Source organism: Rattus rattus, chromosome 1 (genome assembly GCF_011064425.1).
Source record: "Rattus rattus isolate New Zealand chromosome 1, Rrattus_CSIRO_v1, whole genome shotgun sequence".
In the NCBI taxonomy this organism is placed as follows: Eukaryota; Metazoa; Chordata; class Mammalia; order Rodentia; family Muridae; genus Rattus; species Rattus rattus.
Window position 1 is genome coordinate 167,159,249 of NC_046154.1, and position 118,859 is coordinate 167,278,107.

The following is a 118,859-nucleotide window of genomic DNA, read 5'->3' on the forward strand; positions in this document are numbered from 1 at the left end:
CTGGAATGTCATTATCAAGAACATCTATTAGGTATCCAGACAGCTCTAAGGTATCTGTGGGGAGAGCTGGTTAATGAGTTAGCATGATCTCTGTGTCGCAGCAATCACTCGAGTGGGCGCCAATCACAATGTAGAAAGAGTTTCAAGACAAAAAGATTGCCACCAGCTAGAAAAGGCTAACTTTTGGCAGCTGCTGGGACATATCATTTCTTTCCATCCCTGGCAGGACCTCGGCCAGAATTCTTTTGGATCAGTCATTGCTCACTGATGGCAACTGTGTCCTCCCAGAATAACTGTGGCTTGAAACCACAAAGCAACTGACATAATCATTGCTCTATGTCAGAAACAAGAAAAACACAGAAAACAGCCTGAACTTTACTTAATTTATTGGCCGCACTAAAATGCTGATGGTATCTCTAGGCCTCGGCCATAAATTATTATCTGGCTTTCTGTGCTTATAACTTGTCAGTAGCTAAGAAGTTGGTGGGACAGTGTGCATGAATCAATTCCTCAATAATCACTCAAACAGCTAGGATACATCTCACGATATAATTCTGGTTATTTATCTGACTACTTAATGACTGCCTTTCCCATTAGAATACATGCTCCATGCAAAAAAGCTTGAAATTACTTTATCCACAACCGAATTCCCAGCACTTACTTTAGTGACTTGCATATAGTGAATGATAAAAACATTTGTTGAGTGAATATAGGTATAAGAAAATTATAAGATATGGATGTCTTCTCATTTCCTACTGAGGAGGCAAGGCATACAACAGGGCTGGGCAGAGGTATCTGTGAAGAAAGTGATGGCTGTACATAGGACTTGAATTCAGATTCCACAAAGGCCCAGTTAAAAGCCAGGCACAACAGCATTGCTTGGGGCATGCAAAGACAAGGTCCTAGACAAACATTCTACCCAAATTGGTAAACTTCTGGTTCACCAAGAGAACCTGTCTCAAAAGGTAAGGTGAGGAGAGAGCGAGCGAGAGAGAGAGAGAGAAACACTTGATATTAAATTCTGTCTTACTCTGGCCTCTGCACTTGTATGCACAAATGAGTGTGTGTGTGTGTGTGTGTGTGTGTGTGTGTGTGTGTGTGTGTGTGTATACATACACGTATATATGGGGTTGGAGAATAAGAACATTCGCTAGGCCTAAGGCAACACTGCATAAGGGAACCGGGAAAGAGGGTAAGCCACAAAAGATAGAGAGAAGGGCTCCCACCTGCCATCTTCTGGGCAAGGCATCCATTGCAATTAGTAACTGAGCAGCAGCTGTGGACGCATGCTCAGAATGTGCACAAGAGTGGACCTATCAACGGTTAGGCATGGAGGTGAGCTTAGAGGACCTACTCCTCCCGCTGAACTTTGTGCTGCCGATAGATTCGGGGAGGAATCACCGCCCTCATCTGTGCACCCACTGGTGGTCCTGACGGGTGCTAATGAATAGCTCAAATCCAAATAACACATACATGGCCCTGGCTAAGACAAATGGGTCAGAGGACAGAAGTAAAAGTCCTAGGCCTGGGAAAAGGACTGGCAGGGGCTGTTTGATAGAGATGGAGGGGAAGTAAGAGATGATGGCGAGAGAAAAGCATCTAAGTTCTCATGCAGAACCAGAAAGGAGCAGCACGCCCTCCAGTGATGGGAATGTTCTGCATCTGCATCCTCCAGCTTGGTAATTACCACGCACACACGGCAGCCAAGACCTTGAAACGTGACCGCTGTAGTATGCCCACAATGCCTCACTGCCATCCAACCCATTAGTGTTTCTTAAACATCCACTGAAGAATGTCCCAGGGTTTGGAGGAGAGAATGGGGAATCTTAAATTATGTTTGGGGATGAAAGCTTCCCATTCCTTTCCCATCCCGGTTGCCACCACACCCAACCGGGAAAAAAAAAAAGTCCAAGAATGATAATCAGTGGATCGCCTACATGAGAGCTGTACTTCTCTAAGTCGTATTTAGAGAAAGGAGGAAAGAGTTTTGCCACTGTTAGACGCACAGCATACCAACAGCATTTTAAGCATACCGCACCGTTAGGGTTACAAAGTCAAACATCTGAACGCAAAACACAGTCACGTTAAAGACAAACACTAGGGGAGAACGGAAGTCATACTGGATGGAGAAGAAGCTGGGAGTCAGCTACAAGAACTTTAAACACAACCCTTGGCCTACGGTGCCTAGGGCTTTATTTCTTTTGGGTGAGAGATTCTCTTGTAACCATGCTGACCTCAAACTTGCTATGTAGCTTCGGCTGGCCTGATTCTCCTGACTCTACCTCCCAGGTAGTAGGAGTTTAGGTGTGTGCTAGCAGCCTGGACAGCTTTCTGATAGACGCCTGTGATGATGCAGTTTTCATTTTCAAGGGTTTACTGTGGGTGTGACGTTTTAAAGGGGGGTGTGGGTAGGTGGTAGCAGGAAGGTAAGGGGAAAGAACTGTTACAGAGCATAAAGGATTCCTCCACCCTCTGCTCACTTACACTCTAATTGGCATACACATATTGGAATAACCAGGAACAAACTCTACACAGTTTAACAGAGGGACTTTTCTTAATTCACATACTATCTGCACTAACATGTATGACCTATTAAAAGCTGATCTTACAGATATTTGCAACAATACTCCACAGAGTCAAAGGATACTAATGAGCGTTGTGACGCTTTGTGCTGTCAACTAGTCAAGAGGACAGAATCTAGAATCACCTGGGCTTTGAACCTCTGAGTATAGCCATAGGGAATTACCTTGATTGTGTTGATTGAGGTATTGATTGTTCAATGTAGGTGGTGCCATTTTCTGTCTGGGATCCTGAATTAAGTGGAGATGAACTGAGCATGAACAACAGGGTGTAGTCATCACTTCTTTCCCACCATGAATGTTCTATGTTAAGCTCCTGCCACTGTGATCTCCCCATCATGATGGACCATACCTTTGAACTGTGAGTTAGAATAAACCATTACATTGTTTTATCAAAGAACTTTATCAGAGCAACAGGAGAGAAACCAATGTATCAAGTATATTCTCTATTAAAGCAAAGTGAGAAATAGAAAGATGAGCTGGGTCTACTTGCCTAAGTCTCCAAAGGGATGGATGTCTCTAGAACATGTACTTTTAATCCATGTTTCACAGAAAGGTAGTGAGATTAATAAGCAACTACATTGCCTGGAGGAGTCAACTTAACACAAAGCTAAAAATATTCATAATTTCTACTCTGTGAATCCCACGTCCCCCAGAAACTTCTAGTTTTCCTGGAAATGTTAAGAGCCAATTCTATTCTCACAGTAATAATTTTAAAATATCAGTATCAATCAGACTCCAGTATCAATCAGCAGTGTGTGACTGAACTTCATCTGGACCACAAGCTAGATGCGATTTTGAGCAATGATTTCATCTCTGCCATAGTAGTTTGGTTAGCTAAAACATAGTATGCACTTAGAAACATGGTACATAGTTAACACAAGGCATTCCTCCACACGCATAGTGACTGATTAACTGTTCTCAGTGCTTACACACCAATTTCTACAATGTTCTAAACATGGTTGTGTCCATCTAAGCAGTAACTCTGAGTTATCTTAGATGTGTCTGGTCTCTTTGCACGTGTTCTCACATGAAGCTCTTGTGCTCACATACATTTTCACAAGCAAGATGCCTCCCACATACTAGTTAGTTATCAGATCCACCCCCCCAAACCTGTAAATGTTACACTTATAAAGTCTTGAAAATATAACTAAGTTAACAATTTTAAGATGAGGAGGTAATTCTGGGTCATCGCAACAGACACTAAACGCCATCCTATCAATACTTATAAGAGAAAGGCAGAGGAATATTAAGGACAGACACAAAGAGAACATCATTAAAGGAAGAAACATAAACGATACAACCACAAACCAATGAAAGCTCTCAGAAGCTGGAAGAGGTAAGAAAGGACGATCCACTGGAGGGAGAACTGTCCTGTCCATACATTGATTTCGGACTTGCAGCTTCTGGAACTGTAAAAAAAGAACCATCTGCAACAAATGGCTTTAAGGCCATTGTTACAGCAGACCTAGATAATTAACAAATGCTTATCATATATTGTACCATCTTGTCTCTTAACAAGAAAAAGCCCCCATGCTTTTATACTACATGCATTGAAAGTGTATAACATGTCACTCTTCTTCAAGCCCAGGGGAGTAAACAAAGCACCATTGCATGAGATGGACAATAAATATGTAAACAAATGAGATTATTTTATAGAGAAGTACAGTCAACAATGTAAGGATGTAGGCAGAGTCGTACATGACTGAGCTGAGGGGTTCTTTTACCTCATGTAACCAAGGAAATACCCTAAGAAGCTATGAGAGTTGAATGTGTCTCGTGGTGATGAGTGGTAAATGCTCACACCAATAGGAGGCAGATGCTTCTGACAAGTGATGATGGAGAAGACTCACCAAAACTGACCTTGGCATAACATGGTAATAGAAAGAACAACAACGTGACTAGAGGGTGTTGAGAGAGGAGAGAGGTACCCTCAGCAAGGCAGGCAGGAAGGAGAACACTTATGCCAATTATCTATGGTTACAATGACTTTCATAAGAAAGATGGACTAATTTTCCTCTCATGTAACAAAAGCATACAAAACTTCAGAAGACATTGAACAATGAATGTTTATTGATTATGCTTTTGGGGTCAACTAAGAACAAGCTAGACAAAGAGGCTGATTTCAACTTGCCTTTCTCTAGTATCTTGAGATTAAATAGATGTCTGCTGATTGAGGAAGGCCTAGAGGGACATGGTCCTCCTAGCTAGTAAATATTATGATGATGAGGCAAAGGTTGGGGTCAGAAAGGTCTTCCATATATAACACTATTCCTAGCATATTCCTGTGTGATATTTGATTAGTATACCCTTAGTGGAAGGTAATCACTAAACTGGAGCACATAGTGGGCATGGTTATAGCAAAGAATGAAGTCATGAAGGCAAGGTTCTGCAGACAAGTATAGCTCTTATAAACTAATAAACACATAAATTTAATTATAATAATGTATTACAAGAGTAAAGACTCAAAATAGAGAAATTGGCTGTAGTGCCCCACAAAGCTGAAAGGAGTGTCTTTGTTTATATGTTTGTATATGTATGCATGCATGCATGCATGTATGTATGTATGTGCATAGTATATTTATGGGCTGGCTGTAAATATATTTGTGTGGTGGTATGTGAATGTATGTGGGTGCACATGTTTGTGCAAGTACAAATGTACATGTTTAGAGACCAGAGGTCAACACGAGGCATCTTCTTCAATTGCTCTCCACCTTATTTTGGGAGACAGGCTCTCTTGCTGAACCTGGAGTTTATCAGTGACCTACAGATATCTGCCTATATTCATATTCATATTCAAGTACTAGAATTATAGATATATGCCACTATGCCTGCCTCTTTTATTGAACTCTGGAGATCAACCCCAGGTCTTGATATTTGCATGGAACAAATTTTATGGAATGAGCCACTATCCCAACCCCAGAAGAATCTTGAAGGGCATTTTAGATTTGGATGGATGGATGATGAATGGACAGATGAATGAATGAATTGACAAAAGGCTAGACAAAATGAAGGGATGTTAAGAGCAAGAATTATCGTGAGTAAAGCAAATAATGGCAAAGAGTACTTACTGTACATGGCAATGATGAAAACACAGCGGGTATACCAGTTATCCTAATGCTTTCACTATCAAAACTATCACACACAGGAAAATACAGTCTTACAAATGAGTCACACATTTAACCTATATAGAAGAAACCACTACATTGTAAAAATGTTTTAGAAGTCTAGACTTTGAAATATAAGAAGTAGGAATGTCTGAGGGGCAAGACATCCATGAGAGTACAAACCTAAGATTCCTAACATGCATGACAATGAAGACTCAATGTAGCTTTACAGTAAATAATGTGAAGCAACCTGGAATTATGAATCAGTGTATAAATATAACAATTCTTGCTGGTAACCCAATGTTGAAAGCTATCATCAGATTGTTTTTCTGAACGAAAGATATCAGATGACTCCAAAATTTCTAGGAATTAAAACAAAATTCAACAACCATCTTTCCAAGGAACCAAAAAAAGGTCAAGGAATTATCTTAAATCTTGGTTTGTGACAAAAGCATGAAGGGAATTCTCAAAATTATTAATTTAAAATTCTAATATTTGAGTATATTCTATTCTTTACAACTGGTTCTTTGATTGGCTTAATTCTGTTTATATCACACTAAACACAACATACCATCTGGTAACAAGACCTCAATATGTATGGCTGAGATTGGCACTGAAGTCATGATTCTCCTGCCTCTACCTGTAGACTCCTAGGATAGCAGGTGAAAACCAGCATGTCTACTTAAGTATTGTTGATTCTGAGTGACCAAAATGACCACATTTCCCTGTTAACTATATAACACAACCCAGAGGCCCCTGGGAAGGGTGTGGCAGGATGAATTTTCCTACAAGTCAAGACTACCTTAATGTGTGCTCTATTGCACCTACTCAACATACAGACACCATTTTTGTTACCTGTTGTTCCATGACTTCAGTTCCAATGATCTGAGCATGGAGTCCCCAATGGAAGAGTTAGAGAAAGGACTGAAGGACTGAATGGGTTTGCAACCCTATAGGAAGAATAACAATATCAACCAACCAAACACCCCAGAGCTCCCAGGGATTAAACCACCAACCAAAGAGTACACATGCTCCAGTCACATATGTAGCAGAGAATGGCCTTGTCGGGCATCAATGGGAGGAGAGGCCCTGGTCCTGTGAAGGTTCAATGCCCTTAGTAGGGGAATGCCAGGGCGGGGAGGTGGAAGTGGGTAAGTAGGGGAGCACCCTTATAGAAGCAAGGGGGGGGAGGATGCGATAGGGGGTTTCCAGAGGAGAAACCAGGAAAGGAGATAGCATTCAAAATGCAAATAAATAAATATACAAATAAAAAAATATTAGTCAACTGCTATCAAAAAATGTTTTCTCTTTTTCCTCTCTTATCCTTAAACTATGGTATCTGAATATCAAGTACATTTAGAACTTTATTCACTTCATTGATCTCTATCACATATCTTTAAGAATTGGGGAGCAAGATTTATTATTATTATTATTATTATTATTATTATTACATTTTTTTACAGTCTAGTCATCATCTACCACCCAGTTCATCCTCTCAAAGTTTCTCATCCCATTCCTCCTTCCCCATGTCCAAGAGGCTGTCCGTCCCTGCCTCCCCACTCCCTGGGGCCTCAAGTCTCTTGAAGGTTAGGCATATCTTCTCCCACGGAGACCAGACCAGGCAGTACTCTGCTGTATATGTGTCAGGGGCATTGGACCAGCTCATGTATGATGCCAGTTTGGTGGCTCAGTATCCAAGAGATCTCAGGGTTCCAGGTTAATTGAGAGTGCTGGTCTTCATTCTACACCGTCAGGAGAGAGTCTTCTATTATTTCACTCACAATGGTACTATCACCATCATCACCAAGCTGTATCTTCCATCTTTAGCCAGAAATATTCCCTTAGTTTAACACCTCTTTTGTCTACAAGTCAACTTTTCTGCATTCCAAATCATTGGCATAGTGTCTCTATTCAATATCTCCACCGATTCCCTCTCATTCTTCCATAAATCTCTTCCCTTCAGGGATCAGTACCTCTTAGTGTCATTGAAAATGTTTGATCAGAGTCATTAATGACCACCATATGAAGAATTCAACAATCTCAGTTTTCAGAAACACAGTAGCAATTAGCACAGATGGTTATTCCGTGTGCTATTCTGCATGTGTCCATTTATTTATTTAAAGTGATTTTATTTCAATTTTTGAAAATTAAAATTCCTAAAATAAATATCGTCTGGCTATGACATATGACCTCCATATAACTGGATTTATATGAGAATGTTTTGTTGAAGATGTTTACACTTGTATTCATGAAAAAGACTGGCAACCTATACTCTTCCCTTCTGGTAATATTCTTTTCAGGTTCTGGCAACCAAGTTTATGCCAGACTTATAAAAAAGACTGAAATAAATATCAGTCAGAATGCAGCCAGAAAAGTTGTATCATACATATACTCACATGTATCTGCAGAAACAGATATATGATTTGCTATAAGGATTTGATCTCATGCTACTACGGTAGCTAATCCCACATTCCTAGTAAGATCATTCCGTTACATGCTGACATCTGCAGACAAGGCAAGCTGAGGAAGATGGATATAAATTCAAAAACCAAGGAGCAAAAGAGTAAAGACAAACTAGAATCTACCAGTGTGACTTGAAAACCATAAGAGCAGAATGAAACTGGATAGGTAACTTATTTTCCTGTTGTAATTATCTAGGAAGCTTACTACTGTTGTCTCCTAACCTATGGCTAGTTCTGGAAGCTTCTAGCTACCCCCTACCCCCACATACAATCTAATCTAGGCCTAGAATGTTTTCAGCCTCTGAGATGTGCTGCTGAATATGCTCACCCCTCCCTAGTTCTTCCTGAGCTCTGGCTGACTCAGCTCAGCTCACGCCCCTCTCACAGATCTGCCTCTTCTCTTGACCTCTGAATTGCTCTGTTCTGCCTCCAACTAATTCTAGCAATCTTTTCTAATCCTGTGGCTCCTTCTCATTCTATATCTGTGTCTAGCTTGTTCTCTCTTCAATCTGTCTCTATAGAACAGTCCCAGTAAAACTGCCTCCTTCTCCCTCTCTGCACTGCTCTACTCTCCCTCTCAACTCTACCACACTGTTTCCACAAACTCTGCTGTATTCTTGGACTGTACTGTATTCTCTTATATTGTCTGTCTCTCCCTTAAGTAGTTTCCCTTTCCTCTCTATTCTCCTGAGAGTTGGCCATATTCTATTCTGTAAAATCTTCCTCTGATTCGGCACTTTGTCTGCCACTCAATTAGACATCACTTTCAAACTTTTCAAACTCAATGCTTCCTTCTACAAACTAACTTTACCTTCATTGTTTGGGATTGAAGGTGAGTACTAATGCCTTATGCTCTAAGATCAAGAATCGACAAATGGGACTTCATAAAACTCCAAAAGACACTGTCATTAGGACAAAAAAAGCAACCAACAAATTGGGAAAAGATCTTTATCAATTCTACATCTGATAGAGGGCTAATATTCAATACATACTAAGAACTCAAGAAGTTTAGACTCCAGAGAATCAAATAACCCTATTAAAAAAATGGGGTATAGAGCTAAACAAAGAATTCACAGCTGAGGAATATCGAATGGCTGAGAAACACCTAAAGAAATGTTCAACATTCTTAGCCATCAGGGAAATACAAATCAAAACAACCCTGAGATTCCACCTCACATCAGTCAGAATGGCTAAGATCAAAAACTCAGGGGACAACAGATGCTGGTGAGGATGTGGAGAAAGAGGAACACTCCTCCATTGTTGATGAGATTGCAAGCTGGTACAACCACTCTAGAAATCAATCTGGAGGTTTCTCAGAAAATGGGACATACCTGAGGACCCAGCTATACCATTCCTGGGCATACACTCAAAAGATGCTCTAACATATAACAAGCACACATGTTCCACTATGTTCATAACAGCCTTATTTATAATAGCCAGAAGCTGGAAAGAACTCAGAGGCCCTTCAACAGAGGAATGGATACAGAAATTGTGGTACATTTACACAATGGAGTACTACTCATTTATTAAAAACAATGACATCATGAAAGTCTTAGGCAAATGGATGGAATTAGAAAATCTCATCCTGAGTGAGGTAACCCAATCACAAAAGAACACACATGGTATGCACTTGCTGATAAATGAATATTAGCCCAAAAGCTTGGATTACCCAATGATACAATCCACAGACCACAGGAAGCTCAAGAAAGGACAACCAAAGTGTGGATGCTTCCATCCTTCCTAAAAGGGGGAACAAAAATATTCATAGGAGGAAATATGGAGACAAAGTTCAGAGCAGAGACTGAAGGAAAGGCTATCCAGAGATTGCCCTATCTGGGGACCCAGCCCATATACATACAGCCACCAAACCCAGATAATATTGTTGATGCCAAGAAGTGCTGATAGGAGCCTGATATAGCTGTCTCCTGAGAGGCTCTGCCAGAGCATGACAAATACAGAGGCAGATGCTCGAAGCCAACCATTGAACTGAGAACAGAGTGCCCAGTTGGAGGAGTTAGAGAAAGGATTGAAGGAGCTGAAGGGGTTTGCAACCCCATAAACACAACAATACCAACCAACCAGAGCTCCCAGGGACTAAACCACCATCCAAAGAGTACACATGGACAGACCCACGGCTCCAGCTGCATATGCAGCAGAGGATGGCCATGTTGGGCACCAAAGGGAGGAGAAGCCCTTGGTCCTGCCAAGGCTGGATCCCTCAGTGTAGGGGAATGTCAGGGTGGGGAGGTAGGAAGGGGTGGGTGGATGGGTGGGTGTGGGAAACACCCTCATAGAAGAAGGGGAAGAAGGGATGGGATAGGGGGGTTGTGGATGGGGAAACTGGGAAAGGGGATGACACTTGAAATGTAATAAAGAATATCCAATAAAAATAGATATTAAAAAAAGATGAGTACTACGGGCATGTATGGGATTAAACATGTGTGCTAATGGTTGAGCCACAACCTAACTAGAAATGGGTTCAAATATCCTATAAGATAAAACTCATCAGATTTTCCTGTGTATGAACCCTCTGATAGTGAACACACACACACACACACACACACACACACACACACACACACACACACACTGACCCAGAGAAAGTAAACATGATTCCAAGGGAAAGTGGAGAAATAGTAGCCCTGACTGCTAGCACAGCCAATAAGATGAGCAGGAAAACGAATGACGTCATGTGTGGAATTACATAGGTGGTCTCTTTTCCCTTCACTTCCACTACCCAGTTCTCAAACAAGAGTAGCCCCTGTGGCCCACACCAACTGGAAGCACACAGATAAAAGCAGTAACATTCACAGGAACCCTAATGGAGGAGGTAGGGGAAGGACTGAAGGAGCTGAAGGGGCTCTGTCTGGCATCAGTGGGAGGGGAGGCCCTTGGTCCTGTCAAGGCCCGATGCCCCAGTGTAGGAGAATGTCAGAGTGGTGAGGTAGGAGGGAATGGGTAGGTGGAGGAGCACCCTCATAGAAGCAGTGTAAGGGGAGATGGGATGGGGGGCTGCAGAGGGAAAACCAGGAAAGGGGATAACATTTGAAATGAAAATAAATAAGATTTCCAATTTAAAAAATTATCATAAATTCTTCTTAGCACATAGGACTTAAACAGATGCTTAAAAAAATGTTATATTTGTTGTCAAAATAGAAAAAAATTCCAAAAATGTTAAGAAAAGAAACAGTGACATTCTAAAGATCCATTCAGCCAAGGCAAGAAGGTATATTGAAAAGTCTACAACAGAGCACTTAGAATCCATGTGCTTGGCAACGCTCAAGTTCATTGTCATGAACTGTAGTACTACATATGTATGCTTATTACTAACAAAACTTCTGTCTTCTTTTCTTCCAGATCTGTAAGTTTATTTTGCTCAATGTACAATGGCTACATAATGATTCTCACATTCCTGAATATTCCATCACTGAGGAAACTGCTAAGAGTGGTCCATGTGCGAAATAATTCCAAAGCGAAACACAGAGTTGGGGGAGGGCAGAATCACTTGATTAGTTTCACTGTATAACATGAAGATAAAGCACAGAGGTGCGGTCAGAGAACATCCACGGCGTTACCCTACACAGTAATAGTTATAATTGCATCACAACAAATACCAGACATTAAGAGTAAGCTAACACTGGTGTATCTTTTGTCCCCTGCCCCCGAAAAGCAAAATAGAGAACTGCATGTCACTATAGCAACATCCAAAACAGATCAACCTGTTACAATCACTATTTGGTGAAGCAAACTTTACCCCTGAAAGAAAAAAAAAATTAAAAAGCTTTTAAAAAATCTGAAGTCTTAGCAGCTTTGTCTGTCTGTCTGTCTGTCTGTCTGTCTGTCAGAGGAGGACATAACACCTACAGTGTAAGGTAATAAATGCTAAGCTACCATATAGAACTACAACACCAGCATGCACAAGACTGTATCAATAGGGTGGAGGAGTCGCCACGGCAACGGAGACAGCATCAGAGGCAGGTGCGCTTCTCAACCGTAAGGGAAGGAGAAGGAACCATCCAAGCTCATGTCAGGTCTCCCGCTCTCCCTCTTCAGTTCTGCCCTCACATGATTTTTTTCTAGAACACAGTAAAGGTCAGGGCTGAAATTTAAACAGAAACTAAGTTTTGCAATTCCAGAAGGTCATTTCCAAACAGTACGAGCAGGACACAGATATGTTCATTGCCGACATGATGACAAACTGGGAGAAGCCCCACCGACCTCTCTGTCCATGGCTCTGGTGGCCAAGCTTCCTCCACTGTGGTCTTCCATTGGTCTCAGTTAATGGATGCTTGCACATCAGCATGAGGATGGGGCCTCTGAGGGAGGGCATGCTAGGAGGACTGGGCAGAGGGGCGTCATTTTAATCCGGCCACGTCACCAGCATCCTGTTAAGCGTATGCAACTTAAGTGGTAGCTTGGTTTCAATTTAAGAGAAAGTGGCTGCTGGGTCTCTGAAGACAAGTCAAGCAAGTTTGGGGTGCTGTCGTCTTGGGAATTCACGAGACTGTGGGCTCTCCAGAAGACACAAATGCACACTCTGCACGCAGCAGGGCACGTTTATGGAAAGATTTACCCACAGTGAGGAGGAGGGACCTAGAGCTGAGATGGACCATGTAGGACACAGTAGCATAGCTTCCTTCAATGTCACATGTACAGTGATATCATGAGAGAGGTCAATCTCCAACAACTACGATTTCATTCAGAAAGGACAACCAGGAAAGCCTAGGTCAGACGGGGTGAGCAGCGCTTCCTGCTGAACCTCGGCTACCCTCCACTGAGCACGTGGGGAAGGAGTGCTGGGGGTTGGAGGGGTGGCAGGGACAACTGGCTTAGGGACCAGGCTCCCTCGAGTGAACGGCCTCTTCCAAGTGGGCTTCCTGTTGGCTCAGCTGCTGGTACCGTATGCTCCATATCTTGTTGATAACCGTCCTCCTCTACAGACCAATCTGACACCTCCCGACACCGGCATGCTGCTAGCACAAGGTGTGGGGTGGACTCAAGGGCCGATCTCACCTGCTGACAGCAGGAGAGTCTCTGATAAAGGACATACAGACCTGAATTTTCTCCTCTCTCTCTGTCTCTGTCTCTCTCTGTCTCTCTCTGTGGGGGGGGGTGCAGGGGGAGGGTACTTAATGGTTTCTATATTTGTGATGAGCTTACCTTAAAGAGTAAAGAAGACCCCCCCCCAAAAAAAAGTATTCCCCACAGCCACCTGCCACACACCCATCAATCAAAACCTAACGGGAAGCTCTGTCTCTCCCCACGATAAGAGCTGATGAACAGCCAGACCGACCTAGACACAGATGTAAAGCCGAACTGATGAAGGAAAGCTCAGAAACAATGGCTTGGTGTCATGTATGGCTGTCATGTAGAAATACGGTAAACTACACTTTAGTGTTAGCACTGTCAACCTGTCAGAGACTTCTAAATACAGGGCCATGTCTGACTCATCAACAAAGGTTGTACCTTCTATTCTGAGTCTGTCCACTTGAGTAATTTAAACCATAACTTCTCTGGTATTCACCCCTGGGGAAAGAAAGAAAAGAGAAAAAGAGAGAGGAAAAAGTACACCCATAGAGAGAGAGAACGGCCATGGAACTGAAGACGAGAGCGTGTGAACAGAAGAATCCTTACTGGAACGACAGAACGCACTGAATGTGGACATCCACCTCTGGTTCTTCCTCTTAAAACCCTACCGTCTAGCATAAGTTAAACTAAAGGCAAATGGCTCCGCTTACACGAGCCTGCACAACCGTCCGGGTGCCTATGTGAGGCTGCTACTCCAATACCAATAGCTAGCCTGGCTTTCCACTAGTGGGATTTTGGCAAAAGATGTCAAAGAGGCAATCAAAGACAGGACTGTCATGGGTTTATCCCTAGGAAGGTCAGTCCTCCCTTTTCCTCCTCCACCCCACCCCCAGCTCATGGGGAAAAAAATAAAGACTGCAGTAGTAGCATCAGCGTGCGCTGCCAGTCCACCTGGGGCCTTAGTTGTTGCTTTTGCAGCCACTGATCCCCAGCGTTAGGAGATGCGCGATGGCATCATAGACGGCGGTCTTGGCCAGGCGGCACGCTCCGGGGTGCTCTGGATCTCGTAGTAGAAAACAGAGTAGTTAAGCACCAGGCGCAGCCGGATCGGGTGGGTGGGCTGCATGGGCTCCTTGCTGATCATGGGCTTTGCTGTAAGCCTTCTCGGACGACTCCACCTCGGACGCCCTTTCCTCCCTGGCGGCCACTTCGTCCAGGTAATGGTAATAGGCCCCTTTCATCTTCAGGAAGAACACCTTGCTCTGGTGCTGGGTCTCGCTGCAGTTGATCAGTTGTCCAGCAGGCTCAGCACGTCCTGGCTCACAGCCTCCAACTCCTTCTCGATCATCCCCTGGTAGGCTCGGACCATCTCATCTTCTTCTCCTTGCCATCTGCAGATGTCTTCTGCTCAATGCTGCTGCTGAACCTTCAGGAGGAGGGGCAAGCCCCAACCACCTTATAGTAGGCCACTGACAGGAGGTTCTGTTCCTCATTGGACAGTAGTTCATTCAGTTGTCACATTCTTCTTGGTCGCAGCCATATTATCGTAGCGCTCTGTCTGCTTGGCCAGCCCGGTTCTCTGCACCAGTTGCTCACGGTCCACCATCTTCAGGGGGCTGGAGAGGGTCGGCTGGAAAGAAGGAAACCGAAGACCGCCTTGAAGGGCTTTAGGAAAAAAGAAGAGCAGCTTGGAGCTCCTGTGTCAGAGGGACCAACCCACAAAGCAAGATGCTGAGGTGAGGACAAGGCCTCGGCGGCACAAGCTGCGACCGTGGGACCTGGCTCAAGGAGGCTGCGGCTCCAATGAAAACTTTTGTCTTCTTTAATCAGTATTTTCCCAATCCTCCTCCCACAAAGAAATACTTCCTCTTTTATCTTTTCCTTTTATTGAAAGTAGATTCTTATGTCATAGTCTATATCCTGATATTAGTTTTCTGTCCCTCCACAACTCACAGTTTCTCCCCAACTCCCGCCCCCTCCAGATCCACTCCCCTTCTGCTCAGGTAAGAAAAGAACCAGCTTCCAAGCCATGCCATGAAAACATACAATCATATAACATACAATAATGGAATGCAGCGAAAACTATCATATCAGTTAGACAACAATCCAACAGAAGAGAACCCCAAGAGCAGGCATAGGAGTCAGAAACTCACTTGGACTCTAAGTCAAGACTCCTATAGAAATGGTAATAGCTAATGCAGAGGACCTGTTGCAGACCTATCTGGGTTCTCTGTAAGAGTGGCAAGTGCCCTTAACCACTGAGCCATATCTACAGTCCAAGACAAGGGCTCTGGCTGAACCAAAGCTCGCTGAGTAAGCTAGGCTGGCTGGCCTGTGAGCCCTAGGGACCCACCTCTCTCCTCTTTCCCGGTGAGATGTGTGTGTTGTCATACATTAAAACAAATGAAAAAATCTGGGTCCCGGGGGTCCAAGATTAGGTCTTCATGCTTGCACAGTGAGGACTTTAACCATGGAACTACCTCTTCCCAGGTCAGATTGGTATTCTTGTGGAAAAGAATTTATCAGTGAAGCCATCTTCCCTGGCCTTTTCCTTGTGACAATAATTTTTAATTCAGGCATTCAATTGTTTTAATGGATATGGAAATATTTAATTTTTAATTTTTCTTGTGCCAATCTTATTCCGTGAATATTTGTTTACAAGAGATAAACAGAAAACTATACCCTTAAAGTTGCTCATATTTACAGGTAAAGACTTATTGTGATAGTCAAACCCCTTACAAAGTACATAGTGCACGCCATGGATGCTTCTGTATTATTGTCGGACAGCTAAGCAGGCATGGCCGTGTGGCCCAGAAGGCCCAAAGTGTGTGTTCTCTGACCCCAGTGTAGGTACTGTCTAGTGCTATGCGAAAGACTGTTTGCCAATTTATTGTTCATCTATAAAACATTTTTATTATCATGTCTTGGTATGTGCTTAGTTTATGTGGTGTTTTTGTGTGTGTGTGTGTGTGTGTGTGTGTGTGTGTGTGTGCACGCACGCGCGAGCTGTTGAATCTGAGATTCATATGACCAAATCCAAGATTGTCCAGTTAAAATAAGCTATATTTTGGGGTGCACCCAGGACTGGTCAACTGGCTACCTTAGGGTGCTAAGTGTGGATTTGAGAGAGCAGTTCCTGTCAACCTCTTGAAGTCCCTTTTATGTCAGTGATAAGGTGTCCACAGGAGTGAGAGAGCTGGCTGTTGTACATTGTTAGTTGACCACAATGAAAGGGAAGGAACACGAGTAAGGATATATGGGGTCGCAAGTTTAGTGTAATTGTAAATAGAAACCTTACCTTGCAAGAATTCAGCTCAAAACAAACAGGACCTTATTCTTTAACTACAAACTGAGATCTTAACCTGCACAGGACCACTAGGAACTTATTCTTATCTGTCTTAACTGCAGACCGAATTCTTACTCTGAAAGGTATATCGTTTCTGACTTGGTATCCCATTAACTTGCAAGGTATAGGGTTCCCATCTTTGTCTCACAGTACATGCTTTTGTGTGTATCCATGTACATGTGTGTGCGTTTGTAGGTTTACATGTGGGCTTCTATGTATCTGTGTGCAAATGTTTGAGTATATACATACACGTGTATGAACATATATACATATTGCATATTCATGTCTTTGAAGGCCTGAGATCTATGCTGAGAATCTTTTTCAATAACTATATTGTTTTGATTATGTTTTGAGATGCAATCTCTCAGTGGACCTGGAACTCAATGATATGGCTACAGCGGCTGGCAACAAGACCTACAACAAGCCCTACAACAAGCCCTCCTGTCTCAGCTTCCCCGGAATGGGAATTACCAAGGTGTGTCATCATACCTAACATTTAGAGGGGTGCTGAAGCTTCAACTCCAGCCCTCATATTTGTGCAGCAAGCACTTCACAATCTTTGTCTTTCAATCTTTCAATCTTTGTCTTTCATTACTTTTAAGAATTGTAGTAATGTCTTCGTTTTCATTCCTGATGTAACTTACGTTTCCCTTCTTGAGCAGTCTCACTAAAGGCATTAATCTTTGCTCATACAATTTCTAGTGTATGATTAATTCACATTGTTTTAATTCTTATTCTTATGCTTAGCAGTTTTTTCCATTCTCTGAATTTATTTTTTAATTCCTTAACATGAAAGCTTAAGATTTCATGTTTTTAATTTTTTAATTTTACAAGCATGTTTCCTTTTAAGCACATTAGCTGGTTCCACATTATGTCATATTTACCTTTAATCCAAACTATGATTTAATTTTTATTTCGGTTTCTTTCCAAAATTACATGATTTTTTTAAAATGTGGTATTCAATTTATAAACATTTGCATATTACTTGTTATTTTCTGCTGTTGATTTCTAACTTAATTCCAGAGTAAATCCAAAGTATAATCTATGATTTTAAAAAAACAAAGTTTAGCATACATAGCAATCATGACAAAGAAACAAATTGTCTAGTCAACTTCAATATTATTATAATGACAAGCTTGTCAGAGGCTTACTACTGAGAAAGCTCGCCCTTCCTAGCTCTGAATTCTGGCTGGTCGGTTCAACTCAGTTGTTCTGGATCAAACTCCTCTCCCAGCTGACTGATTCAAACTGGCTTCTCCTAGCTTCTGACTGAATTGCTCTGCTTGGCCTCAAACTAACTCTACCAATCTGTTCTACTCTTCATTCTCTGGCTCATTCAGTCCTCACCTGTGTCTACCTTGTCATCTCTGCAACCTGTCTATAAAACTGTCCTGGTAAAACTCCCTTTGGACTTCACCAACTGAACTGTCACCAACTCAACTCCAACTGACTTCCAATTCCTGTTCTTGTCAGAGTTGGGCATATCCTACCTATGACTCATTCTCCCAAGTCTTTCTCTGATTCATCACGTTGTCTGCCCCTTAATTAGATGTAACTTTCAAGCATGGCTGCTTCCTTCTACAAACTGACTTTGCCTTCATTTAAAGGTATATACTAAGAGTGTGTCTGTATTCCAGTCAAAGGGATTAAAGGTGTGTCATTCCAGCCAGATCACAGACCTAGAAGGTCTTTAGATGTGATCCCTTGCCAAAGCCGCTAGCTATGTCGCTGGATAAAACTTCCTCCACACAAACTGATATATGGCAAAGCTATTCCAGAACCCTTAAAATCTGCTCCCTTAGAACATATATATGTATTAGGCATCAAGATAAGACAGCAATAAAATTTAAATAAACACACCAACCAATAAACAAATGAGTTAATAAGTCCCGAATAACTCTTTACTGTTAGGGATTTAACTCTTCACATAGACATCAAAGCAAAGCAATCTGAGGGAAAAAACGTTTCAGCTAATATAACATGGCTGGATCTCCATGTGGAAAGAAAAAGGACAGGAATTATCTGACCTACCACTTTTAAAATGCAAGAAAATATGATAGATTTAAATTTAAGAGTTTTTAAAAGCTATAGAAGTAAAAGAATACCTTTTCATATGTTAGAAATAAGTAAATATTTCTTAGAAAATGAAAGCAATAACAATTCCTAATTTCAAAACTTGTTTAATCAAAAGGAAAATTTTATTATGCTTATCAAAATTCATTTGAGAGAGATAATAATCTCACAGAGAGAAAGAGAGAGGGAGAGGGAGAGAGAGAGAGAGAGAGAGAGGGAGGGAGAGAGGGGGGAGGGAGAGAGAGAGTGTGCAAGAAAGAAAGGGGGAGGGAGAGATTAAGAGACAAAAAGGGAAAGAGAGAAAGAGAGGGGGGAGAAAATAAACAAGTAATAATTCTTACAACTTAATTAACAAAAGGAAACAAACATCCCTTCTATGGTCAGGGAAAAAAGTCTAAACATAGAAGATACATTAATAGATAAAAATCTTCTCAGCATGAGTTCTCTGGGAAAAAGAACTCAAACCACAATGAAGCATCATTAGTGATGGATAAGAATGGCTAAAGGAGAGATACTTGGTAATAGACCTTCATATTTTCTGTCTGAAAAGGTAGGCTAATTGGAAGTGAAGTCCGATGATAAAACTTACAAAGATGCCGTATGAAGTAGCTCCTCAGAGACTGAAGCCTCATTCCAGTGAAACCTGGTGCTGACCCAGGTTCCTGAACCGTGCAGTTCCATCTGGCAATGGTTTTCCTCCTTCACAGTTGCTTTCCAGCACTTGGGGAACTTTCACTTCAGCATCAGTGAAAAAGAAATCTGCCATGCTCTACTGCACATCACAGTAACCCATGTAAAAGAAGTTATCATTAAAAATTGGAAACTATCTCCATAATTAAATGCTTATGGGAAACTTCATAGTGTTCAGAAGCTAGAACAGTTTAAACAAAATAAAAGAAAGCACTAACTAATTTTTTAAACCATCAGAATGGTTTGGATTTGGCCCCAATCTTAGAGGAAGCCCAGCCAAAATAATTCACCCAGTGGAAACTTAAAACAAAATACATAATTATTAATATTTATTATACTCCAAGACTGCAACTAAGAAAAGGATTGGTATTAACAGCACCTCAATAGATTGCACACACCCCCAGAGCAGGTTTTAAATGCTAGAAAACAAACCAGGCCTCGAGTCATGGCATTAAGAAGATTAAGAGCAAACAAATAAACAAGGACAAAACCCAGATAAGCATCTGTGAAGAACAAAGACATAGAAAACACTCGCCTATTATGACCAGTAGCCCCAAGTGATCTGACTTGAACTATGTCTATCTGATAAAATTTACATTGCATATGTCATAGAATGTAAATTCTTTAAACAAAAAAGGGAAAAATTAAATACCTATCTATAGATGAAACAAACAAAAAAAAATTAAATCCTATCAAAAGAATCCCATACCCATATAGTTCAACAGTAAAGGCTCTCCCTCATTATATCATAAAATTATTATAATCTAACATCAAACTCAGATAAATCCAATATTAAAAAGAGAACTTAGAGATCACATTCATGATAATAATTTAATATTACTGAATGAAATATTTCCACGTTGAATATAAATATTTGTTTTACAAGCACATGAAAACTTTAATACTAGAAAAAATCCATTAGCTTACTAAAGACTAAAAAAATTGTATGATCATTTCTAAAACACATATTAAGTATTCAATAAAATCCAACAATGTGTGGTAAAACTGTCAGTAAGGCAGAAATAGGCATCTCCTGCCATTTAGACAATAGACAGATCTAAAGTTGCTCTCCGGGATAAAGTGCTACTATTCTCTATAAAATCACTACTACTGCAAAGATGTCTGCTCACTCCATATCAACACTTGCTGAGAGTGTGAGCTAGTGTGTCTTCAGAGAAAGTTCTATGGGAGTCCTATGCTTTTGAACTAAGAACTGTCCAAGAATTGTCAAGGAACTGCTTAAGAAAAATGGATAGCCAATGAGATGGCTGGTAGGCTTCATCCACTAGACATTAAAATATAAATGGATGAGGCGGTTGATCTGACAGCAGGGTGAAGAATTCTGAAAGGGACCCACACATTCAAAGAAGCCCAGCGTCCTGCAGACAGTACAGCAGATCAGACAAAAGAATGGTCCAGGAGGTATGTAGATGCCAGAAACATAAAAGCTCAAATATACCACTGTTTGCAACATCCTAAATCATTTAGATTTAATTAATTAATAGATAATAAATGGGAAAATAAAATATTTGTTTTAAAAAGAAAAAATGGAAATACTGATAATTGCAGAGATAAGAAAGATCTCTTTTAAAGACAACATATTAGAAATAATCAAATGTGAAGAAAAATTCATATATTAATATTAATCAGACTGGGTCATCAAAACACACCACAAATTAAAATAACAAACTTCAAACCAAGAGAAACATTTCCAAGATGTATATCCAGTGTCCAGAATGGTGCATACAGAGCGTGCGTAATCAGTTGTCAAAAGACAATCTAAACCAGGCCGGGTCTTCTTGCTGTTCTAAATGTTGAGGATTAAAAATGTAAGCCCTACGTGGGTTACAGGGTCAGTTCAAGGCCACGTTGGAAAACAGTATCACACCATCTAAAAAATAAAACCAAAAGAAAAAAAAAAGAGCTAGAGACCCAGTAGAGCAGGCGTAGAGCATCTGGCTAGCATGTGCAAACTCTAGGTTCAGATCTCAGAACAAGGGGAGAGCAGATAAAAGCAACAACTAGAAACCCAACCTTTTAGCACTCTCACGGTCAGACATGGCGACAGGGATTCCTGAACCCTGTTAAATGAAAGCATAAACTGGTTACAACTATTTTGAGAAACATTTGGCATTTCTAAAGCCAAATATATATGCAGTCTATGCCCCAGAAATTCCACACCTAGAAACCCAGCTTTATAAACACACACACACATACATACATACACACACAAGAATATTTGTATGAAAATGTATTAACCATTAGAATCTTATAAATTAATCTTGAAATATGATTTTTAAAACACAGTTTCTAAGCTGGCTTTGGTGGCACAGCACAGACTTGTGATCCTAGCAGCTGGTAGGGTGAGGTAGGAGGACTGCCATAAACTTAAGGCCAGCCAGGGCAAGCAAAAACCTAAAACTTCTAAAATTAATCCCTATGGAGACCATGAATATTCTTTTCAGACTTCTTATCAATTACTTACTAAATTCAATGGGAACAACTCAGATGAAAAACACCAGACAGATAAGTTTTAGATGAAGTATGAATGGTTTTTTATTGTTTATACAGACAAGCACATGCACTTTAATCACAAAAGACCATTCTCAAGTATTTATAAAGGAAACTCTTTTCTAGAGATAACTTCTATTTAATAAGGATTAAAGGGGCATAAAACTTTTATCCTTATTATCCATGAATTAAATAACACGTCTTAATATCTTAATCGAAAAGTACATAGAAGGTAACTGTAATATTGGGAGAGCCTGGTGTCCTGTGGTCTTCCTTAATAACATCCCACTTTCAAGAGGCTATAATCTACTCACAGAAAGCCTTCTCTCAAAGACCTTAATCAGATTCTGGGAAAATTCACACACGAAATAAACAACAGGCCACTAAATCCAAAACAATGCAAGCATTAGCAGCTTTACAAAGGCGAGGCTCTACGGGTGATTCATTTCTAAAAAGAAAAGATAAGGCCTTCAAGTGTTTTCTATTCAGGCACAAAGTATATAAAGGTAGGAATCATTCAGTTGCCAGCAGAGTGTGGCATTCTCCCCACATTCTGCTTCGGCTTTACGGAGCAGCAAACAGGATGGCGAAGATGAGCCTCTCTTCCTACATGTTAATGCTGGCCTTTTCTTTGTTTTCTCACGGTGTTTTACTTTCGGCCTCTAAGTCCATCAGGAACGTAGAAGACGACATAGTATTTAATACATTCAGGATGGGGAAAGCCTTTCAGAAGGAAGATACTGCAGAAAGATCGGTTGTTGCTCCTTCTCTGGAAGGATACAAAAACGATGAGAGCGGCTTCCTGAAGGATGACGACGACAAGACCACAAAGGTACGTGTATGCAGTCTGCCTTTTATTGCACTAGAGATGAAAACGACGTTTACAATTATAAGCCACCCAGAAGTAAATTTTGTATTTTAATTTTATAAATAGGCATACATACAGTCACTGTGTGTATTAAGATAACTAGGAAAACTTCATACAAACCAGGCATTTCCCCATTCTATCGAGAATCTTGTATCTTGTCTCACACATGGAGGTAAAGACAGTATACAGCATCTTAGAATTGATCAGCAAGAATGTCGTACAACTGTATTCTAGCTCTACTCTGAAGAAGACAGCTGGGATACAACCAATCTTCTCTTCACAGAACACAGGCTCCAAACAGAATCTCATAACTCACGGTCTGCCCCTCAGTCTGGCTGTAAAACCTTACCTCGCTCTGAAAGGACCAGCAGTCTTCCCAGCTGAGAATGGAGTTCAGAATACTGAGTCCACACAGGAAAAGAGAGAAATTGGGGATGAAGAAAACTCAGCTAAATTTCCCATAGGAAGGAGAGATTTTGACAGTGAGTAGCCTTCTAAACATGCAATTCCTACATATTAATTTTATAAAAGAGCTCTGAGCTTCACTGAGTTGGATCTGACCATAACAAAATCAAGACCATAGTTCAGTTCTATCAAATAGTAGGCAGCCCATGTCAAAATGGGGAATTTTTCAAAATCAGTAATAGTGGTTTGTTTTATTCTGGATTCATTATAAGTCCACAGATTCTCTTAATTCTGTGTGGTAATTATAGTCATTGTTTGTTCCCTTTCAGTGCTCAGGTGTATGCTGGGACGAGTCTACCGACCCTGTTGGCAAGTCTGATACCTGCTGGTCCACAACATCCTTTCAGAAGAAAACGATTCATTGCAAGTGGAGAGAAAAGCCCTTAATGTTGATGTAACTTGTGTATCATCCTAAATGTCTGTTTTAAAAGAAACTGGTTACGATATGTAAATGCTATGTAAATGATATGCTTTGACTTGTGCATTAAACTTCACAAAAATTCTGCATAATTCTGACTTACTGGTATTTTTTGACAGTGGTTAATATGTGAGCCTCACATACATGTATCAAAATAATAAAGCATCGCAATAGAACATCTTGGGAAATGTAATTAAGATGTTCTATGGAGCCTTGAAACTTGAAATTTGCCTCCTTCAAACACTCAGGTTGAAGTTATCGTATGGGAGTTAATCCCAGTATCCAGAAGCTGATTCAAGAAAGGAGGGAGAGCCATCTACAATTGACCATGATAAATAACCAACTGGATCTCAAAAAGAGATTCTCTCTCCTTACATTTTAAGGAGTCATTGCCCTCCCAGAGGAATAGAGGGCATTGAAAGTGTGGGTGAGCACCCTCTGGGCACCTTCTCTGGTTTGTTGGAAGCTGAGCTAAATAAAGATCCTTCATTCCACCCAGGTCTATGTGTAAAACCCACCTAAGTCACTAAACAATGTTACCTGTGAACTGTGCGCACCACAGATATATTGAGAAACAAAGGTGAAAGCATTCATAAGAAACAAAAAACTACGTCTTCAGATTTCAAACATTAGCTCACGGCTTTGGAGAATGGTCTTGTATACCTAAATCTAAAGCACGGAGAGGAAAAATTATAGCATAAAAAACCGTGTCAGTTTGGTCTGGCCAGGGATCAGCTTGTCCTTGGCAGTGCACCTGTTGCCCCTTGCTCCTGGGGCTAGTTTGCCACCAGCTTTCCTGTGAGAGTCACTGGGTGCTTTAAGGATCTTAACATTCTTGGGTTGGTACAGCTCATCTCCCTGATCGCAGTGAATATCCTCCCTGTCAACACCCAGCTGCTTGCTCTTCGATAGCTTCCGTTTAGTAGACTTCCTCGGTCCTTTGTCATCCTTACTTCTGTCCACATGCACATTTTCAGAACTCGTTTCAAGTCCGGCTTTCCCAACAGATGGCTGTGCTCCCTCTGTCATGAAGGAGGACAAGGGGGAAGAAACAATGACATTTATAAATCCTGAGACATATGAAAAACTTAAAAATGGCCAGACTATCTAAAAACATTATTTATAATATAACAATCGTACCAATTAAATGCCAGGAGGTAGCTGTTACCTATTGCTATTTCATTGCACTATGCCACCCTCCCCCTGAGCAATAAATATCTACGTGGAAACACAACAGACAAAACTATCAAGTATTTCCTAAATCTGCTTAGAGTAAATTACATCATGTTCCTTTTCTTAAGTCCATACTTAGATTTTTCTTAAACAATCCAGGCCTAAGAAAAAGTCTTTATATTTCTTAATATGCTGCAGAAATAATCTAGTTTTTGCTAAGGTAAAGCCATTCGGTTGACTAATTGTTCAAACAAGGTCAATTACCAGAGACATCGTTCTCCAAGCGAAGAGCAGACAGCGGCTTTGATGAGGAATTAACATTCCATTTACTCTTGCTCATTATGCAGTCATCTTTATAAGTACAAGCAAACTGTGATCTAATTAATGTCTGCCTCATCTGCTAACAAAAAAGAAGAAAATATGCAATTATATCCTGTCTTATTTTCCATTTAGTCCTGTACACATTCCCTAGTGATTGACACACGCCATAAAGACTGCCCTTCCAAGTCCCATCTCTCACTTGGAGCTTTGATTCATATTTTCCTTCAGTTTTCAAACTCACTATGTTACTAGGACTAGCCCCTTGTTCCTTTAGCAATACTAACTTTATCCATGTAGTGTATATTGTTATAACAGTTCTAACATTTAATGTTTTACTCCTTAGGGGTTTTGTAACACATTCCTTTGAGCTGCTTTGGAGTGAGTGTCATGAAACTGAAGTAATAATTCATACACATACAGTCATTAAGAGGATGGGAGTTCTCTGTCTTATGAGGAGGAGTGCAGAGCTTTGAAAGATAGGACATGTGATTGAAGATATTGGTGGGAGGAAAACTACTAAGACAAAAGTTAGGGTTGAAAAGTTAAGAGCAACAGAAATAGCAAATGCTTAGCAAGAAGAACATAGACAATGGGAGTCATGTCTTCTTGGTTAAAACCAAGTCTTTACATCATTCTAGAAAGAGTTTTAATGGTCGAAATTTCAAAATAGACACTTGCATTTAACCTCAGAGATAAGAGAGTTAAGCTCAATGTTCTCATGAACAGAAGAAAATCACACAGATAAAGTTAAGTCTAAGCGGGTGTGGACAGAGCACTGTAGTCCTTACACTCAAAGGCTAAAGTAGAAGGATCAACATTGGAGGCCTGGATTATATTCTGAGACACTGGAGGGCAGGGGTTTGGGGAGAGGGGGAGAGTTAACTATGAAGTAAGACAGGAAGACAAGCAATTTGGAAATGCAGTCTACAAATAGAAGACTGTGGAGCATTAACAGAAGTAGGAAGAGTTCAGAACAATGCAGTCCACCACATAATGTGATGTCATCAATGGCAGGACTTCCATTGTTTATAACCATTCATTATTATGGGAGATTTCTCCCAACAATTAGATGCTACCTCACATCCTTTTAACACTTCAGACTATAGGGATATTATGCTGGCTGTTATATGAGTATTTATTGATTAAAATGTAATTATATATTACATTCAGTAACTGCATTTTACATTATGTAGTCAGAGACAAGTGTTTGAGTTCACTCAGATGTCTGCAATGAATCACTAACTAGAGTTTAAAAGTTATGACAATAGCATCCTTGCCAGAGGCTTCAGAAGCCAATTTTATTTAAAGTGATAAATTATCTTTAAGATTAATCAAAGCCACTCTCATAATAGCAATAATAATAATAATTTTTTAAAAGTTAAAACTATGGGACTTTAAAGAAAAGATTTGTAATTTTTTAAAAAAATATGTTCCATATTTCTCCATGAAAAACTATTAGAGATTTTTAACCACAAAGATGTGAAAAGTTGCAAAAAGTATAAAAAATTAGAAAACTACAGTTACAAGACAGTGGGTTCTTAGAGTAATGAGGCCAGATACAGGTGAGAAAAAAAATGATTAATCATGAAATACATATCAAAATACAAAAAAAATAAAAAATTTAAAAAATATCCAAGTACATTTATCCACTCTTCCACCTTGCTAGACCCTTATCAACTAACTAGACAATCTTGATTAAACCACATCAATCACAGAATTGTTAGCATTATAGAAGTTAAAAAAATTCCTGAGCATGCCATACACCTTTTGATCCCAGCACTGAGGAGGCAAAGGCAGGCAAGCCTCTGTGAGTTCAAGGCCAGTCTGGTCTACAAAGCAAGTTCTAGGACAATGAGAGACACGGAGTGACCCTGTCTCGAAACAAAACAACAAAAAACAAAACAACAACAACAACAACAAAAAAAAAAAACAAAAAAAAGAGAGAGGAGAGAGAGAGAGAGAGAGAGAGAGAAGAATATGGTATGAGAAGTCCCCTTGTCTCAAACATCAAAGTGCAAAAGTATAGAGATAATGAATATATGTGAAGGTAGACAGACAGACAGACAGACAGACGTGTTCACTCGGGAGATGAATGCAGACACTGGATAGCTGTTATCACACAGATGAAGTAGGTATCCCTATAATGTAAGTTTTCTGGATCAGATTTCTCAGGTCCAGGCCAATTCTGGAAGGATAATAGCATGTAGCTCAAAACAAGGGCTCAATAATCAACTTCATTAATTAAACGTATTCAGTTGTTAAGAGAACACAAGCTACACTGGCTTGCATTTATAACTTGAAAGAGAATGCTTTTCCTTTGTTCATAAAAACAGAATTTTTCTGCACAAGATTAGTGGCCACATAGAAATGAGATTACTTCCTGTTGCAAATCTTCTAAATCTCTCTGTGTATTTTAGCTGGAATCACAAATAAACAAGGCGAGTCCCTTTGAACGTGCTGTTGAAGCAGCAAACAACTTGGAATAATGTCCAGGTTCGGGCATGGCTGTTAAAATCATTTCTGTTCAAGCCATGAGAGAAAAGGACTCAAGTTTTCTTTCCGAAATGTCTCTCCTTTGGGAAGATTGCTATCCACAGTGAAATTTACAACAGACTCAGTCTCTCTCTCTCTCTCTCTCTCTCTCTCTCTCTCACACACACACACACACACACACACACACAGGGAGGTTCCCAGTGAGAGGAAAGAGTACTTCACAGAGGAAGCCTGACGCCAGTTAAAGCTCTGGGCAGGCATAAACGGAGTTCAGTTTGTCACGTCTTAAGCTACCCCTACACAATTAACAAGCTTGAAAAGGGAGGCTACCCCCAAAGAACCTTAAACAAGTTATTCCAAATGCATCTTTCCATCCTTACATTACCACACTTTCAAAAGAATGGAGATTTTATGTCTTTTATTTGATACTGAAGAATTTGTACATATATAAAATAATATTTTTGCTATCAGCAAAAATTCAACCACACAGTTAAATAAAAAAGCCACCTATGCAATAACTTCATAATTTTATATATTCTTATATATTTACTCTTTGGCAATAAACCAAACTTTCAAGTCTAGAACCTAAATATAAAACCTTACCCTGCTACTTGCTACCCATGTGAACTATAAAGTAACTTCCAGAGTTACTAAGGGTCAATCAGGACAGGATTTTTAAGTGCCCTTGGTACTTGGCATCTTGCATCTGCAACCTTTAGCTCTGCTGTGACCATGTTGAAATGCACTGCAACTTATCACAATACCGTTTGCTCTCAGTGTGTGTGTGTGTGCGTGTGCGTGTGCGTGTGTGTCGCTGACACTGGTGATGGCCAGTTTGGTTTGGCTGGATAGCCAGTGAGCGCCGGGATCCACTGGACTACCCTACCACTGCCTGCTTCCTTTCCTGGAGCAAAGGTCACAGGAGCAAGCCACCAGAAACAGAAGCGGCCATTTCTTGGTTGCTAGGAATCTGAACCCAAGTCTCTGACCCTGCACAGGAGCTCTTTACCCACTGAGCCACCATTTCCTCAGCCCTGTTCCTCTTAGTTCTAATTACTTTTCAATTCATGTTAGGAAGCAAGAGGAGGGGCTGTGAGACTCAACCTCAGGGCACCTACAGAATATGCTTTCAACTTTTCAAATTCCCAGGCTGAACTTGGTTACCTGAGAAAGGACTTTCTAACACCCAGGACAAGGAATGTTTAAGAAGGCAACAACTACAGAGAGAAGACGTCCTACACTACGGATATCTGCATCCACTGTACCTACGGCTCTTTGTCTTAGGATCCATCCCTTCTGGATGGGGTCATCTCCATTATTAAGTGATAACTACATACACAACACAGGTTCGTTGAGATGCTAGAAAGCATTGAAGACAAGGGAGACATCTTATCTCTGCCCTTTCAGTTGAGGCAGATATGCAAGGGGCTGGCAAATCAGGATGGAGGGACTGAGACAATACACAGGCGTTAAGACGGTTAAATGGGCCCTTAAACTTCTAATGAGAAATACAAGGACCATTTAATAAATGATTTAAACTAGTTTGAAAGTAATGGTAAAGAAATGGAAGAAATACTTTCCAAAGGTCTGTCTATATCAAACCACAGGGGTTAACAAGGACCTTCCCGTTTCCTTCACAGGGAAGTTTACTGGATTCTCAGATTCAAGTTTCCTGATAGACCACAGTGTGAAAGGAAAGCTGAAGACGTTGCTCTAAATTCTCTAGTATTTTCTTCTTTTAAAATGGTGGAAGTAGTTCAAACGTAGACCACATATAATTCCCGTAATGAAGAAAATGAAAACATACAAAACCTCACCACTTTATACCTAAAGAACAAAAGTACCAGAAAATATAGCAGTAAGTGGTTGATACTGTGTGGCCCGCACTCTAGGAATTATATGGGCAATATTCCTTGTTACTTCCAACAAGCACTCGGCCTGACTGTGCTCCAGTTATGTCTGGCTAAATTAAAGGACTTCACGCTCTGCTTTTGCAAAGGCTACTTACTATTAAGCATAACTATGAATAGTAATTCTTCACTGTCTTTAGTTTCAGACTAGGCTGACAAAGCAATGCCAGGGAACTTCACACTTTTGTCAACTGACAAAAGATACTGCACCGTCATTCTAATAATAGACATCATTCTTCTAAAATTTGCTTCTATCTCTATAAGTTGACACTAAATTAGATGATCTTTTCTATTTCTCTTATATATATATGTATTTGTTTTATTTTATAGTAATTAACTGACTCTTGAGAATTTCTAAAAGTGCACAAAACTAAACTACATTCTAAATATGTGTCGTTACACCCTCAGGTAAGTTCAGTCCTCATCACCTGCCAAGGAAACTTCTCTGTGCGACAGATGGAAGCCAACCCCAGGGGATAAATCTACAACACACTCCAGCACCCAAGGCCCTGGGGTCGATGGAGAAGACAGGGCAGAAAGAATTTTTGGAGCCAGGGAATCGGGACTTGTTGGGATTGCGTCTTAAGATTGCGTCTCTTAAGAATGTTAGAGGCTACGTTCATAAGGTGTCACCAACACGACTGCCTAAACATGACCTGCACATGCTAACATACATGAGGGCAGGGAGGGAGGAAGGGAGGGCAATCTCAAGAGGCCTCTGCCCTACACAGAGAACCACAAGCAACTTGGGGATGCTGAAAGTGAGGATGATAGTCTTCCCTAGGGAAAAGTACACCAAGACCGATGGTCAGCCATGAACGTAAATACAAGCAAGTAACATTATACAGACTAAACAGGTTGGAATAGTGTGTGTGTGTGTGTGTGTGTGTGTGTGTGTGTGTGTGTGTGTGTGTGTGTCCACGTGCACATGTGTGTACGTGTGTATAAGTGTGTATATCATAACATAATTAATAACAACACATAAGAACATAACAAAAAAAGAGGTCATGAATTTTAAAGAGTATAAGGAGGGTTTGGAGGAAAGAAATGGAAATGAAAAATTATATATATAGATATATACATATTTAAAAATAAAACGATTTAAAAAAGAAACACAAAGAATACAAAAAAGTTATTTTTTGTTATATCAAAATGAAAATTATTTAATAATTTAAAGATAATTATAATTTTTGTATAAAAATGTTTAACAAATTAATAATTATTAACATATAACATATACTATATGCCCAATAAATAGCAACCACTGAATAAATTCTATTAAAACATAAGACCAAAAATGTTTAAATATTTGAATAAACATATTATCAACTATGAACACAAATGTCCTAAGGGAAATCAGAACCCTACTTCAAACTGAATGAAAACAGATAAGCACCAAGGAACAATGTGAGGCCTCTCTCATCTGAGTCTACAACTAAAGATCTTCTATCATTGTGTCTTCAGAGTTTCTAAATTGGATTATACATTATTATATATATATATTATATATATATTAATAAAGTAGCATATATTATGCAATTAGGATTACAGGTAATACAGATAACTTAGACTGTCATCCGAAGGCCTTCTCCCTTTACAGCTGACTATCTCAGCTCTTGTTACAGTGATCACAGGACATCAAGTCCCCATGCGTACACATAAGGGCACAGCTTCCTTACTTTTCCTTCCGTTCACTCACACACGTTGACGTAGCATTTACAGCAGCTGCTTCTTACTTCTTTCTTTTATTTTAGTTCCAGTAAATTAAAAAGCCACAGGTAAGTCAAAATTATATAAAAGCGATGTCTATACAAACTGACAATGCTTCGTTTTCATTTACCCCTTATTGTGTTATATGAGCTGCATAATTACAAATCCAGCCCAGCTCCATATATCCATTTCTTCCAAAATAAAACAACATCTATCATTGTATGATTGACTTTTCTATACCTTATTTTTCTCTGCTTGCAGTGACGTGTGGATTCGCTCTCTGAGAGGTTTAACTGGTGTACTTTTCACTTGTGTGGGAGACCTATGGGGGAAAAACAAAGGAACATATTAATAAAGCTTGGGTGCTTCTGTCCTTTCAAAATGTGTGCTGACGTTTAGTCCCCACGGAAACACTATTAAGATGGAGGGCCTTTAGAAGGTGCTGAGGTCGGTCATTTGGATGAGTGTGAGCTCGAGAGCCTCACTCCCTTGTCCTTCGAGTTTTTGCCACAGGAAGATGCATGGGCAGGTGCAGTTCATGACAAACAGGCCTCCGTCTACAAAGGACAATCAGCCTGCTGACACTGTATATATATATATCTGAGTTTCTAGCCTACACAACTATGGGAAACGAATTCGTTATTTGTAAGTCACCCAGTCCAAGATACATTTTAGTAGCAACTCAAATGAATTATGACACTCATAAGTCAGAGAAACTTCTAAATTCATTTTCTCCCTACTCTCAGAAGCCTATTTACAACAGACAAAACCTGCCATATGACTGTACTTGGAGACACAGATTTGAGGAGACAATTGCCCTTAAAGGCTCTCCAAGGGTTACCGCTCAGCTGGATAGGACAAAAGCCTGGTAAGAAAGGGGCAAGAGAGAAAACGTGCATACAGTAAAAAGCTCATGTAAGAAAAGCCAAACAAAGCAAGCTGGCATCCTCTAAGGAGGTAAGGTTCTCACCAGAGCCCACCGTGCCACCTACACTGCCATCCCCTCACACCGGGCCTGTTGTTGACCGGCAGTCTGTATCCACCTATGGTACTTACTGTGGCTGCTGGAGCGATGCCAAGGCAGTGTCAAGGTCTTTATACAACACCAACATTCACTTAGCAAGGAAGCCAACAAAAGCCGACCCTGTATAAATATGGTGTGTATGCCTCATTCTGTTATTACACAGAATGGGGGTCAACAAAGAACGACTTCAAGTTTGGGAAAAGTCTTTGCTCCTTGTTAACTGAGCGCTCTTAAGTGTACTTTACAAGTACTCTCAAGTCTCAATTCTTCACTAGACATTGGGAATGCTACTAAAAGGAACTGCTTTAAGGGCTGTGATTTAACAAAGTTCTTGACATACACCAAAACAAATAAATATTTTTACATCAATACACCAACAATGCTCTTAAATGCAACACTGTAACTATAACTGGGCAACAGTGAAATGCCGTTAGCTTTTGTTTGCCTTTTCCATATTCTCCAGCTGCTTTCAAGATCCTACCGTAAGTATAGGTACTTTTTATTTAAAAACAAAATGGTCAAGTGAGTGCTTTGACACTAACTTCCATGTTACCTACCTAAAGAGTGTAAGGACAGACGCTCCACCGTGAGGAACTGTACTTTGGTCATTGTACAGAAGCTCTGCTTTATTTCTGGTAGGAGCACTGGCTGCGTCTTCATCCAAAAGAACCAGTAAAATTTTCACAGCATCTCTTCCACAGTATGCGGTATCATGGTTTATGGCAAAAGATTTTGGCTAAAACAAAAATGAATTTTAAAGTATACATAATAATCATACCAGCTAGGTGAATCAGCCACACATTTCTATTTTGAATTTATTGCTGAAATCACAGAAAATCAGCTATAGAAAGTAGGTAGAAGATATGTAGACATTTCTCCTTTAAGCCACACTGATCAATCTTGCCAACTTTCAGACATATAAGAATATCATCAAAGGAAGACATTTCTTTCTGATGTGAGTAACATTAGACTTTAAGACAGAAAAATCTAATCACTATCAACCTAACTAGACTTTACCTCTTAATCTCTGTGTACTTTTTCTCTTATACAAAAGGGGCATGGGGTTCTGTCAATCCGAAACAAACTCACGTGCGCTTCAGACCTCCTCAAGAGCCAGACGTGGTGTGCACGCCTATGCTATGCCCCTCGATGGGGAGGTGGAGGCAGAGCTCGAGTTTGAGACTAGTTTCAGTTACTTAAGTTGAAGATCAGCCTGGCTTATAATGAGACCCAAAAGATTTAATCGAATGTAAATTGATGACTATTCTATGTTCTAAGCCTTATTTTAAGAATCTAAAGCTTCAAAAGTAAAAACCAGTACCTGCAAAGAAATCACAGTCCCCTTGATAAGATAAACAGGTCATCACAGTTTCATTACAGTGCTGTGATATTTCCAATGTGTACACAGACACAGTGTGGTGCAAGCACTCCAGAGACAACGTCATTGCTATACAGAGTGAAGGGTAGCCTCGGAGAGCAGTCACAGAGAGAGGAAGAAGCTCAGAGGTGAAGTAGGAGGTGAAGTCTAGGTTCCTAGGCGAGAAAGAGTTCCACTAAAGGAGTCTGAAGAAACCCTGTAGCCATGAACTCATGCTATGGCTCAGCCTGCTACAAAGGTGAGAAAAAGTAAGTCTTGCTTTAGTAAGCAAGTACGATAATCTTATTTAGACTTTAGAAAAATCAACAAGAGCCATATATAAAATATATTTTACAGTAAAATGTGTCAAATATGGACACAGCTGCAGCAGATTAAAAGAATACAACAAATTAATTTTGAATATAGCCTGAAATAGCCTGAACTAAATAGCACTAGAAAGACACAAAGATACCAAGAAGACAGATTGAAAGGGGAGAGCTGGAAAGGGTAGTAATTAGACAATAAATCTGACAGTGCAAAGTGGCATACAGGTACATATGAAGACTAACTCGGGCATGGCTGGTCAGCTTGAAATATCCCACTAACTGTGCCCACTGCAGGTCTCCGAGAAGGTGCTTAGCTCGTCCATGTTCCTGATGTATTCACTGGGAAAGAGGACCAGCGACGCTGCCCTGCCCTCTAGGGTGAGGGACACTGTGCCTAAGAATCAGAGGTGGCACCTGTGCCAGTCCTCGCAGCGTCCATCAGCGTGGTCTGGATTCTTTTCTCTGTTTGGCAGCTCAGGCCAGCAGATGAACTGCAGCGTCCAGTGCTGCTCAGTGTAAAACCAGGAGCCCGCCGTGATCTGGTGCTTACCGCATGGTTTATATAGCGGTGTCAGCGCGGGCCACATTGCTAACAGTACCTTCGCTGAGTGTCATTTGATGGAATTTTCAAGATTTGTGATTTAGTGGGAAACAGAAAACTAACCACAGGTGGCTTGTGTCAGGATTCTGCTGCCTGTAGATGGGAGACTGGCACTGGGCGATCTGAGATGGCACTGGTTCCTGGCTTACACTTGCAGTGAGAGCTCCCTTGTGCTTTGTGCCAACATAGTCACTCAAAATGCTGGCAGGCACATGAAATAAATAGGGTAGAATCCCAGAATCTTCCCCAGGATGCCTTTGAAGTAAATCTAAGAAGCTTCATTTTTGTAGGAAAATAGAAAAAAATGATCACCAAGGCCTGTGGATGAAAGAACGAATAAATAGGAAAAGCAATCTTCCTTCCTGCGCTGCCTTCCATGGTAATACCTAATGAAAGGGCCTTTGTTAACCAACTAAACACTGCAATATAGACAGGCGCAGTGAGCTGCATGTGTAATTTCGGCATCGGAAGACCATGCTAAGAGTTTGAGGCTGGCCTGGGAAACATAGTAAGTTCCAAACCAACCTGGGCTACACAGTAAGACTTTGCCTCAAACAAAAACAAAGAAAAAAAGAAAAAGAAAAAGGTAAATCCACTATAATATATACTCGAAGGTTCTGTTCTGTATTTAAAGTCATGGGAGCTCACTTCTGTAGCAATAGTCTATTAAAATTGACTATTAGTGCAAGAAAGCTAAGGAAGAAGTGCATATTGTACAAGATTCTCAGGTATAGGAAATTGACTGGCAATCAACTGGCAATGTAGCTAGTAATAAAACATTATATCGCTCTATAAGAGAAAAGTAAACTTCTGACTACAAAACCTGTTCTAACAGGACTGCTGCTGTCTTGCAGACAGACAAGGACTGGTCCAAAACCAGACTATTATTTTGAATCTAAGTAAATAGAGAAAGAATGGTATTACAGGAATGATTGTTGAAAAGTAGCCCTAAGCGCCTTAAGTATTAAGAGATTATCTAATGCCTTTTTAACAAATACATTTTCACTAAAGATGTTATGATTTACCCTAAGTTGAACATAATCCTATTGAGAAAATTAAAACATAGAAAATACATCTTCTGACTTAAGCAGCAACAGCAAACAATTTCTGCAATGAACAGAGGAGATTAAGTTTTATATAGGACAATAAAGAATCAATCCATTACCGGGACAGGACTGATGTTGGTGGCGCTGACAGCTACACCTTCTTGAGAATTAATAATATTTTTAATCCTCAAATTCAAATCCTGAACAACTTCCTCTACTGCTTTATAAAAAGGCTCCCCGCTGCTGTGGCCTTTGATCAGTTGTGTCCTTATCGCCGATAATATCCGACCGCCCGCAAGGCTGCAAACAGAAGGAGGAGTTGCTCGTCATAGTTTTGTAAGTGAGTTTGCTTAGAAGCTGCAAACTTACTTCTCGGTGTTAATCAACACCTTTCCAAAGCACGACTTTGATCTTGTAGATCAAACAGCAAAGCATTTAAAGAAAAAATAAAAACCACAAGAAACAAAAAGTTTTTCTAAAACCCAAAACGTCATACATTAAATCTTCCTTGATAGACAGCTGAAAAAATATTTTAACTATGTATAAAATATGATAGATGGGATGAATTTCTACATATCTGAAATCTGTAAAGTGTACACAATACTAAGACAACAAAACTGGCCACCTCCCATTGAATGCCTAGAGTGTTACATTGATCTTAAAACCAACTCAAGCTGCTATTGATGCTAACAAAGATTAAAGAATTTGTCCTAGATCACATGGACATCCAGGAAAGAAAGAGGAAAGAAGAAAGCTAACCCAAAGGAAATACTATACCACCATACATGAAGGATTATTATATACAGAAGAGGAAATTAAGCAAGTCACTATTATCCGAAGCAAACCAAAAACTAAAGCAGCTATAGCCAATAGATTAGTGTTTTTCTAAGCCTTCAGTCAATGTTTCTTTCTATGCCTGAATCTGGATCACAGCTCCTGCTCTACAGGAGGGAGAAATGCACAGGAAAATGGATCTTGATCTGTTCTGAAGAAGAAACTAGGGGTGTCCAACAGTAGAATCAGGGTTTCCACTGAAGTCAGGAGGTATACGTAGAAAGGCGATGAGACAACAGTCTGGTTTGACCTGGAGTTATGAGGTATCCCTAGAAAGGCTGTGCCCAACAAGACAGTGGTCTGGTTTGACATGGCGTCATGATAGCTCTGCCTCTCTGTACCTTGAGCGTGCTACTACGCTTCTCTTTTGTAGTAGCGTAAAGGAAAACCTATCGACTGAAGTTTTCATCCTCAATACCTTGTGACCAGATTATACATCTTAGGTATTCTAATAAGCATGTGAAGTAAGATTGGCCAGGTAAATATTTGGGCCAACGGGAAGGGGAAATTTATGACACAATGACAGAGAACTGAAAGTCCAGTGGCAGTTCACTAGCTCGGTCTCTGCCATGTTGCCTAGCAGAAGAATCACACTCAGTTTTGTCTGAAACACCAATTCCTGATGCTAGCCTACTGAATCACGTTCTCCAAGAAGGGTGCTGTGTAACTGCATTGGTACCACAGGTGACTTTTATGCTGGAGCAATGTGGGAAGCATTTCATGCAAAAGTCAGCTCAGAGGGAGGAATCTGTATCTTGAGTAGACATCTCACTGAGCTTGGTAAGATGAGAGGAAAATCTTCAAATATCTCCAATCCTTCCCTGGGAAGAGAACTAACAAGAGGCAGTGTGGTGAGCTATGACGTAACTGAGCAGGACAAATGGTCTTTTCTGGAAGGCAAATTTGTTTTAGTACCGCCTTCTGGGAGTAAAGTGCTGAGACAGCAGAAAGGTGGGAAGGGCAGGGAGAGACTTCCACATCTAATATAATCCTCAGGAGGGGGCTTACTGACTTTCAGTCAGTCTTTTTAATTTCTAGTTTGGGAAATTTTTTCTAAAGCCTTTTCCTGTAGGGTGGCAATAGAGAAATAAGATTGTTTTGGATTTATTCATTATAAATAGAACAATAGCTAAATTCTACTGCTTATTTTAAAGTTTTTCTTTTAAGGTCTTTGAATTTTGTACCAATAAGTATATCACGACCAAATAGTTTTATTTCTTTTAATTATTTTACCTACCATTTGCTTTTCTTGCCGCATTCATTTGAACTGTCCATCAAATACTGGGCTGCAATGACTGACTCTTAAATTGAATACTAAAACATTTGACAATAACTAGGTTTCTATAGGAACCCTTTTATCGGATTAGACAGTCTTCATTCTTAGTTCATCTTTATGAGGGGGGATCACCCTACAGGGTGATTATGTGTTCCCATCAGACCTGCAATCTGAGCTGTCCCAATATGTGCCATAGTATTGCTAATGGTTATACAAAAAGAATTTTTCTAGGCTGGAGAGGCTGTTTCAGTGGGTAAAATGCTTATCACATGGGCATGAGTACCTGAATTTGATCCCTAGCATACACATAAAAAAATAGGCCCAGTGTAGTGGAGCGCTTGAGTAATCACAGAGCTAGGAAGGTGAAGAAAGCGTATCCCTGGGACTCTCTGGCTCGCTACCACGGCCTACTAGTAGTGAGACCAGGCCTCGAAACACAAGGTGGACAGCTCCTATACGGGTGGATCTCTGGCTCTCACCCACAGGTCCACACACACACACACACACACACACAGAGAGAGAGAGAGAGAGAGAGAGAGAGAGAGAGAGAGAGAGAGAGAGAGAGAGAGAGAGAGAGAGAGAGAGAATACAATCTCCAGTTCGCCAGGTCATTATGTGACTTGCTCCACTTCTGATTTGTCTCTCTGACTTTTCTTCACCTGATTCTTGGCCTACAATTTATTTGCATTAAGAAGCATTTAGAAATGTTGTCCAGGATTATAAGATTTTGGTAATGAAAGGGTAATTCCTGGTATTTTGTCTGTCTTACTTCTGTAACCAAAAGTAAAGGCTGGTTCTAGGAATCACTTCACTTAGAGAAGAGCTTTATTTTCAGCTGTTACTGTATACTTAAACTTATAATTCTACTAAAAGAACAGACAGAAATCAGTCTGGCAGTTCCTAAGAAAATTGGACGTTGCACTAACTGAGGACCCAGCTATACCTCTCCTGGGCATATACCCAAAAGATGCTCCAACATATAACAAAGACACATGCTCCACTATGTTCATCGCAGCCTTATTTATAATAGCCAGAAGCTGGAAAGAACCCAGATGCCCTTCAACAGAGCAATGGATACAGAGAATGTGATACATCTACACAATGGAGTACTACTCAGCTATTTAAAACAATGACTTCGTGAAATTCTTAGCTCCAAATGGATGGAACTAGAAAATATGATCCTGAGTGAGGTAACCCAATCACAAAAGAACACACATGGTATGCACTCACTGATAAGTAGATACTAGTCCAAAAGCTCGGAATACCCAAGAGACTATTCACAGACCACGTGAAGCCCAAGAAGAAGGAAGACCAAAATGTGCGTGCTTCAGTCCTTCTTAGAAGGGAGGACAAAATACTCACAAAAGGAAATATACGGACAAAGAAAAGACCCACCAAACCCAGTCACTATTGCTAATGCCAAGAAGTGCTTGCTGACAGGAGCCTGATATGGATGTCTCTTGAGAGGCTCTGCCAGGGCCTTACTGATACAGATTAAGATGCTTGCAGCTAACCATGAACCTGAGCATGGGGACCCCAATGGAGGAGTTAGAGAAAGGACTGAAGGAGCTGACGGGGTTTGCACCCCTATAGGAAGAACAACATTATCGCCAACCAGATCCCCCAGAGCTTCCAGGATCTAAACCACCAACCAATGAGTACACATGGAGGGATCCATGACTCCAGTCACATTTGTAGCAGTGATGGCATTGTCTGGCATCAATAGGAGGAGAAGGCCTTGGTCCTGTGAAGGCTCGTTTCCCTAGTGTACAGGAATGCCAGGGCATTGAGGTGGAAGTGGGTAGGTGTGGAAGCACCTTCATGGAAGCAGGGGGAGGGGGAGAAAGGGTGGGAAAGGAGAGAAAGGGGATAACATTTGAAATGTAAATGCATAAAATGTCCACTAAAAATAAAAGAAAGGACATGCTTGAAGATTATAAGAAAGAAAAAAAAAAAAGGAAGAGACAAATTGGATGAACTATAGCCAAACGAACCCATAGTTAGCACTTTGGCACTTTGTTTTTTCTGGAAACTACTCTTGTGAAAGAGATTTGGTAGTAAATTCTGTAAAGCACTTTGGTACTTTATAATGATTTACAATATATGATACATGCTCTTCAGTCATTCTGTCACTCAGGGTGAATATAAGTCATGGTTTGCAGAACTTGGTGATGGGAATGACGTAGTGACAAGCTGCTACTGCTATGCCCACGGGACAGCAATTCGGTGTTCTTTACATGATATGTGCTTACGGGTTAATGATTTGGTTAGCTATTAAAGTACAAAAGTACAGTTCAAAGGGAAAGCTGACAGAAATTCTAGGCAATGCTAGAACAAAAGTATAATCAGTCCTTTTGAATAAAACTAGTACTAGTTGATCATAGTGTTTGTTTGGGGCCATTAAGGATGACTATCCACAAAACCTTACAACTATAGAATACACTATATGCATATATAGCTATTATATGTATTATTCAACATTTTAGACTGAATGTTTTATAGTTATAAGTACTGATGTCTTGTCAATAATGTTTTAGTAATTCCAATTCGGGTTGGTTCTCCCCTAACTAGACTAGACCTGTTCTCGCAGTTGTGAAATGCTATGCATATTATACTCTACATGATTTCTCATGTTAAGGAGGCCTCCAAGTGAAAATGCAAATACTAACAGGAAATTAGCACAGTAGCTACAGTTCACAGGACCTCTGCCAACTAGGGTAATGCTGGGTGAGGTTACTGGCCTGGTAAAAATCTTTTTTATTAAAAGATGGTCTTCCAGGTGGTTTTTAAGTGTATCCTTTTATTGAAGTAGATAGGTCAATTACATATGTTTATTAAAGCTTCAAATAAACAAGAATAAACAAACAAAAAATTTGATAGAGATTCAAAGGATAATTAAAGGTGAAAAAATGTCTTAGTTGCAAATTATAAGAATAAAACTTTCACATATTAGGAAAACATTATCATTTATTTTTACCCCACTCCTTGTAGAAGAACAAAATTGCTGAATTCTCAAAGTAGAGTAAGCCATTGCCAGAATTGTTTCTAGAAAAAGATTTACAGACTTCTATTTCCACTGCTTGCCAAGGTTAACTTGTTGGCCATTAGCAAACATTCTAAACACTGCGACTATGACTGATTCACATATTCCCTACTAAAGCCAACCATTAGACTCTCTGGTATCTACTTGGTAACACAGGAACTTCATTCAAGCTGCTGCTTTTAGAACCTGGAAGTTCCAGAAGTTGTTAACCCAATACTCGAGCCTTTCTTTCTGTGCTCTGTGCTGGCTTTACAACATGAATAAACGCTGTGAGAGGAGTAGAATGAGACTAAAAGCAGAGAGGGAGCTTGAGTGGAAAAGTGGAAGGAAGAATGAGTTATTCCCCAAGGATACCTTTCTGCTAATTTAGATAAACATTCACAGGAGAATTAGACGAGAGAATTAAACCGTAGCTCCCAGCCCCACCATACTACAGTCCCCGGCAGAACACCCAGTGAGGCAGCAGTGAAAAGCACAGTTCAAAGGGAAAGCTGACGGAAATTCTAGACAATGCTAGAACAAACATTTTCATTTAAGTTACCACTCTTTACTAAATACACTGTCTGCCTCTGCCATTATGTATTTGAGAATTTGATAACTATTTGCTTTAATACTTTTTAAAATTAAATATGATTGAAGGTTCATTAAGTAATATAAAAACACTTCTGAAGTATTTTCAAACAAAACAATAATTAACAAGAGATGAGACAGGTAATTTCCAGCCAAATTAACATTCTATAACCACATATTTGGCTTAATATATAACAGAGGTGTTCATTTAAAAGCTATGTAGTAAGCCTAAAGTACAGCATTTTTAAATTCTTAACAATAGAACCTAATTAATTTATATAAACGGAAGCTTCCAAGACAATTTTAGGTAAAAGTATAGCATGCATTTTATGGTGGCATCTACTGGCAAAATTCAGAAATGCAGCCAGCTTGGCTAAAATGGCCTCAGGAAGAGTGGGCAGAGGACAATGAGTGTCAGATGGTATTTCTCCCCCCTCCCCTTCTGTCCTATCTACCTAGCTTCATTCTTCCTTGGAGTAAAAGATTATTATACTGCTTCCTTTATAAGACAAGCACAAACTTACCCGCGGACACAGGAATTAAATCCATCTTTACCCCTTGAGCTGTAAGGTAGGAAAACAAAGAGGAGATGGAAAGCAGAGAGAGAGAGAGGTAGGAGTCGGATTATACACACTTTGCACACTGACTCACGTCTCCTGAGGTCTCGTCCAGTACCTAGTATGGAATCCTATCAAAAGCCATTTCAGAAGGATCACACAGGATGGCAAATCCCAGAAATAAGGCTGTAGCTACAGGGATTAGGGACATGAGATGTAAACATGCTCACAATAAATAAATAAATAAATGAATGAATGTATGTTGAGCTAAGGCAGAGACTTAGAGATGTGTAAGACTTAACTCGGGTAGGTGGAGTCACAGGAGCTATGAGAAGAAGTTCTAACAAGGGACCAAATACGAGAAGTCAACCCGCCTGATGGTAACAAAGGTCAGATCATGGAGAGCACTGACAGAGGCATAGGAAGGAGAGCAGTGAGCCTCTCCAGAGTAAACAGGAACTATACTGTGTGCCACAGACTGGGCTACGGCCGGCACAGTACGGAGGGCAACCAACAAAGTCTTAGACTTTCTGCCGAGAAGAACGAGTCAAGACTGCAAACTGAGAAGCGGGAAATGAAGAATAGCACTTTTCATCAGTCTGAGCAAAAAGATGGAGAAGGAACTGGGACAGAAAATACAGCTTGTGGGGTTTTCTTACTATCCTTACAGACTACGAATAAAGTACAAGTCAAGGGAAAGTCTGAAATTATAAGACGAAACGCATAGCAGTAGAGCAAACGTCCACGAAGCTTGGCATCCCCGCATCTGGTTCACTGCAAGGGCATCCTTTAGATTCAGCTCCACTGCAGCCTTTTTCCAGGCACACTTTCCTGACGTCCTTATCACAGACTGCAACAAAGCAGACCAACATAGCTGCTCCGCACTGTACCTCTTCTAGTTTTTAGTAGTCTTGCTATTTTGAATTATAAAATTAACATACTGTTTCAAAAAAAACCCAAAATTGTTTAAGTAGACTCTCACTTGAAGACATTATTTGGATACCCACTCCTTTAGTGTCTTCCCCAGAAGATGGGGTAATTTATTCATGAATACTTGGAATAAATGGTTGCTAAATTGAAGAAATATATCCTCTCATGCTAGGTGCCTATAAAAGAAATGCATTTCTAACCATTTGGTCAATTTTCCCAACCATCTAGTCCACCAAAATTTTAACAGATTTATTAAACTGAATATATGCATTTATCTTGCTTTCTCCCTAAGCCTTACTGAAGTTAAAAACTGAACAAACTAGTTTTTTAATAAATTCAGAAAAAAAAAATAGAAGACAATACTAATAATAGAGAAGAATTTCCTCAACACATGGAAAGACAGAAAGCAGATCGACAAGCACTGACTACCCAGAATAATACACACACACACACACACACACACACACACACACACACACACACACAACACCAGTGCGGACCCAAGCCCTGAAGACCCTGTAGCAAGGATGTTGAAAACCTGTGCATGCATGTGGGACACTGGTACCCTAGATCCTCTCTTGCTCTCAGCAGTGAAGCTAGTGTGTCCCTTCTACCATGACACAGAAGGCAGGGTCACCTGAAGAGTAAGCAAGGCAGGACCCAATCCTGGGCAGCAAGGGGAAAAAGGAGAATAAAATCTTCACACTGAACTGTGAGCTCAGTGTCCGCCCGCCCATCACAGGCCTGAAGTATCTGGGAAAACACGTGGAAAGATTCAAAGAAAAGATGCACAGATATCTGACATCTGCAGAGTTACGTCCCTAACGACAGGGCAGACTGGTCACCATGCTGTCATTAAGCCCACTGCACAAAGCTGCTGACCAGCTTTACAGAGACTCACTTCTAAGCAGGAAAAGACAGGTTCAAATCACGATCCCTTCTGGGAATACTCTAACATAAAACAGGACACAACGAAAGTCTAACCAAAAAAATCCTTAGGCAAACAAGCAACATATGCTAGCAGATAGAAATGTGATTCTTTTCCTCTAGCTTTGTCGTTGTTGTTGTTGTTGTTGTTGTTGTTGTTTTGTTGTTGTTGTTGTTGTTGTTCACCCTTAAGAGAAAGCCTCACACTGGAGCCCAAGGCAATTTTCCTGTCCCAGCCTCCCAAGTGCTGGGAACATGAGTGAGGCAGTACATCCAGCTCAAGTTAAACATGGTTACAAATCGTACAAAGATAAAGCATGGTAAGACCATATAAAATCAACCGAATAAAGGCGTTGGTTTCCTGTTTGCTTTTGTGTATTCCTATTCCATTGTTCTTATTGTGGGGGTGGGGGTGGGGGAAGGGCTTGCATGACACTCATGGGGCAGGCAGAGGACAACTTTCACGAGCTGAGCCTCTCTTCCTACTGTAAGTTGCAGGAATCAACTCAGTCATCTGGTTTTGGTCACTGCCTTTACCTGCTGAGCCATCTCACTGGTCCAAGTGTTTGCTTTTAAGAAGCCATATTGAGCAAAGTGAAGCTCACCATTGGAAAGTAAAGCCATGAGGTTCAGAAACAGAAAAGAGGCAAAGAAAATTCCCAACAAAGAAAGAGAACTTCAGACAAATTTCCCTTATGAATATTGACATAAAAATACTCAATAAAATTCTTGCAAACCGAATACAAGAACACATCAAAATGATCATCCATCATGATCAAGTAGGCTTCATCCCAGGGATGCAGGGATGGTTTAATATATGAAAATCCATCAATGTAATTCACTATATAAACAAACTCAAAGATAAGAACCACATGACCATTTCATTGGATGCTGAGAAAGCACTTGACAAAATTCAATATCCCTTTATGATAAAAATCCTGGAAAGATCAAAAATTCACAGCCCATATCTAAACATAGTAAAAGCAATGTACAGCAAACCAGTACCTAACATCAAACTAAATGGAGAGAAACTTGAAGCAATCCCACTAAAATCAGGGACTAGACAAGGCTGCCCACTCTCTCCCTACTTATTCAATATAGTACTCCAAGTCCTAGCCAGAGCAATCAGACATCAAAAGGAGGTCAAAGGGATACAAATTGGAAAGGAAGAAGTCAAAATATCACTATTTGCAGATGATATGATAGTGTACTTAAACAATCCCAAAAGTTCCACCAGAGAACTACTAAACCTGATAAACAACTTCAGCAAAGTGTCAGGGTATAAAATTAACTCAAACAAATCAATAGCCTTCCTCTACTCAAAGGATAAACAGGCTGAGAAAGAAATTAGGGAAATGACACCCTTCACAATAGTCCCAAATAACATAAAATATCTTGGTGTGACTTTAACCAAGCAAGTGAAAGATCTGTATGACACAAATTTCAAATCTCTGAAGAAAAAAACTGAGGAAGATCTCAGAAGATGGAAAGATCTTCCATGCTCATGGATTGGCAAGATTAATATAGTAAAGATGGCCATCTTGCCAAAAGCAATCTACAGATTCAATGAAATCCCCATCAAAATTCCTACTCAATTCTTTATAGAGATAGAAAGAGCAATTTGCAAATTCATTTCGAATAACAAAAAATTCAGGATAGCCAAAACTATACTCAACAATAAAAGAACTTCTGGGGGAATCACCATCCTTGACTTCAAGCAGTATTACAGAGCAATAGTGATTAAAAACTGTATGGTATTGGCACAGAGACAATCAGGTAGATCAGTTGAACAGAATTGAAGACCCAGAAATGAAACCACACATCTATAGCCACTTGATCTTTGACAAAGGAGCTAAAACCATCCAATGCAAGAAAGATAGCATTTTCAACAAATGGTGTTGGTTCAACTGAAGGTCAGCATGTAGAAGAATGCAGGTCGATCCATTCTTACTGCCCTGTACAAAGCTTACGTCCAAGTGGATCAAGGATCTCCACATCAAACCAGATACACTCAAACTAATAGAAGAAAAAGTGGGGAAGAGTCTCGAATACATGGGCACTGGGGAAAATTTCCTAAACAAAATACTTATGCTCTAAGATCAAGAATCGACAAATGGGACCTCATAAAACTACAAAGCTTTTGTAAAGCAAAAGACACTGTCATTAGGACAAAACGGCAACCAACAGATTGGGAAAAGATCCTTACCAATCCTACATCTGATAGAGGACTAATGTCCAAAATATACAAAGAACTCAAGAAGTTAGACCCCAGAGAGCCAAATCACCCTATTAAAAAATGGGGTACAGAGCTAAACAAAACACTCTTAGCTGAGGAATACCGAATGGCTGAGAAGTACCTAAAGAAACGTTCAACATCCTTAGTCATCAGGGAAATGCAAATCAAAACAACCCTGAGATTCCACCTCACACCAGTCAGGATGGCTAAGATCAAAATCTCAGATGACAGCAAATGCTGGCGAGGATGTGGAGAAAGAGGAACACTCCTCCATTGTTGGTGGGATTGCAAACTGGTACAACCACTCTGGAAATCAGTCTGGAGGTTCCTCAGAAAATTTGACATAGTACTACCTGAGGACCCAGCTATACCACTCCTGAGCATATACTCAAAAGATGCTCCAACATATAACAAAGACACATGCTCCACTATGTTCATCGCAGCCTTATTTATAATAGCCAGAAGCTGGAAAGAACCCAGATACCCTTCAACAGAGGAATGGATACAGAAAATGTGGTACATCTACACAATGGAATATTACTCAGCTATCAAAAACAATGACTTTATGAAATTCGTAGGCAAATGGTCGGAACTGGAAAATATCATCCTGAGTGAGGTAACCCAATCACAGAAAAACACACATAGTATGCACTCACTGATAAGTGGATATTAGCCTAAATGCTCGAATTACTCAAGATACAATCCACAGACCACAGGAAGCTCAAGAAGGAGGATAACCGAAATGCAGATGCTTCGCTCCTTCTTAAAAGGGGGAACAAAGATATTCATAGGAGAGGATATGGAAGCAAAGTTTAGAGCAGCGACTGAAGGAATGGCAATTCAGAGCCTGCCCCACATGTGGCCCATATATATATATATATATATATATATATATATATATATATATATATATATATATACAACAGAACTAGATAAGATTGATGAAGCTAAAAAATACATGTGGAAAGGGACTGGATATAGATCTCTCCTGAGAGACACATCCAGAGCATGGCCAATACAGAGGTCAATGCTAGCAGCAAACCACTGAACTGAGAATAGGACCAGATTAGAGGAAGTACTGGAAGAGTTGAAGGAGCTTGCAACCCCATAAAAACAACAATGCCAACAACCAGAACTTCCAGGGACTAAACCACTACCCAAAGACTATACATGGACTGACCCAGGGCTCCAACTGCATATGTAGCAGAGAATAGCCTTGTTGGTGCACCAGTGGAAGGGAAAGCCCTTGGTCCTGCCAAGGTTGGACCCCCAGTGCAGGGAATATGGGGGGAGGCAATAAGGTGATGTATAGGGGGAATACCCGTGGGGAGGGGGAGGGAGGGATGGGGACTTGTGGACAGGAAAACTGGGAAGGGGAAAAGTTTGAAATGTAAGAAGAAATATAATAAAAATTTTTAAAAGATGAAATTTCAAAATTTGAAGGACCATAAAAAAAAAAAAGAAAGAAAGAAAGAAAAAAGAAGGTGCTGAGGAAGCTGTCCAGTCACCACCGTGACAAAGGCCCAGCAGGTGCAGGGATGCAGTGAACACTAAAGGAGACCCTGCAAGGATGTCTTCAGGGACAGAGGATGACCTCACAGGAAAACAAATACTAAATCTGTCAAGCTTGCTAACTAATTGATGAAAAGCAAACAGGAAAGAATCCAAAGGAAAGGTGATGTGAATGTGAACTATCTCCCCTGCGCTCAGGTTGGAACAGTGGATGCCCCCTGGGAGAGTTGTTTGGGGAGGCTGCGAAACCTCTCTGAGGAAGTGGTCTGTTTGGCTTTACACCCTGGCTTTACTTCCTTTTACTCTCTGCTTCCTGAGTACAGATACGATATGACCAGCCGCCTTCCTGCTCTTTATGTGGTAGATACCCACACAGGAGACAATGCAATTCAGAACAGAACCCTTAATTAAAGATATGGAATTGGGGCCTAGTAAGATGGCTCAGGGGGTAAAGGTGCTTGGTGCCAACCTGACAACCTGAGTTCAATCCCTGGGATCCCTAGGGTAGGAGAGAATGAACTCTTGTAGACTGTCCTCTGACTACCACTCCCATGTCATGGCATGTATGTACGATAAAGGCACACACATACGTTAAATAAAAAAGAAAACAAATACGAGATTTTTCAGTGAATGAATGATGTGGAATAAAGTAGAAATAAGTTCCTCAGAATGAGATAAAGGAATGAGTATCAGGAACTGAACTGACTAATTCAAGTCCCAGCTCTGCCACTCAGTGACAGTGCAACCCAGGGAGATTTGCTTGCTCCCCACACTGCGGTCTCTTCATCTCTGAGCTGAGAACAGCACCTATCCAGCCTGGGAGGCTTCCTACTGACCAAGGGATATCTACAGAAAAGAGTTTAAAACAACGCCAATGTCCAGTAAGATCAGCTACTTTTATTTGAACACGTCTATGGCTCGCCAATCAAAACAGCAGCAATCCACAATAGCTAATAGGTGCAAGCTACTCCAGCCGCCCCAAATTACTACAAACACCTAACACATCTATTATAAATGGAAGTCTTCCTGACTTAAAAAGAATATTCATCTCTAATGTCACATAAAACAAATCCTAGATAAAGCACAGATGTAAATTCATTATCTTTTCAATTTTCTCCCACATTCTTGGTATTGGTCTCCTTTATTGCTAAGTAAAACACTTTTAAAAATTACTTGGTCATTTCCAGTTCTGAGAAACTGTTTTTCCCAGAGAATGATAAACAATAACCACCCTCACTAAACAAACTCCACTTGAACCTACCTCTGGGTTTTTACACGCACAAGGCAGATACTTAGAGAAGACGGTCATGAAGTTACGATTTTTTTCATTTGGGTATTTTATTTCTCTTACCTGTGCTTTGGTCTGATGCTTGATTTCAGTATTACCTTCATTCCAACCTCTAATTCTGTGAAATTTTAAAGATAGATTAACAACAAATATTTATGATTTCTAAATTGTTACCTTGGATTTGGTACCTCTCCAAGAATTTCATCTAGCTTGTCAATGAAATTAACAAAAGCAGACAGCCCTTTTACATGTGCCCACAGAGGATCTGATGGTGGGGGTGCATATCCTTTCCCTCCGAGTTCTAATGTCCTAATAAATGATGTGGCCATCTGCGAAGGAAAATGGATGACTTAGTAACTCTTTTTTTTTTTTTTCCCAGAGCTGGGGACCGAACCCAGGGCCTTGCTCTTGCTAGGCAAGCGCTCTACCACTGAGCTAAATCCCCAACCCTGACTTAGTAACTCTTAATGGAGTTGAAGGTTAAACTACAATGGACATCATAGAGCCAGGGACATTTATATATAATCCTAGGTATGCAGCACCAAGGAAGTGCATTTCATGCACCGTGTCACATGCTAAGGAGCAGCTCATCCCAGGAGCAAGTGTCATGTGGACTCCATCCTACCCTAGATAGAGTGAGGTCGACAGCAAGTAGCTGGGGATGAAACTGACACCAAGTCACAAGCAAGAGGCAAGGATAAAGGGATATATTTGTATTAAGAGCAGATCTTTCACTATATAGATTTTGTTCATGAATATAGTTTCATGTATATGAATAATTAGCTATTGAAATCATACATAGAAGAAATCCATTTCCAGTGTCAACTGCTCCATTGTTTCCAATGGGTCCAAACCTTTACCTTTTCTAGGAAATAAAATCTGTACCAGATAACCACTAGATTCCAGCAAGCTTTTACATCCCAGGCTAAGCAGTTCAAAGAACTATCTTTACACTGATAAAAAAAAAAAGTGTATGTGACAACTACACCCAAGAACAAACACCTCCATTGAAAAGATGAAATGTTCCAAAAACACTATCTCCCAAATTACCCTTTAAAAAGCACATTATGGAATATCAGTAATTTGTGGGAAGTTCTAAGGTCAAACAGCTTGAGGAGTCACAGGTGACGTAACAAGGTAACTGTTTATAAGATACAAGGAAGTTACTCCAGTGAAGAACTTCTCAAAGCTCCTGATATTCAGATATGCATCATGTAAACAAACATCACATATGCTATGTCTGCTGATTTTTGCCCTTAGAAGTACTTATTCAAGAAGAGTCTATCAAAGCCAGGCACATTAGGACTTGTTTATAACCCAGCACTGTGAAATACAGGCAAGGGGACTGAGAATCTGTGATCAACTTGGGACACATAATAAAGCCCCTCAAAGTAAAGATAGGAAAGAAGGAAAGAGAAAATAAGAGAAAAGAGGAGAAAACCTGTATCCCTTATTTATTAGGGATAATGGCCTATGGAATGTATTTTTGTAGGAATACTGCTTAACAGAAATTCTCACTGGCTAAACTTGGAAGACAGGAAAAATTAAAAATCAGTAGATTTTCAAATAGAAAGGCAAAAACGTAAATTAACTACTCAAAAATGGTTTCATTATAATTACAAGTCCTGAAAACACAAGCATCCATACCAGAAACATAGACAACTGTTTCTCTCGGGCAGCATGCTTCAAGTCGGTGAAGGCCTCCCTTCCCAGTCCTCGGTCAGGGGTGTTGAGAATTTGAGCCAGAGCCAGGTCATTCTTTGAATTCACTAAGAGGCTCAAATACGAAAGGAAAATTTTCTTTGCCAACAGCCGCACCTGTACAGGAAAGCATTCATTATTTCCTTTATCAAAGTTGCTCTAAACCCTTTTCTTAACTATGCAGTAAGAATATATAGAATCATGAAATCATGACACTACATCCTGTTCTTTAGGCAAAAGGAACAGTCAAACGAACTGGAAACAAACTGGGCAACCAACACAGTCTTTCTCACCGAAATGAACTTAATAACCAGCAAATACTAAGTGACTACTGGAAAACTGCCCTTACAGAATGCTATAGGAGGATACATCGCAACAAGGCCTTTCTGGTGAGGTTTCACCTCATTTCCCTGCATAAGACTGCCAGGAAATAACAGCCAAGGATACTGTTTCCAGAACGTTAGAGCAGAGCCATCTTGCCACTGGACCCAAGTCTACATCCCATTGCAATGCCAGACACAGAGCTAAAGTTAAATACTTAAGTACTTAAGTTCTTAAGAACTACTAGATAATGGCTTTGACCTTATGAAATAACTAAATATCAAAATGAATGAAGTAAATGTTTAGAAAACAATGAAATTTAGTGAGTGGGAACATTAACAAATTTACTAAGAAATACGTAAGCCATATAAAAACACATTCAATATAAGAGATAATCTTAAGAGTCTCTACAGAATTATAATAATCAAGATGGAGAAGTGTATACAAAAGGACAGATGAGTTTGAAAGGAATCCAGAAGCAGACAGACAAAGTCACAGCCACAAAAGTACATAACAGCAGAAGTATCTCTACTAGGACTGCGACAGCAGACCTCGGACAGACATTCATACGGCAGAACACGAACCTCACCTCAAAGCTCACACCTTTTACATAAGTTAACTCAAAATGGATCATAAGTTTAAATTTACAATATAGCTGTATACCTTTTAGAACAAAACATAGGAGAAAATCCTTAAATCCTAGCATTGGGCAGAAAAGTTAGGCTTGACACCAAAACATAATCCAGAAAAGGAAGGACAAAAAGACAACTACTAGACCACAGCAAAGTTAAACTCTTCTTATAGATTCTCGTTGTGCTCTTTCCCTTTCAACTATGACTACCACCTACAGCCTTGGAATCATTTGTTTCTGGTTCTAATTGTCCTATCGCATACTTGAAATCCAGCCAACTCCTTCAGGTAGTGGATTTACAGATGCTGAGCTCAACTCATGGCCAAAATAAGAAATTCATAAATGTTCCAATAACATCAGAAATCTGAAGCCCATGATGTATCCTCTCCACACTCAAAGTGTTTTCTTTATTTAAATTTTCTGAGGCCAGTGTAAGTGGTGGGATACGAATACCTCCCTATGAACTATTGGCCAAGGAGAGTCCCAAACCTTCAAAATACAGGCTACCAACACTGCTCCTGGTAGCCTACCAGAACTAGAGAATCAAGCCCTATTACTGAAGACACGACACACTTTGGTCCAAACTAGAGCAAGACTACTTGTGAGTTCTTGCTTAGTTCCAGAAGGCTACTGGTAGGGAAAGGTTGTCAATGGTCTCACCGAGCAGAATGCATACTACCAAATGGACATGCAGGGAAACATGTACCCACAGGTACAATAGTGCTGGCTGACTGGATGGAATTAATGCCTGGGACAGTAAACCTGGCCAAAAGCCTCTGGCTAGGGAGGCTGTAAGGCTGAGGGGGTGGGAAAAGATCTATCACTGTCATTTTACTAAACACATATGGTGTCATTTTGTCAAACTACCTTCTAAATATTTGTGTTTGTATGCACAGACTAGTGCTATTCTTGGCCTAAGTCAAAGAAGTTTGTCTTTGCAAGGAATAACAGTGTGTGTGTGTGTGTGTGTGTGTGTGTGTTTTCGAAGGCAAACTTTAAGCTTGACACCTACTACTTGCTCTTTAAGGCTTACAAATTCCCTTCTCTGGTCTATGCTGCTGGGCAAACACTGGGGAAAGCATCTTAGAGCCTTCACAGATGGAGGGCTTCTTCAAGCTCTGGCTGCGGCTGGACGGGCATCCCTCTCATTATGGTCAGATAACATGGCAGTTATGGTTTCTGTGCTCTTGTATGTGCAAGTGAGTTTTTAAAAGGTTCCTCGGAAAAGCAGTCCATAAATACAGTTATGACATCCAGAAGCAAGGACCTAAATTGAAAAAATCCACAAGACTAAAGCTTTAGCAAGACATCAAAAACGGGAGTACTGATAAATTTGCTTAATAAATTGATTCTGCCCATAGTCTTCTTTAATTTTTACTGAGATATAAATAAGTAACCTTAATTTGAAGTCAGGACTTTTAAACAAAAAACTTTACTTGCTTTCCTTGCTAAAAATGTTCCTGGCTGGCACATAAACGCTTACGTGTAATGACAAAACACTCATTAGATTAAGAATTTCTTATTTGCTTAAAGACTGGGCAGGGAGCCTTTTTATATATTCCACTTTATTGCCTCAGAATTTCTAAAGCAATTTAACACTTTAGGGGGAAAGTAGGGTAAAATAAAATAGAGTATTTCTTAAATTCATCTTACTGCTCCATGGGAAGATTTTGGGGTGCCATTAGTAAATGTATCTGATGATCAGAATAGACCTTTCCAAGACTGTGTCCCCATAAGTCTCTTTAGAAGCTTAAGTATGCTGATTTTTAAAGGCGCCTTGTAAGTCAGATACAAGCATTAAGAAGGTCCCTAGAATTGAGACAAAGTACCCAAAGTGAAAAGGAGGAAGCTGATGTCAGCAAGGCTGGGAACGACTCTATAGGATGTGACATGACATTAACAGAGAACGCGTGGTCAGTTGAAGGTCCTAAAGATGCCAAGTGAAGTGTGTGTTTTATAACTCTTATTTGGTGACTGTACAGTATTAAAAGGCATTTTATATCAAGTTTTATATAAAAAGTCTCTTTTTACCATCTGTGTGTGTATGCGTGTGCATGTGTGTGTGTGTGTGTGTGTGTGTGTGTGTGTGCATGCGTGTGCTGTCTTAAGCTATGTGAGAGCATACAGCGCCCGTCACTGTTATGGCAGTGCTCCTAACCAAGTTTCCAAAGCTGGACTGATATACAGAAGAGCATCTCCTTCCTGCTGGTACTGATACTTGACCGTCACTTGACACAAACTCCTGTGTTGTTAGAATATTTTTTTTCTTCCACCTTCCCTCATTACAACACCCTTAAAAGCAGACATGTGTTAGGGCCTGATCCCTAAAACCGGCTTTGGTAGTGTGTCAGAGATAGTGGTCCTCCTTAAGACAGTGGGTTCTTCTCCAGATTGTCCTCTTCAGACTAGTGGGTCTGCCATTTTTATTCACTTCCTGAAAGTCGGGGTCAGTCCGAAGAGTTAGAAGGATGCTTAAGGTGGAAGAGTTGGCCCTCACTCGGCTGCCTACCCAGAACATTCGCCGGAGCCTTCGTCAGACTTTACTTTCTAACTTGTTCACACTAAAGGAGGCATGAAAGCCGCACGCTCTTAATGACTGCCGTTGTGTGGCCTGACCTTCATGACTGTAGACGGGAGATGTAATAGGTGATGTATTAAAAAACTCAAGGAAGCAGCTACCGTTTTTTGGTGGGGTTTTTGTTGTTGTTGTTGTTGTTGTTTTTGTGTTTGTTGGTTTGGTTTGATTTGTTTTGGTTTGGTTCTGTGCTTGAGATGGAGTTAAAGATCTCAAACCCAGGGCTAGACACAGGTTCTGCACATTTTACCACTTAGTTACACCTCAGGTGTCTCCTGTTTTTTTTTTTAAAAAAGAGTATATTTGAAAATAGTAAAAGCGATTCACTTCTGACTATTTAATTCTTTATACAACTATTCTTTAGGACACTGCTGTCTATATTTAAGAGTTTACATCATTTCACACATAAGTCAGTCCTTTTTCTTGAAAGAACATGACAAATACTGTATCCCCCTTACAACACACTTAAGACAGAACATAGACAGTATGCTGCTGACGTAGATATAATGCTAGCCATCAAGCCTCAAGACCTGAGTGTGATCCCTAGACCACAAATAATGGTAGAAGGGAGTCAATTCCTATACAAACTGGCCTCTGACATCTCACGTCCACAAACCTGTGTGGTACCCACCTGGGCGCATGTGCACACACACACACACACACACACACACACACACACACACACACGGTCTTTAAGAGAATTGTCACAGAAATCCCATGAGGCAGAGAGCTAAACTCCCAGAAGTGTGGACAATCCTGAGACCTCAGGGGAACCACTACTTCTGCCCACTTCTGCTCACATTCCTGGCCCAAGAGGACGTGCATAGTGCCTATGAATACAGGAATATAGGAGCAGTTAGTGGCAGGAACGTGCTGACTTCTGCCTGAGCCTGGAAATAAACTGAACCAGTCCCACAACTCCTGGCACCCAAATCCCGACAGGGAGAGAGCTGGACCCTCAGAAGTTTGGACAATCATGAGAACTCAGAGAAGACAACTACTTTCTGCCTACATTCCTGACCCAAGAGGAAATCGCCTAGTGCCTTCTGGGCACAGGGACCTAGGAGCAGTCAGGGGCAGGACCCTTCGGGTTTCTGCCTGTGCTGAGAGCTGAAAAACAGTATGAGTGCCTACCTACCTGAGAGCAGAAGTAAGACCAACTCTTCTGCACCAAGCAACCCGCCTGGAGGCTTCAGGTCACATGAACCCAGGAGCAGCTCTCTGTTCCCAGATCCAGCTGAAAGAAAACAGGTCTACAGGAGGGTCAAGCCACTATGAGAGACAGCAAGACAAGCTAACACCACAGATACCCTGATGGCAAGAGGCAAGCGCAGGAACCTAAGCAACAGAAACCAAGATGATTTCGCATCATCAGAGCCCTGTTCTCCCACCAAAGGAAATACTGGCAATCCAAACACACTGGAAAAGCAAGATATGGATTTAAAAATCACATTTTTGATAATGATGGATGATTTTAAGACAATAAATAACTCCCTTAAAGAAATACAGTACAACATAAGTAAATAAGTAGAAGTCCTTAAAGAGGAAACACAAAAATCCCTTAAAAAATTACAGGAAAAAACAAACAAACAGGTGAAGGAATTGAACAAAACTATCCAGGATTTAAAAATGGAAAAGAAACAATAAAGAAAGCACAAAGGAAGACAACCCTGGAGATAGAAAACCTAGGGAAGAGATCAGTAGTCATAGATACAAGCATCACCAACAGAATACAAGAAATAGGAGAGAGAATCTCAGGGGCAGAAGATACCATAGAAAACATCAACACAACCATCAAATAAAATGCAAACTATAAAAAACTTCTACCCTAAAACATTCAGAACACAATGAGAAGAACAAACCTAAGGATAATAGGTATAGAAGAGAGTGAAGACCACCAACTTAAACCTTCAACAAAATTATAGAAGAAAACTTCCCTAATTAAAGAAAGAGATGCCTATGAACATAAAAGAAGCCTACAGAACTCCAAATATTGGATCAGAAAAGAAACTACTCTCATCACATAATAGTCAAAACACCAAACGCAATAAACCAAAGAAAGAATATTAAAAGCATTAAGGGAAAAGGGTCAAATAACATATAAAGGCAGACCTATAAAAACTGCACCAGACGTCTCACCAGAGACTATGAAAGCCAGAAGATCCTGGATAGAGGTCATACAGACCCTAAGAGAACACAAATGCCAGCCCAGGTTACTATATCCAGCAAAACTATCAATTAACATAGATGGAGAAACCAAGATATTCCATGACAAAACAAAATTTGTACAATATCTTTCTACAAATCCAGCTGTACAAATAATAATAGATAGAAAACTCAAATACAAGGAGGGAAACTACACTGTAGAAAAAAGCAAAAAAGTAATCTCCTTGCCAAAAAAAAAAAAAAGAAGAAGAAGAGATACAAACATAATTCCACCTCTAACAACAAAAATAACAGAAAGTAACAATCACTATTCCTTAATATCTCAACATCAATGGACTCAATTCCCCAAGAAAAAAACATAGACTAACAGACTGGATGCGTAAAGAGGATCCAGCATTTTGCTGCATACAGGAAACACACCTCAGAGAAAGACAGACACTACCTCAGAGTAAAAGGCTGGAAAACAACTTTCCAAGCAAATGGTTAGAAGAACCAAGCAGGAGTAGCCATTCCAATATCGAATAAAATCAACTTTCATCCAAAAGTTATCAAAAAAAGATAAGGAAGGACACTTCATATTCATCAAAGAAAAAATGCTCCAAGATGAACTCTCAATCCTAAATATGCTCCAAATGTAAGGGGCACCTACATTCATAAAAGAAATCTTACTAAAGCTCAAAGCATACATTGCACCTCACAGAATAATAGTAGGAGATTTTAACACCTTACTCTCATCACTGGACAGATCATGGAAACAGAAATATAGAGAAAGTAACAGAAGTTATGAACCAAATGGACCTAACAGATATTTATAGAACATTTCATCCTAAAACAAAATATACCTTCTTCTCCACACCTCATGGTACTTTCTCTAAAATTGACCATATAACCAGCCACAAAACGGGCCTCAACAGATACAAGAAGATTGAAATAATCCCATGCATCCTATCATATCACTACGCACTAAGATTGGTCTTCAATAACAAAAATAACAACACAACACCAACATGGAAGTTGAACAACGCTCTACTCAGTGACAACTTAGTCAAGGAAGAAATAAAGAAATTGAAGACTTCTCAGAATTTAATGAAAACGAAGGCAGAACATACCCAAACTAATGGGACATAATGAAAGCTGTGCTAAGAGGAAAAATTAGCTCTGAATGCCTGAAAAAAGAAAGAGGAGAGAGCACAAATCATCAGCTTGACAACACACGTAAAAAACTCTAGAATAAAAACAAATACTCCCAAAGAGTAGTAGAAGGCAGGAAATAATCAAACTCAGGGCTAAAATCAACCAAGTAGAAACAAAAAGGATGATACAAAGAATCAACAAAACCAGGAGCTGGTTGAGAAAATCAACAAGACAGATAAACCGTTAGCCAGACTAGCCAGAGGGCACAGAAATTAACAAAATCAGAAATGAAAAGGGAGACATAACAACAGAATTTGAGGAAATTCAAAAAATCATCAGATCCTACTATAAAAGCCTATACTCAACAAAACTGGAAAATCTGGAGGAAATGGACATTTTTCTAGATAAATATCAGGTAACAAAGTTAAATCAGGAACACATAAACCATCTAAACAACCCCATAACTCCTAAACAAATAGAAGCAGTTATTAAAAGTCTCCCAACCAAAAATAACCCAGGACCAGATGGGTTTGATGGAGAATTCTATCAGACCATCATAGAAGACCTCATACCAATACTGTCCAAATTATTCCACAAAATAGAAACAGATGGAGCACTACCAAATTCCTTCTATGAAGCCACAATTACTCTTATACCAAAACCACACAAAGACCCCACAAAGAAAGAGAACTTCAGACCAATTTCCCTTATGAATATCAATAAAAAATACTCAATAAAATTCTTACAAACCGAATACAAGAGCACATCAAGACGAACATACATCATGATCAAGTAGGCTTCATCCCAGGGATACAGAGATGTATAATATATGAAAATCAATCAATGCAATCTATTATATAAACAAACTCAAAGATAAGAACCACATGATCATTTCATTGGATGCTGAGAAAGCACTTGACAAAATTCAATATCCCTTTATGATAAAAATCCTGGAAAGATCAAAAATTCACAGCCCATACCTAAACATAGTAAAAGCAGTGTACAGCAAACCAGTACCTAACATCAAACTAAATGGAGAGAAACTTGAAGCAATCCCACTAAAATTAGGGACTAGACAAGGCTGCCCACTCTCTCCCTACTTATTCAATATAGTACTCCAAGTCCTAGCCAGAGCAATCAGACAAAGAAAGGAGGCCAAAGGGATACAAATTGGAAAGGAAGAAGTCAAAATATCACTATTTGCAGATGATATGTTAGTATACTTAAGTGACCCCAAAAGTTCCACCAGAGAACTACTAAACCTGATAAACAACTTCAGCAAAGTGGCTGGGTATAAAATTAACTCAAACAAATCAGTAGCCTTCCTCTACTCAAAGGATAAACAGGCCAAGAAAGAAATTAGGAAAATAACACCCTTCACAATAGTCACAAATAACATAAAATACCTTGGTGTGACTCTAACCAAGCAAGTGAAAGATCTGCATGACACAAACTTCAAGTTTCTGAAGAAAGAAAATGAAAATCTCAGAAGATGGAAAGATCTCACATGCTCATGGATTGGCAGGATTAATATAGTAAAGATGACCATTTTGCCAAAAGCAATCTACAGATTCAATACAATCCCCACCAAAATTCCAACTCAATTCCTCATAGAGTTAAAATTCATCTGGAATAACAAAAAACCCAGGATAACTAAAACTATCCTCAACAATAAAAGGACTTCAGGGGGAATCACTATCCCTGAACTCAAGCAGTATTACAGAGCAATAGTGATTAAAAACTGTATGGTATTGGTACAGAGACAGGCAGATAGACCAGTGGAATAGAATTGAAGACCCAGAAATGAACCCACACACCTATGGTCACTTGATCTTTGACAAAGGAGCTAAAACCACCCAATGGAAAAAAAAAGGAGCATTTTTAACAAATGGTGTTAGTTCAACTGGAGGTCAGCATGTAGAAAATGCAAATCGATCCATGCTTATTGCCCTGTACAAAGCTTAAGACCAAGTGGATCAAGGACCTCCATATGAAACTAAGTATACCCAAGCTAACAGAAGAAAAAGTGGGGAAGAGTCTCATTCACATGGGCACTGGGGAAAATTTTCTGAACAAAACACCAATGGCTTATGCTCTAAGATCAAGAATTGACAAATGGGATCTCATAAAACTGCAAAGCTTCTGTAAGGCAAAGGACACCATCATTAGGACAAAGTGGCAACCAACAGATTGGGAAAAGATCTTTACCAATTCTGCAACTGATAGAGGGCTTATATCCAAAATATACAAAGAACTCAAGAAGTTAGACTCCAGGAGCCAAATAACCCTATTAAAAATGGGGTATAGAGCTAAACAAAGAATTCTCAGCTGAGGAATATCGAATGGCTGAGAAGTACCTAAAGAAATGTTCAACATCCTGGGGCTGGAGAGATGGCTCAGCGGTTAAGAGCACCCGACTGCTCTTCCAGAGGTCCTGAGTTCAATTCCCAGCAACCACATGGTGGCTCACAGCCATCTGTAAAGAGATCTGATGCCCTCTTCTGGTGTATCTGAAGACAGCTACAGTATACTTATATATAATAAATGAATAAATCTTTGAAAAAAAAAAGAAATGTTCAACATCCTTAGTCATCAGGGAAATGCAAATGAAAACAACCCTGAGATTCCACCTCACACCAGTCAGAATGGCTAAGATCAAAAACTTAGGTGACAGCTGATGCTGGTGAGGATGTGGAGAAAGAAACACTCCTCCATTATTTATGGGATTGCAAGCTGGTACAGCCACTCTGGAAATCAGTCTGTGGTTTCCTCAGAAAATTTGACATAGTACTACCTGAGGACCCAGCTATACCACTCCTGAGCATATACTCAAAAGATGCTCCAACATATAACAAAGACACATGCTCCACTATGTTCATACCAGCCTTATTTATAATAGCCAGAAGCTGGAAAGAACCCAGATACCCTTCAACAGAGGAATGGATACAGAAAATGTGGTACATCTACACAATGGAGTACTACTCAGCTATCAAAAACAATGACTTCATGAAATTCATAGGCAAATGGATGGAACTAGAAAATATCATCCTGAGTGACGTAACCCAATCACAGAAGAACACACATGGTATGTATTCACTGATAAGTGGATATTAGCTCAAAAGCTCAAATTACTTAAGATACAATCCACAGACCACAGGAAGCTCAAGAAGGATGACCAAAGTACGGATGCTTCACTCCTTCTTAAAAGAGAGAACAAAAATATTCATAGGAGGGAATATGGAGGCAAAGTTTGGACCAGAAACTGAAGGAATGGCTATTCAGAGCCTGCCTGAGATGAGTATACAGCATATATATATATATATATATATATATATATATATATATATATATATATATATCTCCACCAAAACTAGATAAGATTGATGAAGCTAAGAAGTGCATGCTAACAGGAGCTGGATATAATTCTCTCCTGAGAGAAACAGACAGAGCATGTCAAAAACAGAGGCAAATGCTGGCAGCAAACCATAGAACTGTGAACGGGATCCCAGTTGGAGGGATTAGAGAAAGGATTAAAGGAGATGAAGGGGCTTGCAACCCCATAAGAACAACAATGCCAACCAACCAGAGCTCCCAGAGACTAAATTACCACCCAAATAGTCCACATGGACACACCCATGGCTCCAGCTGCATATATAGCAGAGGATGGCCTAGTTGAGCACCAATGGGAGGAGAAGGCCTTTATCCTGCCAAGGCTGGACCCACCCCCCAGCCAGTGTAGGGGAATGTTGGGGGTGTGGGAACGGGGAATGGATGGGGAGGGCAACACCCTTATAGAAGAAGGGAGGGGGATAGGTGGCTTATGGATGGGAAACAGGGAAAGGGAATAACATTTGAATGTAAATAAAAAATCCAATAAAAGGAAAAAAAGTGAACTATCAGAGACAAGATCCATAAGACCATCCTCTGTTCTTATCTGATATATAGGAATACTCTCATCAAATAAAAAATGTTTGATTAGCATTTGTAAATATTTAAGACAAGATCAAAAACAAAGAGAAAGCCAAAAAAATTAATTTTCATCAAGAGAAAATAGTTATAAAATCACTACCAAAAAACTAGTATTCTGGTGATAAGACTAGGATTTTTTTATACCAGAAATAAGAAAGTCTCAGACAGTCTAACAGTGCACATACAAAAAGACAGTGGGCTACATTGGTGGGCTCTCTCCACTAGCAGGAAAGTACAGCGACTTTCAGCAGTGACTGAACAACAAAGGCAAGTGGAAAAGCATTTGTCTAATTTTTTTTTCTTTTCTTTTTTTCAGAGCTGGGGACCGAACCCAGGGCCTTGCGCTTGCTAGGCAAGCGCTCTACCACTGAGCTAAATCCCCAACCCCTCATTTGTCTAATTTACTTGTATCACACCAGATCCTAAATTGGTAAGGAGGGTTAGGCAATGCCTTCACAAACTGGATTCACTCCATTAGACAAGATAAAGGTTCGGTGGCTGAAGGTAAGGAATGAAGACATTACAAATCAAAACTCTCGGGGTTAAAACAAATGCTGAGAGACCACTGATTCAGGCACGGATCATAACTACACGCATTAAAAAATCCATTAAGTAAACGTTTGCTGGGAAATGTGGTGCCAGAGGGCCTTCCTACGGGTCTTTGTTGATGTCCGCAAAGTGGAAACTAAGTTTTATATTTGTGGGATCTGCCAGTTCAGGACAGCCTGAATTTCTATTTCCTAATATGAAATATTCCATATCGGTCATAAGACAGAAAAAGAAAAAGGAGACATTAAAAAAAAGTACATTATTAAACGTAAGAAGCAAGTAAGCATTCAGAGGCAATGAAAGAATCTGTTCTTTAAGGTGTAATTTCCTTAGCACAAGACTTTCAGAACTCAGCCATGTTCCCTGAAAGCGAAGAGAGGGGTTTGTCAAATGTGCTAACTCTATTGGAGCAGACGACCATGAAAGCAGGATTTCAAAAATACGTCAATAAAAGTTTACTGACTCTGCCAACATTCTTAATCTCTCGCTGGCAGTGGTTCTGTGAAACACAGAAACCCTGATAAACAGAGCTCGTGGTTAGTTGAGGGCAGAGGTACCTGGCACACTATTCAGCTAAAGGCAAACTTCACCAGAACAGCCCTGTACACGGTACTCATTAGAGTCCTGCACACAATACAGACTGACGTAAGAACACCATCAACTACGGAACCTATCCTCCAAGAATCGGTCATCAAGACAGATTGGTGAGGTTTACTTAAAAAGAGAAAAAACAATCTGACACCCTGAAACCCAACCACGTCCCCGGCACCTTGAATTGTGCCTGTGTTTGCTCAGTGTTCGTTGGTTACCTTAGCCCAAACATAAGGACACAGATTACACTGACGCGGATCAATCCCAATGTACTATCCTTGGCAAAGTCAGCTTTAGTTAAACAATGTTAAAACATGGAAAAATTAAAAACACACCCACCACATTCATTGACAGCCCCAGTGAACCACCAGATTTAAGAGCACAAGGTCCAGTCCTACTTTAATTGGCTGACGGTGTTATCAGTACCTGTTTGTCATTCTGGCTGCATTTCACTGGTGACGCTGGGCTATGAGGATTATTTTCGTCATTTACTGCACACTCTGTGCCAGACAGAAAGTCCCGTAGTTGAATCTGTAGGCGATACGTGGTATAATAAAAGTATAGGACACAGAATACCATACGACATGAAAATCTGCACATCGTCACGGATGTCCCAGTGCAAAGTGTTACTGGACATGTGTAGACAGTTATAAGTAAGCATATCATTGTTTTCTACACTCTTTTGCATATTCTCACAAATCCTTTTAAACTGAATGATAAACAATTATTGTTAGGAAGGGACATTCCATTTACTCTTTTGTTAAATAACAAACATATCTAAATGTAAATCAATAAATTATAACTAAGAAATCTTATAATATTTAAGAGACCAGGAATTTTTATCAGAATGTCTATGTATCCATCTTTCCTCATCAATATAACCTGGAACTCAGATCATCAGTAGACTATGGTCTCTCTTCAGCTAACAGTACTATTTGGTGTGACGAATCTATTATTTCATTACATCCTCATGTCTTTTCCCTTTTGGTGGAAACTACTAGAGTCTTCGCGGCAACTCCTGAAGCTCTACGTCTAAGTTCTTTACTATTTGTTGGGATGCTAATATGTATGTCAATATGCCTGCTATACGGTAAATCTTCCTAATATTTTTCTCTTAGTTATCATGAAAACAGTTTACTTATCATAAAAATTAAGAGAAATTACCTGGAAGTATTTGCTTTTATACCATTATATAACCTCTCATGTTTCTTTATATTTTCATGTTTTATTTGAAAAGTTAAGACTTATCATTTTTATAACTGGTATTTTTATAACCTACTAGTAACTATAAGAAAAAATGAGCCAACTGAATAGCCCACTAACATAGGGAGAAGTTCATAAGTTGCAAACGCTCAACCCTCTTACGCAGTAAATTCCTACCACACACAGAACTGGGGTAGAGGAAATATTGAACTATCCCAATGGTTGTTGCTGCCAGCCTGCATCTATTTGCAGTAGATTTCCTGATTTTTCTGTTGGTAACCCTCCAAAAAAATGCCTCCAATTCTGACACAAACTGGAAGAAATATTTTCCGCCCAATATTTTCAGCCCAACCTGGAGCTTAAAAATAAAGCTTCTCACCTGCCTCTTAGAGTATCTTAGACCTTATGTGCCCTTGGCATCTACTCAATACTGCTTTTCCAAATCAGTTTTCAGTTTCACCCAGGAACTGCTGATTCTACCCTACCGACAAGCTTTTAGCTCCGTCTCTGACAGCACACGTTCCTGTGCCTGAAGAAGGGGTGGGGTAAACCAGGAGAGATGGATGGGGCTGAAAAGTAAGGATGTTTACATTTTTACAATAAAAGAACAAACTTTTTCTTTGATAAAGTGGGTGGTACAAACATTTATGAGTAATGCCAACTTTGTAGTTAGTGGCCATGTGTCCAAAACAACAAATGTCTGTGCCCTGTGTGGACCTCAGAGGCGGCATCTGGCTGGTCTTCTGTGCTAAGCTGCATCACTGGTTTCTTATTCTCAGTTTCAACAGTGAGGTGGTGATGCGTGGCTTCCTCAAGGTTCTGGAGAAGGCGACTTTCCCACTGCCTCACCCGCTCCATAGCAGCTGCCAGTTTCTTAGGGTCTCGCTTTCCCCTGCGGGTTTTATGGAGACCCTTGGGTAACGATGGGGTTTGAGACATGGCTGCGAGAGACTGTTGCTTCTGTGACGGTCGTTGGACCAATGAGGCTAATACACAGGTATCTTCCCCAGGCGTTGAGAGGTCCTGGCAGGGCCTTAACTGCCCACGGGGCCGCTTGGAAGCCCGGGAAATGGGCTTCTTTTTCCTAGAGACAGCTGTGGTGCTGACCTCGGTCACGTGGATAGGGATATCCTGGGAAAGGCTTGAAGACATTAGTCCACCTTCCACACTCGGTTCACAAAGATTCAGGGCGTCTCCTACAAGTCTCTGGCTACAGCTAAAGGTAGCTTCCTCAGGAGTCCTGTCTTGTGTGAACTTTTTTAAGGGTGGCTTCATCAGGAAAAACGAGCTCTCCTACCCAGAGTTCAACGTAGGAAGCTGCACCCCCGTACCCTCCCTGCAGTTGGGCGGTTGGAGCACGTGCTCTGGCATCCCTACGTCACCACACAACATCCCCAGCAAGCGCATCTTCTTTGTTAGGTAAGATCTAGCAAGTCTTGTGCTTACGTGTTATCCGTGAATTCCTGTAAACACTTGGTATTTCTGTGTACTAGGTGTTATTCTCCTCTCTAACAGCTCTCTTTTGTTGAGAATGTGTGGCCCATTGACTCATCCTTGTCTAGCTAATGATCGTGATTCCAAGCTGGGTTGTTGTTTCTCTTGGCTCTCTCTGAGATGATGGTTTCTGCAAGTGGTATGGTCTCTGTGCTGCTCCGCACAGCCTTAGAAGAAAATAAAAAGACTGCGGTCCAACTGCCTAGGTCAAGGAAGTCTCCGCGTTCTCACCAACAGGAAGTAATAGAACTAACCACAGATCTGTGCCTAAGTTCTTCGGAGATCTACATTTCTGCGGGCCATAGGTCTCTGATGCTGTGATCCAGATACTTAAATTCCTTTCATGTGAAATTCAACGCTGCTCAAATCTCTCTGATATTCCTGTTAGAATCCAAAGCCATATGTGCTCCCAGATGGAGAAGAATCATAAACTCGGGGGTAAAGATTCGTTACCATGTTTCTAGAACTACCTCATCTTTATCTTAATTCCTAATAATCTCTGCATTATTTAAACTACAAAATATAAGAAACGACTTTAGTAAGGCCATGAATTCAAGAGCATAAAAATCAGAATGATTTAGAATACTCTGATATGTAACTTTAAAGACACAGCACAAATTAATTAGGTCCCATTTAATGCACTTTAGAAGAATCAACCGAGATACATTTCGCTATACAATTTTGTTGGTGGTGGAAATTTCCTTGAAGAAAACGTCTGATATTTATCAGAGACTACACTGTTATAATTTCAAAGTTTTCTTCATGAACCACCATCTTTGCAGCTTCAGTTTAATTTTTGGTGTTCTGCAGAGATGTTGACATTTGCAGACAATCTTCCACACAGCCTGAAAAGCAGCCTTTACCTGTCCTTTTCCCTCAGTGAGGAAATGTGTTAGAGAATGCATTGCCCCTAAACAGGAAAAGCACAGGATGAAAACACTGCGCCAAGATTTCAGGCATCTCTTTTTTCTTCCTACAACTCACTGCTTACCTATGATTAGCTTTGTGCATTAACTATGGAGAGCTAGTCAAAAATCAGCCCTATAGGAAAGATGAAACCAAACCCAAAACCCTTCTTTCACGGTGTTGTACATGGACAGGAGAAGAGCACATGTGAGTGTGTGCTTGAAGAAGTTATAACAGGTCAGCATGATGAACCAGTGAAGCAAAGAGAGGCTGCCCCAGTGTTTGCTCTCACCCTGGCACATTACTACTCCAAATAAAGACCACATTCTCCACACGCCCAACTCAGCTTTAAGCAATTACACTGAGGCAAAAGAGCTGCTTTTCCTTAAAAGGAGAATGTCATTCTCTGGTCCTACTGCCTCCCTCCATGAGCACTACTATCCTATTGGAACTTCAACGGCTACCTTTGACCATTTAAGTAAGAATCACGTGGCTCTTCTACAGGGAGCAAAATAAGCTTCTACTTTCCTTTTTTAAAGATTTATTTACTTATTATATATAAGTACACTGTAGCTGTCTTCAGACACACCAGAAGAGGGCATCAGATCTCATTAGAGATGGTTGTGAACCTGCATATGTACAAATAGATTTTAAATAGTTCATCAATTCTAATATGAACAAATCTAAGGACTACTACAGCTATTAAACTTTTCTCTATTAAAATTAAATGTTTATACAATGAAGTCTATTCTCAGATATTATGTTATTCTATTCTCTGACAGTAATATATGGCATGTCTAAGAAGCTATTAAACCATGTAAAAGAACTGTAAAAGTTGTTTATACAATACACACCTAATAAACATGTACATTCAACAAAACGGAAAAGGTTGTAGACAGGTAAATCTTTGACCTGATTCAAAAGAAATCTGACATTTGGAATCTATTTCCTTGCCAATTTTTTTCTATTAAGAAAAATATTCTTATATCAAATACTAATATCACACGCCCAACAAAACTTAACAAAAATATTTCTTTCAAGTAAACACTAGGCTTTGGGTAGCTAAATTTTCCATTTTTAACATGATTTCAAAAGCAAAAAAAAAAAAAACTTTTTTATTTTTTTTTGTCATTTTGTCTTTACTACTGAAAACAAAGACATATTCCCTGCCTCCCGCCATACTTTTAAGACTAGTAATTCTATCTATGGCTTAAAATAAAAGTATTTTAGCTGAACTTTAATTTGATTAAAGTAGAATTATTCTTAGAATACTTACAGAGGATATCATGTTTTTCTCACAATTAGAAGTCAAGATGCTACATTTTTTATAAACATCAATCAGATCTAGTGTATTGCTATTCTTCAAGAAATCATCGTATGTTTTCCTAATGTCTTCATAGTGGTCGACCACTTTCATATTTCCAATGGGCAAGTTCAGTTTCTCGTGTAAGAAGTATTTCCAGGTCAGTAAGACATCGCTGAGACAGACGGTGAATTCTCCGTGATGCTGAAAGATGCAAAACAACGACAAGGGTAAATGTGAGTGCTTAATGCTTGAATGGCCATTCATCTAATTGATAATGGAAATACAAATAGCATGTTGTTAAAGGAAACACTGAGACTTTGATAACGTGATAAAATATAAATAAGTAGGCATGTTTGCAGATAAAAATTGGTATTTGGGGTTGGGCATGATGGAGTACACCTTTAATCCCAATACATGGTAGGCAGAGGCAGGATGCATGCATAATGTACTGTAGTTAGCTACAGGGTTTTTACTCTCTTAGTGAACATCTCCAGTGTCATGAGGAATTCCCACATAACACAATATATTCCAAGTACTGGCTTTAAAATCCAGCCTTAGTGTTCAGGTTATTGTTGTTAGGACTTGATTTCCATTGTGTTACTATTACAGAGAGAAAGGTATCACTACAAAACTCAGAGCGCAGAACAAGTGCTAAGAAATAAGTTACACTTTTCTGTGAGCACTCAGATGCTACTAAGCAGACAAATTCACTCTTCTACTTCTTGGCTTCTGTTTTTCCTGAAAGAAACAAAAAAACTGTGATCTACTATACTATGTAGTTGCTAAGAGATCCAATATCATTACCGACAGGATTTCATCTCCACATAAAAGCTTTCCTTAAAGTATCTCCCTGGGAGCATGTGATGCATTCTCAACAGATGCACTAAAGGTTTGACTTTTATTCAGTGCATTCTTTTCCCACATTAATATGTAAGATAGTAATAATGATGACTTCCGAAAAACACTAGCCTTAACTCATTAAAAATTCTAACTTCTCATTTTCAATTCAGCATGAGAAACAAACATATTTTAGTATCCATGTGTGGGTCTGTGAGATGGAATATATGCTGCCTGCCCCAGTTTCTGCTGATACTAAGACTTTTACAACAGTTCCATTTAAAGATGAATAGCTAATTAAGTAATTAACAACTGTTATTCCTTGAAATGAAATCTTAATTAAGAATAATTAAAAAATGCATCCAAAACAAACATTTGAATTATTAAAAATCTGTCTGTATATTTTTTTATGATAACAAGTCTTATGTTATTTGAAATCCAGACTTAAAACATCTTTAAGAGACCCTTCCTCCACCAGAAGATACTCCGGCATCCAGATCCCCAGATAAGCCCCCACTCTGTAACCCACCAATACTCCCCCAGCGCCCACATAGCTACCCCCAACAGCCCCTTCTCTCCTCATCACCATATCCTGCCCCACACCTCCAGTGGAAACCCCTGCTTGACTAGAGGCCCCACCAGCACCCAGAACCCCAAGATCCCCAGCAGGCCACCAGAATTCCAGCCTCCAACTCGGGCAAAGACCCTCTATTCAACAACAGGCCACTTCAGCCAGAAGACCAGGGAAGAAACAGAAACCAAAAAAAAAAAACCAGAACACATCCATCTAACAAAGACAAACTCAGAAATCAGCACCAAGACCAAGAGTTATTGCAAACCCAGATGCCTAGACACCACCAGCAAGTGTCCCCAACAGAACTGCAAGGGATGGAAGGAAGAGTCTTAGGCACTGAAGATATGAAAGAAGAAATAGATACATCAGTCAAAGAAAATATCACATTAAATCTAATCAATTCCTGACACAAAACATCTAAGAAATCTGGGACACTATAAAAAGACTAAATCTAAAAACAATAGAACTAGAAAATGAAGAATTGCACCTCAAAGGCCCCAAAATATTTGAAGTAAAATCATAAACAAAAATTCTAGCCTAAAGAAGGATATTTCTACAATGGTACAAGAACCTTACTGTAAAAGCCAGATGTCCAGCAGACTCTGAGACCACAGATGCCAGCCCAGACTAATATACCCAGCAAAACTTTCAATCACCGTAAATGGAGAAAAACAAGACATCCCATGATAAAGTCAAATTTAAATAGTATCTAGCCACAAATCTGGCCCTACAGAAAGTAGTAGAAGGAGAATGCCAACCCAACAAGTACATCCACAAAAATATGGGCAATAAATAATAGGCAATAAATAATTCACACCAGCAAAACTCAACGAAGGGAAACACACACACACACACACACACACACACACACACACACACACACACACTCTACCACCACCAATAACAACAACAAAATAACAGGAATTAACAAGCACTGGTCTCAATGGACTCAATTCTCCATCTCTATTGGAAGGTCAGTGGGCCCCAGCTACCTACAAGAGAATCACTTTGTAGAGATTTTCTTCAAGGTAGTTTCCAGCAGGTCAGTGAAGACTCCATTAGGACAACAAGGCAACAACTTGGGGTTGTTTGTTTGCTTGTTTGTTTGTTTGTTTGCAGTACTGGAGATTGAACCTAGCCCCTCCTATGTGCTAGGAAAGCATTCTACCACTGAGATTTCTCCAGCCCTTTTATATGTTGTTTTGAGGCAGAGCCTCAAAGACCCAAGGCATGGACTAGCCTTGAGCTCACTTTTTAGTCCAGACAGGCCTTGAGCTTCTGATCATCATTTTCCTGTCTTCTGAGCAGCTGGATTTACAGATCTGGGACATCAAGCTCCAATGAACTAGTATATTTTTAAAGACCTCCCAAAATGAAATCCTGTAGAAGATGGGGAAGAAGGATTTTAGGAGCCAGAGGGATCAAAAACACCACAAGAACACAGTCTACAGAATCAAATAACCAGTGCTCATAGGGCTCACAGAAACTGAACCAACAATCAGGGAGCCTGCATGGGTTTGCCCTAGGTCCTCTGCATACGTGTTCTAATTGTGTAGCTTGATGTTCTCATGGGACTCCAACACTGGGAATGGGCTGTCTCTGACTCTTTTGCCTGCTCTTGGGTCCCTTTTCCTCCTAATGGGTTGCTTTATCCAGCCTTGATCATGTTTGGTTGATATCTCTGGGAGGCCTGCTCTTTTATGAAGGGAAAGGAGGAGGAGTGGATCTGGGAAGAGGGGAGGTGGGAGGAGAAACTGCAGTCAGAATGTAATATACGAGAGAAGAATAAAGAAATTAACTAATCAATGAATACCTCCCAAATGATTCTGAAGCATAAACAGGTTTAAGAACACTAAATCCACACGACAGTGCTGAAAGCAGACATAAAATACTTTGCATTGAATAAAAATGGTCCCTGCTCCTCTAGAGCTTCTTTTAGGGAACAAAGGAACAATTATTAAATAGGAATATATTTAACCACATGCGTTGCAGATTTAACTTTATATTTTTCATGCGACATCAAATATCCACATTTAACCTTCAAATTATACACATGAAATAAATTGAATCATTTCAGAAATAAAATTCCAACTGCAGTATTTTGACACAGATATACAGAAGCATTTCTGAAACACTCTATTTTAGAAGGGCAAATATTACAAAGAAAACGATGTGTGTAATTGTGATGGTGTGCATACACTTGGCCAGGGGAGTGGCACTATTAGAAAGTGTGGTCTTGTTGGAGGAAGTGTGTCACTATGGGGATGGGCTTGGAGTCCCTCCTCCTAGCTGCCAGAGGATGCCCAGTCTGTTCCTGGCTTCCTTTGGATGAAGATGTAGACCTCAGCTTCTTCTGCCCCATGCCTGCCTGGATGCTGCCATGCTCCCGCCTTGATGATAATGGACTGAACCTCTGAACCTGTAAGCCAGCCCCAATTAAATGTTGTCCTTTATAAGAACTTACATTGGTCATGGTGCCTGTTCACAGCAGCAAGACCCTAACTAAGACAATAGTTCAGCTCAAACTTATTATAATGAGCAACAAGTAAAATTCAGTTTAAAAAGTTAAACTAAATATAGTGCACCGACCTGTTTGTTGTTTTCTGCCATGGAGAGCTGCAGTGCCAAGAGCATGGAGTCTGGGCCACATAGTGTCGTCCTTTCAGAGCTACAATGAGCACGCCAATTCCTTCTAAATGCTTTAATCAGATCCAAGACGGACATCTGATTAAGCACAGCCATTCTCCTAAAGTAGAACAGAATACAATGTTAAAGTGACTTGTTTTAATTGGAAAGTAACATTTAACATGTGTAAGCAAGCATGGTTAGAAAAAAATAAGTAGTGAACAAGAAGTCATTTCATATTTACTAAGATTGCTCTTAATTAAATTTAGGAAAGCAGAATAACATAATTTCTGCCCAATCATATTTTCCTCTCCTTTAGTTTTCTTAAGCCAAATCTTTTGAAATAACAAAAATCCAACCTTCAATTTTGAAAATTCACATACAACAGACATGCAAATTCTGCAAATTTATAATTTTAGACACAGACATCACTAATTAAATGTGTATTTGAAGATAGTTGTTTTGAGACAAACGGTACTCTATGTAGTAGATTTGGGGGTGGGGGGTTTCCCCTCACTCATGTATTGTTCTAAAACAAGTGGTTTAGTTTTCGGACATGATTTGACTAGTAGACTATGAGGTAATGAGAATTCTAAGCCTAGGCTTTAAGAGTTGGTGCAAAATACTTAATACAGTAAGGCCTAGAAATTTAGATTCCGGTAGTTTCCATTAAGAGTATTTTACTGTGCTGAACTGTTTTTATAAACTGTATATGTTTTATGATGAACACCTAATTTCTGAATCTGGATTTTTCAGTACATGTTGGGCAGGGCATGAGTCTAGTCCCCAGTAACAGCTCTGGCAGAGTTTCTAATAACTTTCCTTGGTAGACAACATTTCCCATGGACAGTCACCACCTGTGGCTGAGAGAATCAAGCATGACTACCAGGGCATTGAGAAGCCTGTGCTTCATCTCCCCCAACTTTAGTTCACATGCCTTTTCCTTCCCTGACAGCACCTTCATCCTTTGTGGGTAGGTCGTACCCACAAATACACCTAAATGTTGCCTTTCGGGCTCCTCCAAGCAAATCACCTCTGTTGGGGAGGCCTAACTCCCAAGCCCAGTTAAGCTGCTGAAGAAAGCGTACGAAACAGAAGTAAGCTATTCCAGCTGGCTACTGAACTCACAGCCGTCAACGGGGCAGCTGATTCTGTAGAGACCCCATCACATGGAGGGTGAGTCTTGGCAGCATGAGTCCTCTGGTCAGAGCTAGCAAAGGACCCAATGAACTGATCAGCCCGAACTGCCGACCCACAGAACTTAAAGCAGATACTTGCTATTCTACAGTGACTACATTCTTGATGTTTTGTTCCACAGCAAACAGATAATCAATATGGCATCTGACACATGAAGCTTCTTAGTGCCAAATACTCTTCAAACATTTACTATGAATTCCTTTGCTCCATTTTCACAAGCGTCCTGCTGATGCCAGTCTATGGATATCCGTATTTGACACGTGAAGAAAGTCATGCTCAATGACATGAAGCTCATACATAGCCAAGAGGCACAGATCCAAGATCCCTAAGTTTCTCCTAACCTCCCCTGGAATCAAACAACTCTTTCAAAATAAGCTGAGGTGCGCCGCTGTTCCAGCCTGCCATCCTATGCAGTCCCTCCCTCCTTCTATTCTTCTCTGTGCCTTTTTATATAAGCCTGCTGTGTGTATATGTCTGCCCACATGTGAACACATGTGTATGGAGGCCCAAGGTTACACTGAGTGTTTGCTCCACCGCTCTCCACCTTGTAGACTGAGGAACAGTCTTTCCCCGTACCCAGAGCTCACCACGTTAGCTAGTCTGGCTGGCCGGCTGGCTCGGATCTCTTGTCTACACCTCTGGCACACTGGGACTGCAAGCAGAATGCTACACCCGCATATATGTTAGCTGTGAGGATTTGGATTTCAGTCCTCACTCCTGTCCAGTGAGACGCCTCCCCAGACCCCACTCATACATTCCTTGACGAGTACCTAGGTTATCACACAACGCATTTATCTCTTTTTTAAAAAACAAAATTGAAGAAGTCATAAAAGCATGAGCTCTAGGTGATAATGATTGGTTTGCCTGAAACAACATTTTTGGTAAAGGACTACCCATTGGTATTAATTGAAGGTATTGTACATTTAGATTTCTATAAATATTAATTCACCCAGAATGAGATCATCCTGAATCCCCAGATCTCTCTGCTACTTACTAAGCTAGGAGCTCTTAGCCAAATGATAGCACCTCTCCCTGTCTCGACTTCCTTGTAGTGAAAATGAACAAAGTTCTTATTGAGTAGTTTGTGAACAGTAAAAGACAGACGTAACGACATTTACAGCTTTTATCTACAGCAATCCTAAGCATATTAGATTACTCATCCTGAGTTTTTTAGGCTTTGGTTTGTTTGTTTGTTTGTTTGTTTGTTTGTGTTAAAATTGAAAGAGAATGCCTATCAGTGTGAGAAAGCCAAGAGTCTCAACTAGGAGGCTGCAACATTTTGGAAGGAGGCAAATACTAAACACTTGAGACATTCATGCCATACAGTCTGTGTCACAACCACTTACCCTGACCTTGTCACGTAAAGTTAGCCAGCCAGGAACAATGCATAGACAAGTAAACATAGTCGGTCCCCACTACATTTTATTTATGGGCAATAAAATCTGTTTTCTATAATTTTCAGAAGGCTCAAAATTCTCTCTCTCTCGCTCGCTCGCTCGCTCGCTCGCTCTTCACCAACCATTTAAACATGTAAAACCATGTTTAGCTCTGGATCTGGCTATTCACAAACAGACATCGCAGGGGACGTGCGGGCGTGCCAATGTCTACTGTACCAGCTTTTTCAGAGCTGCCTATCTGGCTGCCCAGGTATCACAAAGAAATCAGGACCACGCCTCCCCCTCTGTTCTTATCTCCCGCACGTTGAAGACTCAAAGAGACTCAGAATGACAAAACAAACAGGAGGTGGTGAAGGGGGGCTTTAAAACTAGATTTAAAAAGGTGCACTTGCACGGGAGCAGAAATCCGGAGACAGGAAACTGTCGCTGGAAGGTATAGTGAGAGAACACTACACTTAGCTAAGTATCCCGGCTATCATACGCCTGCATTTGCTGCATCTTGTGATCAACACAAATTTCTCCACGTCCATACTGGGGACGGTAATATCTACTTAACAGAATTATCAGGGACCAGAGAGGCAAATATACAACCCGCTTATTGCCAGCACTTAGAAAATGATCCATTAAAAGACGACAGGTTGACAGTTACTCTCCTAGTCCGGTCCCGAATGTCCCTCTGAAGGAGGCAACAACAGACAGAAATTCTGGGGAGCCTGCACACGTCGTGTGCCAGATCCCCGGTCTAACGGACTAAAAGCAGATTTTGATGGGCTTCAGTCTTCCCATCTACAGCTGACCTTCCAGGTATTTTTTTCACTGTGAGGTCAGGAAGAAGCCATTGAGCAGACAACACTGCTGACTGGCACAAGGCACGTTGCTGTCACCAAAACGCGTTCGCAAAGCAGCAGCCTGAATTACCACAATGCCGCTGGAGGGCAGAGAAAAGTCGAGATCCACCTAGTCCGGCGACCCAGGGGCTGCAGGTCCAGGGAGGAGCAGCGCAGCCAAGATGCGGGAAGGCGGAGGTTTGAATCGCCTCGGCGTCCCTTTCAAATCTCGCGGCACGACCCGGGAACCAATCGCCACGCTCGCCCTCCGACCCGGAAGCAGAGCGGGCGCTCGCCTCGGCAGCCCTTGGTCATGAGAGTGGTACCCAGGTCGCCTCCCCTGCATTAGGTGCGTATGGAGCGCGGTGGCCCGGGATCGCCAGCTTGTGCTACTTCCCCAGGGGCCCTTCCCTGTTCCCCAGAGCTCTTCCCTGTGACCTCGCGAGGTGGGAGTGGGTTGTCGTGGGGGGACACACTCCAGGGACCTGAATACTACGCTTGTTCCGCGCCTGCTAGGGAGGCCCTGGGAGTATTGACTCCGGGCTTTAAAGACCTGGAGGTGAGGGGTTGCCGTCGAATCTGGACCTCGAGTCTCCTGCACGCCCTATACCTCTCTATTTTATGATCATCTCAACCTAGTGGTCCCGTGTAACATGTGCCCAGTCTCCCTGAGATGGGACTTAATCTGAAAAACTCAGCAGATACTCAGGATTTAAAGTGTTTGTTCTTAGCCTAAGATGCCTCCTTTTAATTAACAACAGAGTAAAACTTACTCCGCATGTGAGAATGCTATTTCTGCAGTGCACACTACCTGTCTCGTGACAAATTAGTTGAGGCTTGTGACTGATGTTATAACGTTAGTATCACACGTTACTCCAGCGCCCGTATTTTTGAATCTGCTTATTTTATTGCATGGTTAATCGTTCATTGTAGCTCTCCCTAGATGATGATATCCTTCGAGGCTCTTAGAGTCCATGGCTCTTTAGACAGGGGTAGGACTTTCCAATTCTTCTGACCCTTGATGAGCGCTCAGGTGGACTGTCAGATTAGAATTTTAAAAGTCATAATTCGAACAAATAATGTAGCATAGTCCTGAGGAAGGCAAATGTTTGTATTTGTGTCTCTTCTAGCATTTAGGCCAACGCGTACTGTCTTTTAAATCCTCAACCTGTTGATTAACTTGGCAAATTTCTTCTTTGGCAAAGAGAAGACTATTGATAGCATCAGCTTTTATGGAACTTTTGGGTATGATAATGTCAGTACAACATGCTAACTACAAAGAGTGCTGCATCTCTGTTGCTTGATAATCTTAGGAATCTATTTTTATTAAGTCTATCCGTGTGTGTGTGTGTGTGTGTTAATATAAGCAGGATTCTCTTTCGAGCTGCCTCTGACATCGCAATACCAACCCCTATTATAATTTTTTCTTGTCGAGTGACAAACACTTTTTAAATTTTGTTTGTGATCTACAGTTTTGTGACAGCCAATAAAAAAAACATTTGATCCTCACCACTGCTCAAGCTTTGGAATACAAGATGAAGCAAGATGTTACAAGAAACGCTGCCTACACCGTGGACTGTGAAGATTATGTGCATGTGGTAGAATTTAATCCCTTTGAGAGTGGAGAGTCGGGAAACCTGATCGCGTATGGCGGCAGTAATTACGTGGTTGTTGGCATGTGTATGTTTCAGGTTAGTCCCCAGTCTACACGGAGTGACAGGGAAGATATTTTATCAGTAATAATGTATACAGACCAAAGCTGAACTTGAAAGTGTGTTGCGCTTGAATACAAGAAGAATTATTTTTGGAGACCGACAGGGAATTCCCACTACTCATTATTGAGACGTGCGTGAGCACTCAGGTAGATGATGGGAGTGAAAACTATGAAGCTCCTCTTTCACCTAGTGATTGGTAGTGGTGTAACCTGATAAAACCCGGTATAACTGAGCACGCACACGCGCGTATACACTTTGTGTATCTGCACTAGATATTTAGATAACCGTACAGGATTGACATTCATAGCCCACAGTTCAGGGTAGTTCTCAGAAAACGGTTTTCAGACTCCCATGCTGTCCTTTTACATATCCAGAAATACGAGGGTACATGGTAGGCTTGCTGATTGCTACACATTTGTCAAAAAGTCATGAGTGTAGAAAGGGCCAGGAAATTAAGAGAGATTCTTGCTCTATCCCCAAAGAGAGTCTGAAATCAGTGCACTCTTAAAACAGCCTCACTTATAAAAGACCCTATAAGGATAAAAGTTTCCAATCTTACTCACTCTGGGTAATAAAGAAGTCTGGTTGGGCTTGAGTGAAAGCACTGATTTAGGCAAGCACATTTTTGTGGAGAAAATGAAACAAAGGTACCTTAATCCTTTGGTAACCAACTTCATTTAGCAAGTATTTATTGAGTGCTGTTTGTCTGCCAGACTCTATGTTCAGAAACATTGTTTAATAGATTGGACCAACTCAGACAAGCGACAGTTAATAAAGATGACCTAGAAGTCTCAAGACAGTAGACTTGGAACCCGGAAGGGAGAGTTGTGACTCAGATTTTAGTCACCTGAATATTAACCCTAAATCAACACAACAGGGAGCTGAACAGAGCTCATTCAGCACTCAGAACATAATATGAGCCACAAGTATAAGCTAGATGTCATGATAACATAAAAGTAGGGCCAGTGAGGTGGGTAAGGACACTTCTTACCAAGCTCATGACCCGAGATCAATCCCTGAAGCCCACGTGGTTGGAAATAGAGACCCAGCTCCTGAGAGTTGTCCCCTGGCTTTGGCATGTGCACTATAGCACGTGCACACATGCACACACACAATGCAAGTAATTACAATGGCAGAACGAATTTTAAACGAATACTTTAACTAGAATACTTCATATATAATCAATGTAAAGGTTATCCTATACTTTGTCTTATGTCGATAGATGTCTTTGAGATCCTTGTATGTGTTCATATACATATACACACCGGCTGCATTTCAAGTGCTCTAGGCTCTATATGGCTAGCACCTATCTTATCAGACATCAGTTCTCTGTAAGTTGATAAAAATGTTTTTTATCTTTATTTCTCAGCATTGTATTCTGATTAAAAGGAGTTGGCGTGTTCGAAACAAATTTCAGAGCTATATTGACTGGTTACCGCCATTTGTTTGCAGTAACAGATGCTAATTCTGCCCTGAATGTGTTCACCTAACAGAGCTTGCTCTAGCAAGGTTTGCCATCACCAAATACAGCTTAATTTGCACAGTTCCAGAGACAGAACTGGGGCATTGGATATAATTTACATGGAAACACTGCGGCTTACATTGAGAACACTAATGCCCTATCTACTATCAAATATGCTTCTCCCAAAGCAGCGACTTTTCCGATTGGAAGTGTTCAGAGAGGTTCTTTTTTTTTCAGATGTTGAGTTAAAATGAAAGCACTAAATAAGAGAATTGTACTAGATACACCAGCCTTGGTTAACTGACATTCTGTATGAGTCTGTAGTGGGTGTGGTGGAAAGGCACTTCAAATCCTTAAAGAGCTCTTCCACCAACTTGGCTGTTCCTCAACCTCAAATTGCTGGAACCTTCTATAATAATTTCTATTACAGCAAGTTTTCCAAAGTCTCTTAATTTCCTGCCTATACAATACGGCCTACACCCCAAACAGAACCAAAAATAGCATTCATCTCCGTCTATACCACACACACTGCCCTTTTCGTGGCTGGCTCACTAACAGGCGGTACTGCCAGAGGCAGGGCAAGTCTTCCTGTGAACACATAAAGCTTCGTCTGTGCAGTCCCTGTGACTTCATTATTCCTGAGACCACTCAGTAGTTCCGTATCTAATCTGGGTAGCCAATACAGGCCCTGCCTTTCATCACTCTTGTTACAGTAGCAAAATAACGTGTGCTTTTACATAAAAATTCCTCCGTAGGTTTGTCAAGTATGGAAAAAGGTCTCTGTCTGTGAAGTCAGCTATGATTAGGCTCTTAAACTTAATTTTAAGCTGCCTAGCGGTGCCTGCCTGGGCATATTTGCAGCGGGTTAGCTGTAATATATACAAGATATGAAGTAATAAAATTTGGCAGTGCTTTTTTTTTTTCAATTCACTACTTTGATTAATGGAAAATCTTTGTTACATTAACGTGGACTTTAATGTTACGTTCAAATAGTATTTGAATTTTATCAAGACTTGGGCAGCATGCCTGCAAAATGATTTTGCTGGGATCTCAAAAACTGTCTTGGAAAAATCAATACATCTACTGGGATTCAACAAAAGTATTGATGAGAGTATACTGTGAACCATGTAAAATAATAAGTAAACTAGGTCCCTGTGGACCCAATACCTAGGCTGAGGCTTAGGAGTTTAACAGCTATTTCGGGAGACCCCTGAGTATCTTCCCTCATTGCCTTGGTTGGAAATTTGTTTGTCTGGTTCCCTGTTCTTACAGCCTTATCACTGTGCACCAGTATTCTGAATCAGTATACCTTTATATCACTTTTATGATCTCTAGTGCACTGCTTCTCAACCTGTGGGTTGTGACCCAGTTAGGGGTAGAATGGCCCTTTCACAGAAGTCACCTAAGACCACTGGAAACCACAAATATTTACAATTCCTAACAGTAGGAAAATTACAGTTATGAAGTAGTGAGGGATCAGTACAACACGATGGACGGACTGTGTTAAAGTTGCAGCATTAGGAAGGTTGAGAACACTGCTCTGATAGGACAGGTAAATTATACTATCTCACACTGTATAATACTGTCTAAAAGTTAACACTGATTTGGAGGTACGCATTGCCATTCAAAGGGTCTTCCACATACTAAAACCATGTGCTCAGTTAACCTTTCTACCAGTTGGAAATTGATGAATTACTCATTTACCTAGAAGACTGATTTTGAAGCCATTTCATAGTTTTAATTGCTATGCAGGGTATTTGCTGTTGAAAATAAAATGTCACCTAGGTGAAGGATACCATGCCTAATACTTTGCTTTACCTATCCTTTGTTTTTAGATGAGGCTTAACAGCTTTTCTGTTGGTTCATTTATATTTCTTTCCCCTCTCCCCGAGGATACTGGGGCTCAAACTAGGACCTTGTGCATGTTAGACGAATTTTCTAAAGCTACATATTAAGTCCACAGAACTCTTTTTAATTCCATAAACTACTATAATCTCAATATCTAATTTTCTTTCGCACTCTTCAAAAGCGTGTGCAGGCCTTGTGATAAATTATAGATTGACATGAAGCTGAGAGTGTTTTATTGTCTCTTTATTAAAACATTTCCTGTATCCATTTAGGAGGAAGGAACAGACACTGAAGGAATTCAGTACAAAACACTACGAACATTTCACCATGGAGTCCGAGTCGATGGCATTGCCTGGAGCCCAGAGACCAAGCTTGATTCGCTGCCTCCCGTAATCAAGTAAGTTTAAACATTTCAGGGCAGTGGTATTGTCCTTCCTGTTAAGTGACCCTGTGCCTTACCTGCCTATTGTCCATAGCCTTAGAGGACAGGACATGTTGGTGTTTGCCATTATTTAATATGGCCTCGTGTCTTTGTGGTTTAGATTATGACTGGCTGATGTTTTGACCATATGTTTGGTCCAAACCACAAATCTCTTTTCCTGAGTTCCATCAGAATTGTTCCAGGTCATCAAAGACTGTGCTTCCTAATTAAAGGACTTTTAAGAAGATAGCAGAGTGGGTAGAGATACTTGCCACCAAGCCTTACTTCCTAGGATCACTTTCAGAACCCATGTGATGGAAGGAAAGCGAACTCTGGCAAGTCCTTCTCTGACTCCACAAACCCATCCTGTGTACACAGCTCACAAAGTAAATGTGGGAACAATACAGTGCTACTTTGTTAAAATAAATGCTTGTTTGAACAGTAGTATAGCCTTCCCATCCCAGATGTAAGCCAAGGTCATAGTCTCATGTTTAGCATAACATTCGTGTCTATTATTCAGTGGGCTTCAGTTTTGATGAAAGCATTTAAAAAAAAATGGTTTTGAGAAAAATCTTGTAGAGAAGCTGAGTTCAGTTCTCAGGATCCATGTCAGGGGGCCTCACAACCCACAACCAGTAACTCCTCTCCAGGGGGATCTGATGCCTCTGGCTTACATACACATCTACACAAACCAAATTTTGACAAGTGTGTGTGTGGGTGTGTGTGGGTGTGTGTGTGCACGAGTGCGTGCATGCATGTCTGTGTGCATGAGTACATTCATGCAGTAGCTGGCGGACAAGCTGGGATGTCATCTGTGATGCAAGGGTCCCTCCCTTACACCTCCCAGCACTGGGTGACAGCACATGCTGCCGTCTGGCACAGACGCATGCGTTCTAGAGATTGAGTTCAGCTCTTGCAAAACAAGCGCTGCTTACCAATGGAGCAACAACCCCAGCTCCTCGTGTGGTTCATAATATACAGCCTTGCTCTGTCCCCCAGGAGCGCGTCATGTTCCTGCCCAGTCAATCTCTAACCCTACCCCTGCCCCAGCAGCTGTAGTTAGAGTTCTGTGGGCAGAGCCACATTCTGCCTACTGTGACTTCATCAGTGCAGTCACACAGAATGAGATTTCCAACAGGCGTGAGGGTCTGAGCTCGGCTCATCCGTATCGTACTGTGTTCTTTTTGCTTGCTTATCCAGTTTTCTGTGATGAATGCCTGGACAGTGTTCACATTTTAGCTATTATGACTATAGTTTCACATGCACACCTTTATAGAGCTTTAGTGGATGTGTAATTTTATTTCTCTTAGGAGCATAAGTCTGGGTCACAGATGTTGATATTAAGGAAGTACAGGGAGCTGGGGAAATGGTGGCTCAGTGGCTGAGTACATACTGCTCTGACAGATGGCCGGGGTTTGGTTCCTTGCACCCACTTGATGGGTCACAACCACCTTTAACTCAAATTCCTGGGATCCCGTACCCCTTTGCATGTAGGCAAAACACACACAAAATAAAAACTTAAAAAAGAAAAGAAAGTGCCGGACTTGGGGGTTAGGTATGGCTCCGTGGTAACAGCCGGCCTGATGTGCATGGACCCTGTGTGCAGAGCGTGGGAGGGGCCAGGGTCTGCAGCTTTTCTACCATTCTATTCCCGAGAGTTTTCTGATTTCATTAAAATATGATATTTCCCTTCCAACTAATAATTTTCAACACTTTGATGATTTGTTTTCTCTATAAGATGTATTTGCCTACAAGGTTGTGAAAATGTTCTATTTTTTCTAGATTTTTACAGCCTTTTTTCCCCTCCAGAGGGTTAATGTAGCCCACACTGGCCTTGATCTCTCAGCGATCAGCCAGGTTTGTCTCCGATATATAGAGAGCATCTCTTGTCAGCACACAGCTGGCGTGTGTTTTGTTTGCCCTTATAGTAAAAGGAAATATTCTCAGTATCTGTACCCAGACAACAGCAAGTAGTAGAAAATCTCATCCCCAGATTGTTTAACTGGGCTGCGAGAGGCCTCCCTGACCTGGTCACTGCCTCAGACCCTGGGCTGTGAGGCCTCCCTGACCTGGTCACTGCCTCAGACCCTGGGCTGCGAGAGGCCTCCCTGACCTGGTCACGGCCTCAGGCCCTGGGCTGCGAGAGGCCTCCCTGACCTGGTCACTGCCTCAGACCCTGGGCTGCGAGAGGCCTCCCTGACCTGGTCACTGCCTCAGACCCTGGCTGCGAGAAGCCTCCCTGACCTGGTCACTGCCTCAGACCCTGGGCTGAGAGGCCTCCCTGACCTGGTCACTGCCTCAGACCCTGAACTGCGAGAGGCCTCCCTGACCTGGTCACTGCCTCAGACCCTGGGCTGCGAGAGGCCTCCCTGACTTGGTCACTGCCTCAGACCCTGGGCTGCGAGAGGCCTCCCTGGCCTGGTCACTGCCTCAGACCCTGGGCTGCGAGAGGCCTCCCTGGCCTGGTCACTGCCTCAGACCCACACTCACCTCATTCTTCACTACGTGTTTCTCCATATTTCATTGAGTTTACTGCAGTTTATCATTTTTGAGAGATTTTGTTTATTTGTTGTTTTTTAGTAAGCTGACTCAAATCAGTTTTGAAACTTATATAATTTAAAGAATATTCTAGAGCAAGCTGATAGCATAAATTTATTGTTTTAAATAAAATATAAATGTTATTATAAAGATAATATACTCTAAATATGTAAAGTTTAGAAGGATTGGGAATATAAAAGTAGAAGCCTATCTTTATATCCGAACTCTTCATTGCTCACAGGCGCGTTCAGCCCCATCCTGAGGGCTGTGTAGGACCCAGTATAGCTGTAAAGCTGGCCCAACACAAATTCATAAACTTAAATAAAACGTAATGAATCAGGGGACCGAGGGGCGGGGGGACAGGACCAGGAACTTTGTAGATAACAGCATTGTGTTCCTCTATCACATACATAAGTGTGTGTATGCTGTTACTGTCTGTAGCATGTTTGTCTTCAGTTTTACAGTGACATGGGGTTTCTAATGTTTTATGCTCTGAGTACAGACAGTTGAGCTGACACTGTCAGATGTTACATCTGCTTGGAATGACTTAGCCAGTGAAACACAGTGATTACCAGTGCTGCTTTGACCTACCTTCCATTGCACACCGTGGGCATTCGGTGTTATTTGTGGTGGGGGAAGTAGCTGTACTCGTTTGGTTATTGTCACTCATGTCCTCAGACATGCCCAGGGATGTGTTTCAGTGACATTCTAACAAGCTGACAGTAAGATTGCATCAACATGAATACATTACCTTTCGGTTTGCAAATGGCCTGCAGGGTTGCAGCCTGACACCCTACTTAAAATTTGATCGAGTCTCTTTCCTTCTTTTAACTAGACTTTGTAAGTCTCACTTTTCAGAGATCCCTCACTTAAATTCATTCGGCCCCAGCACTTTTTTTTTTTTTTTTTTTTTTTTGGTTCTTTTTTCGAGCTGGGACCGAACCCAGGGCCTTGCGCTTCCTAGGCAAGCGCCTACCACTGAGCTAAATCCCCAACCCTCGTCCCAGCACTTTTTGGCAGCACCTATATTTGTGGGCAACTATTTTTAAAAATATATACCACTAATACTAATATCCAAACCTGAATCTTCAGGAAAAGTCTTCAAGAAACACTGAGAGTTGTCACAACAGCCATCAAATCAGATGCACCAGTTTCTCAAGAACAATGTCAAGTGTCGCACTTGTTTCCTGATTCCCTTTACTTCCATAATAAAAAAAGAAAAAAAAAAAAAAAAAAAAAAAAAAAAAAAAAAAAAAAAAAAAAAAAAAAAAAAAAAAAAAAAAAAAAAAAAAAAAAAAAAAAAAAAAAAAAAAAAAAAAAAAAAAAAAAAAAAAAAAAAAAAAAAAAAAAAAAAAAAAAAAAAAAAAAAAAAAAAAAAAAAAAAAAAAAAAAAAAAAAAAAAAAAAAAAAAAAAAAAAAAAAAAAAAAAAAAAAAAAAAAAAAAAAAAAAAAAAAAAAAAAAAAAAAAAAAAAAAAAAAAAAAAAAAAAAAAAAAAAAAAAAAAAAAAAAAAAAAAAAAAAAAAAAAAAAAAAAAAAAAAAAAAAAAAAAAAAAAAAAAAAAAAAAAAAAAAAAAAAAAAAAAAAAAAAAAAAAAAAAAAAAAAAAAAAAAAAAAAAAAAAAAAAAAAAAAAAAAAAAAAAAAAAAAAAAAAAAAAAAAAAAAAAAAAAAAAAAAAAAAAAAAAAAAAAAAAAAAAAAAAAAAAAAAAAAAAAAAAAAAAAAAAAAAAAAAAAAAAAAAAAAAAAAAAAAAAAAAAAAAAAAAAAAAAAAAAAAAAAAAAAAAAAAAAAAAAAAAAAAAAAAAAAAAAAAAAAAAAAAAAAAAAAAAAGATATTGTGTTACTTAGATGTGTCCATGTTTTTTATGAGGGGTGACAGACTTGGACTAGTTTGGTGGCTTTAAGACTGCAAGCAGGCACTTCATACGTGGGATTATCGTGTGAAGACTTCTTGCTTATCTGTGGCAGCAAATATGACACAGGCTCTGTTTAGTCGTCAGCTTTTATATATATTAATGTGTGTATATATAAATATATATAATGTCTGCCTCAAGTCACTTCTTCATCTAGTATAGTTAAAAGAAGCCAAGAGGTTGGATACCCTGAGATAGATAGATAGATAGATAGATAGATAGATTGATAGATAGATAGATAGATAGATAGATAGATAGATAGATAGATAGATAAATAAATAGATAAATAAATAGATAAATAGATAGATATGATTATAGTCATATTCATGCTCTATTATTTGCCTTATTTTTAAGAATATTCTGAAATAAATAGAAATTTCTTTTTGTAACTACATAGTGGGTTGTGTGTGTGGCTGAGGTACAACTTAGACTCTCTCGTTGTCAGTTTTACACTTAAAAAGTCTGGTGGGTAATGCAGTCGGGGTGGGGAGAGGTGTTTGTCTACCCTCTTCCTAACTTACTGTGCTTTGCTCTAAGCTTGATTCTCTTTCTTAGTAGTAAAGCTCAGATTGCCCATGTTATTTCAGTCTCTGAGGTATTCTGGTCTTCTTAAAGGACAGTTTGTAAACCCTAAGGTAGCAAAGATTCAGAGAAAGGTAGAGAATGCCATCTTAGTATGAAATTCTGTTTATGGTTGAAGACACAAACCCAAAATGTCCTGACACTTTCTGTGTTCCATTGCATTTGCCGCCTGCTTCCTTCAATGGCTGTGATAGTTTTAGTATAAACTGCAGTAACCCCGCACCTGCACCTGCCATCACCAACCCCAGAAGCGTCACTATGAGTTAGGACAAGGTTCGATGACTTAGAAGCAAGGTGGCATGGGGAGGACGCTAATCTACAAAGGCTAAACATAGTCTGATTCTTTTTTTCCTTTAGATTTTGTACTTCAGCCGCTGATATGAAGATTAGATTATTTACTTCAGATCTTCAAGATAAAAATGAATATAAGGTATATTGACAAGTATAATGAATGCATCTTTATGTTAAAATATGTTCATTTTCTTTGCTTATGAATTTTATTTACAATGGTTTAAAATGACACTTTTATGACCATTGGATTAGTCAAGACTTCTTTAGAGGAAAAGAACAATAGAATGAATATATTTTGTAACAGTGGATTTATTATACGACTGACACAGTGGGAGCTGGGTCATCCAGCAGTGGCCGTGTGCACACTGAAGAGGCTGGAAACACTGTACTGTTCTGTCTGAGGCTTCACACCTCAGCCATCCAGTCGGTGTTGAAGGCCTGGAAGATTCTGAGTAAGATCACATGGGCACTCTGATGTCAGCAAAGAACAGGGACAACGGCAACAGCAGGCTGGGCACAATCTTCAGCCAGATGTGAAGGCAGGCTGGCGAGCAACGAGGTCTTCCTGGGACCACTTATATCTGGGGCCAGCCACTCCGGGTGAGGGTCTTCCCACTTCAGTCAAGAGGCTGTGCCTTAGTTTAAGTAGGTGACTCCTGTTCACCATCTCTTCCAAGACTACAGTTTAGGACCCATTACACACCCTAGTAGCTAGGCCGTTAGAAGAAGGCAGTTAGAAACTATGATATGACTGAGAGAAGCTAGGAACGGCAGGTAAGAGGAGTTTACAGGTGAGAATAGGAGAAAGGAAGTGAACTGTAGCAGCCTAGGCTGGGTAAGAGAAAGGTGATGGGCAGAGTATGAGCATTCTATATGCAGCGGTCAGTGCAAACATGAACAGTACTGCCCTGTCTAGGTTCTCACAACAGTCAGAGAGGGAAGCAAGCCAGGCAGTGCTGCTGCACACCTCTACTCCCTGCACTCGGGGTGTTGGGGGGAGGCAGGGCAGAGGCTAGTTAAAGGCCAGCCTGGTCTACAGAGTGAGTTCTGGGACAAGACAGGGCTATACAGAGAAACCCTGGCTTGGAAAACCAAAAAGAATAAAAAAGTGAAGCATGTGAACCTAAAACCTTGTGAAGGGTAGATCGGTGAGCTTCACTGCAGTTACGTACAGCGTGTGCATACTCCTTGAGGGACTTTTCCAGGAGACTTAGAAAACTAAATGCAGACCCTCCTAAGACAATAGATTGACTCTGTATTACACTCAGTCCTCCACACGGCAGGCAGGGAGCAGAACTCTTCGTAACTGGTGAAGTCAGGTATGCCTCTATCTGCCTCAGAAGGCTGAGAGCACTGGGTGAGCTAATTCATATAAAACTTATATACATTGTAACATATATGCACACACGCAGGCGGGCACGCATGTTTTCTGTTAACAGTAAGTAGCACTCACGTTGAATTGAAATTGTATCCATTTTTGTATAAGAAGAATATTTACCATCACAAGTTCCCATTAGTGCCATCAGTGGCTGGAGGGGACTTTGTGTTGATTGCCACGATGGGGTTTTGGTGTTTGCTCTCTCCGATGCTATCATTGACACTGAACAAGTGATTACAAATGTTAGAGGTGAGCTTCATACTGTCCATATTGCTAGGTGGTTGTGAGTTTGCAAAGACAGAAACATGAAAAGCTTAGAAAGACTCTGTCTCAGGAGCCCCAAAGTGTTTGCAGCTTCACTTGTTATGAGTTTTAAGTGGTGAATGAGAAAGGCAGTGTGATACGAGGACAGAGGCATCTAAAGAAAATAATGTGTTTCATAAGAAGTGCACACCGGAAAAGGAAGGCTGAACTAGTAGCAGAGTGTCGAATGATTGACTTCTCTCCAAGACAGCCTTCCTAGGAAAGTGCCTACATAAATCATGCTTTTAAAATGGCAGATTTATTAAAATATTATAGAAAAGAGTGTAAAGATTAGAGAGGGATCTTATAGACTGGCCATGCTTCCTTACTGATCTCTTTCTCGTGCAGGTTTTGGAGGGCCACTCGGATTTCATTAATGATTTGGTGTTCCATCCCAGAGAAGGCCAGGAAATCGCGAGTGTGAGTGACGACCATACCTGCAGGTGTGTTACTTGTGTTACAGCCACGTTTTTTGTTTTGTCGTTTTGTAATAAACATTTTAAAAATGAAGACATTGTAACTTCTGTATAGACTATAAAATATTGGAAATGAAGTCTGCTTCATTTAAGTTGTAGAAATGTTCCACACTTGAGTTCCACAACCAATAAGGTCTCCATCCAATTACTGGACACTCCCTTGCTTCTTCACATGTACTTCATGCCCTCCTCTTTTAGAGCTGAATATTTATTAGCATATATATATATATATATATATATATATATATATACATACATACATACATACATACATACCAGTGAATCAAAGTGAATCAAAGTCTCCAATATTGGACAAGCTCAGTAGGTTGATACAAGGCCGCCGTCACATTGTGAATTTATTTCTTATATCACAAAGGCTAAGTTAATGTTTACTAATAAAGTAGCAAAATAAAAAGTACTAATACTGCCTGAGAGAGACACTTTGGTATCTTGACAAGTTATAAAGTCTATAACGTTCTCAGTGGAGCCCGTGGTGCCCTGTGGTCCTTTTCCCAGTTTAGGACAGACAGGAGAAGGAGAGCATTTCGATGATGCTCAAAGCTGTAGAACATGAAGACTAAAGGAAGAGCAGTGGTCTGGGTAAGAAGGAGCCGAGTAGCCTGGGGTCAGTAGAAGTGCCAGTTGCTGCATTTGCTTTAACAGTCTGTGAACCAAAGTTACTGGACACAGCTTGAGTTCATGTTCATAATGCTCACTAAAACCGTGCACCTATACAGCTACTAAACCCTTAGAGCCTCACGTTGACAGTGAATCCGATAGCTGTTCCTTACGTCTTTGTCCTTGTATAATTGACTTGTCTGTTTCTTTGCTTTGTTTTTCAAGACAGGGTTTCTGTTTAGCCCTGGCTATCCTGGAACTTGCTCTGTAGACCAGGCTGGCCTGGAACTCTGAGATCTGCCTGCCTCTGCCTCCTGAGTGCTGGGATTAAAGACGTGTGCCACCATAATTGAAGTGTGCTCATAATTGAAGATATAGTGACAGTTAAAGGCTATTACATCTGTGTACTACCTGCTAAAATTTTCATGTGAGGGACATAAAAGGTTTCTAGGCATAAGAGCCTAGGGCCGTGAGGATTTATTAACCCATTTGAGTAGAGGCCTAAATACTAAACTGACTATTTAAAGTAATAATAATTTTTGGTGATTCAGTTCTATACGATATGATTTTTCTAGTCAAAAGTATTTAGAATAATAATACCTGAAAGGGGAAGAAATACATGTCCAAGGAGGAAGCTGTGGTCAGCACTGCAGCCCAGGAGCACAGCGTCTCTGACTGCCGTCAGAAGGGCTTTTTGTCTTTTTTTGTTTGGTTTAGCTTGGTTATATTTGCTTCTTTAATTTAACTTTTTTCAATTAAAAATTTTAATATACGATCTATTCTGACTAGGGTTTTTCTCTTCACCCAGCTCCTCAGAGATCCTTCCCACCCACTCAAGTTAACACCCTTTCTTGCTCTCTCATTAGAAAACAAACAGACATTAACAATAGTAATAAAACAAGATAACAATCCTGAGAAGACCAATCAGAGAAAAATAACAGAAAGAAAAAATAAAATGCAGCACCAAAGAAAAAACAAAAAAATGTATATAAACAGACATACACATTAGTACATACAGGATGAATCCCATAAACACAAAACCAGAAATCTAACTGTAGAAACAAAAGACCTGTATAATAATGTAATATATTTGTTTATTATATAATTTATATTTGTCTATACTTTATTACATATTTAATATATTGTATAATATATAGGCATATAATTACATATTGTGATTTATAAGTACGTAATAAATATATTTATTTAATATTTTCATTTGTAACATATATATAAATATGTAATGCTCTAACAAAACATGATGAGGCCAACAAAAAAAAAAAAGTCCAAAAACACCATTGAGTTTGTGCTAGCATCTGCTGCTGGGCCTGGGGCCTGCCTTTAAGTGTGATTTGTATGCCTAGTGAGACTCCTGGATAAAGTTATTCCCGTGTGAGCAGTTTTCAGCTGGAGAGAACTCTTGGGTTAGGGAAGGGGGTTGTGTTCATCTCCCTTCTTAGTTCTGAGGCTCCATCTGACTTAGACTCACACAGGCCTTGTGCGTGCTTCCCAGCCCCTGTGCTCACATAGGTGTCAGTCCTGTTGTGTCTAGAAGGCTCGTTTCCTTGGCGTCTTCCATCCCTGTGCAGTCTGTCTGCCTCTTACCCACAGGCGTCCCTGAGCCTGACGGAAGGGAGCGGAGGGAGACATCCATTTAGGATGTACATCCAAGCTCTCACTCTCATACTACCTAGCTGTGGGTCTGTATTCTTCCCATCTGCTGCGGGAGCAAGCTTTTCTGACGACTGACCAAGGCACTCATCTTTAAGTATAGCAGAATGCCATTAGTCATTTTATGCCTCTATTCCTTTGGCCAACAGTAGTATTTGATTTCCCCTAGGTACAGGGACTGTCTTGTCTCCTGTTTTAGGCTCCCTGAGCAGTGTCAGGTGTAGGTCCCATCTTTTGGAGTGGTCCTTAAATCCACTCCAAATCAGTGGCTGGCTGCTCACAGGACTTCTGTTACACTGTTGCGTCAGTGTGTCTTGAAGGCTGAGCACTGTTGTAGATTGAAAGGTTTATTGTCAAATCGGTGTTTGCCTTTCTCCTCTGACAGTTCACAAAGTTCCTTACAGTACCATGAGTATTAGTCAGGAAGGGCGACAACCAGCTTGACTTATCCATGGCCAGTGAGTTACATAAACATCAACAACAAAGCCTTACCATCAGCTTTTAGAAACTGCCAAGGACCACCCTCAGCATGGAGAGGGGCTCTGAGAGAAGGGGTGTCTAGGAGTGGTGAAGAGAACAACATGAAGTCAAACCGTGGATCTAAGCTGACGACCTGTGTCCCTCTTGATCCAGCTTTTCCAGTCTGCTTTTCTCTGTTCTGCTTTCTCTCTGGACATTTCTCTGTCTTTATTCGCTATTCTAGGAGAGCTCTGTCCATGTCCTGCTTGCTTGAGAGAGAGAGGAGTGGGGGGAGGGAGAGAGAGAATATGTTTGTGTCTCTCCATGTATTTGTTCTCCAAGCAGTTCTCTTTTTATCTGAAAAAATTCTCTGGATAGCTCATCTGCAGAACGCAGGTTCAGTCTTTTATTTTACATATCAATCCAGTCATTTACTCCAGGTTTCCTTTAGATTTTTATAAATCAGCATCCAGTGACCCCAGCCCTTCGATTCTTAGGAGACAGCAAGCTTCCTTTTTTTTTTAACATTGCAAAAGAATTCAGACATCTGTCTGCCTTGGTTAAGCACAGATGATAAACTAGTTGGGTGGAACCATGCCCTGAAATTATTACTTCTGTCACACCTGGGTTTAATTCTTAGGCTGACCTTGAACTCATGAATCTGCCTTTATATCTTTCTGACAAGCTAGTTCATAGTGTAGCTGCCTTTGTCCCTTTAGATTCATGAACCCCTCAAAATTCATATTGCATCCTTATATTTTGCATAGTTGAGAAATTATATATATCTTGAACTTGTGTATTTACAGCTCTTTTCCATATCCTTAAGGGCTGTCCTGAAGGTCCCACCCAGTGTTTACCATTTTGCTGAGACATTAGCCACACCTTCGACTCCTGAACTGATGCTGTTGATAATTCTCTTGGAGTCATTAATGTTAATAGAGAGGGTATTTCTCGGAGGAACATGAAAATATCTACATTATTATAAAAACAAGCCTTACACCCACAGCAGGCATCAATACTCATGGAGGCTCACACCAGGGCCCTGTGCCAGGAGCAGGAACCATGTCACCCTGTCCCCACCAAGAAACTTGGTGATATCCTGGATTATTTGGGGGTTCTTTCGGCCTGTTTGGCCAACAGCTGAATGAGATGTAGCCCATTCTTGGCCCTGGAGGTGCCATGAGGAGACGACAGATGTCTAGACCTACCTTTGTCTCCTCCACTGTTGGGTGAGTCTAAAACAGTGCTTCAGTGCCACAAGGGAGGAGGCGATGCCTTAGCCGCACACGTGCTGTTTAGCCAAGGGGCCTCTCCCATCCCTCTTGAGGGGCATGCTGACCTCCTTTTCTACAGCTAGAGGGGGTTGTTTTGTTTTAGGGGGTACGTTTTTATGTTCTATTTTTGTTCACTAGTTAAATTCTCCCAAAATTATGAGAAATGACAAGTTTTTAGTAGAAACCTTTCCGCTTTATTACCACCATATTATGGAAGAAAAGAGATTCTTAAAAAATAAAACAAACTTGAATCCAAAGTTCTTTAAATAGACTGAACTTTACAAAACTTATGCCGAAAAATGAAAACCCAGGTGTGGTGGCACATGCCATTTTGGTCAGTTGGGAGACTGAGTTTGAAACCTCTAAGAGCTGACTGAATACCAGGCTGGCCAAAACAGCATACCAAGACTCTTTCTCAACAAAGAAAGAAGCAGTTCCTGAGTGCCCCATGTTGCCTGCCATTGCTAGACCTCTGCAGCCATTGCTCTAAGAGCAAAGCCATTTCTTCAGCCACATGCTTAACTGTTTTTCATTGTTTTATTTTAAATAATTTTAAGTTTTTTCCTTATGTGTAATCGTATGTCCACATACGTGTGGATACCCATGGAGGGCAGGAGAGGGCATCAGATCCCGTGAAGCTCAAGTTACAGGTGATTGTGAGCAGCCCAACCTGAGTGCTAGGAACAAAACTAGTCCTGTGCAGGAACAGCCAGTGCTCTAACTGGGGAACCATCTCTCCAGCCTTTTCAGTGATTAATGGCTTGAGCTTATGATTTTATAAGTTCGTCAATTCAGAGCACCCTATTCCTAGTCATTCTATAAGAACAAGTCAGATCAAGTATTTATTGAACATGTTAGTGTAGCCAGCACTTAGTACTTTAGGGGAAACAAAAGAAGTAAACTCGGTGTTCACTGTAATCACGAAAGCTGGCAGGAGGCAATCCTCCGCACCCCCACTCTTAAAAATACTGGATAAAAGTTACAATGAAGGAAAAATGACTTCTGCAAACCAGGAGAGTCTTAGTTTAAACCAGTGCGTATGAGACATATAATATACCATGCACATTCTCTATAAAACATAAGATATTGTAGCTCTTATGTTCTGGCTAGGAATGGGAGAAGGACAGGATACAACTTTTTTCTTAAAGAGATAACACTTATTCTAAGTTTTATATTATTTTTAGCATCGTGCATGTGGGGTGGGGTGGTTGTCCATGTAAGGGCAGTACCTGCAGAGTCCGGGAGATGCTACCAGAGTGTGAGCCACCTGATAAGGGTGCCGAGACCTGAGTTCAGATCCTCTGCAGGAGGGCCTCTCCCTCAGGCCTTCTCTAGCCCATCTTTGTTGTTCTTGTTTGCTTTTAGCTTTGTTTTCACCAGTGTGACCAAATAGCTGGCTAAGTATACTAACTCATGACCTAAGCTAGTCACCAAGCCAGTAATATAGTCTCAAAAGAACGTTCCAAGAAAAGACAAATGTCTCACTTGTTCTGTGGATCATATGCCAGCAAGTTCTTGCCAGTCTGCTGTTTACATACATTCGAAAGTCTCAGGATCTGCCATTAAGATGGAGTTTCTCTCCTGCTCTGGTTGGAACCAGAAAATATGTGAAATATTTTTTAAATAGCCCTTGACGGAAGTCGCAAAGTGGAAACTGAGATCTTTCAGAAGATAGGCCAATGCAACATTTCTTTAAGAATAATCAGCATTGAAGACTACGTACACCATGCCTAAATAACCCCAAGCATAGAAGGAAGTCAGAATAATGTATTATTCATTATTGTGTTATAGTTTCATAGTTCAGGAAATACACTACAAACCGGATCACATTTGCATACGTTTATTAATTCAGTGAGTAAATGAATGCTAATGAGCGAGAAAATAGATGCATAGGTAATTCTTGATTTTAATTCTTCTTGCTCTGTGATTAGAAAGCCATTTCTTTCATCATTGATATTGCTAGTATTTTAAAGTTATTACTATTGCTTGCTAAGTAGACTTCAGTAAAGAAGATTATACTAGTTCCAATGTTAACGTCAGAGTATATTTGAAAATCTGACGCATGTTGACATACTGTTTGCAAACTTCTTGCTTCAAATTATCATTCCATTTAATTGTCTCTACTTTTAAGACTCAACATTTTCTACAGTCTAAGCTATAGAAATAACTGTAGACCACTGGCAATATGTGTCTTCAAATCTGATGAGTTTAATTCCTAGCTTTGGGCTTTGTATTAGAGAGCCCCACCTCTGAACTTTTCCCTGCGATGCCGATACCATCTCATATGTTAACACTAATCCCTTTCGACCTGCTTTCCTTTCCTAGTATGTCCTCGGTAAAGAATATACCACTGCTTTCTTTAATTAGCTAACATAAGAAGGGAATCCTCGTTTTGCCATCACAACCAAGTCAGTGAACACCATCGTCATCTCTAGGGCGTTATAAACGCGCCCTCTCATCCCAACAACGCCAGCTCCTTCTGGTCCTCCTACTTCGTTAATCAGTGCGCCAGTCCATGTGACCCGGTTGTGTCCTTTGGAAGTACTGTGCTTTGTGTTTCGGTTTACCCATTAGAGAGTGCCAAATGGATACAGATGCCTCGCTTAATGTCATCCATTCCTTCTTTTGTCTGTTATTCAAAAACATTTGCTAGCAGCAGTCCTTCTGACAGACGGTGAGCTGCCAACTGAAACAGACAATAAACAAGAAAAAGAACAGTGTATTGCGCAGGAAATTCCCGCTTGAGTTCTCGAACAGAGTGTCCGCCACGATTGTCAATTGAAATAACCCTTGAAAACATCTATGCGGTCCCTTATGCCAGCACACACTCTGTGGGACCTTGTAATTAGTTAATCATGTAACAGTTACATTCTAGTGCTACTATATGGTAAGGAAGTTAAGACTCTGCTGCACAGCACTCGGCCAAAATGATTTCAGCAAGACCCTATGAAATTAAAATGAGTAAATCTATAAATTTAGGTGAAGATAACTTTGCTTCCTCCACAGTACAGCTAAATCCAAATTTTGTTTTCTCAGTAAGAGTTTCTGTCGTGGTGATAGGTCACCGTGGCCAAAAGCAACTTGAGGAAAAGGCTTATAACTCTTGGGTCATTCTCCATCATCAGGACAGTCAGGGTAGGAACTCAAGTGGGGAACAAAAGCAGAAGCCATGGCGGAGTGCTGTTTCCTGCCTTGCTCTCCATGGCTAGCTCAGCATGCTTGCTTATGCAACCCAACAGGTGAGCCCATCCTCATCAATCATGAATGAAAAAATAATGTAGACTTGCCGGTAGTCAGTCTGGATGGAGACGTGTCCTCAGGTGAGGCCTCTCTTCCCAGATAATGTAGTTTGTGTCGAATTAACCACCAACCAGCCTGGATAACTAAGTTTTAATTTTGTGTAAATACATCTCTGCACAGATCAAGGAAATAACTCAAATGCAAAAGGGTGGATAGTAGTTATTTAAGAACACTGTCTCAGGCCTGGAGAGATGGCTCCCTGGTTCAGAGTGCATAGTGCCCTGTAGAGGACCATCCTTGGAGAGAACAGACTTGTTTCTTAGCTCAAAACCGCCTATAACTCTTGTGCCAGAGAAATCTGGTACCCCTGGCTCTGCAGGCATCTGCACATACATGCGCAGTTCCACATAGAAAGGCATACTCAATTTGGGGGAAAAAATCCTAGAAATGAAATTTATCTTACAAAATAGGGTCATCTGGAAAATGTAGCTTTGACATTCAGTCAAGTGGTTATTTTTATTAGAATATAAAAGTTTCACCTTTTTGCAGTGGTAATTTAAAAAAATATGTGTGGGAGAAAAAAAAAAGATATAGTACAGCCGATTTGGAAAACACTGACAAATGTCTGTCTTGCCAAAGGGAAATACTGCTCCACCATTCCCATGCCTGGGTGTGTTCTGAGCAGAGAGTAGAGATGTGTGGGAGCAGTTGTGCACTGCGGAGGGGGTGCTGTGTGGCCGTGTGTGCTTACTAAGGTCAGACATGTACAAGAAGGTCACAATGGCATTAGTGCTAAAATCTCGAGAAATCTGCATATCTGTTGTGGTGGACTCTACTGAGAGTTCTGGAGTGAGTGGAGAGACTAGAACATCACACAGTTTTGTTAGACATTTTCACACAACCCGAAGGTGAAGAAAAGAAGTCCGTGCTATGTGGCTTCATTTTGTGCTGCTAACATGTAAGCTACCTCATTAGAAGTCACGGTAGTGACGCCTTCACCTTTCATCAGAGTAAGGTCACAGCTAGAACAGAGCTGAGGCTGGCGTAAGTGCCCTAGCTCTGGCTCCTGTTCCTGAGAGCACTCTGTGCTTCTGTACTAAGACTCATGCACCATTCGTATGTATGTATGTATGTATGTATGTATGTATGTATGTATGTGTATATATGTGTGTATGTATGGTGTGTATGTATGTGTGTGCGTGTGTATGTATGTATGTGTGCGTGTGTATGTATGTATGTGTGTGTGTGTATGTATGTATGTATGTATATATGCTCTACTTCAAAAGTGGAAAGGAAGTGGAGCTTCCTCAGATGGCCTTAAAGATAGAAAATACATTGAACTGCACAAAAGGATTTCAGAGGGCTTAATTGTGGAATCTATCAAAAAGGGAAATAAGACATAACAACTTAAATTGTAACATCTGCAGCTAATTTAGTTAGGATAACTTATTTTAGCCCAATTTGTTGTATTTTGCATACTTAGTGCTGAGATTATGTAACAGTTGGGAATTGTTGAATCAGTGTATAATTAATTACAAAGCCTAAAGCATCGTATCCTAGTCCTCTGAGGTATGATCCACGTGACCCTCCTCATGCTTGAGCTGACTCTCTCTCTTTTCTAAAGGATCATTAGGTTCTGATCAGGATAAAATACTGCTTAAGTTAGAGTAAAATGTTGTTCATTAGACCACAGTATACTTAGTTAACTGACCTGTTTCCATAACTCTCTCTCCATCTTTTCACCTCTTTGCCTTCTGGATTTGAAAGGGGGGAAAGAACCATGAAAATATTATGGTGTATTTGTTTAATTTACATAATAGCCAACAAATACCAAATTCATTTTAAAATCAAAAGAATGGCTATTTTAGTCCTCCCTCCATGAGAGCCATTGGACTGAGAAGACAGACTTCGACTCTTCCAATAGTGATAAGGCATGTGTATGCTGGCCCCATACTCCAGCATGGAAACTGCTTCAGTTAACCGTGACTGTCTCCTTCACATAGGGAAACGTGTCTTTTGATACAATGATTGTGATACTTAATCAAGTAGATGATGCTCAGACATGTCTGCTACTCCATATGTAACATGCTATGTCAAATTTGACAACCTATACATTTTGGGGAAAAAACTTTGCCTACTTTAACTTTTAAAACTTCTTTGCAGTCCTAAAGAAATGAAGAATGATAAATTATAAAACCTAAAGGAAAAAGGAGAAATCCTTGTGAATGTTTTTGAGTATGGTTAGGAGATCGCTGAGGATGGAGCCCAGAGCCTCCTGTAGGCTAAACACACAGGCCCCTGAGCTGCACCCTCAGCTTTGAGTGTGCTCACTGGAGGACCAGACTGCTGGAGGCACTCTGTTACCCATCAGTCCTGGACGTCTCCTTCCTGCCATGCTGTCTCTGCTCAGCACAATGTAACAGTGGCTGTGGGAATCGCGAGCTAGTCAGAAAGCATAGTTCCCAGGGAGAGTACGTTCACATCCCAGTGCCATGCGCGTGGCTTCTGAGATTAAAGGCATTGAGATGAAGAGCCCTGTCTGTGAGGAAGTGGAAGCTTGTAGATAGATAGCCAGTAAAGAACAGGGGCTTGCCGCTTCAGCCTGTCTTTAACCTGGCAACTGTTAAGCATAGCCAGCTTGTGGGAGAAAACATGGGACAAGTCACCCAGATGAGAAACTGTGAGATAGGACATACCCAAAAGCAGAAGGAATAAGCATTGTGGGAAATGGTATCCTACTAAATTCCTCTCACCTCACATTTACTTAGTGAGCGAGCGAGAGAGAAGTTGAAATGACTTAAGTAGGCTTGCAACCTAATTAATGGCCTAGAAACAATGATTTTGCTTACATTGAATATATTAATAATTAGGTATAGAATGTTACTCTGTTAGATTAATAAGAAAATATATGACTTTGTTCCCATAATTAAGCATGGTAAAACTTAAATTCTGTATGCTATTTTCCAGCGGCACGATTTTTTTCTCAAAGATGTTTGTCAAATACAAATGTATGTAATAATTAATATGTAGTTAATGGCTTTAAGTACATTTGTCAGTTTCCTCTATTTTACTGGTAGTGATGTATCAAAGGTATTTAACATCACATTCTTGTTACTAGGATTTGGAGCTTGGAAGGAAAGCAGACAGCTCATTTTCTTCTTCATTCTCCTGGAATGAGTGTATGCTGGCATCCTGAGGAAACTTTCAAGGTTATGATCTATAACTTAATTTTCCTTTACCAAGCTTAAAAGACACGCAGGTATCATACTCATACCCATAAAGAAAAGGACCAATGACCTTCTACCTCAGACATAAATTAGTACAATTGCATTTGCGTTTTTATAGAAATAAGTACTTTAATAGTTTCTCTAAAATTGTTAGCATTTTTGCAATCATCATTCATATAGACAGAATGTGCTTTTCCCGGCCTTTGGCAGATTACAGCCAAAAATTTCATAATCTAGTTAGCAGTATGCAGTTAAAAAAAGTTAAATTTATGCTTATGCTTATATATAAACAAGAAGTATCAGTGTCATAAGGCACGTGTCCTATATTAGTGGCACTCAAATTAAAGTTTTTAAAACTCTAATGAGTTTTAAATAGCACTCAGCCGTAATTCATGGCAAAAACAGGAGCCATTCAACAAGGTGTCTCATATGCCGGTATGTTTTCATATGTTTTCATAGACTTTGAATGCCGTGCTCATCTCAGAGTCAATCCTGCAGCATTTCCTACAGCCATACTCCCTCCTCCCTTTGACAACTGAGTTCCGTACACTTCTAATATCCTGGGTTTTTATTTCTCATTCTGCCCTCAGTTCTGCAGGAAAGATAGAGTTCATTGATTCTATTTAGCAAATATACAGTGTCAAGGCTTTTTCCCATGACAATTATATTATGGTAACTTATCTTTAAATTTAAGCTATCTGTTATCCATCTTTAATTCTAAATGTTTGGATATAGTTTCCTTTTTGTTGTTTTAGCTTCTTAAAATTAGAATACAAATTAATGGGTTCCACTATTGGTATACATATTTTGTTCTTATTGGTTCCTGTATCCCACTGCCCTTCCACTGTCTTCCTACCTTCTTGGTGGCCCCCTTCCTGTCCTCTAGGACCTCCATCGTTCCTCCATGTCACATGTGTCCTTTTGCACTCTGATAATACAGTGCCTTCTCTTCTTCATTTCTCATGGTCCCTTTTTTAGTTTCCGGGACGTGTGTGTGTGTGTGTGTGTGTGTGTGTGTGTGTGTGTGTTTGTTCATAGATGTGTCTGGTGATTACGGCTACACTGTTCAGAATGACTAACAAATAGTCTAGATGTCCATCAGTAGGTAAAGGAAACATTTTACATGTGTGCACACAATTGCATTTCAGTATTTAGCCATAAGAAAAAATTAAGTCATAACATTCGCAGGGCAGTATTCTGGCGTTTCTGATTCTTGCGTTTTTCGGGTGCAGATCCTAACTTTTATATTGGTGTATATATACAGGAGGCTTAGGTCAACAGGGTCACCTCTATTTTACCTTTACTTGTACTTCACAATTATAATCTAATCCCACAATTTCAGCTAGTCCCTATGCTCTCAAACTACCACCAATGCATTAGAGAATATTTTCTCCTTCATTCTTACATGGAGACATTTTTCACATTGTTGATTGCCTATTTCTTGAAACTAGTCCTGATGAATACCTATATGTGTGTATGTATACATATGTGTGTGTATGTGTGTGTGTACATGTGTGTATACATATGTGTGTATACATATGTGTGTGTGTTTTTCTTTGTACATTCTGTTTGTGATTTGTTTTCCCTCTTGTAAATAATTACAAAGCAAACTCCAAACCATTCAGTACCTTAAATACTAGAAGTGAGATTTCTGACGCCACTCCCACTTTTTCGACTTCGTCACTGCTACCTCACACTTCTAGATGTCTGCACCTTTAAATCAGCAAAATTAGACGAACCTTCTCAGAAAGAAGGAACCTTACACAGTAGATAAAGATATTCTTTGGATATTAGGGATTAATGCTGTATCCAGCAGAGTTGGAGAAATCTTGTCCATTATAAATCATATTGTATGACATGCTTTCATAAGTCTAAGAAACAACTTTCATACTGTAATTTTTTTTAAATTGGCATTTACTTTATAAATTTTTGAATTTGGTTACATATTTCACATATTGATAACAATTTATTAAACATTTAAAATTATGGGAAACTTTTTTTTAATTATTGGAATCTTATAAAAAGGAAATAGAGAGGAACTAATAATAGCTACTCTCTCCTAATTTAAGAGTTCGGTATTTACTAGGTGCTTGTCCAAGTCTGTGGGTACCTCTGACTCACTGCTTCATTTCCTATGCGTCTGCCTCTGTGTGTGATATGTGTGTGTGTGATATATGTCTTTATGACATGAAATCTCTGCTTCTTCCTCAAACTTGGCTAACGAGACACATGCGGGCTTTTCTTCTTCCGTCCTGTATTACAGCTAATGGTCGCAGAGAAGAACGGAACAATCCGGTTTTATGATCTAATGGCCCAGCAGGCAATTTTATCTCTTCAGTCAGAGCAGACACCATTAATGTCAGCACACTGGTGCTTGAAAAACACCTTCAAAGTTGGTGCTGTGGCAGGAAATGATTGGATTATCTGGGATATCACTCGGTCCAGGTAGTTATGTAGTATGTCTGTCTGTTCTGTTACATAAATATGTTGTTAAATGACCCATTTAGCCATTCTTGTAGACCTAGGCCTCCATGTGCAATGAGAACAAGTGTCTCCTGTAGAAAAAGAAGAGATGCTGTCCCTGGAGAGCTCAGAGTGGCTCTAAGCCGTGTCCGTTGCTCGCTATTTCCAATTGAGCCTTGCTTGGAATTTTGTTACAGCTTAAATTTATTGGGCTCCAAAAAGAAAACACCTTAAAAACCTTCATTGAAGTTCATCTACTTGAATCTAACACATATTTTGTACAACATAAACTCTTATTTTTTAGTTATCCTCAAGAGACAAGACCTGTTCACATGGATCGCGCACACTCGTTTAGGTAATGTGCGGTTTCTGCTGCGGTTGTGTGAATCCTTGATTTAGTGTATTCCACAGCCAGGATGACTTCCCAGCCCTCCTCTTTACATAGGACTGTGGGGGGTTGGTTTTCCTCTTTTGTCTCTCTGCTGCTTTATAAGGGTTATTTTCTTTTCCCTACTAAGTAGTTGCTTTGTCTTTTGCTTTAGGTAAGCAGGAAATTTATTTTTCAACCACTTAGGAAATGTTTGTAATTCACAGAAACCATGTAGCCAGTCTACCAGTCTACCTCAAGGTCAGGATGGCTTGTGCTGCCTGCATCCTCCCCTGTGGTGCTCCGTACAAGTGCGCATAGACCTATGTGTGCACACCAACATCACTGCATTTGACACAGTCATGCCATGCCGACTAATATGTCTTGAACATATGTTATGTTTTGGTTTTTTATTTGCATTAACATATTTTGGTTTTTGTCATTTTATTCCATTGTATTGTCATTAAGCAGCCTTAAATGACAGGAAAAGCAAAAAAAGCTAAGAACAGTGAGACATTTGTAATTTGCTGGTTTTTTGTTTTATTTTTAAATCATGTCTGAAATATCTCTAGTAAAATTACCAGGACTTCGTTATTATTAAGAATGAAATATATTCAGTATAGTATTAAAATCCCATAGATTGGGACTACAGAGATGGCTCAGTGGTTAAAGGCCCTGGTTGTTCTTCTAGATGACCCAGGTTCAATTTCCAGCACTTGCATGGCAGCTCATGCCTGTCTGTAACTCCAGTTTCAGGGCTTCTAACCCCCTCACACAGACACACATGCAGGCCAAACACCAATGAATATAAAATAATTTATATATTTATATATTTCCATAGATTATTATGAAATAATCCAAAGTTCAGAGATATGATCAAATAATATTTTTGAAACCAGTGAATTATGTATGGTTTGTGAGGACTGCAGAGGAGGCCTTCTCATCTCAGCATGGGTGAGCAGCTCTTCTGTCCTTAAAGCCTCAGCTTCAGTGCTGGGGAGAGCATTTATTACGCAGGTCTGAAGACCTGACTTCAAAGCTCCTACCTACCCCAGCCCTGGGGAGTGCAGACAGGTGGACCCTGGGAGCTCACTGGCCTGCCAACCTAAGGAATGGTGAGGCTGTGGCTCACTGAGTGACCAGAGGACAAAAAGGAGCCCTCCGTGTTTGTCAGAAGCTATGGCGTCCTCACGCCAATTATGTCTCAGCCTAGAACTGACCGCTGGCAGAACCCAGCTGAGATTCAGTTGGTACAGAGATCAGATGGGCTGTTAAACAGTTAATAATGTCTGAGACCAGGGAACTCACTATCAAAGAATGCTGGCCGTCTGTCATGTTACATGCAGATGCCTGTGTCTCCATGTAGAGACCATGTTACATGCAGAAGCCTCGTGTCTCCATGTAGAGACCATGTTAACCTTGCATGATTTTAGCACATACTTCAGGACCTAGAGTGAGCATTCAGCAAATATACAGAATGAGAAAGGATTCATGGCTAAATAAACCGGAGGTTGCATAGAAAGTCCCACTAACAAATTCCAGATGATGGAGTTACTGGCTTTGCACAGGAAGAAACAGCCTGGTTTAGAACCTTATTGTCTGTGGGACAGCACTTACTGTTATGCTTGCTTCTCTCTTAGGTGGTCTGCCATTAGTGAAAACCTGTTTGCAACCACTGGATATCCTGGCAAAATGTCCAGTCAGTTTCAGATTCATCATTTAGGGCACTCTCAGGTAATTCAAAAATGATTTGTGGCATTTCTGGGTACTTGGTTCTCAAACTGGGTTTTCTTACTTTTCTATCCATAGCTCCCAATTTTATAGTTACTAACTAAAATTACTTATGTCTGCTATCAACTGAAAGGGTTGTTTTTTTTTTCTTTTAATGTTTTGATCACCAGTAGCAATAGATTTATTTTCTTCAAAATTAATGTAAAAATCATTTTATCTGTTCCATCTACATTTTATCTTTCCTTTAACTATATTAATTTTGCTTCCTTAGTTTGTATAGACTGCAAAATTTTTTTATTCTGGACCATACCCATTATTTATAGGTAGCTTGGGTTTTCATTCAAGTCAGGTGCAAATAGATAATGTATATTTCATAATTATTATGCTTCTGCTACAAACATAGTTTTCAATACATTCCTACTTGTTATTTTAGATTTTTATTTTTGTGTATGAGTGTTTGTCTGCATGTATGTATGTGCACCACATGCATGTCTGGTGCTTGCAGAGGTCAGAAGAGGTTATGGATCCCTAGAACTGAAGTTAGGGATGTTGTGAACAGCTGTGTCGGGCCTAGGTTTTAAACCCGGGGTCCTCTGAAAGTGCTCTCACCACTGAGCTATCTCCAGACCCAGTTCTTGTTCGTAATCACAGTTTAGGGACGGCAAGGAGCCCTGCGCTGTGATTGCTCTTCTGTACATACATCTCACAGAGGAGCACCTCCACTGTCTGTCTGAGCTCCGCCCCCCTCTGCTACACTGTACGTTATCTCCTCAGTGACTGCCTCTCAGGATACTGACCTAATGAGTAACGTCGCTTACTATACGCAGTAGGTGACTGTTTCATCCACACTCACCAGCACTTGTTACTTACTAACTGTGAAATACATTTCTTTAAGACAATTACATAGTAGTTCAGTAGTTTTCCGTTTGTTTGTTTGTTTGTTGTTTGTTTGAGTTAAGACTTCACTGTGCTTCTTCAATGCATGTTTTCCAGCCCATCCTCATTGGCTCTGTACCTGTCGGATCTGGTCTTTCCTGGCACAGAACACTCCCGCTGTGTGCAGTTGGAGGAGACCATAAGCTCTTGTTCTGGGTGACAGAAATATGATTTCCCTCTGTATTTTTAATCCTGCGCTTTGTATTTTTAGTATATATTTTGGAAAAAATACTTATTTTTATATCAAACATACTGTAAGTCTAGAAATGCCTCAGTTGTCTTTTCTGATAAATAAAATGATAAAGGCTTCTTGAAAATTATGTTCCTGTTGTGTTGGTGTACTTTTTGAGCTACATTTTGGGTTTAATCTACCTCCCTCCTAATCCTTGCTCCACCCTAATCCCTTCCAACCGCCCAACACTAGGTAGGAGAGAAAGAAGGTTAGAGAGAAGGGGCGTACATCTCTGTAGGCTGCTTCCTGCTGATTAGGGGCCTCAGTTCCTTGGAGCAAGTCCAGTCTTCTCTTGTCAGGTTTTCCAGTTTCTTCTCAATTTGCTCACAACCACTTGACAAGCCACAGCAGCAGGGGAAAGCAACAGCTGCCACAGGCCCTCTCTGGGCTCTCAGTTTTATACCCTCTCAAAAGTTCCCAGAATTCCAAATGTCAGCTATGCGCAGCTGCCAAAAATCACACCCCTTGCAGTGTACCAGGCAAATCATAGTCACCTGCTGTGAAACAGCCACTTACCCAACACCTGGGAGTCAAACAAAATTGTATTCACATAACATAACTGGGTTTTTCATGAAACCGAAATTTTTACTATACTGTTGTTCTTCGTTGTGTACCAAATATGTGTACGTATGCCCAGATATTTTTAATCATCGTGCATCAACGTAACCGCTGTCTATCCCAGCCTCTACACTTCGAGTGTATATATACTTTGCCTAAATGCCAGAGATAAAAAACACTTGAGAAGCCAGAAGTTGTCAGATATTTGAAAATTGTCATCTTAAATTTATGAAGTGATGTAAAAAAGTCAGTTGTACTTAGGCATTGAGTCTGGGGACGTGAGTATGCTGAAGTTGGGATCTAGGATAGGTGGCCTAGAATAAATCCTGAATGTATAACCCGTCTGTTGAATTGTTTACTGTAACTACCATCTGTTCATTATCTTGGAAAAAGATAACTTATAGATGTTTAAATGCAGCTTTGCCAAAAAGAAACAGGAGGTATTAACCTAAAACTGAAGAAAATGCTGTTTCCAGTGGTAAACTATAATATTTCTATGTAATAAAGCATTTCCAAGAATTGAGAGGGATTTCTTTCCCTTCAGTTGAAAGAGTAGAGTTCACTGTTGCCCTTAGTTACATACAGACTACAGTGTACTGTCCAGCTTCTCACCTGTTACACTCTATTGTATTCTTTGCAGTTGTATCCTAGCACTCTTCCTTTTTTTTTTTTTAATATATATTTATTATATATGAGTACACTGCAGCTGTCTTCAGACACACCAGAAGAGGGCACCAGATCTCATTACAGATGGTTGTGAGCCACCATGTGGTTGCTGGGATTTGAACTCAGGACCTCTGGAAGAGCAGTCAGTGCTCTTAACCACTGAGCAATCTCTCCAGCCCGCCCCCCAGCACTCTTTCTTAAAGATTTATTTACTTTATATATGTATAAGTACACTGTAGCTGTCTTCAAACACACCAGAAGAGGGCATCAGATCCCATTACAGATGGTTGTGAACCACCATGTGGTTGCTGGGATTTGAACTCCAGACCTCTGGAAGAGCAGTCAGTGCTCTTAACCACTGAGACATCTCTCCACACACACCCTTACCCCCCCAACCCCCCTACCCCCACAGTCTTTCTTAATAAACCTGTTCTTTGTTTCCATGAGACTAAAGCACAAGCCATAATCAAAGAGGAAGGCCATTAGTTTAAGGCTGGTCTGTGCTACAGAGTCAAACCTTGTCTATTAGTGAGTAAATGAGAGACAAACAGACAGACAAAAATGCCCATGGGGAGCTGTTAGTCATCACTCTGGTTCTTGGTAAATTACTTGAGTTCTGATATTGAGGGTTTAGCTTGCCTGGGTTTGTTTATAGACATGTCTCAAAGGGTTTTCCTCCTGTTGAAGTGTCCCTCAGGATAGCCTCACATAGACATCATGGAAGGAATAAAAGCTGTACTTGTATGTCAAACTTTGCACTGTTTGACACTGTTGAACAAAGTCGGGATCTCACAAATCCTCAGGATATCAGAACTAATCCTGGTCTTTCCAGATGATGGAGTCATTAGGCTGTTGGGAAATTTCAGTGCCTCTCATGCCAAAACACAGAACCACACACTCATGTTTGTTTCTTACTTTGATAATTGGACTATATACTGACATTGACCTAGATAAATTCCTATAGCTGTTTTAAAGCTCATGTCAGTAGGAAAAAAATGAAATCTTTTTTGCACGTATATGACTTGGTGGTTGTTGCTTCTAATTTGTTCAAAATCAGACAGTCCCAGAGATTTAACAGACACTATTATACCCCCAAACTACTTTTAATAGTTCTAAGGGAAGAAATATCTATTCCGGACTATTTTCATGACTTTCTATAGCTTAGAAGTTACCTCGGTATGACCCAACTAGTAGCATCTCTACTCTCAGCGGAAGAATGTTTGCAAGGTGGGAATGACGCTTTGATTGTCGGCTTCCCCATAGCGGTTCAGTTGAGTCCTTAGAAGTAGTGTGTTCTGCTCCAGTGTTTCCTCGACATTTCCTGTGTGCTTAGTAACAGGACAGCTGCGAGCAGTTTCCTCAATAGTACACCTTTGCTGATTGAAAAACATCTACGTCTTTAAGTGCAATTGCACATTTAAAGAACTATAACCCTAAGACGGGCTTGTTTTTGTTGTTTTACTGTGGTTATTTTTTTCTCATTGACATCGTTTACATCTTCCCTTCCCTTTTCTCCCTCCAAATCCTCTCATGTTCCCACTCCCCACCCCTGCTCCCTTTCAAATTGATGAACTCCTTTTTTATTCCTAGACATCTAAATGCAAACTGCTCAGTCCGTGCGGTGTGACTTGTATGTATATCGTCAGAGCTAACTGTGTAATAGTAGATAACCAACCGGTGTGCTCTTCCCTGGAGAAGACTAGTTCTCCTACTCTAAGCAAATACTCGGTGCTTAACTGTAGTTCTCTATGTAGGGTTGAGGCCGCCTGCCTTTATCATCTTCGGCAGGCCTCTTGTCCTTGTTTAGGCGAGCTAGTGTTTGGGCAGTCGTGCTGCTCGAGACATTGATAGAGCTTCTGAACTTCCTAGAGACACAGTTCTCACAGCAAACTCCCTGGGGATCCTCTGGTTCTTAAAATCTTCCCTGCTCTTCCATAGTGGTCCCCTGAACCGTGGGTGTGGAAGCTATGTTGTAAATGTATCCGCTGGAGCTAGACTCCACAACTCTGCATTAGGATTGGTTGTGGGTTTTTTTGTACTGTTTTCCTTGTATGGTTTTTGTACTAAGTTTCCTTGATGAGGGGTGAGAACTACACTTATCTGTGGGTAGAACAAATAGTTAAGAACCTAGTTAGGGGTTAGGCTGGTTTAGTAAACTTTTATTTGTGAGTTTTTCTCCAAAGTCCGTGATTTCACTAGCCCTGGGTAATTAGCTAGGTTTCCAGTACTAGTCACCATTTTCCTCTCGCTAAGCAGGTCTTAAGTCCCATTAGATAGCTATTGGTTACCAAGATATGTGTGCCGGTACTGGACCCTTAGTTACCATACCATTCTAGTCATGGTGGTTCCCAGGCATTATAGCTAGGTAAGGCTGTTGGTTGCTTCCCTCCCTGTCAGGTCCTTTGGGGTTGTTTTCAATGTCCATGTTGTTTTCATAGGGACTTACCCTCCACTTCTGGTAGGCCATGAAAGCAATACCCTATAAGGACAAAAGCCTATAATGTTTTTCTAATCTCTAGAGAACCCTGACCAACAACTCAAAGGAGGGCTTCTTAATGCTTAGTATTTGTTAAAGACCCAGACTTTTTTAATTAGCATGACTTTATAAAGAACATTTGTTACCTAAGCACAATAATACAGTAAAATCATTAGGCTATCATTTTGACGATCTCATTTTATAAAGGAAAAAAATCAGGTTTTATGTGTGTTTACATGAGTGGTTTCTGTTGCACAGGTGGACACAGACTTTATGGGAAACCAGAGCATTAAACTACTTTCTGACCTTTTCAGCCGTTCTGTAACTGCCCTGGGGGAAAGAATTGCCCCTCTGAGGAGGAACTGGTAACATTTTGTCTGGAAATTTCTTGGATCAACTTCCTTCTCATGTCATCTTTGCGTTCTGGGTGATTTTTGACAGAAGATCTTGGAACTCTTAACACGTATATAAGCTTATAAACTCCATATGAACAGTGAACGGTGAGCAAAATAAGGCCACCAGGTGTCTTGACCTTTCCAATTTGCACAACCCAATGGATTTACTGTTCATGAAATGAGCCTGTCTACCATCTGCATTTAGAATGCTTTATTGAGTCTCTGTTTCTGACAGAAAATAAAAGACGAAAGCCGCCGGCTGCTTTGCTTATGATAGTGCTTAGCTACAAAACTTTGATCTTTCTTATAAACACAGCTGTCATCCTGTCATTGAGCAAAATCCAGACAAGATTAGACTCTGGCCAAAGTTAAGGCTAATCTCTGCAGCCATCTCAAGAAAGCGCTTTCTAATACTGTTTTAGGAAAGCTCTGCTTTTTGAGACAGCGTACAAAGGAAATAAAAGTCCCAGACAACCTCTAAAGTAAGCCAGAGTTAACTAATGATGAATTTTACCACCGTGATAAGGAAGCAGAAAGTTGTTCACTTGGGATCATTCCTGCTTCGACTGTAATCCTGAGAAATTACTTTTCTTAGTTCACGTCGAGTTTAAGTCAGACCAGAATAAGTTACTTTTTAATAAACTTCATGGCAATATTTCTTTGGTCTTTCTCCCACTAATCCTGGTGAAAATGAAGTGTTTGTTCATTAAAACAACGCAGATGTGTTTTACCAAAGAAAATCATATTTTTCAATAATATTTGGACTCAGGAGTGTTATGTACTTTGCCAATTCCTTGTGGGTTATTCTCTTTAGACTTGAACACTAGTTCCTCAAGCTGTGCGATAAATGCTCAATCGTGCATCGTCTCCAAATCGCCTGGTCCTAGAGAATGTGTGTGGACACACCCCTCACCTATACTATGTGGGCTCTGCTCTTTTTAGCTCTTAAGAGTCCCCTGGTGCTTGATTTTCAACAAATCACATGTACATCTGTTTCGATGGTCTTATCACTTCCTGGATTTGCCTGACAAATCGCACTCACATCTGATGAGCAGTTCTGAAAATACAAAGTGTTGTTGTCTGAGTCCTTTCTACATCATACCAATCTAGATGCCACAATCTCTGGGAAGTGTTCTATGCAGAGAAAGGCTTCCTAAAGCAAGGTACAGAAGGAAAACTAGTGAACTCACCTAGAAAACAAAGACGGAAAATAGTATGCTTGACTGGAAAGACGGGATATTATTGATTTCCAGAAATAGCTTACTCGTTTCCGTTTAGTATTCGTATTTCCTCAGCAATATGTCTACTTCTGTCCAGTGACTATTAGATCTCTCTCTCTCTCTCTCTCTCTCTCTCTCTCTCTCTCTCTCTCTCTCTCTCTCTCTGTGTGTGTGTGTGTGTGTGTGTGTGTGTGTGTCCGTGTGTCCTCTACTTCAGGAAATAGCTCAGTTGTAGAGCATTTGCCTAGCACATGGAAGGCCCTAAGGTATGGTTCCCAATAATGAAAAAAAAAAAGAGAGAGAGAGAGAAAGAAATCAAAAGCAGGACAGAAGAGTGATTCTTATGCTGGCCAATATTATTACTTTTCTGAGCTGTTGCACTCATGACTTTTGGCCTGGTCTTTTTTTTTTTTTTTCTTTTGGATCAGCTCTGACAAAACAAAACTCCAACGTTGTTTTGAAGTCCAGAAACGAAGCTCCAAGAGGAAATGTGGATGCTGAGCCGCTAGGGTCCGTCTAAATGACTGCATGAAGCTATGATTCAAAGTAACCTGACTGCTTTCAGAAGTCCAGGTGCTGAGTCACCTACAGAAAAAGCCAGGAGAGGTTAATGAAAAGCAGCTGCATTTCTTACAACAGACCTTCCCTTTAAAGGTGGGCAGAGCTAAGCAAAGGCTGGCGACTGAGGCCTGCTGAGTTTCTCCACACAAATGGCAGGTCTGATGCTGAGTTCAGATCTCCAGAACCGTTTAAACTAGTTCATCCTCAGCTGCTTGCCTTGCCTTGCCTTCGTGAGAGAAGCCTCAATAAAGGCTATGGTGCTGTCTTGTCTCCTGAACAAGGTCTAGCATTTCCCTTAACTGCATGACACGGCATCTTGTCTCCATTTCTTGCTTGGGACGAATGCAGAAAATACCTCTCCCTAGAGCAGAGTTAGCATTGCCACAGCATTGATATGAGCTGCTAGAACATTGCCGAAGATGTGTCTGTTGGAATCACTCTCGAAAGAGTTATGTCTCCTTAAAGGTGCTGGAGGCCAGGGAACTTTGACTCCCTGACTGACAAGTGTGAGACCCTTCCCTGGTGCTTTGGCTGCCTTGAGCAGAAAAGACTGTCAGCTAAGCAGCCCGCTGGATCACCCTCCTGCCAGCAGTGGCCACTCTGAGGAGGCTAGCCAGTAACCACAGCTGCTTGCTATTGTATTAAAGGCCCTGTCCCAGTCGTGATTGTTTTAAACATCTCAAACAGACCTTTGTGCCTTCAAAAAACCCTTGGCCAACTGGAGGTTCAGTTGTTTTTCAGCCCAAAGCAAAGGAGCCATAGTGCCCCAAATGGCGCGGCAGATGGTCTCTGACCGGTGCAAGCCCTGTTGGTCATTTCTATGGTAAATGCATGCATGCCATTTCTAATGGTAGAAGCTCACTGTTGGGCTCACTTTCTGAGTTAGCCAGAAGACTACCTCTTGTATTGCCCTGCGACGTGAAACCTGAAGACCTTAGAAGGTTTCTCTAGAGAGGTCTTTCCTGGCCTGCGTTTGATTTCTCACCCTTGGCAGAGTGAAGGAAGGACAGCAGCAGACGCTTCAGCAGGGGACAGTGGTGCTGGGGAGCTCCCAAGAACAGCCGAGGCAGAAATGGTACAGGATGAGCTGGGCAGAAGCAAAGAAAATGAGGGCCGAGAAGAACTAGAGACTGGGCACTTCAGGCTTCGCTTACTGGAGGACTCCCAGAGATTATCCAAGCCTAAAGACCAAGATCCTAACACCCTGGGCTCAAGAGCTGTGACACTGGACGTTCACAGCCTGTATGAGAGAGCAGCACTAGAAGATGTCACATCACTTCTGCTTGCTGCTCGCTGAAGCCAAAGGTGACAACTGACAGGGCTGCTGGTCCTTAAGCCCCAGAGCTATAAGCCTTCAGCCAGAAGGAGCTTTAAGCCACTGGTCTGTGAATCCAGGCTATAGGACTTGGGTGCTGTGGTAGTTTAAATAGGTTTGGTCCACATAGATTCATGCGTTTGAGCACTTGGCATAGGGAGTGGCACTATTAGAAGGTGTGGCCTTATTGGAGGAGGTATGTCACTGTGTGGGTGGACTTCGAGGGCTCCTATGTTCAGGCTCCATCAAGTGGGGAATCTGATCTTTCACCTAGCTGCCTTTGGTTCAAGATTCAGAACTCTCGGCGCCTCCAGCACCGTGTCTGTCTGCAGGCTGTTATGCTTCCAGTCATGATGATAATGGACTGAAACTGTAAACCAGCCCCAATGAAATGTGTGATTTTATAAGAGTTGCCTTGGTCATATTGTCCCTTCACAGCACTGAAACCCAAACTAAGACAGACGCTCATCCAGATATACCAACACTAAAATGGCTTCCCACATTACCTACAGATCCTAGCCGGCTGACCAGTAACACTTTCAATGCCTCTAGCTTCTTTGTATCAGTCACCTCCTCAAATAAAAGTCCCTGGAGTAGAAGTGAGATAGAATTTTCTCCTCCAAAGCCTTCGATTAATTAATTAACTAATTAACTAATAAAATTTAAGAACCTGCCGAATAACATTGGGCTGTCCATTGCTTTACTGGGGACTTCCTGACTGGATGTGTTTCGGCCCCTTCCCTCGAGGTGATTGGCTTTCTAAAGAGGAATCTAGGCTCCCACCAGCAGCATATAAATTTATGGTCCAGTGTTCTGAGTGGCCTTGGGAGAGCTAGATCACTTAGCAGTAGTCTAAAAAGACACGCTGGGATGATTAGACTACAATTTCTTCCCTTAACTGAGTCTCCACCGAGGGTTACATCACTCTTCAGGAATAGGGCCTCGAGGAGGGATCAGAGTAAGAGGCATTTCATTCTTCCTGGGATCACACTCCAGGCCTGTGCTCTTCTGACATCCCCATCTTATAACAGAGAACACCGCGAAAATGAAAGCCCTATTTCTCATCTGTTCTCCCACCTAAGAACTTATCCGAGATAAAATTAAATCTCAGCCGTCTACCAGTCACCTACAAAAACAAAAGTAAGTGCTTAAAATTCGTAAGACTCTTTTACTGGGTGCATAAATGTAAGGGACAGGTAGAGTCTCTGTCCTTAAAGCCAGTGCTCATTATGATCTGCTCAGCTCACTGCCAAAGTTCACTATAGCAAATGAAATCTGGCAATATGTTGTCAATTTTTGCCAGGGCAGGGAAAGTCAGCACAAACCCATATGTGTCAGAAGATTCTGGTAATTTGCCAAAACTGCTAGCTTTGGATTGCTTTTTTCTAGTCTTAGAAATTCCGTTTTTAAGCTGAGAATGGCACTGCTGTGAGGAGCTATGGATGATAGGTGATCAATACTTACCCAGGACCCAAGAAGGCAGCCAGAAACAGCCATGCTTTCTGCTGACTAGGCATCATATCTTCCAGCACTATTTATTTATACTTATTGATCCATACCATATATCAAACAATTTTTGCTGTCCTTTGACCCACTGGGAAGTTTATACATGGACAGTCCTATTTTATACACACACAAACACTACTTAAAAGTAGGCAGTGGAGGGGTTGGGGATTTAGCTCAGTGGTAGAGCACTTGCCTAGCAAACACAAGGCCCTGGGTTCGGTCCCCAGCTCCGAAAAAAAAAAGACCAAAAAAAAAAAAAAAAAAAAAGTAGGCAGTGGGTAGTGGTGATTTTTTTTTTTTTTTTTGTCTTACCCTTCACTCACTTGGATTTGCCCTCTTCTGACGGGGAACCTGTCTTCACTCTAGAGAGGCAGAAAGGGCCGACAAATTAAGCTATGCACCAGAAAGGCTGCGAGCTGTGAGTTGTACCTAAGTCGAGAGTTCGTGAAAAATAAAGATGTGAAAGTGCAAAAGTCTAAATGCCACCCAACAGACACTTACTAAGGGATTGCAAGGGAGCAAACATTGAGCTTGAACTGAGGTAGAAGTCAAGGCCGTCTCTGCCCTAAATGAACTCCCAACAGGGCTCAAAGGGAACGGGCAAGTAAAGTATTTGCTAATTCAAGATTAAGCAGAGCTGGCCGGCAGGTAGCATATTCAGAAGAATGGCATCCTTGGGCAGATCGGAGAGACTAAGGATGCAGTGGCACGACTTCTGCTAATGGTTGGGACGTGGAAAGTGGAAGAAAGCCCTCCAAAGCCACGATCACAAGAAACAACGAAATAAAACAAAGCCCAAATATTTCCATGGGGCCCCTGAAACGCAATGACAGCACAACCTGAATGAACCACATTCTAAAGAGGCTGCTCTTGAGGAGCACAGACGAACACGGAGCTGCAGAAGGGAACCAGACGGAGAAAGAAAGGCATCCATTTGCAAGAAGACTTAAGAGGAATGAATCAGGTAGGTCTTTGCTAACAATGTAAGTCGTGGGGACAGACGTGGATATGGAAGGCCCCCAGTCACAAAGATCCCCTGCAAAGTTACTAACAGGAACAGCGTGCGGCTCTTGGCAAACGTTCACTCCCTCCCACACGAAGACAACCATCCCCGAGCACGTGGTATCCAAACTTGAAGATGGAGGACGTGGTGTGAGAATGAGCCGAAGTCAGGCCGACGGTGCTTAAGAGCAAAGACGAGTGTTCCAGACAGAGGAGACGTCTTGTTTAAAGAGCTGCTGCCTGTTTACAGTTTAGTTTCCAGTAGGCGACTGCAGGAATGGAAAGAAACTGGACTTAGAGCAGGGAAGAGGGAGATGAGAGAGGTGGGCAAGCAGCTGGATGTGGGGCAGAACTTGAGACGTAGCAGGAAGGGTACCATTTCCGGTAGACTCAGGAGCCGCTGAGGCGTGGGAGGATGCAGGACTAGGATGCTCAGATGTACCGGTGGCTGGAGTACAGCCGCATAGCCTGCTAGCGCCATGTAACTTTTCCAAGCTTGCCTACCCAAAAAGACACACTCAGTTGTGTCTTGTGCCAAATAGAATGACTGGCTGCAAAGATACTAACCATGCTTAAAGCTCCCCAGTAGCTCCAGTAATGTTTTTGTTACGTATCCTCCCATGGTTTCTCATCTCAGAGAAAAACCCAGAGACCTTGCCACACTGTACCCTTCAAGGGGCCTCATATTTTTAAAGACCTTTCATTGCCCAGTTTTAACTCCAATTCAGTTCCACTGGCTTCCGTTGTGGTATCTAGAGTAGCCATAGAAAGGTAGTGACAAGGACAGACTAACAAGAGAAACTCAGAAGTGCCCAGAGTGATGGAGAAAGATGAGGAAGAGGAATCTGCTTTCCTGAAGCACACAGAAGGTTCCAAACCAGGAAAAGGAGATCAATGTTCTCCAATGCTTTTTATAGGTCAAGCTGGATAGTAAGAATCTTTCGGTGATATCATGAACGTCACAGGTGGCCTTGTGATCAGTACCGAAGCTTATGAAAACGTTCAGTAGTGAATGAGAGAAGAAAAAATTAAGATGTATGAATGAGAGACTGGGCAATCTTTTTAAGAACTTGCACGAAAGGGAGAGCAGAGTTCATTTTATAGAAAAAGATGAAGACGTAGCACATTTGTATTTTACTGGAAATGAGCATGCTGACGGTGCCAGGAAGAAGGGAACAATCATTGGAATGATGAACTGGGGTGAGTATCTAGGGCCCAGGTAGGGGAACCGCATTTCCTTGGAATAAGGACAGTGTATCCAAGGTAATTACAGGAAGGCAAGGTTTAAAGGCTTTGGTATAGATCAGGAATGGATGGAGCAGGGGGACCATTACAAGTCTAGCCGCAGGACACATTAAGGGATTCTGGTGGAGGCCAGCCGATGATAGTTATATACTACAGAAGACAGTCATAGAAAAAAGCACACAAATGTTGCCAGACAAGTATGACAGAAGGACAAGCAAACTTGCAGTTGTTATAAAACACAGGGTACACACTGAGGACCTACGTGAAGGAAGGGGTGGTGAACATGGAGACTTCTAGGAAATCTATGAGACTATGTATCCTAGAGATGACGGGGAAGCCTCACTCATGACACCCCAAGAAAATACTGCCTTAACAAAGCCCAAAACAAGTACACCACCAATAGGCATGTTAACATGGACTAGGAAAACCTCACAGGACCCCGTCCCGAAACAAAGAACTATAGGCAACTAAGTAAACTATGAGTGGGAGAAACGGTCTTCCCTGGGAGTGAGTCCTTATGTAGTACCAATGAGCCAGCCTTGAAATCATACATATACAAGTAAAATTAAATGGACTGACCACATTGTATTTATGTAGTTCTGCATATATATATACTCATGTATATACATACATAAGCATGCATATTGCATATATGTGCAATATGTGTATATGAGTATATTGCATATATATTATATATTATATGGTATATATGTATATATGGTATATATGTGTATATATTATATATACACATTATATATATATATATATATGTGTGTGTATATTCCATGAATTTTAGAGGGAGAATGGGAGGAGATGGAGTGAGGTAAAGGAAGAAGAGAAACAACATAATTGTTTTTTAATTTCAAAAATGCAAAACAAAAAATAAAAAGGGCCAGAAACAACAAAAAGTGAGCTTCTTGTAGTTCAAAAACTATTAAAGTTGTGACAAGAGAGTAAGCTGGGAGGACAATACATGGACAGATAGAAATGTTTCAGTAAAAAACATTGGAGAGGGTGAAAATACAATAAGAAGCTACAGGGACTGGAGATTAAGCACCAGAAAGTTCTGTGTTTGAAGAGTAAGAGATGTTTGGAGGACAGTTGAAGGAACTGAGAAAACAGGGTGTCCGTATTATCTCTAGACATTCAAAAGAAGACAAGTGAGAGAAAGCCAGTTACAAGAATAGCATCTCTTAGAGCATGAACACAGAACTGTGGAGACACATTTACAGGGGAGGAAAGACAGGGGCCCAATGAGGAGCAGGGGAATGGCTGTCTCCTCCCCCCGATAATACAGGAAGGAGTCTAAAGATGAGGAAAGGACCAGAGGCTACACAGGTAGCAGTATCCTCAGGAGAGTCTAATGGGGACTTTGCCCATTGCTGGTGTCTACGTGGGGTTGGGAACTGGGAAGAATAGTATAAGGTCATCCGTGTAGAACACCACTTTCTGTATGTGCTGTGGGGTTCGTATCTCTGTTTTATTCTTCAAACTATTCTATCTTCAAAACTAAGCAGCAGGTCCTCTAAAAAGATATACCTGTATTCATCAACCTATTAGGTGATGCTCTTACAGGGCACTCGCCTTCCCCTAGCCATTATGACACTATCAATCTCCCATTTATTTGAGCAATTCTACACCCATTATCACGTTTACACGCATGAGGACATAAGCTTCGTCGCTTCTTTTGTTCACATACGCCTGTTTGTGATAAGCTGAGTACGTATCATGGGATATGTTTGAAGAGACGGCTGACGGGATGGATAGAAGGATGACTGTTTAATGCCAAGGACCGTGTCCGCATCGTAATAAGCCCTTAAAATGGCATGTTTAGTTTATTAATGAGTTTTCACTGGAAAGCAGCACGGCAGGTTCTAATTGAAGACTCAAAAGAAAAGCATAGCCCTTGCTCCAAGGGATTTACAGCCTCGTGGAAAATTGCAGGTCGTGTGGACTTTATCAAGGGGTAGACAACAAAGCATAAGCACGGTTGCCTAGAACTGTCACAGTGTGCGTGCTATTTATTCTCATGGCACAAGTACAGTTTAGGCGTACCTCATTTTATTGTGGTTGGTTTTGCTGGGCTTTCCAGATAACTGCTTTTCATTCTCTCTCTCCCTTCAAACCTAAGCTCTGTAGCCACCGCATACAGCACGTCCATTTCTTGGTTCCTTTTCCAACAGCCCGTGATCACTCCAGGCATCCGTGTCACACCTAGTAATTCTCAGCATTTCCAACCTTCTCATTGTGTCTGTCACAGTAATTTGGGGATCCGTAACCATTGATGTTGCTACATGGTTGTTTTGGAGTGCTGCGGATCGTGCCCATATAAGATGGCAAACTTATATGCCATAAGCATAAGCATATGCATAAGCATATGCATAAGCATCGTCTGTGTCCTGATTAATCCATCCACCTATGTCTCCCTCTGGCCCCTGAAACACAAGATTGAGCCACGCTAGAATCCACAGACTCATAGAAGTCAAATAACAAGGAAGACCCGAGGGAGAATGCTTTAAACTCACTCGGAAGGGGAAATAAGATAGACATCTGAGGTGGAAGGAGGGAGGGTGGAGATTAAGTGGGAAAGGGGATGGGGGTGGGAACAGGGTTGGGAGGGTCAAGTGTTGGGAGAGCCTGGAGGAAAAACTGTGAATAAGCAGGAGGAAGGAACGTCTCTAGGACATGGAATACCTGAGGCAGGGGAGGCCCCAGGAAGTCTGTGACTCTAGCTGAGACTCGTAGCAGTGGGGCTCATGAAACCCGAGGAGGCCACCTCTTGTAGCCAGGCAGGACTCCCAGTAGAGGAATAAGGACACCACCTCACCCATAGAACCTTTGACCCTAAATTTGTCCTGCCTAAAGGTATGCAGAGACAAAGAACAGAGACTGAGGGGATGGACAACCAACGGCTGGCTAGCCCAACTTGAGGCAAATTGGGCCCATGGCAAGAACCAATGGGCAAGAACCAACCCCTGACACGATTAATGCTACTCTGTTATGTTTGCAGACAGGAGCCTAGCATAACTGTCCTCTAAGTGACTTCACCCAGCAGCCAATGGAAACAGATGCAAAGACTCACAGCCAAACATTAGATGGAGCTTAGCGAGTCTTATGGAAGAGTTGGGAGAAGGATTAAGGGACCTGAAGAGGACAGGGACTCCACAAGAAGGCCAACAGAGTCAACTAACCTAGACCCTTGGGCACTCCCGGAGACTGAACCATCAACCAAAGAGCAAGCATCAGATGCACCTAGGACCCAGCACAGACGTAGCAGCTGTGCAGCTTGGCCTTCAAGCACATCCCCCATCAACCGGAACGAGGGTGTCCTTGACCCTTGGCTGCCTGAAGATCCCATTCCCCTAACTGGGCTTCAGTGGGAGAGGATGCACCTAATCCTGCATTAACTTAATATATCAGAGTGGGCAGATACCCAGGAGAGCCTCCCCTCCTGGGAGAGAAGCTGGGGTGTGGATAGGGAGGAGGGGGCCTGAAATCAGGATATTAAATAAATAAATAAATAAATAAATAAATAAATAAATAGCAAAAATAAATGGAAGCAGTAAATTCACACATGGTGGTCTACTCCTTCCCCACGTGGAAGAAGAATCTATCACGTTTCAAACCAATCGCTAGAGAGTTAAGGATGTTGAGGAAAGTGTGAAGAGAACACGGGCCAGCCCAAAGCTGGGCCCGTTCCACAAAACAGTCAAGTTATAAAAAGCTTTTAAAAGATATACTACTGCTTTTTTTAAAAAAAAAAAAAAACTTATTGTTAAAACTTGCAAATAAAAAAAAACTTTTTGAACTGAACTTTTTGAAGGGAGTTAATATGAATGATAATAAAAACCAACCTAAAATCGCCTTATTATTAATATGGAGAAAGCCATTGGTCTGCCTAGCAAATCGGCCCAGCCACCATAGTCTCCTTAGTCAAAGCCTAATCCGGGATAAGGTCTTGATTATCTTCAGTTCTGTGAAAACTGAGACAGGAGAAGGTCCCACAAAAGGCAGTCTTGATGCTAGCAGAAGTTGTCTGATGATGTTGCCGGCAAGCGCTGATGCAGCAGGTAATCCTTAAGGTCTAGA

The 118,859-nt window shown here is 40.7% G+C and overlaps 3 protein-coding genes, 1 non-coding gene and 1 pseudogene across 4 annotated transcripts; 2 read left to right on the forward strand and 3 right to left on the reverse strand.

Annotated features, from left to right (window-relative positions):
- Positions 1–14,135: 14,135 nt before the first annotated feature.
- Positions 14,136–14,782, reverse strand: LOC116911897 (annotated as a pseudogene).
- A 7,546-nt stretch (positions 14,783–22,328) lies between these two features.
- Pmch (pro-melanin concentrating hormone) lies at positions 22,329–23,639 on the forward strand. Its single transcript, XM_032910848.1, has 3 exons — positions 22,329–22,628; positions 22,948–23,146; positions 23,399–23,639. The coding sequence occupies exons 1-3, from the start codon at positions 22,380–22,382 to the stop codon at positions 23,446–23,448; spliced, it is 498 nt and encodes a 165-aa protein (XP_032766739.1). The 5' UTR covers positions 22,329–22,379; the 3' UTR covers positions 23,449–23,639.
- Positions 23,640–23,816: 177 nt separating this feature from the next.
- On the reverse strand, positions 23,817–74,865 carry Parpbp (PARP1 binding protein). The gene is made up of 11 exons (XM_032910858.1): positions 74,776–74,865; positions 71,228–71,383; positions 67,198–67,428; positions 62,745–62,849; positions 50,329–50,499; positions 48,856–49,010; positions 35,628–35,808; positions 32,736–32,914; positions 31,395–31,476; positions 24,985–25,117; positions 23,817–24,569 (listed from the first exon to the last, which is right to left on the reverse strand). The coding sequence occupies exons 2-11, from the start codon at positions 71,378–71,380 to the stop codon at positions 24,238–24,240; spliced, it is 1,722 nt and encodes a 573-aa protein (XP_032766749.1). The 5' UTR covers positions 71,381–71,383; positions 74,776–74,865; the 3' UTR covers positions 23,817–24,237.
- Positions 74,866–76,151: 1,286 nt separating this feature from the next.
- Nup37 (nucleoporin 37) lies at positions 76,152–103,914 on the forward strand. The gene is made up of 9 exons (XM_032910872.1): positions 76,152–76,375; positions 79,982–80,106; positions 85,518–85,590; positions 87,481–87,575; positions 97,989–98,079; positions 100,361–100,542; positions 100,865–100,915; positions 102,568–102,661; positions 103,652–103,914. The coding sequence occupies exons 1-9, from the start codon at positions 76,220–76,222 to the stop codon at positions 103,763–103,765; spliced, it is 981 nt and encodes a 326-aa protein (XP_032766763.1). The 5' UTR covers positions 76,152–76,219; the 3' UTR covers positions 103,766–103,914.
- On the reverse strand, positions 91,592–91,712 carry LOC116890612. The gene has a single exon (XR_004386763.1). It is a non-coding gene; the product is annotated as a U6atac minor spliceosomal RNA (small nuclear RNA).
- Positions 103,915–118,859: the final 14,945 nt, after the last annotated feature.

Bases quoted from the DNA above. Each gene is read 5' to 3' on its own strand.
- Pmch (XM_032910848.1), top strand. From the start codon at position 22,380: ATGGCGAAGATGAGCCTCTCTTCCTACATGTTAATGCTGGCCTTTTCT. The intron at 22,629-22,947 runs GTACGTGTATGC...TTCTCTTCACAG, and splicing joins ACGACGACAAGACCACAAAG to AACACAGGCTCCAAACAGAA. The intron at 23,147-23,398 runs GTGAGTAGCCTT...GTTCCCTTTCAG, and splicing joins AGGAAGGAGAGATTTTGACA to TGCTCAGGTGTATGCTGGGA.
- Parpbp (XM_032910858.1), bottom strand. From the start codon at position 71,380: ATGGCTGTGCTTAATCAGATGTCCGTCTTGGATCTGATTAAAGCATTT. The intron at 62,850-67,197 runs GTAAGTATTCTA...TATCGCCTACAG, and splicing joins AGAAAAACATGATATCCTCT to ATTCAACTACGGGACTTTCT. The intron at 32,915-35,627 runs GTAATGGATTGA...TTTTTGTTTTAG, and splicing joins CCAACATCAGTCCTGTCCCG to CCAAAATCTTTTGCCATAAA.
- Nup37 (XM_032910872.1), top strand. From the start codon at position 76,220: ATGAAGCAAGATGTTACAAGAAACGCTGCCTACACCGTGGACTGTGAA. The intron at 85,591-87,480 runs GTATATTGACAA...TTTCTCGTGCAG, and splicing joins AAGATAAAAATGAATATAAG to GTTTTGGAGGGCCACTCGGA. The intron at 100,916-102,567 runs GTAATGTGCGGT...CTTCTCTCTTAG, and splicing joins GATCGCGCACACTCGTTTAG to GTGGTCTGCCATTAGTGAAA.